Source organism: Cyanistes caeruleus, chromosome 1 (assembly GCF_971803275.1).
Source record: "Cyanistes caeruleus chromosome 1, bCyaCae1.hap1.1, whole genome shotgun sequence".
NCBI classification, from domain to species: Eukaryota; Metazoa; Chordata; class Aves; order Passeriformes; family Paridae; genus Cyanistes; species Cyanistes caeruleus.
The window spans coordinates 38,848,790-38,953,609 of record NC_141701.1 but is presented as its reverse complement, the minus strand read 5'-3'; the positions used below and the strand labels follow the sequence as shown (position 1 = coordinate 38,953,609).

Here is a 104,820-nt window from a genome sequence, read left to right as displayed (position 1 = left end):
GCATTTGTGAATGGATCGCATCAGGGCCTATGAACTTGTGTACATCTTGTTTGTTTCAGTGTTCCCTACCCTGATCCTTCTTTACCAATAGTAAACCTTCCTTGCTTCAGACCCCACACCGTTCTCTCAACTCTTGCATATTTATTATTTATGTTTGAGTTTAATTAGGAGCTCCTTGTTTATCCTTGGAGGCAACCTGTCACCTTTACCTGATTTCCTGCTCATAGGGATGGACCAATCTTGAGCTTGAAGAAGGCAATCCTTGAAAATCAACCAGGTGGTGTTGGTACTTCTTCTCTTCAGGATCACATCCCAGGCAAGTCTTCAAAAAAATAAATTTTAAAAAAAGACTTCCCTGGGAAGTCTTAAAAAAATAAATTTCCTAATTACATGAGTGACACCTCTACAAGATGCATTAGCAGATTCTGTATTAAAGGAAATAAAGATACATAGACATGATTTGTTTAGAAGGAGCCAATATTGCTTGCATTTGAAGAATTGCACTTCACAGTTGCACAGTTGGATTGTATTGGAATTCTTTAGGAGCACTAACAGCGTGTAGATAAGGCACTGATTGATACGTTCCCTTAGGGTTTCCAAAGGTATTTGAAAAATCCTTCACTGCAAACTTTTGAAAGGTACTAAGCAGCCACATTTAGGAGAGAAAACCTGGGGCTGGATAAGTCAAAAGATAGGCACAGGCGGTAGAACTGTCAGTTCTCTCAGCAGGAGAAAGTGCCCACCGGTGTTTCAGGGATCCTCTGCTGCCCCTGCACATCCACAAATGAAGTACAAGAGGGAGAGACAGAAGATAAACAAATTTGCTGATGGTGGAGTTATTTAACTGCAAGGGCAAACTACAAACTGGCAGAAAGAAATTCATGGCATATTGGTGTAAAGTGAGGCAAACAGGCAAAATTATCATCATCACATAGAACCAAGGATTCTGAACTGTTAGGCTCGAGGTGTTTCTCAATTAGTATTAATCAGAGCTCATTAGCAATCAAAAACAAAACAAGCCTTTGAAGTTAATAAAAAGGAAACCATCATTATGACAGGAGAGTATGGTGTGCCTACATCTTGAGTGCTGTGCAGAGTTTTCTCTCACACTATCAAAAGAGAACCCCATAAAATTGACAGAAACATCTGCAGAGCTGATTATACTTCAAGAGTAGATCTTGGCCATTCAGTATCCTTCTGTCAAGTACAACAGAGAATTTGAAGGGTGCTTGATTTTTCACAGAGGCTCAAGTAGCACTTGTTGATGCTAAAGTATCATTAACCAAAAAATCAGTTTTCTAGCAGTATAAGCAGCAAGCTTCCTAGACTAGCAAAATAAATACAACACATCATTAAGGAACTAGTAAAAAAAATTAATTCCATTTTTTATTCTTTTGAAAGCTGCAGAAATATTTTTATTTAAGGCTTCATGTTAAGGTGAGGCACATCAATGGCTTTATCTAAAATTTTATCTTGCATGCCCTCAGCTAATCATTTCAAGAGGTAACTGACTTATTATGATAACATCTATGAACATACTTTTTTATTAAATAAGTTATACAACACTCACAAAAAAAAAAAAGTTCTGGTTCCATAGCATAATTATTTTGACAGAGAAACACAGGAAACTTTTTCCAGAATTTACTTCAGTGTTTTTTATTCCAGCCAGAATTTTCTATTTCCACTTAAGGGGGACAGAAAACCAAGAAATAGTTAAGCTTAGATATGCTTTATAAACCATTAATTTCAATTACCAACCCAAATACCATAAAGACCTACAGAATCATCTCAAATTCACATAGTTGCTCATTTCCAGGATTTCACGGGGCTAAGAACAGATGTGTGTCAGAAATCAGGAAACTGGCTCAATTCCTTTGGGATTCTTTTTTTCCAGAATGGAAGCAAGGGGGAGGAAGGGTAAAGAAGAAAAACAATTTGACTGAAACATCACTCTTTCTCCTGTCTTAAAAAGAAGTAGAAGCTTTGAGCAGAATGGCAATATCAGCTATAGCAGGCAGCTCCAGATAAGGGTTCAGATGTATAATTATCAGTTCTGATAAGTCAGGGATCAGAGCTTTTTGTCTTCAGCATTGCCTACAGCACTTCCTTTCCCAGACACACTACAACCAGATTAGGAAAGATAGCAGATAAGACACAAGCAGTACAGAGGATAGTTCAATATATATGCTTTGAGCACCAGCAGAGGAACACTATTACTGCTGTAAGCAAACCTCCTTTTCAGTGCTTCCAGTATCTTGTCCAACACTGAGCCATGCATTATGAAGCACAAATAATCCTCTTTTTTCCCCCTTTTTTGAAAACTACTCTGCACAAAATGTTCTTATACATCAGAATTTACACTGTTCCAACTAGCAAGTTGCTACTAACACACCTGACAGCAGGGAAGTCTTATAAAAAGGACAGGTTGTTAATGCACTTTCTTAATCTTAGTAGCCTTAGACTGACAAAAAGGTTCTTTATTTCAAGGACTATGTGAGTAGTTCACATTTTCCATATCAGAAGCAGCATACTTACTGAAATTAAGTACATCAAGGAACAATAAATAGACCACTGACACTCTGTATCTATATTTCTGAATTCATTGATTTATGATACATACTCATTCCTTGATAAATGAAGAAGAAAAGCTCAAATGCACTACCCCGGCTGGTGTCAAGAACTACTCATATTTGACATTTTAAAAATATCACGAGGTATTATATATAAAGAGCCTTCCAAAAGAAGACCCTTATTTGTACTTCACTTACAACCAACAATTTTTCTGCACATCACAGTAAGGCAGCACATAACTCATAAACCAGAAAAAAGTTATGTCTGCCAACATCTTCATCTTTGCCTCTATCCCCTTCCAGAGTAAAACCCCACAGTATCATTGTCTCTTTATTTTGAATTTTCTTATATCAAAACAGTTTGGATTCTTTCTTTTTCAAGTATAAAAAACCAGCAACAAAGCCTTTAGATCACACAGGGGCTAAATTAATTACATTCAGAGGAAGGGTGGAGGGAAAGAAAAGTCGACAAAAGTAATATAAAGAGTCCTGAGTTTTCCTATTGGCTCTGCTTGAGGGCCCTGAGGCTGGGAAGCAGCTGGTCTGCACTCAGACGCTCCTCTGCATTGGCCTTCCAGCAGCAGCTGATGATGCTCTGCAGTGTCTGTCCCACCGGGGACTGCTGGAACACCTCGGCAGCCAGCGAGGGACGCAGGTTGTAGGCAACCACAGCATAGAGCACGTACTGCCGCTCCCCCAGGTACGGCTGCTCCCGCATGACAATCTGCCAGAGGGTGATGGCAAACGAGTAGATGTCTGCTTTGGCAGTGACCCTCTCCCCCTTGAGGAGCTCAGGGGCACGGTGCGTGTACGTGCCCCCTTGCTGGCAAACACGGGTGCTCTGGGACAAGCCCTTCTCCAGTTTCTGGGAGCACCCAAAGTCTCCGATCTTGCACGCTCCCTGCTCGGTGATGAAAATGTTTGCGGGCTTCAGGTCCAAGTGCACAATGTCCTGTGAGTGCAGAAAGGCTAAGCCTGTCATGATGTCACAAGAATAGCACACGGTCTCTTCCATGCCCAGGGCCTTCCTTCCGCATCCTCCTTCATCGTCCTCCCCCTCTCTCCACGCATCCCCAGTGCCATAAATTACATGGTGCAGAGTGATGTTACCCACATACTCCATGATGATGGTGCCCAGGCTGTTCTCGCTGGCTGGGGCACACGTGCTGGCAGCCACCACACGTACCACATTATCGTGCTGGAGCTGGGCCACGTTCAGCTCAGCCCAGAAACTCTGCCGCGATGCCAGCCGGTTTTTGCTGCTCTTCTTCACCTGCTTCACAGCCACCGTTGCACCATGGTAGGTGGCTTTGTAGACAGAGCCAAAGCCCCCAGATCCTAAGGGCTGCAGGAGGCAGAGCTGGTCCCAGTCAATGGAGTACCAGGACAGGCGTGGAGGCAAGCGACGAGTCCTGGCTGAGGAAGCTCCCCCCAAAAAGCTTTTGCTCTCTTTGCCAGGGACAACTAAAGGGCTGCTGCAGGGGCGCAAATTCGCAGAGGGGGAATACTCAAAAGAAAGAAAACAATTAAGAGGAACAGGTGATGGCATAATATGAAGGAGAAAACAACAGGCAGCTACTAAGACAGAAGACTAGAAAGCTTCCCTGACAGAAAGGACTCTCACTGGCTTCCAAAGCCTTTTATCCTCCCTTCACTGTTTTCCCTCCCTCCCCCAAAATGAACTGCATCTGTCACAACTGTCAGAACCAAATCAGATTCACCTGGAAACATTCTTCTCCAGCCCTGAAGCAAATCTCTAAGAAGTCAAGGCAAACGGATTTAAAGCTAAAAAATTAACTCATAAGTATTTTGCATAATTTCTAATCTCAAAAGAAAAATAAATATGTTCTGTCCTTTGAATGCCTCTAGCAAAATGCCCCAGGAGTAAATAAAGCAGTGACTGGTGGATGCATTACACCATGGCTCCAGGCAGGAATGATCAGCATCAGGTGCATTAAACAGCTCAAAATCTTTGTCAGTGGAAGCAGCTGAAGTGGTGACTGCTAACGTTTGATGTAACTATGGCAGATGTAGGTATAAAAGTGTGTTTATAAGAACCTACCACTTAAACATGACTGGGGACTGGTTTGGGTGCTCAGCTTTGCCTATGTAGGACTGCAACCTTAATAGCAGCATAAAGACAAGTTATTGTTCTGTATCATCCTTTGGATACAGTAACTAGAATTACACATAAACATTTGGTCATCTTCCTGTCACACCCCATGCAGTACTACAGGTGTGTGTTTCTGGATCCTTCTTAGAAAAATCATTGCTGAATTTACAGGGCTGTTCTGGCAGAAATCAAAGAAATGTAATTTTCTGTTAGTGGTCCATGTGGTTTTTAAAGGTTTTTTTTGGATTTTGACCCTCTCACATATTTGCAGCCACAGTGTTTGGTACCTGCTGTACTGCTGGACAGCAGAGCACCCTCATGGGACCTATTCAGTTAAGGATTTTTGGATATTCCACTATCTTTCTGTACACATTGACAAATACCTTGGAGAACTTGGAAGCCATTTCCTACCTCCTCACTCTTCCTCTGGATGTCAGATTTTTTCAGTACAGATTCTGCCATGGGGCTTCAAACTGACAGTGCCACCTTCTCCAGGGTTTATTTCTGGGCAGCACCCACTCTGCAAGCACTTCCTGCAGGGGTTTCCTGGTGTTTTCTTTTCATTTTTGTTGTGTTTTTTTCCCTCTGGATGAGTAAAATGCAGCACAGGCTGCTGAGGGGGGGTTTCAAGGTTTTCACCCAGCCCATGTGCAAGCAGAACTGGAGTGTTCTCCACCTTGAAATGGGTTCAGTTGTTCACCTTAACACACAAACCTCTTGTCACAAAGTCATCTGACCCTCCCTGAACTCCCGATCAGCTCGACCAGAGGGTTTCAAGACATCACTTCTCAATGAATCAGTGATGGAGATCTTTCCACTACTGAGATTTAGGGCAATCAGGATAAATTTGCCGCAGCAATTCACAGGGAAGCAAACTTGGACCACAGATGAACGGGAACGGAGAATTTGGGTTATCCTCTGGCACTGTGAAACAGACAGACTGGGGAAGACCTAGATAAATAGGTGCTAATAGCACTTGTTAACAAGGGAGAGCCTAAGGGATGCTAAGAGACCTCTAAGACCTGCTAAGATACTAAGGGATGCTAAGAGACCTCTAAGACCTGCTAAGATACTAAGGGATGCTAAGAGACCTCGAAAGGGCTGCGGGTGGGACAGTTCCTGCAGATGGGACCGCCTGACAACACAAGGCTCCTCTTCCCTGGCCCCTCCCAGAAGCGCTTCTGGCAGGGCAGAGACTCCTGGACCCATCAGGACCCATGCCCCCTGAGCTTTCCCTTGCACAGTGTGGGGTAGCCAAGTAACACCCTGCTGCTAGCCCTGCTTCGGGACATCTCTCTGGCTTATCATCAGCCACACAGGGATGTTTCGGGGGTGGGAGAGGACCAGAGGATCTTTAGTGTAGTTTTAAATATGCGGTGAAATCAGCCATGGAAACAACAGGTATTAACTTTCCTCTCTTGAGCAGCACTACTATGTTAAGCTTGTATGTAGAAGTCTTTCCAATCTTTGCAGAGAATGTCTTCCAGGCAGCTGAACTGTGATGGAGATGAAAAGCTGCAGAAAGTGAATGAAGCTACTCTCTCAGAGAGAGAAAATACTTTTATGCCCATTTTCTTCTAGTAGGGCTCCAATTCTTCAGCAGGCTTCTGTGCCATAGAGCATATAAAAGCTCTAGAAAGACATTTCTGCTCTGAATTCTCCAAGCCTGTTTTCACCAAATTATGGTGGCAGTGAAGTTCAAAGGGAAGGTTGGGTGTGGGGAGGCACAGGTAGAAGGATGTGTGGATGAAAAGACAGAGCACAGACCTGTTAAGCTGACAACTGTAGCAGCCTATCTGATGTTTGTGAATGCTATAAAACAGAAAGAAAATTCTGTGTTCATAAAATAGACATGATTAGGGCTGTTTCCAAATTTATTTGATTGAAATCACATTCAAAAGGATATATCAGACCTTCCAAATTTTTATTTCCAAACTCCATGTCCTCATCTGTCAGTTGTCCTTTTGTTACCATTTCAGGTAATTTTCTTGTTACCCTTTTCTGTCAGAAATCTTTTTGTTTTGCCCTGCCACGGTAGACATTGTTGTATTGTTCTTGGGGAATACACTGAACTTCTGAACAGGAAGAGGGGCATTCTTTGGGATGTAAAATGCCTCAATGTAATTTTCTGCCTCAATCTTACGGCTGAGGATCAAAGCAAGGGAACATCCAGAGTCTTTCAATGTGAACACGATTAAATCCAATTTAAATGCAGGCTTTTATTCTTAATGAACATTATTTTCCTGTAAGCTATTGGTAATTTGGCCCAGGGGCTTCCCAGGGGCCACAATTGCTGTAGGATGTCTGTACTAAGCCCTGTTTAGCCCTGGCATTACCAAAGGTGAGGCTGGGGAGCCACTGCAGAGGGGAGCAGGGCTGCTGGGGACATGCTGCCCCTTCCCTCCCGGCCACCCTTCCCCAGGGCAACCCTCAGCAGCCTCCAACCACACAGTTCCCATTGCACTGCCTTTTCCATCAGGGAAAAGGAGCCAGAATTCATCAGTAGAGAATGCAATAGGAACTTTTACAAGTGACAGGAGGGAAGCACACAGTCTGTGTCCCATGCAATATGTCACAATAAACCACAATAAACTACAATAAACCACAGCAGAAATGGGTTTGTTCCAAGCTTGTGTGTTGTATTTCTTGCAAGCAAAATGTACCTGTGCATCCCGTGCTGAACCAGCTGCCCAACCTAGTCTGTGCTTCTGGATAAGAATACATAATCTCACTTGGTTCCCCCATTCATATTTAATTTGCATAGCAGGAATACAGAAACTCTTTGTTGGCCATTGCTCTTAGTTACTACTGCTGTTTCTTTGGTCACTGGACAGAAGTCAGCCCCGATACCAAAGGCCTTAAAGGGCTGGCATGGATACAGCACATGGCACAACACAGGGCATGTACCAAACACCAGTTTTGTTTTCATCAAGGTGCATCGCTCTCGTGGCTAATAGTGATTGTCTAAAACAGGAGAAGGACAGGGCTGGGGATCGGACCTGACTTCAGAGAGTTTATGAGTGTATAGTTATATATTTGTCCTCAATAATTACTTAATTTCTTTGTACATTTGGTGGTTGTAGCATGAAACAATCCCTTGAAGGCTTGGCTATCCAGAGGCTTCTAAGAACTGCCTTACAATACAGAGGTAGCACTGTGTTTCCATTAGGTGACTTTGTAACCTTGCTAAAGCAGCCAAATGTAGCTCTTCAGTACTTAAATTACAGTCCTACTCAAAGCAAGACAGTTCCATAGCCTGTGGCTTAGTGACTTCTGAGAGGTTTTCTTCTCTGTTTTCTTTTTTTCTCCTTTAAGTTAGTCCCTCTGATCTCAGCTTAGGATTTGATGTTGAATATACATTCTCCTCATGCACAGAGTTCCATAGTCCAAGCGTTGCTCCCAGTCCCACCTCACAGACCTCAAATGATATTCAGAGTTGCCTGAAAGGAATTCTGATATCATCAATTGCACAGGTGTTAAGTGATAGCATTGTCTGGAGCCAGTCCCTACAGAGGCTTGCTCTGGAGACAGGCCACTGATTAACCACTTTTTCTTTTTTTTTTTTCCTTTGCTACAAGAACAAGCCAGAAAAGAATCCAGTTCACGTTTCAGAGTTTGGCTGTTTTGGTGAGAAAAATGACACCTAGGAACCACAAATACAAGCAAGTTTTCATTAAAGCAGTGAAAGGTAAACCCAAATGCAAGGAAAAAATACATCTGTGAGAACTGTGATGCTGTTTTACTGCTGAGACATCATAATAATAAACATTTTAAAAGGTTAAACCCTAGTTTATAAATAATAAGATCAAGTTTCAAACACACATTGCCAAAACAGCTGTTTGATGCTCTTCTCCCTTCACGCTAAGGTTACTCCATGTGTTCAAGAGCACGAAGCAAAGGCTCTCCTTACCTGAACACACTGAGGTTTTAGCTGCAGGCACTGGAAAGGCAGGTGAGGTTTCACAGCTAATTTACAGGGGTCTCAGTGACCACGGTGCACCAGGCATAACAATCTGAGACCTGCTGCTGTAGATTAATACCGCAATTTCAAAACAGCTCCTTGTGACAACACAAAAGAATCCAAACTTAGGATAAAGACAATGAAATGCAAACTACAGGCTCTCACCCACAGCAGTATTTCCCAGCCATGCAAAGACAGATACCTATCCTGGCTGGTTGAGTACTGTCACATGGCAGGCACCTTATGCAGTATTTTCAGCCAAATTGTCCAAGACTGGTTTTGCAGTCTTGCCCCTGGAGCAAAGCTGACTTTGCTGGGTCACAGGGAGATGCCAAATACAGTGGTGGAATTTAAGACTTGTAGCTTTAGGACAGCTTCAATGCTCAATGAGAAAGAAATAATCACAAGGACTTGGGGGAGGGGGGGTAATGTTAGTGCTAAGTCTAGTGCTGGGAGGCTGCTGCTTTGCCAGGTACATGGATTTAATGCTGATGCCCAGACTGATGTTTAAAGGGGTGAGTCTCTCCCAGCAGCTTGCACAATCCCAGTAACACAGATCATGCCCAGCTTTGTGATGTATGTTAAATACATTGCCATAGCAAATGTGGTGGCTTCCTTCAAGCACTGCCTCTTTGGACAGATGTAGAGCGGAAGGGGCAAGACAATCAGCTAAATTTGGTGGCTCTGAAGTGGTGGCCTGGGTACTCTGGTGGGGCACAGCTAATTCAGAGGTTGCCTTAAGTTAAAGGGTTTTAAGCCCAACATTAAAATGGGTCATACGATTCAAGTACGTTATTTCAAGGCTTTCAGTGTGTAAGCAGAAGCTTCTTGTAAAAATACTGCTGAATTCAGCCTAAGCTGAACAGAACATATAAACTATGGGGCAACCCTGTAATACTTCCTTGGTATAAGGAGTCTAACACTGACAAAATAAAAGGAGACTATTTTCAGGTGAGACTTCAGAAAGTTTGGGACTTTAGTCTGTGTTTATTTGTCATGAATGTCTGATACTTGATAGCCTTATGTTACAGCTCAGATGTTGCTCACTTATAGCATGCCCCCAAACCACACAAAGCCTGAATTTTATTTTTATTTTCAATATAAGTACTTGTGAAGGAACTTTAAGTATTTACCCATGACCATATGTCTAACAATTTAACACAAAAACTAATAAGCCAGAGTTGAGCCTACTTTGAGAGGAACAGCATGCACAACTTCTCTGCTGAAATTGTATCTAGGACTACACAAGGACAACTGACAAACACCTTCCTCACTGGAGGCTGTGCACTCTTTAGATAAACTGCTGTTTCTCATAGATTAATCAAGTAATTGGAAGAAGCTCTTCCAGCTTGCCTGGGAAACCACACACTTTGTTAACTTGGGGATACCTTAACAAAGAATATGATTCACTTCGAACTTGTAAAACACAAACACTTTAGACTTAAACATTTTGGAGGAAACCAAAATGAAAAAAAACCAAAACAAATTTATCAACTTTTGCAGCTTGGATTACTTTCCAATGCATACATGCATGCATACATACATGTGCACACTAATATTCAACAGAGTTTAAGCAATGTACTGATTTTTAGAAACTGTGACTCCTTGGGTTTTCTGCACTACTTAACACATTAAGCAGAAACCCGGCATATGAAAGCCATTCTTCTTTGTACGTGGCAGTTCAGTACAACAGTGAGAATCAGCCCCATGAGTAAACTATCAAGGGATCAATTCAAATGATTTCCAGCTCAGCCACAGCAGCCATTACCATAGGCCTGTTTTCAGAGTGCTCAGCTGACAGCTGATGTCTCTTCAGTCCTCTCTGAGGCAAACTAGCTTTGTAGTGGGTGATTTTGTGATACAAATATCCCCAAATGAAACAAGGCTGAGTGTTGACAACGACAATGAAGAATTGTTCATTACATTTTTTACAAATACTTATTTCTCTGAAAAATCACTTGAGGACATGCAGACCATTACAATAAATAAATAAATAAAATGACAGAAAAATAAAAATACCAGGCAAGTTGGTACACCTTTATTAGGAGTAGAGAAAGTTCATACTGAATTACCTGGGATACAGCACATGAGCAGGAACCTGAAACTTCACACTACTGCTAGGGTCTGTTGTTTTCAACACCATTATCTCCAGTGTTGTTCAAAACAGAAATACAGTGTTGCTGTTAATTTGCTAAAGGCCCCAGCTCACACTGATAAGCACCAGTTAATCTTCCAATATACTTCTCAAACTATTAAGTACAGACTAAATTTTGTAGCAGTTTATCTTGCTGTCCCACTTGCTGCCTGTTTGTGATCGCCAATCCTTGCCATGTGAACAGCAGCTGCCACTTTGGAAAACTTAATTTCTATCCGATGATACAGAATGTTTTGATTTGCAAAGAAGGGAAACCAACAGCATGTACCTGCTCAGCTCTTCCTCATCCAGCAGTAGCTCTGCATCAGTTCTGAATTTCTCTGTCAAAAAACACCTTTTATCCTAGGGCATACTTGTATGTGGAAAGGAAAAGAAGGTGTAAAGAACAAGGGAAAGAGAAGGGGAAAACCAGAATAGCCTTCCTCTTCCACTCCTGGAGGACAGTGAGAGCAGGCATAGAGGATACTACAGAACCGTTTTCCTGTACTTTGCAAATTTTGGAAAGAGGCAGTTACAGGAGAGAGAGAAGGGAAGATGTCTGTGGCTCTGAATTTAACAAGGAAATTCTGGAGGGATTGCATCAAGAGATCTCTGTGTAACACAACAGATGTCATCTGTGCAATCCCATTCCAGATACTGCAGGGGCTAGAGGCTATCTGCTTGGAAGGAGGATGTATTAAATCAGTAACAGTGGGTGAGACCAGCTAGGACAGCAACACAGTGAATGGGGTGGTTTTCTCTTGAGGGGTTCCATGTGGGGTATGTGCTTGTGGGTGGTTATAAATTGTTTTGCAGGGTATTTCATATCATAGAGCATGTGTTCAGCTTTTGACTCTCGATATAACAAGGCCAACCCTCTCAAACAAGTTAGACACCTGTGGCAAAGTGGTAAGTCAGCTCAGAGGAATGGGGTAAGAATCACAAGAAAGGAAAGATGTGGCGAAGGCAAAAGCCAACAACTCTCTAACAGTCATTTCCCTCCAACTGGGTTATAGCAAGGAACCTAAAAAGTCAAGATTTGGAAAAGAGAGGAACTCAAAAGCAGGGAAACACAGACAGGGCTGAAGATGTTAACAAAATATGTTCCAAAAGGCAATGAAATGTGAAATGCCACTCTTTTACTTTCCTGGCAAACAGTCTATGCTAGCAAACACCTGCGTGGAATGGGCAGAGGTAACTTTCTGCAGTAGTGTGCAGGCTGCTTTGTCTGGCTGCCATGCACCTCTTCCCCCAGCACTAGCCTGGCTTCCTCAGAAGTCAGTGCCACAGCCAGATGGACTTCTACGGGATCAAAGCAACCAAGTTTCCCCTGAAACATCCTAAATACTGTGTCTAGTACATGCCACACCCTTCAAGTTTGTCCTGAAAACTACAACAAACGATGTATGAGACTTGCATGAACCTGCAATGATGGGGAATCACTCACTATGTGTCCCACAGGAATGGTCCCACTATGGATACCCCATACTTACCTTCCAGCGTCTCACAGTGTTTCAAAAATGCAATTTGATGACAAACTCAATTGCTTCCTTCAGTTCAGATCTGTCTTGTCACAGACACAGTAGCATCATCCCATTTGTTCCTTGGTGAAATCATGAAATGCAGGTATTTCTGCTTTAAGATTTTCTGAAAAACTGACATTTTAGCAGTCATAAATTATAAAGACAATTATGCCTTTAAACTACACCCAGCAAAACTGGATGTACTCTGTAATTACTTCTTGTAATCCCAAACACGCAGATCAAGATTATCTATTGAAATGCCAGGCATAAGTTATTCATTAACTAAAACCATTCTGTAATTTTATTGATATATTTTGTGGAGTTCACATATTTTTGTACAGCAAACATAACACTGTAGGCCACAAGAAGCTGCAGCACTATTGTTTAATAGCAGCAAGGTATATTTTATAATCAGGGTATGTGGACAATAAATAGTCTGTTTCTTTGGATGTGAATGTTTAAAATGAAGTTCTGCTGCAGCTTCATAACGTGATTGCTATTTTACAGAGCTTATACACAAAAATATATATGCAATCTTTTTGTCTATATTTTATACAAATACAACAGTAGTTTGTGAATACATTTTAAAGTACATATACATGAAAAGCAACTCAATTTCCCATATCACAGGATAGCAAATTTTAAATGCAAGAAACATATACAAATTCAGTCTGGAATGCAGGGTTTTCTGTGTTCTTTTTTTTTTCTCTATTTTTTTTTTTTTTGACTCAAAACTTTTATCATTAAAAACATTTTAGCATACAAGTCCAAAAAATTTTTCTACTAGCTAAAAATCAGCAATCCGAGTCAGGTTTGGGTGTGACATCATTCACCAATATACTCTTCCTAGTTTTTGTCTAAGGCTTTTAGTAACATATAGTATGTTCTTCACTCCACACCATATAAAAAGCCCACATTTAACATTAACTAGCAGTCACCTATTTTTGTGAACAAGAGCTGGGCTTGTCAGCGTTTAAATTTGCATGTCCAAAATTTTACTTTTGCAAGTGCATATGAATACGTTGTGGTGTTGCACAAAGTTCATTAATGACAAATTCAGTCACAGTATAAAAATATATCATACAACTATAGGTCTAGTATAGTCCTTTTTTTTCTATGGGTAAAAATACATCTGAATGAGACAGGGAGGTTTGTAGCACCATGAGAGGAGTTGTATCCCAAGTTACATTAGCAGCATGATCCAATATAACAATATTGCAGGAGTGTTTCTGAGGAGATAAACATTCACTCTGGTTCAACTGTACCACTGAAGCTTATACTGAAAAGTGTTTACATATGATTAGCAATAGTTCTGTGTCACTTCCAGGGCTAGATAACTGTTATCAAAAGACACTGCCTTCCAACAAAAGTAAGACACCCTTATTGCATAAAAGCTTTGGGACTACCCAAACACATTTTGAACTACTGTGGCATTACTTGTAAGTTGAGCATGATGCTAAGTAAGCTGTGGTTTAAACTGTACACTGGGGGGAAGCAGGACGGGCAGCTAAGCCTATAATGGTTTACTACATACCAGATAAGTACATATATTTCAGAGGTTTATCTATAGACTGAGAAGAATACAGGAGATGCTGCTAAACCAGTGTATGAGACAGACATAACAAAGGATGCAGGATCCCCTCAACATTTATGGATGCAGGATCAGGCCCAAAGTTAACTTCAGACAGCAGCATAGCGATGATAGGATGTGATAAAAAAAAAAATCTGTATCAAATACTGCATGTTAAATATTTTTGACAAAGTTTACCATCGAGAACTCCAGAAGACACAGTTTGCAAACGGTGAGGACGAACTCCTAATTGTTTCTGACTGGTATTCAAAATGGCAGTAGAAGACAGTGTAGTTTGAAACATGTAAACCTAGTAAAAACCATTGTAAAACCCTTAAGAAAGACACACTGGTTCTGTGCAATATAGCAAATTGATAAGAAAACACTGTAAAAATGTACCTGTTTAAAATTACAATGTCTACCATTTTGTACACAAAGCATTATACCAAAGGCCTACATATATGTAATCTAATGGCACTTGAAACAAATTATAATAAAAGGTTTTATAATAAAAAGCATAACCTGTAAGAAATTTTCTTAAAAGGTTTAGGTTTTCTTTTTTGAAAGTGCTATATCTTGTAATATGTGTAACATAGAGGTTGACCAAGCTTTATTTTAAAAAATATTGGCCTATAATACAAGTTTAGCTCACTAGGCAAATGATCCTGAAAATATGTACTCTTAACATTCATTATTAGCTTAATAAAGCAATCAGCTCTGGCTCATGTTTCAGTCAGTATATGGTTTTTAAAAACCGCTACTGCCAAATTAACAATAAATCACTCTATTCCACAATTTACTACTAAATAAAGCACAAGCAACAAGTACACAAAAATATATATATTTAAAAAAAAAAAAAAACCAACAACAAAACAACCTTACTAGAAGTTTAGAAGTTGCACAAAGAGTGGTGCATGATCAGCCAGCCCTCCCCCCTCCCACCAAGAATCCAAGGGAAATCAAGAAAACGGGGTTTAAAAACTGATGGTTTAGTAGTGGCCAATATTGGCTCTGCCTAAGCGATGCTGAAGAGCACTCTGGTGGTATTGGTATTGCTTAAAGGGTCAGTCTGCTTCCATGTTACCCTACATCCCAGTTCAGCTGCAAACACTCTGGGTGCAGCCACCCACTGAAACCCTGACTGAATGAGGTTCAATATCTTGTCTGAGGTCTCTGTTTCTCAAGTGAAATGTACATCTAACTCCAAGTGAAATGTCAATCCCTTTTCAGGAAGCTAAGGCACGAACAAAGTAGTAAGGGTTCTGGCTACGCACTAAGAAATGGGTGTTGGCAAAGTGTCTGTGGGTTTTGTTTTTTATGAAGTCCTTTGGCAGCTGGGGCCGATAACAAAGTGGCTCCAGACTGGATATTTGTGTGCCAGAGGCTGCCCAGGGAGGGCAGCGCTGCCCGGCCACACTGCTGGGCCAGCTGCAGGATGCCAAGCACTCACAGCTTTCCTCTGCTGCAGGGAGAGTCGCAGATGCTCAGCTCCACGGGGGACATAACCCACCGGAGGAATTAAGTCCGTTTATCTTCACCTCAGATTAAAAGGATTGAGAATAAACCCAAGTTTTTCTTAGGTGCGTTACGGTCGTTCATATAAACTAGAGTTACATTCGGTTGCATTCAGCTTGTGCTCTGTTCATCTGTGTTTTTCTTTCCTTTAGAAAGGTGAATGGAAAAAAAGCAATATTGAACAAATCATTCAACTAAAGATGTAAGTAAGCGAGCAATCTGTTTCACAGAAACCAGAGGAAGCAGTCGTGAAGCAGAGCTAAATGCCCACTTTGAGATAACATGCTCCTAAACCCAAAATCTAGGAGTAGCTTGCAGAATTTCAAAAGGTATTTTCCTTATTAATACATCCTTATTTTAATGCCTTTGGAACACAAACACTTTTATAAAAATGTTATTTTTTCAGTAATAAAATTTAAATACACATATGTATAAAATAGTAAAACTACACCTGCATATTGCTCCTAGCATTAAAAAAAACCAGTAGGAGCTACTGATAAAACATCAGGAGCATGAGCTCCTTAAATGGGAGCAACTTTTGTTTCTGTGAAGTATATTTAGTTTAACCACTTAAAACCTTATATGAATCCTCATTATTGTTTAAGAGATACTAATGTACTCCATATCCATTTTTTAATTCCTTGTACAAAAATGACAAGGAAAATAACGTTATTTGTTGAATTACAGCAAATCTAGTTTGCTTTTATGCATCACAGGGTTGGGTTTTTTTTAGGGTTTTTTTTTTTTCCTCTTTTGGTTATTAGGGGTTGGGGAATAGAATATATTGCATTAGGTAAAAGTGGTGTAAGCAATATGCTTTTACTTCACTCCTAAGAGTCCTGTCTTTAAATCTTGGCAATGGGCAAAAAGTCCCTAACCAAGTACCCAGGTGTAGAAAGTGTGATTAACATCTAACTTGTTGCTTAGGAGGACATAACACACCATGTAACACAATTGAAAAGATCACTCCAATAAAACAAAACAAAACAAAACAAAAAACAAACTGGTAGTTGCAAATTTACATTCACTTTCTGACTGCACACTAGTTTTGAACTGAAAATAGGTACACACTTTCTGGCTGGACTTGATCCACCCTTTGGCGGTGGCAGCGGGGAGAAGACTGATGCCTACAAACGTGAAAACACTACTGGAAGGTTCCTATGCAGTACTCTTTCTATGCTACTAAAGAGAAAAAAACAGCAAGTTAAGAATTAAAACAAAAACTGCGACAAAATATTCTGCATTACTACATTACAACACTTTTATATTTCAAGATCAGCCATTAATTTTGCCTGTTTCCCTATACCAGAGTCACGAAAGCAGAACAACACAGTTTCAAATTCAACTTGAAACATGTCATTTAGGCAAGCAGAGATTCTCTGTTGAAATTCTGTTCAGCCCTAATTTTAGAGAATTATACAATTTAATTTTTTTCTTCTGTTATCCATAACAGGCCACCAAAATTTAAGCCAGAAAATGGCAAAATTCTTAACAACTTTTATAATGACTTCAATACAAGTCAAAATGCTATATATATGTACATGTGTATATATGGACTTCTATATATACACACACAAATTTTCAGAAAAATCTGAATTCTATATTTATTTTAAAAATTTAGATTTGTCATTGTAGAACAGGTCAAATGTGTCACCATTTGGGAAGAAGACTCGTTTGGAAACAGACTGGAGAATTTTTTTCCCAAATCTCAGGAATCCTTGTGATACATATTTTAAATGGATTATTTGCAAATAGTAAAATATATTAAAAGGTAAAAGTGGCAGTTCTGCCACTGACATCAATAAAACAGAATAGCTGGTATGGTTGAAAAAGTTTTAAAAACGGGATGAGTGTTGTGAGTTTGCTTGGGATGACTTTCTACTGAACATTTTAAATGTGTAAATTGGCAGTGAAAATGAAAACAATACAATGAGACTGTTTAAAAAAAAAACCAACAAACCAAAGTAAACACAGCTGAGAATAAACACTTTCAAAACACTTAAAAAAAGTTAATTTAAATTTCTTACTGGCTTCATGAGATTGGTACTGTACAAAAGCAGAGAATTTATAATGTCTTATAGTAGGCACTAAGTTAAAAATGGTCACCTAAGGCATTTCTACAAATAGACAGTTAACAAGCCAGCTTTGTACATCCTATTGGAAAGCTTGATGAAATCGTGGTAGGGTGGTGGTTGTGCTTAGACTGCTTGTGAAAGCTGCTGACAATGAGTGCAGAGACCCAAGACCTATACTATTGCTAGGATCTTGTGGATCCTGGGTTTGTGGTGGAAGTTGAGTCATAGAAGAATGTGCCTCCTCTTGCGTATAACTCATCCCGAGGTTCCCCACTGAAACAGAAGGATTGTAAGGAGGGCCATTTACAGGTATGAAGTTGAACAGCTGAGAAAAGTCCAATGATGGGGCGTTTAGAGGTTCGCTAATAGGAACGGAGCCCTTGGAAAGGGAAACTTCCCCAGACCCATCATCTAGTGGACCTACTTGTGGATCCAGCCCTAGTTTTGATGAAGATGCTTGAGAATCCTGGGATGAGGAAGGCATACCACTTTGCAACTCCATTAAGTAACTTTCAATTTCCCCTTTCAATGGCTGTTCTTTTTCAGGCATAGAAATTGCGTATGAGGTAGTACCGAGCGGGTATTTCAACGATAGCTGGTGAGAAGGGTGGACAGACTCCATATCTATTGGACAAGGCATTCCCAATGGTAACGATGTGGCAACCATTTGGTGTGCAGATGCAGAACTCTGCATGGACTGAATCTGAGTGTTGTAGAGATTTAATTGCAAAGTGTTTGTAAATGGCTTTGATGTCAGTTCACTGGAAGGTAAAGACATCACTGGAAGCAGCTCATCCTTAATAGGCACAGAAACATTGCAGGTAAAGGGATCTAGAAGGTCCATTGGCTCTGTTTTGACCTTCAAAAGTTCTTGGTTGTGACTTTTCTTCATGTGGCGCGTGAGGTGATCCTTCCGCCCAAATCTCTGTGCACAGTACTGACAGAGGAAGTCCTTTCTTCCAGTGTGCACTACCATGTGTCTGCGGACATCCTTTCGGGTGTAGAACCGACGATCACAGTGTTCACACTGGTGCTTTTTCTCCTTCACTCCACCCGATGACTTGCCTGCATGAGTTTTTAGGTGCTCCAGCAGCACTCCTGTGCTTTCAAAAGTCTGCAAACATACCTTACAGGTGAGGTCACCACTTGTTGCAGCATGCAAAGCCAGGTGACGTTTGAACCCAAGCTTGGTATTGTAGTTCTTTCCACATTCTTCACACTTAAAGGCCTCTTTGTTGGGATTGTGTGTATGTAGGTGATTCTTTAGGTGATCTTTTCGGTGAAACATTTTCTCACAATAATTACACTTGTGGGTTTTCTCAGGAGAATGAGTAGCCATATGCCTTTAAACACAGATATATTCTGTAAGTAATTATTTTGATCAAAAAACACACGTGCTCATTTTTTAATGGCAGCTAAATACTACACTAAGGGCTGCTTTGTAACAGAACCTTTTAACTGAAAGCTTGACACTACAAAGACAGTTTGACAAATTTAAATATAGCAAAACACGAGCCATTTCTCTTAAATTGACACTTTAGTTTTGGTGGGTTTTAGCTACTGTAACAGGGGTATATGGGCAAGTATGAAAGTACTCATGTAAAAGTCCATAGCCAAAGAACTTTCAGTCCATACTCTTTTTCTTGTGACAATTCCTTATACAAATGAAAATTCTACGCTCATTAAAAACAAAACAAAACAAAACAAAAACAAACAAACAGAAAACAAAAGCAGAAAACAAATTAAGAAACAAAATCAAAGACATTAGCTTGCAAACTTAGGTAATTTAGAATTCTAGAAACAATCCAATGGCTACTTTAATTAACACATCCTCTCTGCAATCAGCTGAAGGCGTACAGAAATATATACTTTTACACGGCTTAACACGGCCAACATAAAATAGATAATATAATCTGAAAGATAAATAGAGTTTAATACCTTAGTAATTTGTACTTAGAAACAAAGGCCTTGGTGCAGTCTTGTTGTGTGCACTTGTAGGGCCTCTCTCCTGTGTGAGAGTATGAGTGAACCTTTAATTTCTCAACACTGTTAAAGGCCTTGTCACACAGTTGGCAAGGAAAGTTTTTTCTTGGTTTGGTTTCACCACGCTTACGTTTCCCTGAAGGGACTTTCTGGGTATCTCTTACTTCTGACAAATCACCAGGAATGACAGTGGCCATCGCAGCCTAAACCAGGCCTTCTTGTTGGACACTTGGGAATTGCCCAACTCCACTAAATGATTTAGCTTTAGATGGCTTCTCAAGTTTCATGTGGTCGTAAAAGAAAGCAAAAGGGGACTGGAAAAAAAAAATAAGAAACAACTAGTTTGTAACTAAACTTAGATTTTGAAGTTTACTTGCTATGTGATGCTTCTGAATAAAACTTAAAAATAAAGTTAGGTTCAGCTGGTCTAATGTAATACCTACAGGTTTCTTTATACTATTTGCTGCAACTCTTAAAATGCATTGCTCAGGATGAACAGATCCACATATGCCCTGAAATCACACCTCAAAACCTTCCCCTCAAGCACTGATGGAGAACAGCAAAGTTTCTGTCAGATTAAGGGAGGCACGAGGCAAAGAGCCTACCTACCCAAGCACCTTTTGGCAGTTTCCGATTTCAAAGCAATTACGGCTGCGCCTGTGGTGTTTGCACAGACATCCTCACACACACACACACACACCCACACACACCTATCGAAGTCTATAAGCCTCAAAACATTTGAAAACCTGCACGAAACGCAGCAGTACCCTTGCTGGCACTAGGGAGGGCAAAGCTCACGTTCCCTTTCAGATGTACCTCCTTCCCCATGATTACTGCACATCTACACATCTACTCTAGCAAAATGCACGCACTGACAATGATGCCTAACACCAGGTGAAATTCTCCTGTAAACTCACCCTCTGCTAACAGACTTGATCTGTGAGCGACAGAAGTCCCACAGATTAGGGTTGGATTAGACAGATCAGGATTTTATCAGCCCAGTTCTGGAGACCCCCAGCCTCCTCATGCCGGTAAGACATGAAGGCTGTAAGCATTCAGACTCAGGCTAGCTCAGGATGGAGGCTCCAAGTCCTGCCCTGCAGCATAGCAAAATGTGAACTAAACCGGAGGCTTTCATTGTCAGGAGGTGCGTGATGTGACTTGTGTCTGACTTGTGGGTGAGAAGCTTTCAATTTGTCATCTGGTATCATATAGTGGCAACTGAGCACCTGCCATCACAGGGCACTCAACAGCTCATCTTTGTCAGGGGTTGCTGACAGCTTCGCTTCATCCTCGGAGCACAACTGCTACTATAGATACCAAAACCCTGCGCTACCCACAGTGGGAAGGGTGGAGCGTGAGGTCTGCAGCAGCGGGGACAAGGAGGACAGCGGGACAGCACTCAGTGCAAGCATTTGGGAGGGCTGGAAAGCCCCAAAATTTAGCTTTTCTCCCTTGAAAGTGCCACCACCCACCCCCAGCCCCGGAGTGGTGGCTGGCAGCTGCCATCCCCTCGGTCTGTGCCGTGCAGCTGCGCAAGAGGCGGCCGGGCCGGGCGGCACCGGGGCCGGGCAGCGGCCGGGCCAGGGCTCGGCGGCCGGGCAGCGCCACAGCCCCGGCAGCAGGGCCGGGGAAGCCACAGCTGCTGGGACAGGTGGAGCTGGGCAGCTGGAGCCGGGCAGGCACCACCAGGCTGCAGCTGCTCCAGCCCAAAGCCACCTCCCAGGAAAACAAAGCGGGCTCTTCCCTGCTGGCAGTGAGGGAGTAGCTGGGAGGGAGCTCCAGCTTTAGCTGTCCTCTCACCCCTGCTGAGGCTCAGCAGAGAGGGAGGGAGCCAACTGCTCCAGAGAAGAGTGGAGAGCAGTGCCCAGGTGTGCTGGGGGGAAAACTACACACTCCTTGCAAGTGCCCCAGCACGGTCCTGGAAGAAAGCGAGAAGGAAGGAAAGCCTCTGTTTTCCTCAATGCCTGGCAGGACAGGAGAAGCAGGGAGAGGAAGAAGGGGAAGTGCCTCTTTAATATTTGCATTTTAAGAAATCCTCAGACTGAGACCTTAATTTAAAATGTGTATACAGAGTATGTCTTTGTCTAAGCCTTTTCCTCCCTCCTCCCCATTTTCCCTTGTCTTTAGAGGAGGGGAGAAGTACTGGCACACCAAGATGGAAATCTCCTTCCTTTCAACCCTGAAGTCCTTGAATGACAGGTTAAACTATGCTACCTCCTTTAAACAAGCAGTTTTGCAAGACCACCTTGTTCCCTTAAATTTTATAAGAAAACACTAACTTCTTTTAGAGATACCTAGTGAGAGAAAAGGCATGTCTTTAAGGTCTGTCTTGATTTCAGATTTGTCTCAAACTCATTCTCACTCGTGGGATGAAGCCTGGAGACATCAGTTCCATGAGTGGGAAAATGCACAGGTCTTCAAAGTATCAGCTTAATTTTATTTTCTGTCTCATAATCAACAATCTAGTTTGTTAATTCTATTTCATAAGAAACAGTTGTTTGGAGACCTAGGAGCAATAATTTTTTTCAATGAAAAGTAAATAAAGACCAGTTCCAAAGGCTTCAATGAAGCCACCAATGTTATCAAAAGGAGAGGCTGATTCACATCAAAGTTGTGATATATCTGTGGGTTGCAAGGTATTTTTTTTAATATAGGCTTTAATCACAATCCAGTAATAAAATTAATTTTGATCTTCTGTTAATGAACACACTGGTCTTCAATGCATATTGGCCTGAATGTAGAATGAAATTTTGTTTTAGTCTAATCTTTCCTGACAAATGAAGTTCAGGGGGGAGAAAAAAAAACCAACCTGACCTACACTTGCACAGGGTACTTTTATACCAAGCAGCCACCTGCATGAGACCCACAAGAGCTGAGAGCACAACAGTCACAGCCCTCACAGCATGGCCAGGGCACACTTACAGCCCCAAGAGGGCACAAGGCATGCAGCCCCTCTGGCTCCCCTGCCAAAGCCATACCTAGCCCGAGACAGGGCAGGCAGGATTAGCAGAAAAGGTAAGGGAACAGCCTCCACGGTCTGCTGCATGAGAGTGGCACTACTTCGGCCATGCTGGGTCCAGAGCTCAGCAGCAAGTGGACTCTGTGCCCAGACAGTGACAAGAGAAGCAGGGACAGCAGGAAAGATATTGGGAAGGAGGATGAGCCACCACAGGGAGGGAAAGTGGACAGAACCAGGATGGGGGTGTAGGGCTAGGCTCAGGGAGTGCTGCACAGGCATTGGGAATATCTAAGGACATGAACATAGGGGTTAGCTGGTAACACTGGTGTGGGTGGGAAGGAACTGAACATGCATCAAGCTGGGGTGATGCAGCATATGAGGCCATGCAGAAGGGTGCTCTGCAGAATCTGATGTGACGTCAGAAGCAGCCTTTGCTGTGAAACAGCGTATTAAGCTTAACAAATTAACATCTGGCAATTTCTCACTCTGCAATGCAAAGATCGTATCTCAGGCTGGAGACCATCCTAAATTCAGGCCAATATAACATTACTGTTATCTTCCCCAAAACTTCAGGTAACATAGCTGCTGTACCAGTCAGAACATTCACAGGGACAAAGAATTTGGGTTTTGTTTCCTCTACAATCAAAACTAATTAAGCTGACTTTGAACTGTGTTTAAGTGTCCTTAAAAATGCATCATTAGAACAAATATAGTGTGGATCCAATCTTTAACAATGACAGCCTTTTATTTAAAAACATGTATGCACTATTATCTCAGTATCACTTCTCAATAGGTAAGGCAATTAAGAACGTCAGTATTGATCTCTGAATAGCAAATAACCACTTTTTTTCCTTTTTTTGGGTGTGGATATATAGACTGAGCAATGGAGATAAAACTTTAAAAAACCACTGATCCTCAAATATTAAATTTTCCAAAGACCAGCTGAAAGAATTTTATGAGTAATATTGCCTTTTTGTGTCTTAACATATTATCACTTAAAATCCACATTCTTACTGGTGCTTTCACAACTGCAGGATGAATGATTATATGCAGTATCAAATATAACAAACACATTACACAAAAGCTTATATATAATACTATTTTTAAAGAAGCATATACTTAAAGCAGGATTAAAGCAGCCTCTATTCAATGCACACCTGATGTTTGCCCACTAAAGTCCTCAGATTTTGGTCTTAACCAGTTCCGCTGACTCTTCTTGGAGGAAACCAGAATCCAGTACTTCCCATTTTTACTGGTCTGAAAAACAAAAGGAACAATGGACTAGACTCCAGCGAAACCAGTGCAGTCATAAAGGCTCTGATGCGGCAAGACCAGGGATTGGAAAGAATTGGAAAGGAAAAGTTAAAAGGGACAGATCCAACCCATGCACAGAACATTATATACTGTTAATTATAAACTGTGGGAATCATTCTTGCATTATCAGTAGTGATTATGCACTTCAATTTGCAGTATACTTACATAATTTCAACTAATGCTATGCTGGACAGTGACACATAAAGAGATAAAATTAGACAAAAGCAAGGGAGTTTTCATAAAGTTAAAAAAAAAATTAAAATCCACAGACCACAAATAATTTAGATGTAACAGCAAAATATGTGAAATGCTGGGCCCAGACTTGAGTTTCTTACTCAGAAAGGACTGAATAAGAGAAGATTCTGGATTAGGCCCAACTTTACTAGAACCTAATGCCTTCATTCTGCTTAATTATACAGGAAATAGCAGCTTAAAAGGTGACCTGCAAAGGAAAATAAAATTAATTTAAAAAAAATAATAAAACCTCTTAATGATGAACGTGCTACAGGTAAATCCCAGAAGAGGGCAAGTCTAGGTATGCCTGAGCAAACTGAGAGGGCCTTTTTGGAATTTCCCTTATATCTCCCTTTTCCCTGTCATCATCCTTTTGTAAATTTGCAGCAGGTCTTCCTTTTCTTGCTAGAAGGCCTCCTGGATGACACAGGTATACACAGAAAACATGTTCAGTGCCTCATTGTAATGGGGAGGTTAATCCTGTCCAATTCTTCCAGATGTGTAAGGGCAAAGCCCTATCCAGAGCTCATACCCCATAGCAGGCTGAAGCTGTTTGGCAGGAGCCCTGAAGTAATGTAACATTTCCCCCCACACAAAACATTTTCCTTTCTGGCTTCCCATTCATTCCAGAAATCATTCTTCCTTTTGATACCAAGTTCAGCTCTGCACAACCCCAGCATTCTCAGTCGGTGAGCACAAATGTGAGTGAACAGGTGTCCCTAAACACCTTTTAATGTCAGAAGTGCTTCAGAGCAACCGATTGAAGCTCTCTGAGGGCTGAGGAACATTTATGTGGGGCTTGGTACATAGAGGCAGGAGGCTCTATGTACAGCTCTATGTACAGCTCCACTACTCAAAGAAAAAGTTCTGTTTCCAACTAATAAGCACAACCCTCACCTCCACTTTTTGGGGTCCCCAAATCACCTTGTTTACAGGAGAAAATGCTGGTGACTCCCTACCTCCTCTCCCAGCAAGACCCTTATAAATCAGTATCCCTGCAATGCCCATCTTAACATCTTCCACTATCACAAAGGAAGAGTTTCGTTCCCCAGATGTTTCTATTAATGTACTACTATTGCTAAGTAGACAGTATTTAAGACAGACACATAGATGTAATGGACTAAGTCCTCATGGACTTAGTTCCCTCACTATTCACATTTACAGACTATTTCCTGTTTGCTCACCACACATCTAAAGCCACTCTAGCAAAAAGTAGATGCTCTCGGAGACAGGGAAGGACTATGGAATCAGGGGAAAATGAAGCAACTGGAACAAGTAAATAAACAAGATAAACACGAGAAGTAGCTAAAATGCTGAGAAGAATGAAGGAGGACAGTCAGGTACTCTCTTCATTCATTACCTTATGAATACAGAAAAATCACAATGCAGTAGATCCAGGTGAGGGCAATGCTACACCTACAATTGGTAGATCTCAGTTTCTAGAGGGCCGTTATTATGTAAAGAGCTCAAGAATGTACACACAAAAGGGGCTATGTTTGTATGAATAATGAAAACATTTACTCCATTTGACAGGATTAAGTGAAAAGATAAAATAATTCCTGTGCTTTTTAACAATAGGCATGTTATTGGATAAGAGTCTTTTCCTTATGCACAGAAGACAAAAGTTGTCCGTAATAATGCTGATTTCTAGACCACTTTTCTCAGAAGCTTTTGGTGTTAGAAAATATCTGAGGCATAATACTGGACACAGATGGACCGTTCTCCTTGTAACTGCTTATAGTCATAGTGTTATTAAGCTTTTCATCCAGATGAGGTAGGAAGAATTTTTAATGAATAACAAAGTTCAAAGTATTCTCCACATGATGCAGAGAAGCATCACACTGCAAAATGCATTGTCACATGCATGTATCCAAAGCCCACTTGGGTACTAGTAACAAAACATGACTTGTCTAATTTGTCAGAATTCTTAGAATTCTTACAATTTATCAGATCTTCCAGAATTTGTGAAGCACTAATTCTGCTAAATCTCCAAACACCTTGATAATTCCAGGTTAAATAATATTTGAATTTCAACCAAAAAAAAAAGTGCTCTGAAACCTTATGTGGAAGATAAATAATATAAAATATAAATATAAAATAATGTATTCTTTTTTAATATTAAAGAGTATCACTGGTTTTTTTTCCAAATTCACAGCTCCTATTTAAAAATCTGATAAAATACACTTGAAAATCTTTTAAAACATTTGATAGCTAAAAGGATAATGAAGACAATACAGAAATATAACCAATAATCCTCCTCCTAACTTGTATTTCATACATAAGAGGGTTCAAGCACAGTAAAAGAAAATGGCAGTTTCATGGTTATTTTCTTCCAAAATAAAAGAGCAATAAAGAGAACACAGTATCTTGTTCTAATGACAATCTATTGACATTCTATGACTATCTAATGACAATCATCCTGTCTTTTATATAAAACAGCAAATCTAGCTTCAATTCCTGAAATCAATCAGTTTTAAACCAAAGGAAGGGTCCTAGAAATATTAGAATCGTAATAGCGGTAGAACTCAGTAAGGAGTTAATAGCATTAGAATCATCATGGGTTTCAAATATTTCTTTAAGGAAACAAAATGGAAAGCGGTTACTTACCCTACGGAAACTGTGATTCTTTAAGAAGTGCTGTCCGCACAGATCCCAGGTGAGCACGTACTCACACGGACAGGACCAAGTCCTCTGAAGTCAGCTATGTCCATCCAGGCTGTGCCTGTGAACCCTCCCAGCTCTGCACAAGGCAAAGGACTCCCCAGCAGCGCCAGGCTCACCAGTGCCCCACCTAGCACGGCCAGCAGCAGTGGCAGCTCCCGGCTCTGCTCTTCACTCACACTGCGCCACAAATCCACTCGCACGCACCGCTGCCACCAACGCGCTGCTTTGGCAAGTGGCAACCTCCCTCTCCTCCCCTGCTGCTCTCAAACCTGTGCTCCCACCTCTGGGGTTTGGGTGCTGATGTGACTTGAGCTGGCAAGGTTTGCTGTGGTTGATGAAAAGGAGGAGGGGCACGGGAGAGAAATACATGGGCAAGAATTGATGGCCTAGCTGGAATTGTGGTGTGAGGTCTGGAAAGCTGAAACACCGACTGGCATCCTTGCTGATAAAGAAAGAGGATGAACAAGCACAACCCGAGGAAGCAAGGAGTTGCTGCTGCTCAGGGGAACAAACTAATCTCAGGACACCCCAGTGCAACCTCCCTCAGGTTTGCCAACAGAAAAGGCCCATTCAGAGTAAAGGACAATAGGTGACTTTTGGTGCCTCCACTGCCCATGTACCCTGAAGAGCCACCATTACTTGTAATTATTTTTCCTTTTTTCTGTACCAGGTGACTAATAGTCTAAAAAGCACTGAAAAACAGTCACCTGACTAAAAAGTACTGACAAATGAAATCTGCTCAGTAGGAACAATCGGGGATAGCTGGGGGAGCTGAGCTAGTGAAATCATTAGCAAGAGACAGCTGATGTAGCCACTCAGTGTGGCTCGGAGGAGCCAAAATGACTGTCAGACAGCATCTCCGTGACAGGCAGTCACTGGACCAGGTTGCCCAGGGAAGCTGTGGATGCCCCATCCCTGGAAGTGTTCAAGGGGACAGGTTGCATACAGCTTTGAGCAACCTGGTCTAGTGGAAGGTATCCCTGCCCACGGCATGAGGGCTAGTACTAGATGATCTTTAAAATCCCTTCCAACCCAAACCATTCTATGACTTCAACTACAAACATCACCCCCTTCAGCTGGGGCTCTTAAAATGGCACAAATGTTGCCAGAGCTCCTGAAGATGAAGGAATCTAACCCCACATTAAGGCAACCAAAGAAGGAGCACCATGTAGCCTTCTCTGGCTTTCCCTGTGCTGTGGGTTTACACACAAGCCTCTCTCTAGGCAGTTCGGTTTTGTGGGGGAGCAGATTTAATCCTCCTGCTGATACAGTTGCTGGTTGGAAGGGGCTGAGGGCAGAAGTGGCAAAGTGCCTGTACTGCTCCAGGACAGCATGCTGGGACCTGCAGCCCTGCAAGGCTCAGACACCCCTCCTGGATCAACAAGGACCAACGTGCCTACTGCGCACTTGTAAGGGCCTCAGAGAGAGAGTAGGAGGTCTGACTGGCTCTGTAGAAAAACACTACATTTTTTTGCAGCAACCAGAAGCTTCAACTCAGAGTAGCTGCAGGCAGCAGAAGATCCAGCTTCCCACCTGTGGCTTTCAGAGAATTAACTTTCCATAAGGCAGGATCTCAGATGGAGGAGCTGATCCCACCAATGAAAACAGTCAAGCAGGTAAGAAAAATCCATGCAAAGATGTTGAATTGATGACTTTAGGGGTGCCTTTCTCCAGATTGAATTAAAATCAAGTCCTCTGACTCATTCAGGGGTCTACATCCCTGCCTGTGCTTGGCAGGCCATTTGATCTGCATTTATTTGAACAGCATGTCACTTTTTAAGAGACAGCTGAGGGAGCCTGCTCACCTTTGCCCATATTTAGAAAGAGAATCCTGGCTTTTGTAGGAAGATGCTGATCCTCCTCCATTGTTCTTGGCTGAATAGGGGTGGAGGAGGAAAGGGGCAACAAAAGTCTCTCCGTGGTTTTACATCTGGAAACTCAAGCTGAGGCATTGATGCTGGAGGACAGAAAGGAGGATGGGTATTGCTAGGGTGAGACAAACAGAAAGTGAGTTTCTGCTTGAAAGTCTGACTAGGCCAGAAGAGATTAAACCTGCACTTTCACAAAGTGAAATTTAATTTTCTGTCTGTTTTTTGGTGTAATTTGGAAGAGATCTGAGCAACATGTAGACACCTGGCACAATTGTCTAAAAATAAGGCACTGCCAAATGGCAGGAGGGGCAGATCTTGGCCCTCAGAGCCCTATCTCTGGCACTTTGGCCTTCTGTACGGCAGGCAGCAAGAGGGGAGAGCTGGTAGGTACCCCACCTGAGAGCAGCTGGAATCAGCCAGGGTTTTACAGCTCCTTTCCTCTCAGAAGCCGACAGACAGATGTGAAAAGACAAAGGAGTCCAACACCAAGGCTCCAGTGGGACAAGATGGCATTGAGAGGTGGGTGATGCCACTTGGCCTTCTGCATTTTCAGACAACAGTTACTGCAAATAACCATTCAAAGATGTAGGCACTGGCCCTATGGTACAGTGGTGTTTCATGTAAAGGAAGCATGCACACATATGTAAACTCATCACAAAAGAACAGATAGTTTTGTGGTGTGGGTTTTTAAAAAACATACACAAGGCTGTATTTATCTTATCTTGAAGTTCAGCACCTGCTTATAGCACACAGCCCAATTCAGGGAAATCCTGCTCCAAGGATTCAAGCTCTAGCCTACAGTGTAGAGGGGTGGCTGAGGAAGCAAGGTAGGACAGCAGCAAGAGCATGCACAGGCTGCAGGAAGACACAACCAAATCCCCAAATCCAGGCATGCAGCAGAACTGCCTGCGAAAGCTGCTGCAGGAAGATGGAATGATGTGGGAAAAACAGTGGTAATATCTCTCCAGCAATCTTTGATATAAACATAAGAATGACTTAGAGATAATAACACATAAGAGCTCAACCCTCAGGGAAGCAGCCTAACATCTAGAATACAATGAAATAACATAACCACTGAAACTAAAACCAGGCAACCATTGTAGTCTGCTGCAAGTAACAGCACATTACTAATATCTACTGGGTACAGAATGATGGTTATACTACAAAAAATATAGTATAAAAGATAGAAAAAGACAAGATTCATCAATACTAGATTTTATTTAAGGCTTTGCTGGTTTGTTTTGGGTTTTTTTGCACCACAAACCTACAGAAACTGCAGGTGGGTGAACAGAAAAAAATCCCGATCCCTTCACACCAGTCTGAAATTTGGGTAGCAATGGAAATAAATGCACTAAAATTATTAAACATTTCTTTTCTTGTGAGCAGTAAATACACAGATTTCAGTAGTAAACATCTGTTAAATATTTTATTAATTAAAAAAGCAAGCACTTGGAGGAAAAAACCCACTAGATTCCTGCGGGACAGTAGACATCATACAAAAATAGGTATTTATATAAATATGACTATTGAGTTTAATACTTTTTTTATGCTCCTAATTCTATGGAATTCTGAGAGCTGTACTATTTAGAAATTTAGACAACCAGCTTTTTAATTTTAGAAAGTATCCCATTCTTATAATATACTACACTAGAAGGAAGATTACATAACTTTTTTTTCAGAATATAGAAGAAAAATTCTATCATGCTTGCCCTTTTTTTCCTCCTTAAGTTTCTGGAAAAGTAGAACATGAAGTTACTAATGTTTATTTTAGCATGACCTAATAGTCTGTAATTTAAAGAAAAAAAAAATCACAATACCATCCAGAATCTCTTTGTGGGCTTTCTGTATTTCAGATTACTTAGGTCCACTTTCGATTTTGAGAGCTCAGTTTTGGTTACAAAATGTTCCAAAGGATTCCTGGTTATACTAAATAAATTTAAAAAATAAATAAAACCAGGATTCCTGGTTTATACTAAATAAAAGGAAAAAAGAGCTGCCTAGAGCTAACCCATCTCATGATTGTGGTTTTATGGACTTTTTAAGAATCTCTATGGCACGGCATAGATGTTTTTCTAAAAAGTTTAGAGAGACTGTGATACAAATAACACTGTTAGTGTAATTACTGTCAGAATTTTTAAAACCTGTGGAAGTGTTTTCATGTGTTTTGGAATCACACCACCACCACCACCCCTCCTCCACAAGAATAATTTGCACCCGTTTTTGAAGTGATGATGCTTTTGTGAAAATAAACTTTGATTACTATTTAATTTGCATACAGGCCCATGCTATTTTTATAATAAAATGCAAAAGCAAATCCCACAGATGCACGTGCAAACACAAACACACAACCTAAAGATGCATGAGATTAAACACTAATATGATCAGGAACTAATTTGATATTTCTAAGGAAAAGTATTTTCCTTTGTCACAAGACACCTTAAAATGAGCGTGGGCGTGCAGGCAAGTGTAGTGCTACATCTAGGCCAGCATTCTATCTTCAGTAATAGCCAAGTAGTACAGAACAGGTCACAGATATTTCTCTGTGTGGTACTTCTCTGATTCTCTTCAGACCACTCACTCCTTTGACGTCAGGGAATTTCTGAACCATACCTAGCTTCTGTTTAGCAACTTTGAGCACTTCACCCTTCCAAGCAATAGTCCACGATTCTCCTGGAAACCATATTTTTTATAATATCTACAACATATGTTTAACAAGTCATCCCACAGGTCTCTCCACTGGTGATTTCATGAAGAACCTCTTCTTTTTATAGGCTCTGAATCTGCCTTCCCTCCTAACTGTGTGTGCATTTGTTTTTAAAGGCAGTGCTTAGTCTTCATCTTCCTTCTTCTGCAAATGTCCACAACATTGCCCTGAATTAATTCCTTTCCCAGACCAAAGTCCCAATTTACAAAAATGTTCTTTAATGGAAGCCACTCCATGTAGCTCATCATCCTTACTGACCTTCTCTAAGCTTTTTCCAGTTCTAATAAACCTTTGAAGGCTCCAGAAATACACACAGGACTTGGAAGCAACTCGAACATACACTCTTGTAATGACATTCTCAAAATTTATTCTGTACATTTTTACTCTAATATTTGGATTGTGTTTTGGTGACCAATGAGTTCATGATCTCGCAGGGTCGCCAATCACAACTCCCAAATCTTACTCCTCAATGGTAATACTCAGCTCAAAGTCAATCTAATATATAACAGTGATTGTTCTGCCTAGTTATCCTTCTTAGTTATCATCATAATTTAGCTACACTGAATCTTACCACCCATTTTGTTGCATAGTCCTCAGCGCTTTAATGTCCTTCCATCGTTCTTCACAGCAAAGTTGCTTACCCAACTACTCATCCCCTTATATCTGCTCACAAATATCTGTGGAACTTAACTGGGACCCTCCCTTAACTGAGAACTGAGTTTCTACTTCTACCCTTTGATTGACCTCTTAAACTGTCATTTACTAGTGCAAAGACCTCCCCTCTTAGAGCATCTTAGTTTCCTTAAAAAGTCCTTTTGATAAAGGTCACTTTGATTTCTGAATGAGAACATCTTTACTTCTTGCTGATGCCTCCCAAGAACTCCAATTCCCCAAGACTTCCTCACAAATGCTTCTTTGACTCTTCTCAAGTTATCACTCCTATGCAGATGGCCACCAATTCTATGCTTTATTACAGCATCTACCAACCAAATACAGACTTCAGATTTGCCTGGAACAGGCCTGCATGGCCCAGACTACCCCTGAAACCATGATTTTCCATACTTGCATTTCAGAAGATTTTTCTGAACCTGAATACTTGAGCATATACCATTTAGACAATGTAATTAGGTTGCGGAGCACAAATAGATTGCATAGGTGTTACATGTTTTGCTTTTTGAGACAGTCACCTAACAAATCATAACTGAAGATGTTTTTAACCGTTTCAGCTATCATTCAAGTAAAAGGGTTTCTGGTGCTCTAGTCCTGCTAGTTAACACAAGCTCAAATAAGAGGGGCAAGCTGGTGGCTGAAAAAAATCTCAATACCTCATCGTAACTGCAAGGACTGTGCTAGGACAAGGAACTAATTTCCCCCATGATGCTGCACTAGATGGCTGGGAAGTTTTGGAAAAAAAAGACAACTCATGCAGGACAGATATAAAGTGACTGAGAGACAGGATGGTCTCTCCACTACAGAACACCACATCCTGGGTATAGGTGGCAACCATGCAGTAGAGCAAAGCCTATAGCAGAAGCCCACTCCTGCCCTGATTCACACTGCCTGAACAACACTGCCTGGGGACAAAAGCTGTGACAGACAGGGTTTAGCACTGCTTTTTTGTAACTTTGGATTTTTTTAACAATATTATTTACTAGAGCTATTCCAACTAAAATGCTGATGATCCTAGTTTCCCTGTTTCCCCTGCCTCTTATCCCAGCCCTCAAAGAAAGGCAACAAGTAAGAAAGACTGACCAATTTCCAAGCAGTCACTTTCACAACAACCTACAGTCAAGGAACTGCTGTTCTATCTGAAAAGAAAATACTTCATAGATTATTGTTGCTTTACAATAAATAGAACATGTTACATTTAGTCATGATTGCATTTGTTACTACCGCTACAACTGTGAAGCTGGATGATGGTATCAATGACCTTAAGAACTAAAACACAAATGCCTTAGGGAAGGTTAACTGAAAATTCAGAATACTTAAGCCAATACCAAAGCAAATCCCTCTTCAAAGCTGTAACCAGTGAGCCTTTCTGAAGCTGCACAGCACAGACCACAGAAACCAAATGTATTTCTGACACTGTTCATGTACAGCTTTGTGCAATGCTGTTAACTCACACCTAAACAACTTACTCTGACTAGACGGACTTCTCAGAGCCTCCACAAGCCCTGATACTGTGAGAGCATCCTTGTGAATGAGATAAGTACATAGCTCTGCATTTGTTCCCATGTCCCATTTTTAAGTATTCTGCTGCAGAGCACTTTGATACTGTGCAATGCAATTTGGGATGCACACCTCAGTGCGTAAGAATTCTGAGACTTGATGCCAGATTAGTGAACGACAAAAAGCAGTCATGCATAATTTAGAACAACACAACTGAACACTGCAGTGGGAAATAAGGCAGGCAGTTAGCATCCAGAATAGCCACCTGGATTACAATATTCAGATTCAGGTGACCAGCAGAAACAACTGGATCAGCTTCAGGCAGCAAAGCCAGAATCTGTCAGAAGTCCACACAGATTTTGTCCTGGAGCTGCACCAATAGAAAACCATTTTTGGAGCTCCTGTCACGCTGGTGAAATGTCGTAACATGGTCACCAAACAATTTTACCATTAAATCACAAGGTAATCATCTTGTTATTGGCAGGACAACCAAGTCAGGAAGGCTGACAGTAGCACAAGGTTTCTCCATGTCCTGTCAAGAGACAGACAGGGTTCACTGCTGTCACAAAAGCAGCTCGTGAAATGCATACGTGTTGCCCTACTCTGTCCCAGCTCCACCTCCAAACACACTGGCCTAAGACTTTCTCAGTCTTGCTGGACACAGTTTACCACAGTAAGCACTCACCAACCCTGGGTGATCTACAATGAAAGACCCAGATGTCTTGAAACTTAAATTTTATTCTCACAGTCTAAAACACCAAGCCACTTACAAGCTCTCCTCTTTTTTTTTTAAAGCAACTCAGGAGATTCTGCTTCCCTGATTTCAAGCCTACATTAAGTGATGTGAGAAAAACACATGCAAGACTTTGCCTTGAACAGCTGCAAACTGCTAGTAGGGCAGGCTTCCAGAAAGGTGGAAGGAAGATGGTGACAAAAAAAGATGGAATAAAAATAGTCTTATGACTGTATGGTATGCATCAATGTTTCATGCACGTTATGGGAAAAAATCCTGCAGGGCAGATGGAAACATGAAAGAGGGATGCTTTTGTGAATCCCAGAGAAGGTCTTCTTCTAAAGTGCTCTCCAACAAGACGCTTGAGCTCCTTTCACGCTGTGGGAAAGCAGCTCTAGGCTAGCAAAAAGTTTGCAATCAAAAAGGTATGTTTAGTTTCATTTTATTTTTAAGAAGTTGTAAAGAGATGAATTTTGCAATAGTTGTGTGTTCAATTAATTTTTGAGACAAGTGTTTAGACAAATGGATTTATTTACTGATTTATCTGACGGTGAATTTTCTTCAGTGAAAAATAATGACCTTAAAAACAAAGCAAGTCTTGCACAGTGCTCCTCTATATGGTATACACAAGAATTAGAGTAGTCAGGAAAAACTTCAGCTCAACTGATGTAGTGATCTCAATCTGAAATATCTCCTATGTTTTGCAGGGTGTTGGAGATAAAATGCGTGACCAGTGTTTTGTTAGAACTGTTTAGGTTTAGCACCTTTGTACTGCCTGTTTCTTGTCCCCTTCCAGAAACGCATTATCCATCACAATCTTCTGGGGGTTCTCCAGGAAACCCTCCTTTCACCACTCTGCCTTTGCTGAGCTGACAATTTCAAGGTTCAGATCCACCTTTTGTTTATCTTCTGAAATCTGATGGTTATCTTTTAGCTACTAATTCCCTTCTTCATACGGGCTTCAGCTTTTTTATGTGCTAAGAGAAATCAGAAAAAATAAAGATGTTACTAGTCACCCCACTCATTACAAAGTCTATTTTAATACTGCTAACTTGTTTCCTCCCTTATGACCACATTTAGATTCTTTTCCTCCCAGTTTCTCTTTTCACCGTGCGCCCTTCAAAACTGCAAGATGCTTTCCAAATTGCTTCCACATACTACATATGCTGTTGTAGGTTTTTCTGAGACATATGTAATGCGGTAAAATGGTTGCTATTGTTTCAAAACTTGAAATGGTCAGACACTGTTGGATAGGGAATTTGAGTATAAAGGATTCTGCATTTGGTTGTTTGTTTGGTTTTTTGTTTGTTTGGTTTTTAAAGAAAAAACTAATACACATTACATATTTAACTGCATACATGGGAAACTAGCTGTCCTTATGCCGAAGGACAGCATGCCCTAACAAATTCCTGGGACATTTAAGGACCTCATGTATAAAGACAACAGGTAAACTGTGATAATGCACTGCAAGGTTACCTATCAATAAGCTTCATCCAAGAGTGTTAGAAGAGCATTTCCTTAGAGGGGAACGAACAAAACCCCAAAACCAACAACCTGACACTTCCTGTACTTGCACTTTTCGTGTCAAACCTCCCTGTTACACACTATTTTTACTCTTTTTATGGCTCCTGAAAATTACTGTAAAATACACTTACTAAGGTAAGAAATTTCTGTTGCAGCTTTTAGATCTACACAAGCTCAATTCTACTACACAGAAGATTTAGAACAGAAACACAGCTCAAAATTCTTTGTGTGCCTCACCCTGAGTGAAGATTGAGTACAGTAATGAAACTCTGCAACAGCACAGCTTTGTATTTGAGACTGTTCTAGGATGAATAAACACTGAGCATGACTAAGGTCTGGAGCAGGGGGGCAGCATAACCAAAGCTGTGATTAGCGAGGAGGAAATGAGAGATCAAATCAGCAGAGAAAGGAGGCAGAAAAGTGTGAATCATGTCTGGGACTTGGCACAGGAAAGTAATATATCATTAAAGCTGTAAAGTAAGACTGATGAGAAGACGATATGTCACTGAAGGGGAACAAGAGTGAAGAAAAAAGAATGTAAAGCCATCAAAAAGTGTGATCAAGAGCTCTTGCAATTGTGGAGTCAGGTACTGGACAAACTACAAAACGTGAGTCAGCAGCACAGTTGTGAGAGTCACTGACTGGGAGGAAGGCAAACCCATGCTTGCTAAGCTGAAGGATGTCACACAGGCAGGGGTGCAGGCAGCAGCAGGAGGAAACAGTCCCATACATCTCCATCTATTCTCTATGTCTGTGCACACCCTCAACACATGGCTCCCTCCAGGCTTCAAACCATCTCCCCTTGCACCCAACACGAGGAGCAGAAGCTCCAGAGAGCATGGAGATGAGCCATGCCGTGGCTTCAGCTCAGCTGGGACAGGCAGCTCCTTGCTGTGCCTAACTGTGCTGGGCTGCTTCCTGCCTTGCCCACAGCCTCAGGGCCCCCAAGGCAGGGAGCAGGCAGTGAGCTCCATGGTGACAACAGCAAGAGCAGGGTTAACACGCTCCTTCTGGAGATCTCTGGATTTTCCAAATAAGGCAAGGTAGGTATGGGACAGAGTTGCAAAGATTTGGACAGTGAGGACAACTGATCTGGGCAGCTAAGATAACTTGATGCTATTCATCATGAAACAGGTTTTTTACACAGAGCACAGAGAACAAGGGGAAAGAGAAGACATGGCAGGTATCAGGGAGCTGATACAGTAAAGTTTCTGAGAAGTCCTTCGGTACAGCTGGACTGGTAAGGCTAGCTGAGCAAAGATCAGGAAGAGGGGTAGGGGACACCAACAAGGCTGATCCTCTAGGTGAGAGAGTAAGAGAAATGAAAGGATGGAGGGACAGTAGCTGGAGTGCAGAAGTTTAGAGGTGGTCAGTGAGTGTGGATGAGGAGTTCACAGAAAGGAAATAAAACAGGAGTCTGACATAAGTTTGAGAATGGCTAAGTTAAATGGCAAGGGAAAGGCTGCTACCTGAATGACGGAGCGATGCTCCAGAAAAAGTAGTTTAAACCCTCCTGTGAAGTTATTGTGCAATTGGGCATGCAATACTTACCGGATCAGTTTCCTCCTCCAGCCTCCACAGGATCCTGTAGCAGTTTCTTGGATATTGCTCCCAGCTGAGGAGACACAGGGCTTTGCAGCAGACCCAGGCCAGGAGGACACTACAGTATAGGTGAGGCTACTGACTTTTTTTTTTTTGCTGTTTTTTTGGGTCTTTTTTTTAAACCCATTTACCTCAGGCCTCTGTTGTGGCACTGTGCACCATCTGAGAGAAGAAAAATAATTCACTCCTGGATTTGGTGGCAATGTCACTTGCAAAACCACAGCCCTGAGCACGTATGAGGGTACTGATCAAGAATCCTGTTGAGTTTCTTTGTCTTCTGCTATATCCTTTGTGGTCCCTTGTGTTGATTCATTCCCGAGACCAGGTCCAGGTGTGTTTTCTCTCTTTTATTTATGTGGGCAGTGACCTGTACCTGTCCATCCCATAACGATTCATATCTGAGTAGGCTCTGTCAGAGAGCCTTGGCAGATTCTTTAGAACTAATCAATTATTATAACCAACTTTCCTACAACCTCTACCACAAAAAACAGCACTCTTGCCTACCTGCCAACATGTATGTAGCATCTGCCTCTACTCAGAATGATCCTGGAGTAAAGCAGGACATGGGTAGTGAGCCAGGTGGGAAGAAATAAAAATTCCAGTGCACTGTAAGCAATCAGCCCAAAGAAACCTTGAGTGGAGCCCAGTTCACCACAACAAGCATTTACTACAGTATGTAGTCCTTTGTGATGCAACATTGAGAATGCAGTTCAGCATGGACACATGATGCTGTAAGAGGAACTGCACTGTATTCAATGTAACATCCTACTGTGGACTAAGCCATCGTGAATTGAATTTGTTAATTATTTCTCAGTAACCATCAGCCTAGAAATTCTTTCTCACTTCATCCATTTTAAAGTTCAGAAAGGGATAATCTTACCTATTGTCTACTTAAGTGAATCCTACATTTCCATACTTACAAAAGGAAAATAGAAGAACAGAAAATGCAGTGAATTTTGCATGTAGTTTCTGTTTGTTAGAGAAAAATCTTTTTTCAGCATATAGGAAGAATTATCATAATGTAGGAAAAAAAAATAAATCCCCACAATGGGTTAATCCTCATCCTCTACCTTTAAGATATTACTCTAATAGATAACACAAATGGATTTGTAATTACTGTATTCAAAAATCTTCCGTAAGCCTCTAGGACACCAAAGGAATGGGTCAGATGGATATATACATTTCTAAACTGCTAAGTCCTGGTCCCATCTCTCTCACATCCCCCTCTGCAGCGTTGAGAAAAGCAGCTCATACCTAAGGCATACCAGCTTACTCATTTCTATCAACTTTCAGTCCTTGCTTAAGAAAGAAAGAAAACTACTTACCAAATCCAGCCCACCTCTCTGTCAAGTCTTCCCTCCTCTTGCAACAAGACCCATGAATCCCTAGTTTCTAAAGTGCAGTCCTAACCACTGTGCTCTTTCAGAGCCTTCACCACTCATGAGCAGCTGCAGAGCCACATTCCTCCTTCCAAGGCTTCCCTGCTTTGGTGGCAAAATCCAAGGAATCACTTCAGCTCCTTGCTGCCAAAGCCTGTAGGTCACTCTGCATTGCAAACTGAGTCCTGCAGATTTCTATCAAATGCACAGGCTGTGCTATATTTACAAAGGCTTGGATATTAAGAAGACAGCACTACAAAAAGGAGGAGTATTTATTTATAGATATCATTACCAATTTACAAGAAAATGAAATAAATAGGTCACATAGGAGCAGCTGAAGCACTGTGCAGCTAACTGGACATTTCAGCTATCTTAAATTCAGTATTACATCAAATGTTGTAAGAGAGCGACAGATCACAAATGCCAAGTTAGTCATTTTCAGTAACAGTTCTCATGGAATTTTTTCCTTCTAAATAATCAAAACAATTGGTCACTGGTCCTTTTAAGGAGAAGTGCCATACCAAACAGAATTTCATAAAATACAGCTGTTTTAACTTCACAGTTGCCTCCAGCACATCTGCAGCACCTGAATTTTGGGGCTGCATTTTTATGTTTGTGTCTTTGGGTTTTTTTTTTTTGTTGTTGTTGTTTGTTTGTTTTTAACAAGACAACAAGATAAAACTGTTGAAATTATTGGCAATGGAGTAACTTGTTCAGATTCAGAATAACAGGTTTCATCTGTTCTTATGACAGAGACACTCAGTAAAGCCACAGCATAGCAAATTTTAAAAGAATAAACAGCACAACTTGTTTTTTAACAGCAAAGTATTAGCCTGTGAGATGAAATGCCAGAAGGCAGCATACAGTTAGACAAGATTTGCATAGATAACTAGATCATCCAAAATTATAATATGATTTCAAGAGGGCTTCAGGAAAAAATAATAGCAACCCTCTATTTCCAGGACAAAATACAAATCAGCAGAGTGTTAAATAAGAGAGGATCTTCTCTGTATCTTACAGTAATACCACCCCTTGAGGCATCTGATAGCACCTAATATCAAGACAAAATACAGGACTAGACAGAACAGTAGTCAGAATTCCTGTGTTGTACCAGATCTAGAGAGGATAACACCTTTGTGGACTCCAAACAGCAGCCTCCCATCTCCCCAGAGCATCTCTTGAAACATGCAGCTGAGCTCGCCTCGAGTATAGCAAAGTATATGTTTTAAGACCTCGGGCACTGGGATACCTGCCAAGTCACAACAAATATGTATACATAATCTAATCTACTTAAATTCTAAGTGGAAACTCAGTGCCCTTCAGGTATATCCCTCAAGGCTACGAATAGTATGCTTGTCAGACAGGATGAGGTTTCCCTGTGTAAGTAATAACTGAGCGCTTCTGGCATCTAACCACACCTCCCAGCTTCGTCCAAACCCAAAGATCAGGGAGGGAGGAGTCACCAGCATGAAGGTGAGAAGGTTCAGAAATAGGAGCAAAATGAGATTAAGGAAGAGGAAACCGAGACAAATTATAGTGGATTAGGAAAAACAAGGCTCTCTTAATAAAACAATTATAATAAGAAAACCCTCTTTTCCCTTCGCCTGTCCCTTTATATGGTAGATGACAAGCTGGTAAAATAAATCCCCCAAACAGGGATTCCTGTGAAGAGGAGAAGGGAGCCTAAAAAGTGAAATGAAGCCAAGCAGAGGCAAGGCAGCAGTGTTAATGAATTGCAAGGCAATGTTGCAGACAAAATTTTTCACATCACTGGTATGGTCACCTTTTCTTAGGAAAAAGTGGCTAGAAAGAAAGCCAGTTAAATAATTTGGAGGCTGTAAGGGCTTCTACTGCTAGAAATAAAAATAACAGAACAAGAATCAAAACAGTGTACAATACACACAAATGTAAACACACAGGAACATATGTTGGCAGCAAAAAGCAGTAACTGTTGTCTTCTGAAATGATGGAATATGACTATTTTTCTTTAAAAGCAGGTTACTATTGAGTATGAAATTTCATACCACACTTGTTTCTGTGACCTATGAACCCTCTGTTAAGAAAAGCTAAACAACTGGATAAATTCTAATAAGAGATCTTTGCATTTGGAATCTCAAATAAAGATTTCACTGGCAGCCTTACTTCTTACCACTAACCAATCTCTTAGTATCTACTAATCCTTTAGAACGCTTGGTTTAATAGCACAGGATAATGGTCAGCTTTATCTGAAGCAGATCTAGTGTGTTCTACGCTACTTATTTTAGCAGGGTTTTTTTCCTTCACTTCTGACAGATAATGTTACAATTACAAATTTCAAACTGCAAATGCCCTACTTACTGAAATCTGAGTACCAGAGGGCGAAAAGGGAGATGTGGAGACTCATGCTCATTCCATCAGTGATTGTAACTGCCCACATGAGCAGTCTTTAAGAAAAAAAGCAATGCCTGTGAACACGAAGCATGGATTCATGACCAGCTAATGCTGGGTAATACAGTCTGACAGCAGGGCACCCACCCAAGCCTTCTATCAGTAAGAACACTTGAAAAAGTAACACATAGAAACTTGGCTGTAGAAATTACATTTCTTTCCCACCTCCCATCATCTCACAGAAATGTGCCAGAGTAAAGGAAGATGTGCACCCCCTTCTGCAGAAAGAGCTGGAAGCTCATCTCACTAAATTTACTAAGCTCATCTTACTAAACCACACTTGCTACATATCATCAACCACACACAATACACTTATTTATGACCTGTACTTCCATCCTCTCCCCAAACTCACCCAGTCCTGCCACCTTGCACAAGCTGATACCATGATTAGTTCTGGGGGGAAACATCTGCTACAGAAAAGGGTACAAAACAGTCAAAAAGAGCTAGGGTCATGCAAATGAATGGCTAAGATAAAAAAATTCACTGCCAAAACAGGTACAATGGATGGCCTGATGATTTCAACATGTTTCTTTCTGAAATCACTTGCTTTCTTACCAAAGCAGGGGGGTGCTTTTGGAAGAGCCTTTCCCAAATGAAAATAAAAGAATGTATCAGACGTTTACATTTTAATTTCTCATTTCTACCCTACTTATCACCACAATTTTGAGGTTTGTACCCAAAAGGCTGTATTTGCCAAGAGGAGGGCTGATATTTCCCTTGAATTACATACAAACCAGCACTGTGAGGCATCAACTTTTCAAAACAAAACAAAACTCAACACAAAACAAACCCCCGAAAAATCACTCAGAATAGATACAGCCACGGTAAAGATAATTGCTGTTAGTTAACCTCAAGGCCTGATCTGTCATCAGATTTGATAGCTGCCTTGGCAAGCAACTTCAGCAGCTACCTTCTCATCTCTGGATCCAATCCCAAAAGCAAAGCAGCTATCTCCAGCTAAACAAGCACTTTGTTTACTGGGTGAACCATAGGCAGAGGCAACCATGCCCAGCCAACATGCCAAGCTGGCCTGACACAAGCCACCTCCTTGCTGGAAGCCAGACCATGCAGCAAAAGCAGCTGAGTTTTTCAGCTTTTCATCCATGAGCAGCTCAGAGGCAGGGGTAACACCTCTGGCACAGCGTCTTGGCTAATGCTTTGGGATTGGAGATGGACACATCTGTCCAGCTGTCACACTGAAGACAGCACACGTCAGCACTCTGTTAGTCTGCCCAGAACTTAGTTATTTTCAGCATGCCTCCACACTGAAACAGTTCAGTGCTTCTTCCTCCTTCCCTTTCCCTTTCCTTTCTTTTTTCCTTTCCTTTCCACACTCTGTGCCAGGCCAGAGACCTAAAACATTCAAGTTAACCGTAGAGAGCTAAAACAGTCAAATTAACCCTACAGAAAGAATTCCAACCATTTCCATGCAGTCTAAGTCTTTGGTGTGGTTTTGTGCCAGCACAAGAGGAGGCAGAGAAGAGCCACCTCATGAACAGGGATGAGCAGTTGGGGATTCCCAAATCTCTAGCCCCAAGAGCATGCACAGACTCCTGTGATCGCTTGGTCCTAACTGCACTCGGTTGCCATTCAGAGTCAGGAATGGCAGCGACTTCAGCACCCTGCTGAACATGGGGATTTGGCACCAGCTCTGTCTTGCAGACCCAACATCTGTGAGGAACCAACCCGACAGAACAGACTGAGCACAGAAGACTAATGGAGTATCACGGCACCGTGAGATGCTCTCACCTTACTAGGGGTGACAAAAGGTGCTAAAAGACCAAGTCCATACTGTTACTGGCAGGGCATAGATCTCCTTGAATAAACTTGGTGTGATCTAAGTCTGACAATCTACAATCACAACAGAGAGAGCAGTGGGCAACTGTTTGAACTCACTACTCCTACCAGAGCGAAAATAATGTAGAAGTTTACAGCCCTCTGCACCACGGATTGCTATCAACTACAGAGACCAACACAGGGCCTTCTGAAATGTGAATTTTTAAAAAAAGCATCTACCACCCTTATATCATCTTATCTTTCATACTGAAATACTATCTCCTGATTTAACAGGAAGCAAGGCTGTGATGAAACAGAACAGTCTCACAACAACATTAAATCCAAGTGCATAATTTTGCCTCATTTCAATATTGAGAAAGGTGAAGTAAAGTTATCTGGACATACAACTAACGATGATAGCATGGCCTCTTGATTGGAGCACATTTTCAATGAAAGAATGAAAACATGTAGGTGAGGAAAAAATCAAACAAAATGTCACATGATTTTTAAAAGCTGAACTGTGTCAAACACCCTGTTTTTCTTCAATATTACAAATAGTTTTTATACAAAAGAAGTACAATACTTCTAGTCTCACTCAATAAGGAATCTCCTACACTACCACCTGAGCAGTAATTTGTTGAGCTGAGAAAGAGGAGTTAGTTTAAGAATAGTATAACAGGAAAAGCAGTTGATCAAGAGGAGATGACAACCGATTTCTTTCAGAAAAAGGTGGAAGGATGTTAGTTATGGACTTCTGCCAAGACTGGTCTTTAGTCTTTTTTGATTTAACACTTTCATTTAGAATGTTTTTATGCCTTTAAGAGAGCATTACAAAAATACGCAGAAAATACGAAACTAGGAGGTAGCAGAAGTACAGTGCAGACTGAAACAGCACACAAGAAAAATGGTAACGAATCTTAAGGACAGAAACAGAATGAAAAGGATCAACAAAGAACAGAATAAAGCTCCTAGAGACAGTGGTTTCTGCTGAGAAGTGATGAACTGTTAGCTGGAAGCAGTAGAGAAGGAAAAAATTTGTGTATAACCCTCCTATAAGCAGCTAGTAAAAGTCACTAAAGAGAGCTGGTTCAGAAGAAATAAAATATAATGACTCAAAAAAAGCAGCTGTATTTTCAGTGCAGGGAGGGACACAAAGATGCTACTATAGCTGACTACCAAGATCTTGCTGGGAACACCATGTATAAATCTGATAATAAATAGTCACAAAAAATTTATCTGGGATAGTGCAAAAAAACATCTTACCACAGGAAAAAAAAAAAAAAAGACTGAAGTTCTTAATAAGTAAACAAAAGAGACAGTCAGTAAGGCTGGAACAAAGAAGTGTAAGTGTAAGCTTATCAAAATAAGTTTAGGCTGGAAATTAAAAGGCTTTCTAGACAACAAAACACTGGCTTTAAGTTTACATGGAAAAAACTTCACTAGTTTGCAAGTGGCTCTATATAGGTTCACAGAGACAGACATGCTTTCTGTGACAGCGAGGCATCTGGCTCAGCCAGGGTGATTTGTTCCAGTTCTGGATGATTTGTTCCGGTTCGGGGTCCCTGAATACTCATTGCAACACAACGATGGTCCTTGCAGGCCAGAGCAAAAGTCCATCAGCCCAGCAGCCTTGCTCCAGGAAAAGCCAACAGTAGATCATGAGGAAGACAAGTGCGCAGTATTTTGGGGAAGTATCACCACTTGTGATTTAGGGACTTGGGAATTAAATAGACATCTTATCTAGACAGATTTAATACCCCCCTTTTCCACTATTTTGGCAGCCCTCTCTCATGCCCATGTAATCTTTTGTACTGACAACATCCCATGGCAAGGAGTGCCACAGCTTCATTTCACATTTTATTAACAACAGCTTTCTATTAGCATGTTCTGAGCCCATTTCTCACTATTTCCCTTTCCTCTTAGCTAATGTTTTGCTCGTTCTTTATCGCATCGATATCACTCATGGTTCCTTTATCATTCTGTCTGTGATATGTAATCTAAATTTTTAGTACTCTCCCTTTTGTAGGCCCTTACAGAGCTGAAAAGTCTAAGCCAACTTAGGCCTGCCTTGCATGGAAACTGTTTCACTACTTTTTTCATTCATCACCTTGTCTTGTATCTTTGCCATGTTCCATAGCTCTTGTACTGTACTGAGGAGACATACACCAAGCCTGTTTGATTTCTTTCCTTACAATTAATTCCCAATATCCTGTGAAGTACTACAATAAGCTTGACATCTACACCAGGCAAGAAAGCATGAACTTCAATGAACAACTGGGGTGTAGTTAGGAAGACACATGAACAAATAAACATATTGGGGAAGAAGCAACATAATTTAGAAAAGGACGTCCAGCTCCAAGAAGCAAGTGGAGTTTCTGGAGAAATCACTACACATGCAGAAAAGGGAGATGCAAATGAATAGCATGCAAGTGAAGTGGCTGGAGAGAGACATCAAGCTGAACAGACTAGCAGCTCTTCCAATGAAAGGGCTGGAGATATGAAATTAAATGAAAAGCCACAGGTTTGAGAAGGCAATGCACCCGCTTTTCAAACATTTCTGCAGCTTAACTCCTTGCAACAGCGTGTTTAGACACTTTTTAGACACAAAAGCTCAAGAAGTCACATGAAAAAGTTATAGAAAAAGTCGAATAAAGTTTAGTAAATACAAACTGATCATGTTTAGCTCAGGAAGCTTTTGACAGGGGGATTATTGAAGTTCAGGAGAATACTCTGGGAGAATCATAGCATCTCCTCTAACTTTTCATGACAATTTTGGTTTTGCCAGTGCCAGAAACTGAACACTAGGTTTTTAAATGCACACAAGTATAATTATTCTTACTAAATAAAATGCAAGCATAGAATTTTATCAGCATTTATCAGGTTAAATAGAGGTGCTGTCATCTCAGGCCTTGATCAGGCTGCAAAGCCCTGCTGTTCTCTAGCCACTCTTGATTTCAAAGCAGGACAATTCCTCTTAATTTACACAAGAACCAATGCTGCTGTCAGTAAGTACAAATGTGAACTCAAATCCAGTATATTTGACTATTTGCAGAATGAGTGGGGATCACATTTCATCATGCTGCCAAACACTTGCCATTATATGATAAACTCCTCTATTTAAGCCAACCTACAACTTTGCCAAACTGCCATTGTTTGGGCTGAAATTTTACATATTAGTGTCTGCTTCCCTGCTTTGTTTCTTCAGCTTTTATTCATTCAAAAGAGTGCACTTAAAAAACATAAAGGTTAATAGAAAAAAAAAGTTGTGTTTGTGTCAAAAAAATCTGGCACACTTTTCCTACTTTTCCTTTGAACACCTTCCTTTGAGATGGAGACTTGAAATTAGACAGGGATAGTGGTGTAGCTGTCATTCCTGTGAACTCTACCCAAATCCAGCCAGTTTTTTTAATTACTTATTCCACAATCCCATTAGCAACTCAGAAATCAATGTTTTGAGTCAGATAATTGAATGCTGTCCTAGACGTCTCAGATTCTACTAGAGATCTCTGTGTCATTTAAACTCAATGCTACAGAGAAGGTCATTAATTTTCCCAGTCCTTGGCATGTGTCTACAAGGAGTGATTTGCAGAAATACTTAGTGCCTGAAGCTGAAGTGAAAGGCAGTGAAAGCTGCATTCTAAACAGATTATGAAGACAATGGTTTTGAAAAACTCTGCCTAGTAATCTCAGAACAGGTTCTTCCAAAAATTCCACAGAAATTTGATTCTTAAACAAACAACTAAAGGAAAAAAACCCTCCAGTGTAATTTACTTTATTCTCACTGCATTTTATCCTGTGCATGCACTGCAGGCTCTCCTCCTTTGGAATCAAGGTGCTTTACAGTATAAGTATCATGATGCAGGATAGGCAAGAGGTGTCTCTCCATCACAAGAGTCAGAAACAACATACAGGCAGCTCGGCATTTCACCAGGGCAGGAACTCTGGCTGTAGGGCAGGTTTTCTCAAAGTATCCAGAGCCTGAAGCAAAACATCAAACGTGCTAGAGAGCATACCAGAACTCTGTATAAATATGTTCCATTGTCAAGATCCATGCATAAGTTTCCAGCCAGAAAACTGCCTTGTGAATTCCCATCTGTGGGATACATACTGCTCTGAGAACCAGCATCCCACTGGGTATTTGCCTTCAATGATCCACGGCCTGAAAAACAGGATAGCATAGGAGTGCCCATGGTGATGACTGAGAGGAACATAATTTGGCTTTGTGAGCCGCTGTTGTGCCATGTTGTTAAATTAACACACAAAATTAAACAGTGTGCACACATGAGACTGCAAATACTCTAACTGCTTTTTTCCCTTTCCTTTCCACATGTCTCGGTTCTCCTCTTTCAAGTAACACTGTTAGCTCCTCAGGGAAAGGACAGATGCCTGCTGTGCTTTCCTTTTCAGCCTCTAGTACACTGAATCCTAAAAATGGATGCTATTTTTGTTTTTTTAAGACATTAACAAAGTAACACAATTCCTAAAGTCTCCTTTAGTTCTATTTATTCTTCTCCGGTCATCGGTGCTTGGAAACAAACATTCTTCCTGTCCACTGCTCTCCTGTGAAAGACCACAGTATCTATAGTTACTGGAGAAGAGTGTTTCTTTACTTGAAAGAAGAATGTTTAGTTATCTAGGCTCCAAATCTTCCTATGCTTTACTTTTCAGCTTGCCCCAGAAGGCTTGCTCTTCAACACCAAAACCTTCTATCTTTCTAAAGGTAGCTACTAAAATTCTCTCTCCTCACCAGGAAGCTCGTCAACTCTTGAGAATCAAATACCACAATCATATCTGAAACTGAAGAGTCACTTCTGACTCTTACAGCTTCTAGACAACTTGCCAGCCTCCCCTCCCAGTGCCAGGGAAGAGGTGAGACTGCAACTCTAGCCCTAAGAAATGCTGTCAGAGAGCACAGGTTGAGGCTTTCTAAAAAAAAAAAAAAAAGAAAAAAAAAAAGAAAAAAAGAACTACCAACTTCCCCAAAACCATTATTTGTAGGCCTTCCTGCCAAAGAAAAGCATATTGGGCAGGTGGCACACACTACCCACAAGTTGACACTGGCAAACTCTCACCGGAAGGATACAAATAGCACCAGAAACAGCATCTCAACTTCCTTCAAAATGTCCGTGATTTTCTAACAGCCCCAAGAAGTGAACACCAGGATAATTCCCAATCCTAAGAATGGAATGGCATGACAGAGCAAAGGGAGGAGGACTATATCAAGAAACAATCTTTCCTATTCCTTTCTTAAAGCATGACTACTTACAAGAGGCAATCTCATACTAATACAAGATATTTTTGTCTGATCTTGTTCAGCTGTTTCTCCTCGGACATTTGAATACCAAATTTATTTAAAAAAATACTGTATTTTTGGTTAGAGATAGATTAATAATTTTCCTCCTTAGAATCCATGAGAAGATACTTTCCGTTTAGTTCAGTGGAGCAGCACAAACTTAGGGCTAAGAAATTTTGGGTGTAATTCTTAAAGGCACAAACAAACAAGACAGAGTCCAAGTTCATGCAAAAATCCTCTCAGGGCAGCTGTTTATTTTATATAATTCTACCAGCTGTGTAAAGGTGCTCTAACAAAACAAAGCGCACTGCAGAAGAAAGGATAACAGCTCAACAAAACTGCAGTATGTCAGAGTTCTTCCCTGGGGAGGGGCGGTGGGGAAATTGGGGCTGGGGTAGGAAGTCCAAGCCTGAGAAGCTGATATCGCACACAACACAAGGCAGCAAGACCCAGGAGCTGAAACCCTGCTGGCAGATGGTTATTTCAGATGGTTCATCTCAAGGAATGTGTTAAGAACAGCACGCAAGAACCCACTGAAGCATTCAAGTAGTCAGAGGATCGCTATATTCTGCAGGTCCTCAGTCACAATCGACTAGTGCTGTATCTGTAAACTACTTGTCAATACAAAAACATTCCTCTTTCCTAGTGATCCTATGTCACAGACCAAGCAGAGCAGAAATATCTTCCTTCTGCAACTGACGAGCACCTTGGGAGTGAAAAATGAAAGCAGAACAGAAAAGAAATCTGGTACAGAAAAGTCATACATTAAAAAAGCAGTAATGAAACATTCAGAATGAATGAATCAAAACAAAACCCAAACTGAACTTTTCCTACAAATCAGAGATTTCAAAATGCTAAACAATAGGAGACTTGATTATGAAGAAATCCAAATGCACAAAAATAAAAAGGTCAGATGAAGATGTCTGGAAGTATTATTAAAATGATGGTCTACCTGGAGAAGGTAGTTTTCAGATGGACTGACTACTCTGGGCAATAGTATTTTATGCTCTCTCCATCTTTTCTTAGAGATATAACTGAAAACAATTGTTGAGGAAAGCTGCAGAAATAACAGGATAATAAACAGGAAAGAGTAACAAGATGAGAAAGCAGTCATTGCTAGACAGAAAAATTGAGAAAGCAGAAATCCGGAAAACCTGAAGCAAAATAACAAACAAACAGTTTAACCTTGTTGAGGAAGGACACTGGGACACAGTGATGACAACTAGGAACACACATTCTTCTGGTCCTCTTTTACTATAAGTAACTTATCATGAGCTCAACTTCTTGTCTGATTTGGCTTTTTAAATAGAAAAGCTCCTCTTTGGTAAATACATTCTTAACTTTAAAACATAATTATGGTCAGAAAGTTGACACTAAAAATAGCACTAAGGAGCTTCATATTTACATCTTCTTGATTTCTGTATCAATTTACTTGATTGCAACAGTCAAGTGCATGTCCTACAGTCCTCAAGACTCAAAGGGGTTCTCCCGAGGGTTAATCTTGAAGATAAATTTGACAGGGTGACACTGTTCAGTTTAAATTCATAAATTATAGTTGAAATCCAATGTATAACTGTAAACACATTATGTATAAAGAGCGAAGCATTCAAAAATGTTTAGCAACTCTCTTAAGCAAAGAAAGTATCTCAGCAAAAAAAACCCCAAAATTAGACTAGGGAAACATAAGAAAAAATAAAAAGAATACATATTCCACTAATCCATACTGGCATGCCAGGAAAACTTAAAGACAATTTGGAACAAACTTCACAAATACTTACAATTAGGAAATACATGAGGAATAACATCATGAGTAAGTCTTCAAATTAGCAAGTGACCAAGAAGTACACACTTTGCCAATTTCAGTTCAAATCAAAATACTTCATGATACAAGCATATTTTTAGCACTTTCACAAATAAATGAGTTCTTTGGAATAAGATTCTTCACTTGCTAATATTCTCATTTTTTTTTCCTTGCAGTGTCAGAAACAGCCATTTCAAGACGACTTTTCCAAACCTCTAAACTGAAAGGGACACTTCACATGTAATCTCATATGAAGTTAGAGTCTGAAAAAAGGACAAACATCTTTTAAATATGAATCTTGGAAAAGTTGCGTCTGTTTTTTTTTTTTTTTTTTCCTTCACTTTAACAATTGTCTGAAATAACTACTGCACTAACCTGATGACACACTTATTTATTATATTTTCTTATGCCTGTTATTCACTTTCTGGCAGTAATACAACTTCATTTAGCAATAGTTTGGACCCCTCAGTAAGAGAATGTGTACATAGTAGCTCTCTAATCTTGCTGCCCAGCTGCTAAGACAGTCACATGAGTCACTTGCTGCCTTTAGAGCAACACACACCACTTGCTGAATTTAGAGACATTCTCTGTTTCTGCACTGGTCATACATGTAAATTGAGTAATACCCTATCCTAACTACATACAAAACGTTCTAGGTGTTTGTTTTTAGGTTTTTTATATTTACATCAGTGAGTCAAAGAAAATATTTTTTACTAACCCAGCTCTACAAAGTAATTTGTGTACCAATTTTCAGTGTGATCGCTCTCACGCCTGTTGGGCTAACTGCAGCAATCAGTTCAAATGTAAGTAACTTCATCTAATTGTTCAGTGAAAATCCAGCCCTGGAAGAATGAAGAACTCTGTCTGCCAGGACGATTCAGTATACAGCTTTGGAACAAAACACTTCACAACAATTCCCTCCTTATCAGTATTTTAAACCGTGACTGTTTGGAACACCACCATATTAAACAGTCTATTTAAAAACAATTTGCATAAAGACTGGCATAGTTGCTTCCATGCAGCACCTTGGTCTACTAATACATACAACTCCTTGTGGGAAATACTTTATTTACTAACATAATCCCAAAGTGTTATGTAGGAAGTACTATCTCATGCTGTTTGGTGCAGTGCCTTACAGGAAAGCACAGTGAGGAGACAGTTCTTTGGACTATTGCTACATCGGCAGTGTAGGCCTGATGATGTTTCATTTTCCTCTGTATCACATAATACCTTCTTTCCATATTCTCCCCGTGTCTCATTACAGCATAGTTCTTTGCAGATGGTTATATAGGGATGTGATCAAAGCCACAATGTATTGTGATCTGGCCATCCATGTTTACTGACTACCAGAGTAACAAAACCCCCACAGAATCATTTCAAAGTACAAGGTTAATGCCACCAAACCTGAGGAGTCTTACATTGTTTGAAACACACCTCTACATTCGACAGTCATTCTACACACACTGCACATTCTACAGTCCAAAAACACACTGGCACAGATTCCAAAAGATGTTTCAGCGGGCCTGAAGAAGAAAGCAGCGTATCAAACCTTAGCTAACTCTGTTAGTTTCAAGTATGGCCAAGCTTGCCTTAAAACAGACTTCTTGCCAGTAGGAAATCACAGTAGGCAATGTCCCAACTTGCCAGTCAGGCAGTAGCACATTTTCGAGTTAAATGTTCTAATCTGTCAGATAACATTAAATAGACCTCCATACCTAGCCAGAATAGAGTATAACATAGTAACAACTAACTAAACTTTCCACTCTTGTTGTACCATTCTGAATTAGCATTTTAAAAATAAATGAAAATGGTTACTCCTATGCTGTTTCAGCAAATTTTGCACACCAATTCAACTAAATACAAACAAATTCCTTGTGTTGGTATTTATTACCTTAATTCTAGTCATTGGTGTACGCAGAGCTAGTCAACATATAGGTAAGTTTCAGGTTACCATACATATATCTACTATTCTTAGAAGCAACATTTAAGATTTCTGAAGTCAAAAGAAAAGACAGAACTCTGTTTTCCTGTTGCATTTTTTGCACTTTACAGAGTTTTCTGCCAAGTCAGTACTGCTGTTTCCCACGTCTGTGTGACTCTTTACTCAGCAACAGTATACAATTACAAACATTGAAAAGACAGCTTCAGAAAACAAAGTGGCAGAGAAACATGGGGCAAGATTAGCAATTGAAACAACTAATCCAGATGAATCTCAGACTTTCCAATCCAGCTGGCATAAATTCATACTCTTTTGTCTTTCCCCTAATCACTATAGTATTCTTTTTCAAGTATTTGGTTATCACAAAATAATATTCTCCATCAAAACTAGGAATTACTCCCCCCTCCCACTGCAAAAAAAATTTTGCATATGCCAGTTTTAATCAACAATTTCCCCCCAATAGCCAGAACTCCTTAGAGGAGGTCAAAACATGCTGACAATTCTTGGGAAAAAAAACCCCTGCAATTTGATAATGAAGGTATTATCCATTCTATATATTGAGGACATTTTTCCCCTTAAGAATTCAACTTCATGAGTATATTTCTGGGCTATCCTGGTATCTCTCAGACGGGCTCTTGTAAGAGGTAGCTGCTTAGAATAAAAACATTGCCTACAGAGTGATGTATGATGGCTTAGTGGATTAGCATGTTAAAAACATAATCTCTTTTGACACAGCTATTTTTAAGTGTTCTTAAAAAAAAATTACAAAATGTTAATTCTGTTTTCCAGTAAACATAACTTTTGATCTGCTGAGTCAGAGATGTTATGCATAAAAATCACAGCAGGAATACAATACTGTTTGTATTTTTTTGGAGGAAAAAGCATGAGCACAATTTTGTGCAAATAATAATAATAAGAAAAAAAAATCACAGAGCAGAATTCAATTAAAGGCAAATCCACCACAGGGAATCCGTAGTTCTAACAAAACAAAATACTTGTTTTCCTAGGTAATTTCCATATTTCTAGAAAGTCAATTCCAGAGCCATGTAACACCCACATACAGGTTTTATAATATGTACTTTCAACACTGGACTAAAATACTTTGTGCTACTGTGTCAGCACAGTATCACTTTTCTAGGTATCGCTTTTAATTCTGAATTCAACTCCCCCAAACCAACACTCGCTAACCTTAGAAAGCACTTTATCATGCACTATCTGAATGTAGCAGAAGAGCTTTGTGTTTGTACAGCTTCCAGAAATCATCATGAAAGGCTCTGAATACCTAGGAATATCTAGGTTATGGATGAATGAAGACATAATGCAATTCTTTTCTTTGATCGAGTTATGATGCTTTTGTTATCAAAAACTACATTCTTCTAAATAATATACATTATGTATTATATTAACAAGTATATTAATATCCCAATATTCTCTTATTGAGGGATCCAAGCTATTGCTAAATGAATCTCTCATGACACATAAGTATAATTTACTTCACTGAAAAATATCACCAGATTAGTACAGTAGTTATTTTTCTTTGCTTTCAAGACAGTTTAATATTTTTTGAACATTTTAACTTCATTTGTGGTTACATTAATCACCCTTTCAAATTGACAGGCTTGTAAAATCATCCTAAAGTGTCCGTTTCTGAAACTGCAGGAAAAATATTAAAATGACAGTGAGTAAAGGAAGTATCTTATTCCAAATAAATAATATATTTTTTTAAAGCCAGAATTAAGCAGTTTCTTGTTCACACTTTAGAAAGCAACCAATCCTTTACTGCCGGTCTGCTCCTTCCACATTCAGGACACTGTGGTTCCATCATTAAGCAGCATCCCCTGCCGAGAAGCACATGACTCTACTGTTCCATGATGTACCCTCAATGACCACCAGCTTCTGAATGAAGCTACAAAAATACCAATTTTAACTTACTAGAAAAAAACTCTGAACAGCTTGCTTCTTGTCAACCTGAAAGACCATGCCTTTCATTGAGTGCCACCTGAAACAATCTCAAATGCATGTCACAATATCAAAAAAGAAAAAAAAGTCATAGGGAAATACCACTTGCTCCCCAAGAAGCACTTCATTTTTAACACAGATCTCTCACTCTGAGATGGGTTTATTATGTTGGCATTACAGACCATGCAGTTACCACTATGGATTTACTAATGACCTACCTAGAATTTGATGGATGGAAATGGTGGTATTTGGAAAGCATGAAACAGAGGCTTCGTATCTCTAAGGTCCACAGTGAAAGGAATTGTTAGCATCCAACTAGATTCTAATAAGCTTTGCAAGAGGAATCTGGGCCATGCATTTTTACTAACTGTTTGTTCAATTTAATTTGTTTTCATTTATAGCAAAGTGCTGCTGAAAAGAAAAGGAGCCTTTCAAATAATCTGGTCAAGATCAGACAGGGACAAACATCTCCTTCTTCCACTTAGAAATTCTATAGTTCAGATCATTCAGTAGCTTCAACAGCCACTGCAACATACTAAAAAAAAGTAAAAAAATCAAGAAACAAACTTCCTAAACAAGTGACAAATGCAAAAAGTAGAGGTTTAAGGATTAATTTCTTTACCCCCACATAACCAGTCTAAAAATACTCAAAGCAAGAAGACATAACACATGCTCTGTGGGTCAGAACTCTGCCATGCACTGGGAGTGAAGTAATTTTAACTACATTCTCTCTCAGATGTATCCCCAAACACAAAATCACATCACAGAATTACAAAGTTGCTAAGTAACAGTTAATTTATAAATTAATTCACAAAGGCAATATTATATTTGTCCAGGAGACCTCATAACCTTCCTACAAAGGCCTAAGTTACAAAAGTGTAACTAAATATCACAGAATTGTAAAATGGTTTGAGTTGCAAGGTACCTTGAAGATCATCCAGTTCCATGGGCAGGGACACCTTTCACTGGAACAGGTTACTCAAAAACCCACCAAGTCTGGCCTGGAACATTTCCAGGGATGGGACACCCAGACCTTCACTGGGCAACCTGTTGTGGTGCCTCACCACCCTCACAGTAAAGAATTTCCTCCTAATGTCAAATCCAAACCTACCTTCTGGAAGTTTTTCTCCTTGTCTTATCACTACACACCCTTATAAAAAGTCCCTCTCAAGAGGCTGTTGTCAGCCAAAATGGTGGCGAATTTTATATGTATTTGAGAAAGAAGAATTAACAAATTAGTTAAGCTCTTCTTCAAACTACAAGTCTTACAATCCCAAAGCAAGAAATTGGATTTAAGTATACTTCACAGGACAGTTACAAAGCACTTGCAACCTGACAGCTAATTTCTGCCTGACTTTTAGCTTTTTTTGTTAAGCAGCCTACATGAAACTTTCATGCTAAAACTACCTATAAATACCAAAGTACCTTCTTTATTATGAAATTCCGATGCTTAACAGAAGGGATTATTTGACCTTCAACCAGAGTTTAACACCTAAAACTATGACATGAATAGGGGACATTTAGAGTATCTATTAAATCTTCAAGGCTTTGCTCACGAGAGACTTTATTGCTTGGTTCCTAATGAAAAATGGAACAAGCAGCACAATACTCAAGTTCTTATTCAGACAGAACCTTTAGGAAATTTAATCTGCTAATGAAGAATTATGGAGCTCATTTCAAGATAACAATGTATTATCAGTTTCAAGGCTGCAACATAAAAATGTGATTGGTATCACAAATTCCTATGATTTATATATTTTGAGAGGACTGGGGGGCAGTGATTTAAGTCACCAGAGCATCTTTTTGACCACACCTGTCTTCTCACTTGAGGACTGAAGAAAAATCCAGTCTCTTTTTATGATCAGTTGTTTTATTAGTCAAACTACAGAAAAACTGAAAATAATAATACATATTCAATCTGCCCAAACTAAAGTATCTTGCTACTCCAATCAAACAGACAAGCAATCAATGCAGTTAAAAATGCTTAAATGCACTCTCTTTTCAGTACAAATATTTAAGTATAATGAAGAGCAAGAAGTTTGTTTTACATGATGCATGGATAAAAACTATACTAGAAACTGAAATGTGTTTTTCAAGATGGACTTAACTTACTTGTTTTCAAATATTCTGAAGTGGCCAAGTTTTCAAGGGTGAAATAATAGACTACAGGGGAGACCTCTAAAACCAATATTTTGTTTTTCCCAAGAAATTTATTTCACAGTTTAACATTTCTGAAAGTATAATCTAGATTTCTGTTTGCCTTCTTCAGCAATTGATTCTAGGAGTGCATTTGAGTATTTCTTATGAGAAACAGTGATAGCATGTATTTGACTAATGCTAGAAGACCTGACATCTTTTCCTTATAGATTAGTTTAATATTCATCCAGTTAGGGACTATTCCCATCACCCAAACACCATCATGATTAAGTTTCCTGAGCTACTCTGCACTCAATTTTTCTACTTGTAGCAGCATCACCAGCTCATGTTAATTTCACAGTATTCCTTGAGACAACTTTTGTAGTACAAAAATTATCAATACCTAAACTTAAAGGGACACAAATTGATTCTGAGAGAACAAAAGAGTTTTAAACAAGTTAAATAAGTGCTTTTCTGAAAGGATTCAGAAAAGAGTGTATCCAAAAGAAAAGGATACACTCAGGCAGCTAATACAAAAAACCCTTTAAAATTATAACTGGGAAAACATTACATTTTACAAGTAATGAGAAATTAAACAAATTTGATATAAATATTTCACATATACTTTTTAAAGCAATTTCAACACATACTAAAACCAGCCTGAATAATTAGGATAATTAACATATTAGGATTCTTAGTTAACTTTTTAAGTAAAAAATAATGTAACTTTGTTGTTTAGGAATAGAACTGATTTCATTGTACTGGTATGCTTATAACTGTACTTAAACACCATTTAAAATAGCACGTAGCAACACCATCCTTTGACAGATGCAATAATATTTTTATTACTTTTTCTGAAACTGATTAAAATATAGCCATAAGCGATATGTTTGTGCTGGAGCATAATTAGGAGTGGTTCAGACCAAGCACAATCCTAGTATTCAAAAGAATAAAAGAAAACTTCAAATCACAGATTAAAAAAAAAGCCTAAAGATTTAAATAATTGGCATTTATGTCTAAGCTCTTCCCTAAGCTAGGTGGCTCAATCTTTCCTAGTGTCCTAGGTGAAACCAATTATGTATGTATTGACCACAGTAGCTTCCAGTGAACCAAATAAGTCTGAACACATTGTGTTTAGCTTTTAAACAGAACACGAAACTCTGACACTATTTCATATTTGTTTTATTTTACTTTAACACTCTTCTTAAAGTACTTGTGAAGAGAAGAGCACCAGTAACTGATAGCAAGTAGCTAGCACCATAAATTTACACCTTTGTAGTGTATCGTCTTATGAAAATACAATAATAGCTGCAGGCAATTTCTACTTTTATATATTTATATTTTATCTATACTTGCATGTGATAAATGCAGTATTACTGAGCCTTGCATGTAGGCAGCTGCAGTAAATGCAAAATAGTATAAATGAAAATTCCACACGTGACAGTAAGAGTTTGAAGAAACTTAACATTTACAAACTTGTAAATGTTTTATTACTAACTATACTGGCTTGATTGAAATTTAATAGCAAGCTGCCAGAATCTCTCTTTCTGCCTTTCCTTCAAAAAGATTTCTTTTTAAAAAATATTCCTATACCACAAGTGATTCAAAAGACATGATGCTGTCCCTAAATGTCTCCTTAACATGCATGCAGGTCTGTATCTATACTACATATAAATGTAACATTCATGATAAATACATACACCACACAGTAAACAGTTTTATTAGAAGTGACAAGCACTTGAGACAGTAAAATCTGATTTGCGTACACAGGGTCTTTCTGCTGCTCAAACACGTTGTATAGTGAGATCTCATTAATTCAGAATCAGATGATCTGCAGGGTTTTTTTAGAAAACTCGTGCACTAGCAAATCTGATACCCCGTAGGACTCAAGTACATAATACATGAAGAGGGAAGCTAAGTTTTCTGACACCCTCCTTCCTTTTTGGTTATTTGGCAATTCACAGTAAAAGTGCATAAGGCAAAATCAGTAATCTACATCTTATTTCATAAGAAATACTTTACACTTGCAGACTGCCAGATCTGATGTGACTCACAACCATAAAGAAAAGCTTTTAGGGTTACAGATACAGTGTCAGGCTACTGGTAAATTACCTGCACAATACCTAAGTAAATCTTCCTGCAATCTGTATGGCTAAATTGTGTCAAATAAAGTATTATTACTGCAATATGGAAGAGATTATTATTAGTTATCCTAACCTAAGTGAAAAAACAACTTTGACAAATAATTCCCTTTAAACACTTTCTAATCTGATTTCTAGGGATATTTTCCATGAGAGAGGAATTTAGCACATTAAGTGCAAAAGAAGATTATAGCAATTCAGTTTACTGTAACAGACACCTTTTGCATTTCTCAAAGTTTCTTTACATAGTTATTTCTTAATTGCATCCGATGGCAATTCTTAGGTTTTATTTTCCTGACTCCCACTTGACTTTCTCAAATCTGATTTGAGCTATTTTACTTCAGTGTTTTGAGTTACATACTTTGTTGTATGCATTATAGCCACACTTGTCTGCATTCGTTTTTTTTTTTTTATCTCACTTTTTGGTTTTATAATAGTTCAGACCTTTGGGGTTTTCTTTCTCTCTTTCCTTTCCTCTAAACAAATACCTGTGGTAAATGGGCCACATTTTATTTTCTTTGTGACCCCCCATAAGTCTATAAAAACCACCAGGGTTGGTCATGAATAGAACAGCCCATCACTCTGGCCATGTATTTTAATGTATTTGACAAGGTATCTCTACACTCTGGACAGACCAGGAAGGGGAGAGAAAAAGGTTACAGAGAAGGCTATAATAGAAACTGATTTATTCCTTCAACATGAGAATAACTATATATCCTTTCCTACTCTTCACTCTCAAGTATGTACTTATACAGTCATCTCAAACCCCTGAAATAAATGGTGGTTAATTTAACACCATGATCCTACAGTAACCGTTTGCTAGACATGCAGGGTCCATTTAAATATTACAAATTTTATTACATCCTATGAGAAGGCCCCATCCTTTAAAACTGCTAGCACACAACTACTCTTAAAAGAATGCTGTATCTTTTCAAAAGTCAAAAAACTCCTACTACTTCTACTAATTTCTGCTGTTTGTCCTAGGATGAGACAACAACAGGTGAAGACTGATAGAGATGTACATAGATAAACACTTTAACAACACAAACTGAATAAAAATAAAATTGAATCTGTAGTAATGGTGACCAGTTCTGTTTAATATTAGGTTTTCTGAAATTGCATACAATTAGGATCTTTTGCATTTGATATCTGGTGCACAACTGTTTATTTAAAATGCATTAGTAACTGAAATCTATGCAATTTCAGATAAATGTTCACTATATTCCTTGACAACTAAAAAAAAAAAAAGAAGCATCTGTGTAAGTGATTACACTGAGAGTTAATCAATGTTTTACAGTCAAGTTACGAGATCACACAATTTAAAAATCAATATAAATTGAATTAAATTCTAGATGTATTTTTTTTTTAATTAGAGGAAAAATACACAATTGTCTATCATCAAAATGCCCAGATAACTGCAAAAAAACCACCTCTATGCTTCAGAAATTTAAACATTTTATATTTGATCAATACAAATGTTACTTTGATCTAATATTTGAATTATTTTTAAATAGTTTTTTAAGGCTACCTAAACATTTGGTAATTAGTTAAAGATGCTTAGCAGTTCAGTGGATAAATACTGCACATTTCTTTCAAAAGCTCTGCAAGCTAAATCCTTACTAGTAGCAGATATTTGGAGAATAACTCCTTGAAAGCAAGTTCTCTGTCACTTCAGTAGTGGTCATTACTAGCTGCTTTTAAGTCTATACTGATTTGAGAATGGTCTAATTACTTGAACAGATTTAATGTTTTCCAGAATATTTCTGCTTGGCAAACATATAAATTTGTTCAAGAACCCTACCAATAAGTATTTGTTCACAAAATCTGGTTTTAACAACACAAGGGGTTACAGAAAGAAAATTTTAAAAAATTATGGTTTAGACTCTGAAGTAAAAACATCTATTTTACAAAATAACCTTGAACAGTTAGAAACAGTAGTTTATTTAGAAAATGAGTAGTACCCTCTTTAACCCATTAATTTTAAAACATATGCAATACCCTTAAAGGAGGAGACTTTAGGGCACCATTTTGACTAACCAGCTGCAGAGATGGACAACCATTAAAAGTGGCTGCACTTTGTATGCACTGCCTTTTGGAATTACACAAACTTTTTAAAGCTTTCTTAATTTAAATCTCTAAAGTCCTACATTGAAAACTAATTTTTCAGGATAATTACTAAATTAAAATTACACACCATGAGACACATTTGAGCTAAGCATTCAAGGAAAGCTGAATGCATGTCACTTTAGATTCCTGTATTTCCTTTACTGTTGTAGAATTCTGCAGTTATTAATTTTTAAACATTATTGAATGGGGTTGGTAAGTCTCTAAGAATAATTTAATACATTTACACCTTTCCAGTTTACCTAGAAAAAGTAGGATAACTTTATCAACAACAGCCCATAGTATTTGTTTCCTCTGGTGTTTTAATTTTAAAAAATCTTGAATAAATCGAACTATATCGTGTATGGAATCAGACCAATACATAATACAGAATATTATCTTAACTCTTAGAACTAAGGAAACTTTGAAAGTTACTTTGTGTTTTTATTAAAAAGAACACTTCATCACTGTAAGATGAATTCTGTTTTCTACAAAAAAGTAAGCTTGTAAAAAAATAATCCTAAACAACATTTTTTTCTGCTATTATTATCTCCATTTGGATTATACCTTAAAATTAATTCCAGTTTAGAAGAGTATCAAATTCTGAGAGAACACCCTTTCCTCTTTCTCCACCCTAAATCCTGAATTTTTTACTATGGTTGGATGCACCGAATTTACTTTGTAATACATAGCTGTAAGTCAAGAAAGATACTCCACAGCTTTGCTTCTTTCACATTGTTATTACCAGTGTCTATACCTACTTTCAGCATTTAAATATTAATGAATAAAAAGCTCCAAATTAGGTAAAAATGTAGTGATGTGTTAAGCACTTCATACTGATGGTCACAGACACAGCATTTGAACAGTTCTCAATACCATTAACTAGTTTATTTAAGTTAGTTCTGCACATCTACTCCCATCTGTCTATCTACCCTGGCACATTAAAACTACCAACATATGGTGAACTGCTATTAATTTATCAAATTTCTATGCATTCCAGGGTAATGTTACTTCAGTCAATAAAAATAATAGATCAATTTTAGAAGGATTCAGAAAGGAACTTTTAAGTCTGAATTCTTAGTAACTATAAAAGAGATCTCTAAACCATAAAAGGCAGTTTTGGAAAAACATTCAATACCATTCCTTTATACAAAATGATTAATCTTTCTTCCTTAATGACCCTGTCTTCTACCCTAAGAGTAGTTAATGCGATTTAATTTTCACATCTGTGAGTCACTGGAAAACTTCGAGATTTCTTCCCAAATCTTTAACCACAAAGGCTATCCTAGGCAACAAGTTTCTTTGGTCACACTTGCAGAAAGGGTACAGATCATTTGCAAGCACATGCTACTCAACACAGAGGGCTATCACAACTCATACTCAACTTCCACAAATACACAGAACCCATGTGCTGCAATAGCCTCCCTCCACATTCAGTACCCCATCTTCCCTCTCAAGAACCACATACCTGTATTAAATTTTCAATCTAGAACTAAATACAAAGACTCCAAAAACAAAGCAAGTGCAAAGGAAACACTGCAACTCCTCATAAAGGTATCAAATTGCCATGTTAAGAGGCGATGCTAATTTTTTTAAATAGGATATTCAAAAATAAAATTAAAATACATAGGAGACAACAGGGACAAGCAAAGCATTTCACATCATCACAGTTAAACATTTACAAGCTAAAAATTAAGGAAAAAAACAGTACCAGCCAGAACCCATGCTAAAAGCATGCATGCATATAAACATGCGCACATATACATGACACTAGACCACGGTTAGGATGGCTTTTCTTTCCGTATATAAAGCCAGAGGCAATTCTTCCAAGTGATGTTATAACTACACAGCTAAGGTGTACTTGTAAAGAGCCTCTACTCTGGCCAATTAAAACCTATAGTTATTTTTCACTATTTTCAAAACCTTTGGGGATGGTTTAGGAGATTTAGGTATAGAATAAACTTTTGAACAAACTCAAGTGTTCCAAATAAAACTGAAAGTATTCAAAGTAAAAATAACACACTTCACAACTTTCACAAAATGTCTGTGAAATTGCCCTACACGCAGGGAATTCATCTCCTCCCACAGAATTCACAGCTAGCCGAACAGCACTAGATCTTAATATTAAACAACCTGAGACTATTTCATTTCTGCAACATACATTCCAAAAAACACTCTCCAAAACACGGCACTTTAATTAACACACCAAGAAAACTCCCCTGAAGACCTGCTACACACAAAAGAATTGCTTTGATCCCAACGATTCTGCACATTTCCCCCTGTTATCCTTCCTTAATTTATCAGGCTAGGGCCGATTTGATACCTTTCCATTAAAAAAAAAAACAACGAACCACCCCTCTGCTAGAGGCAGAGGTGCTGCAGAGGTGATGATAACCCTAGGAAAAGAGAAGCTGTCTCTTTAAAATGCCCTGCTATGTCCCTGATCCCACGTGGAACCAACATCAGCAGCACTTTCGCATTAACTTCAATGTGAGGAGAGATGAGGCATCATTATTTCATATAAATAAAACGAGGAGACTGCAGAATACATTCTTTGTAGGAGACAAACAGGTGAACTGGACGTGCCAGGGAAATCAGCAACCACCCGCAGGAGAGGTGCCCTGCCCCAGAGCCCTCTCTGCTCTCCCTATGGAGCATTAGCTCAACCCCACACCACTCTGAGGAATCCAGTTTAAATAGAGGAGTGAGCCACCAAGAAAACTTGAAATTCAAAGGCAACGAAAATGCACTTTATAAACCGGAAAGGTTTACTCTTTGCCTCACACATCCTAATTAGATCAGGAAAGTGACACTACAAAAGCATTACATTCCGGTCCGAAAAAAAAAAAAAAAAAAAAAAAAAAAGGGGGGGGGAAAGAAAAAGACAGAGGAAAAGAAAGGAGCCCCCATCTCCCCAAATCCCCCAAACACACACACACACCAAAAAAAAGCATTTAAAAAGGAAGTTATAAAGCACCACATACAGCATTTATCTTATCTAGGATCACTCCGCATTACCCCCAAGTTATACACTTTCTGCACCATCATCTCCCCCTACCTCTCTGTCCTGAAAGGGATTTTCACGTTTTCTCATTGTCGGTGGCGAGTTATAAGAGGCTTTTGCCTTTCCAAAGAATTCATCAACAGAAAAAAAATAATAAATATTAACTCCTTGCTCCCTGAAACCTTAAAACGGTCTCGGGAAGACACGGGATTTATTCTGTTACCTTGAGGAAGAAAAGGGGGAGCAGCCCCGATTTTTAGGTATTTTTTGGCATTTTTTTCTGATTTTTATTTTGTTATATGCCTCAGTTCTCCCTCCATTTTGGTTGTTTATGATACTGACAACAAGCTGTCCCTGCTCTCTCTCTCTCTCTCTCCGGATCTCTCCTGCTTTCAGTTAGCAAACCCCCCTCCCCAATGCAACACGACTCAGCACTTACTTGGGTTCACACTTTTCTCTAAACACACACCGATGGGGAAGGGAAAAGCTCCTGAGCTACTCGGAGGAGGAGAGCAGGCAAATTCGTTTCTTTATTACGAAAAAAAAAACTTTTGTCCAAAAAACGACGGGAAAGGGGGGTCGAGTGCCCCAAAGTCACTCCGGATCCCCCCAAAGCCGCAGCCGCCAGGTCCGGGGGACACCCCACGGGTAGCCGGGTCCACGGGGGAAATTTCTGTGCGAAATTTGTCCGGTTTGAGGCGGTGGGCGAATTTATATTAATTTTTTCCCTCATTTTTCGGCACCGCGGTCTCTAATGTCTTCCGCTCCCTCTCTCGCCGCTCTCGCCGCTGTCACTGCATTCACAGCACAGGCTCCGGAGAGGCGAGGAGGGGAGGGGGCGGCCGCGCCGCTCCTGCCCCTGCCCCTGCCCCGCGCCCCGGGCCCGGCCCGCCGCGGGGGTCGGCGGCGGGCACCCCGCGCCCTCCTGCCGTCCCCCGGGCAGCCCCGCCGCCTCGCCCGCTCCTCGCGAACCAACAGAGCGCCGCGGGGAGGGAGGGGAGGAGTGGAGGAAACTCCTGAGAGAGGTTTTTCTGAAAATCATCTCTTTCTCCCTCCGAGGGAGGGGAAGGGGGGTGGTGGGGGGGGGCACCGCTCGCCTCGCCTCCCCTCCCCTGCTTTTCCCCCCGGGGGGGTCCGACGCGGGGCGGCGGGGGGCTGCGGGAGATGGGGGGAGAGGGATGGAAGGGAGGGATGGTTAACACAAACTTTTCCTCACTGCTCGCTGCTCCTCTCTCCTCTCCCCCCTCCTTCTCCTCCTCCCCCTTCATAATTTAAATAACCCTGATATTTCCCTGCTAAACCCCGGCGCCTGCCCCCCAAACCCGCAGCAGACTCACCGCGGGAGCCTCAGCATCCCCTCTGCGCCCCGTTTCCACCCTTTACAGTGTTCTCCGATTTTTCTGTAATTTTTTCCCCATATTTCGGGCTGGACGCGGCGGGCCTGGAAATTGTTTGCTTTCCCGTCTTTCCAGCAGCCATTGTAGTGTATGCGCTGCGGTGCAGCCCAGCCTGCCGCACACGCCGCGCCCACACCGCCCGCCGCCCACACGCACCGCGGGTTGGACGCCTCCCCCAGTCAGTCAGGGCCGCGGCCGCGCCCCGCCGCCGGCGCCTGCGGACCGCGCCGCCCGCCCCGTTGGTGGAAGGAGGCGCCGCTCACGGCCGGGGCGGGCGCGGCGCCGCCGCCATTGGCGGCCCGGCCGTGCCACTCAGAGCCGCCGGGGCGTGGGCGGCGGCGGCGCGGGGCCGGGGGGAGCCGCGGGGCCGTGAGCGGGGTAGGCTGCGCCCGTACTTAAGCGCTCTGCCCGAGTCGCTGACGTCTTTCGAATTGGAGACGGGCTGCCCCCCTCCCGCCCCGGGCTCCCGCGGACACGGCCGGGGACGGAGGTGAGTGCCGCCGGCGGCGACCCGCGCTGTGCCCGCCCGCCGCTTCCCCTTCCCGGCCGGCGGAGGGAAGTCTCGCTCGACCTTCGCCGGCCGCGGGCCGGGGCAGCCCCGCTCGGGCCCGGCGGCGGCGCGGCCCGGGCACCGCTCCCTGGCGGCAGGTGGTGCCGAGGGGACGCGGCGGGGGCGGCCGCGGGGAGCGACCCGCGGTGGGGAAAGGGGTCCCCGGGCACCTCCGGCCGCTCCGCCGCCGGCGGAAGGCAGGGACCGGGCGGGGGCTGCCGGCCTCGCCTCCGCACCTGGACTGCCCCCGGCCCTGCCGGGGAGCGGAGTCGGGCAAGGCGGCAGCTCCGCGGTGCTGAGCTTCAGGGCCCGCCGGCTGCCTCCTCCTGCCTGCGCCGCCGTAACAGCCCAAAAAGCGGCAGGATTTTTAGTACGGCCTCGGCTCCAGGGCTCAAAGTTTTAATGAGCTGGTCTATATTGCAGCATATTTAGCGCATTTGTAGCTATATGTGTGCATTTAAAGCAGGCCAAACGCTTTTCAATGGGCGGGAGCCTGTAGTAAAGTGCCCTGATGGTTTATGAACTGAAAAAGCCCTAGGGTTAAAGAGTGCCAGCAACAGCCCTGGTTCTCTGTGGTACAGTTTACAACTGTTAATGTGTTAAAGCGTAATTAAGAACTATAGAATAGACAAGCCTTCGGTTGTGGTTGGGCTCCGACCTGTAATCTGAAAGCAGGAAGGGAAGCCCGTGCATGTGCAAAACCTGGGAGGAGGAGGAAGCTCGCTTCCTGCCCAACTGCTCATTCGGTCACACAGCAGCATTTCGGCGTGACCCGCCTGCCCTTCCAGCTGATAGTGTTTCAAGTCTGAAGTACTTCGGAGAGGGGGAGAGAGGAACACGCGCAGGAGCTATCAGACCTTTTGGGTAGTGCTAAGAATGTTTAAGCATTTGCCTGCTCTGAGCTGTGCATCTTCATTAGGACCTGAACTGCTTGTTCGTTAAGCAGGTGCTTAATGGATTGTGTGCATTGTTCCTTAGACTAGGCAAGGTTGTAGACTCTGGTAGGGTAATCAAACTGAAAGTGTCAAGTGCAGTTTGTATAAAGAACAGTGTGATTATGATGGCATGTCCTATGACTCAAAAGTATTCTTTCAGAGAGTAAGTCTGAAGTCAGACTAACACTGTACACCTTGAGGCATGTCTGCTTAGGGGATAATAACAATTAAATGCAGAGTTATAACACAGACACATACAAACATACACAAATCTTGTATCTGTTGTGGTGAGTTAGGTGAGGCATTGTGGTATGCTGCTTTTGCTTCGTACTTCTCCCCTCCTCTGTTCTTGAAGTCTGTGATGATGCTAGTATACCTGCTTGTGTTTCCATTTGAGTTGGAAGTGCCTGATCAAAAAAGCACTTCCACCCACCAAAAAAGAACATTTGCTTAGCTTGTGAAATTAACTTAAGCACTGGATAGTTCTCAAAGGAAAGTGAAAGCATTTCTGCCCCCCTATGCCGTTCATTAAAAGGCCCATTTGCAGAAGATGATCATATGGAAAGCAAAGAGTACTCCAAGCACCAGGAAAGTATACATACACAGCTTGTTAAACCTAAGGCTTGTTTGCTGGGGATAGATTACTCTTACCCAAAGAAGAAACCCCATGCATGGTCTTCTGTGAGCTACAAAGAGCAGTGTTTGATTTTTTTTTTTTTTTATTTTAAATCTGGTATCAAGCAAAACAGGCTTTTTACTGCAGACTTGCACTTATCCTTCCCTAATGTGCACAGAAACAGGTCTTAATTAAGAATTAGCATCAATGTTTTTTGAAAAAGTAAAAAACGAGATTAAGCTGTGTCCTTCATTAGCAGTACTTTAATTTTCTCCCTCTGTCCTATGTTTCTGATTGCATTGATGCAAGCAGTCATCTGGTCAACATTAATTTATTTTTTGTTAGGTTTAGTATTTGTTTGGAGCACGTACCTGTATCGCCATGTGTGTGCCGGAGGCAATGGATAGGAAGCTGTAAAGGGAGCGAGGGTCTGTTGTTCATCTTGATGTCATCATCTTGGATCAGTGCAGATTCTTGGCACTGAGCTCTGTGTCTCTCAAGCTTACAGTTCCTAGAGTCGGCGTTAGGCTACTAAATGGTAAAAAATGTGATTCAAGCTGTCATACACAGTGTAAGTGGGTCTGGTCCCACCTTGCGGTGAAACCAGTTCTTTTTCTGTTAAATGTTTGATACAGTAACACAGGAGATAGTTGGGCACTTGTCATACCTGAGAAAGCTCAGTGAAGATGCAGATGTGATCCAGCTAAGGAGTAGGAACAAATCTGGAAAAGTTCACTTGTACATTCCTCCCACACGCTATTAATTGAAGTGTCTACAGTGTGTTGGCTGTGAACAGCTTCTATGGAGCTGTTTCTCCTACACATGGTCACTTCCTCCATGATACACAGGAGAGAGAGAGCTGCTGCAGTGGCTCCCTTCTCTGCAGGAATTCATCAGGGAGTGAGCAGTCTTGGTGATGGGCTAAGCTTGCCAATGTTGTCTTGCTGTTACTGCTTTTGAAATAACGCTTTGCAAAAGAAGTTGGCGTTTTCTTTGGTTTGTTTGTTAAAAAAGATAACCAAACTGGGTTACTAGAAGGCCTTTATAGCATCCTGAAATTCAGACTTAATCCTGAGTTACTGTTAAAAGTAGATACTTAACCTGTTTATTTTCCCTTTCTAACCAAGGTACGAGTATCTGTCTAGAATGTCCAGGCATGCGAAAAAGCTTAGAGATCATGATATAAATCCATGTATAGCGGTAAGATGATCAAATTGAGATTTCTGTCTGTACATTTCAATGTTAAGTAATGCACTTTCTGGAGGGCTGTTTTGTGGATAGAACACTCTGCATTAAAAGTTTCTTAAGAGTCTGAAGATGGGAAGGGCTGAAAATCATCCACCATAATAAGCATGAAATAGCAAGTAATTCCCCATAAGGAGGAGTAATTCAACTGATAGCAGTCTCTTAAATTTTCTGTCCCTAAAACCAGAGCCTGAAATCCTGGTTAGACAAGCTTGGTTATTTTTTAAAAGTCTTTTATGAGTTATACCAAGCATCATTGTAAACAACTATTCTGTGGACTCTGAAGAGTACTATTCTCTGTTATCTCCAAATGAAATCACTGCTTGGAAGTACTGATGATCCTTTGTAATAGGTGTTCCTTTGCTCTCTTTGATAGTGTTCTTTCTGAGGAGCTCAATCCTATCTTTATAGATATTCTGGGACCTGTTAAAATGTTTAAACATTGAGCACAGTAACTTCCCTCAGCTCTGAAGTATATTTTCCCCTATTAAAGGAAACAGATGCCACTACAAAATGTATGAATGACAACAACTATAACAAGGATCTGTGTACTGATTATTTTTTGAAGTACAAAAACTGCAGAAAATTCTGGGTAAGCACAGTAAACTTCTTAACTTTTACTCCTTGCTTTGCTTTATGTGTATTACTTCTGACATGCTGCTTTCTGAACCCTTCACTCTTGGCTAATGATGTTTTTACAGTAACTTACCAGCCCAGGTAGTCTCAGTATGCATTGCTGGAAGACTTAAGCACATGAACATCAAAGTACTTCACTTGGTTGTTCTGAGTTTACTCTCTTACATTGTGAGTCAGTGTTCTTGCAGTACTTGATGTTTTCTTCTGAACTTGAGTCACATATTTCTAGTAATAGGTTCTCTTTTAAACAGATGCAATGAAAAAGTACTGAGGAAAGGTAAGGTTATCTGGTCTCCCACTGGTTTGGGTTGTGTTTACCTTAACCTATATAATATAATATAAAGCTTATTTGGTGGTAGAGAAGTATCAAAAGGAACTATGTGCTGTTAAACTGTTTTGTGCTGTTTCCTTTCCTTATATCATTGTAGTAAAGAGGTTTTAGCTTAGCCTTTAAATACTTACGCAAATTCCAAAAAAAAACTATTTACAGATGATGGTGCATTAGTCTGGCACACTAGTAATGGGAATACTGATTGCACTGTATTTTGAAGCAGCAAGGTAAACTATCAGGTGTCTTGAACTAACTAGTAGTATGTTTAGCTATCAGCTAATCAGGCTTAGAGTACCTAGGTCTTGATATATAAAGCATTTTTCAGTTAAAGAACCTTGTTTGATTAGAGCTCGGGAGCAGAGGTTCTGTGAAATCTGTTCTCATGGTCTCTTTGTTCTATTTTCAGCATGAAATTATGATGCAAAGGAAGAGAAGTGGTGTGAAACCTGAGATGCCCCCAGCAGAAGAAAGAAAGAAAATCTTGGACTCAATGGGGAAGCTCTACTAACTAGAAACCTGAATTCATTGACTGTTGTCGCTGTACATAAGAAGACTTAGCAGCAGCTAGTTACCATTTTATGAACTGGATTTTACAGTTGCCATACCTTGGATTAAAATAAGATCTTAAATTTTGAAATGTGTGAGCTTTCTAGGATAGAACTTCCTGGGTTACTCATACTTCCTGTCATAGGAGCCTGGCCTCTTTTTATTGTAAGATATGGGTAATAGTGCAACTTCTGTAGGAACTTTTGGAAGTAGAAACTACCTTGCTGTGAAATTATAAATCTAAAATTAATGGGACATGCAGAAAGTCTGTTTGAAAAGATGGGATTGGTGAGCATTGCAGTGTGGTTCTAAGTTCTAAAACTGGAGGCCGTTGAGAAGCTAGTGCATGCAACATATTTCTTGCACTTAGCTGTTCTGCTCAATAGTATGGATTTATCATGTGTGATTTTATCCCTATTTTCACTTGTGTTGTATTCTGTGTCCCCAGTTAAAATAAGACTGTTCCTGAACTAAAATCGTAAATCCAGCAAGCTTATCATTAGGTCTGCTGCTGTACTTGTCAGTGACAGCAGAAGCTTGCAGTTAATCAAATCTGCAAGTTTTGCTTGTTAGAAGGTTAGGGAGACTGGTGAAGATAAAACTGAACTGCTCAGGTCTGAGCTGAATAGTAATTTCTGTGGATAGTAAATAGATACTTTGGTGGCGGGCAGGCAGGGGGGACTTGCAGACATGTAAACAGATCCTCTGAGTGACATAGCAGGTTTAACTATAGTACATCTATCTAAGACTCTGGACAGCTGAAACCTGGGGTTTGGAAATGCTTACTCATACCAGATTACAAAGCTCAGTTTAAACAGGTACTCTAATCTTAAATAAGGTTGATTCTTTAGCTAAATTGAACAACTAATAAATATAAACAGGTTGCTGTCTAGTGGAAACTGTTTTTTGCCTTCTGGTGTCCTGGCTTAAAAGCTTGTATCCTGTGATAAAACAGAAAAACTACTGTCATGAGCTCAGGTTCCATGTGAAATCCTTTAATTCTTACTGGGATCAACTTGGCAGAACTCTGGCTGACCTCATGAAGGATGGTGTAAAAGTGTTGTCTCTCTATTTAGACTGTTTTGGAAAGACTTCATGGCTTTCTGTTTCTCCTGTCTGGCTTGTCTTGTTTCTTTCCACTGTCTAGTAACTCCACAAAATCTGCTTTTGCTTCTCCTTTCTGTTCTCCATCTACATCTGAGTTTTGAAATGAATTTATTCTACCCTCTCTGTTGGAATGAGAGTGTAACTCAACGCCATTGAGTATGTAATTCTCCAAGCAAAGCTGTGCAGCCTTTAGGCATGTCACAAGTTCTCGTCAGTTCCTGGCAAGGAAAATGTACTTTCTTCCACCAAGATCATAAGATTCTTTATTTTAAATTACTTTCTCTTTGTTCAAAGCAGAAACTTTGACATTTTCTTCTTTTTGTAGTTGTTTTGTTTGTTTGTTGTTGTCTTTAGCTGTTTTTTTGGTTTTGGTTGTTTGTTTTTGTTTCCCTGTGTGTAGAGCTGAAGATATTTTCATTCTAGATTCAAGGGCATGTTCTTTTCTGCCACATCCTTGTCACCTTGTAATACCTTCCCACATACCAGTCTTTCCTCCTTTTTTTCTTTTTCCTATTTGACACCAGTTCTTTTTTGACTAATTTTAACATTCTGGTCTCTTCTCATTGCAGTTTTTTTTCCATTACCTTTGTTCTGTCTCTGATCTAATGATGTAGTCTTGCAGTGACTTTCTAGTACATCTCGTTTTGAAGCTTGCGTGTTCTCTGCTCTCTCACAGTGAGAGAACTTGCTTCCATTAAACTTAGCCATAATACTTCCTCATTAACCACACCTCACTTTGATGTTCTTGTTCATCTACAAATTTTGGGGAGCTGTTGTCCTCTTCCTTAGGACTGTGTCTCTTCGGACTCTTCTGGCTTTGCTGCCTTGCTTGTCTAAGGGCACCTTCTCTCCTACTTGGCACAGGTTTGTCTTTTGCCACCTCTGCTGTATCTTTGGATGTGTTCTTTGCTCCTATGGCTTTAGCTACTATTCTAGTGCTTGCTGTTTTTCTGCTGCTGTGCTCTTAAATTCTGGGCTTATGTTAAAATCTACAGTGTATTTTAAATATATGCCAGAAAAACATCATCTCGTTCTTGATGTGGTTATGCCAATTCTTCTTTGCATAAGCTCAAGTTCCTTAAAATTATCTCATTTATCCTGGGACTTCCTTTCACCTTCCCTTTGCACGTAGAAATGCTCTTTCTCTCAGGTTAACTGTTGAACTTAGAAGTTGGGGTTTTTTCTTGACAATATTTATGTAAGAAGCTTCTGCTAGCGTTGTTTTCTTTTGAAGGATGACTGGCCTGTCTTTTGCCATTGATAGGTACCCTGTGTTGCTTTAAGTGTTTGTAAAGAACTAGTACTGGTCTTCAAAAAATCAGAAAAGGAGATGCATTACTGCCTTCAGGTATCAATGCAAGAATATGGGATCACAGGATGCACTAAGGTGTGTGTAATGCAGGAACAGTAGTCTAACATCAGACTTCCAATCATCAGTGGATGCACGTGGTAGCTCCCTGTGGATGTTAGAACAAAAATTAGTTTAGTGTAGAATGGAGAGCAATTTAGGCAGTGACCTTTAGTAGATTTAATTCAGGTAATCAGTCATCTGTTGTAGGGAATGCCATTTATTTCCATTGCATATGCCCTACTGTTAAATAACACAGGTTTATGAAAAATCATGGGAGAGCATGGAGTTTTCTTCCTTGTGACGTAATGTCTCTCAAGAGTGATCTTTTACTTGAGTATGTGATTTTATTATTTTTATCCCTCACTTGAGGTTGAGGTTCTTGCTTTCACTACTGAAGCTCGAGTGGTAGAGTGTAATAGCTAAATCATAGGCTCTTACGAGTTGAGATTTTTCCATTAGTTTTTGTAGTGTGATTAACTATCTTTGGTTGTGAGCCAAAGATAATAGTCTTTTCCTCATACCTGAGAGCTTACATTCCACACTTCACTGGACATCCTGCCACTCTTACTGGACAAAAAAAAATCGGGGCTGAATTCTTAATTTCCCTAAAGCACACTCTTGTATATAAACTCAGAAAGCATAACACAGTGGACAATAATTAGTTAAGAAGCAGGGAAGGGACCTGAGGGTTGTGTTTTGTTTTTTAATTTGTAATTTTTTTTTAATATGTGTAATTACTCATTTTGCTTATGATACAAGGACTAAGTCTGTATAGTGGCATTAAGGTTTGATAATTTTTTGTTTGACAGCTGGATGGTGCTGTTGTACAACAGACTGAAAACAGGAGCACTCCACCCACTACTGACTCTTCGAAGCTTTTTTGGTCTCTTCCCACAGAGGTAGCAGAATTCATCCAATAGAAAGGAAAGATTGGTCCTGAAACAGAAAAGGAGGACGGGAGTCTAAATCATTGCTGGGAAATAGGAGACTTCTGTGCAGCCTCAGAAGCCTTAGAATATGGTCCTTGATAGATTTTTTTCACTGTTATTTGATCACAACTAGGCACTGAGCAGCAGCTGTAGGTTTTCTCACAGGTCTAGGTGAATATCCTGATTCCCACCTGTATGTTTTTGCCATCTCATTTTTTCTGTTATCTACAGTGCAAGGCCTTGTCTGGCTCAGTTTCCTACTGCCACAATTGTGATGAGTCTGTGCTCTTGAAGATGTTCAAAGGAGTTTCACAAAGAATTGCAGAGTATGCTGATTTGGAAGGGACCCACAAGCATCATTGAGTCCAAGTTTTCTAGTTCTAGAGCCCTGAAATTTTCTTAGGATTTAGCTGAAGCTTTTAAAGGCAGGTAGTTGCATCTGCTGCTGCTTCAAGTCTCCTTTATGGTCTTGTAATAAAACTTCAGCACTCAAGTGATCAAGAACATGTGCATAGGTGAGCTTTTGGTGGAACTTTTGCAGAACAGATAAGATGAATTTAGAGTACAAAATGTTATGCTGCTCTAATGCATTTGGAGACAGCCCTTAACTCATGTTAAGAGTATCTACATCTTTAAAGATGGTCTTCCAAAATAGCCATAAAATAAGAAATTATTGTGTAGAAAAACAGTACACTGTTGCAGGCTTTTGTTTTCTTGGAAGAATCTGAGGCAACTGGAAGAAATAGTTCTGTAAGTATCAAAGTAGTAGGAAAGTGAAACAAGCAGACTGCTTCAGAATGTTTTATTTTTTGTTGCAGCCTATTTGATCTGAAGAAAAGGGGAAGTACTGCATTTATATAACTAAATGCAGTGAATAATTTAAACTTAATTGTTTTATGACATACCATATGTAGTAAATCAAACCATCAGATTGTGAATAAGTAATTTTTCTCTATCCTTTAGGTTTCTACCTTGACTCCTATCTCAAAATCCTTTTTTGGAAGAATGGTTCTGAAAATCCTCAATTATTACTTCCTCTTAAAAGTCCTACTACCCTTGAGCTACATCTTTACCTATTCTACATCAATAAACTGCTATGCACTGCAAACACTTCCTGATACCAAGAGACTGGCAGAACACAACAGAATTCTGCATAGAGCGAAATTGAGCTAATGTCTGTCAAAGTGGAAAACAATTGTAGCAAGGTGATGTGTAATGACAATATAGTATCTTGAGCATAATCTTCAGTCAATACCTCACTTTTAAAAGCAATTCACAGCTCTAAGACAAATTTACACTAACAGAAATAGGGACCATCAGCTCAAGCTTGACTTTGAAGAATCTAAACATTTTTGGTTGATGGTAAAAGATTACAGTTGCTTTGGCAAAAAAGATTTTGCAGAGTTTTTATGGAAATAGCCTGCTGGTAATATTTTGGTACTGTGTAACACTTGGATCTCAATTTTATTTTTTTTCCTGAAACATGGATCCCTGAGCAGTATTGCATGCAGAGTTGCAGTTGTTGAAGTGGTCAGTGAATGTGGTTGCATATTACAAGTAGAGGGTGACATTTTCTCCTATTTTTATTCAATAATGGAATTGAATGAAGTTGCTGCATTGGAATGTCGGTCATACAGTGATTGCTTCAATCCATAAGTTTCAAAAGGATGAAATGAAGCTAAGAGGACAAATCCTTAGGTAGAGGGTACACTATGAGTTTGCCAGATCCTGCAATATCAGTTTTTGAGTACTTTCTGGCTCTATTTTTCCTAAAGGTGAATGGTTTTGAATGGATGTTACTGATAATCTAAGAAATGCTGTGTTTTGGTATCCATCTATGTGACAGGCAAACTAAAGTGGTTATTAAGTTAAAAGTGATTGTTCAAGATGTTGGAAAAACCCCTTTGACTCTCAGATGGAAAATGAACAGGCTTTTGAGGGTTCTACACCTGTTGGCTGTTGTGTTGTTTAGCCATCAAAAGCCTGTGTATGACAGCAACTTTGATCCCAGAAGTTTCTGGTGCTTCATGTTCTACTTTGCACTTTGGTGCTGACAGACTGCTTGTTCTTACCTCTGCTCTGCTGGGGTTTATGGAAAAAATATTTCATCAGCCTTGGGGATTGACTGTGAAGTCTGCTTGGGTATAGGTGAACAGAAGGAAATTTATTTTTCTGCGAGGTGTTGCTTGAATGGGTATCTTTACAGTCATTCCCTTCAACAGCTGCCATTCCATCTCCCTTCTTCCTCCCTCCAGCAGGTGCCTCTATGTGATTCCCAGTATCAGTGCTAATACTGACCTCTACCCTGGGGCATGTATCCATCTGCCAAATAACAAAGGGAAAAGGGAATGACCATTGCTCTCCAGCCCAGCTGGACCTCTGAGCACTTCTGTGGAGCTGTAGCCACCCTGGGCTGGAAGGGACAATGTAGGGTGTCTGAGTAAGCAGCAAAATACAGGAAGCAAATGCTGAAGTCACAGCTGCTCTCACAAGTCAGAAGAGGCTTTCTGTGCTTGAAAAAGGGCTTAGCTGTTCAAAGCTGTGAGCACACAAGGGCTGTGATTTTTAAACTCAGAGCTGTCAGTTGAGTCTGTTACCCTGGCATTATCCAGTCCACCACCAAACCCTGTCCCTGAGCACCGTATCTACACATCTTTCCAATAGCTCCAGGAATGGTGACTCCACCACACCCCTGGGCAGCCTCTTCCAATGGCTGACCACACTTTTGGTGAAGAAAATTTTCCTGGTCTCCAATCTAAAGCTCCCCTGGCAAACAAGGCCTTTTCCTCTTGTCCAGACCTACTCTCAGCTCATTACAATCTGCTTTCAGGCTGTTGCAGAGAGCAGTGAGATGCCCCACTGAGCCTCCTTTCCCCCAGGCTAAACAACCCCAGTTCCCCTAGCTGCTTCTCATAAAACTTGTGCTCTAGACCCTTCTTGAAGAATGTCTAGCCTTCCTGGACTTGTTTCCAAAGCAGTCCTATCAGCCAGGCTCCTAAACAGCCCAAAGTCTGTACACCAAGTGTCCAGTGTGGCAGTTCTGCCAAATTCTGGACACATCTTCCTTCTACCCCTCCACCTGCTCCATTCTCTGAGAATCAAAAACTCATTTAATGATTTCATGCCCCAGATGGTTTCCAACAGTCCTTTTCTGTTCACAAACAGCTAGGGTGCCTTCCCTAGCTGGCTCTCTCATCAGCTATGTTAGGAAGCTAGGAATTTCCTGGACTTTTTTTCTCTTTTTTTCTCTTTGTAGCTGCTGTGCTCTATGAGGTGGCAAGCAGCTAGAATCAGATAGAACCTAGAAGGAACCATGTCTCCTAGCACCTTCAGCTAGGCAGTGTAAATAGTCTTTACAGTGTGCCCATCCATTTTGTCAGAATTGATCACACTGCAATTAGGTGCTGCCAGCATACATGTATGAGGAGCAGAGACTCACTGAAAAGGCTCACTGGTAGGTCTTTACTTACATCTGCACCAAAAGCAGTTTTGAGGTTTCTGCCCTTTAAACTTTTAATTTTCAAAACCTTGAGAATCAATTGTAATGATAAATAACACTTCAGTTCTTTTGGCATTTCTGTGAGACTAGAAGAGTTCACAAAATGCTTTGGTTTTCTATGGTGTAGGAAAATTGCCAGCCAAGAGTTGGTAGAAAGCATCAGTATTTCTTTCTCCTCCAGTTTGGCCGCTGCAGATCAGCCTGCCAGAAAAGCTGCTATAAAGCTGGATGTTAGCAAGCAGGCAGCTGCTCCTTGAGTCAAGGAAATCTCATTCTCTGACCCAAACAGGTACAGATTAATCCATTTTTGTACAGGTCTGGAAATGCAGGCTGGTCATTTTTGATTGTGCTGGTGAAGTCATTTGTTGCTGGTTATTGCTACTGTAAAGCCCCAAGAAGCTGACACTGTTTCTAAAATCAGCAATTTGCTAACATAAAATGTTAATTGATTAACTTGTTTTTGTTCACATCATTTCTTGGGTCTAGAATTGCTGTTTACTTGTAGAAAACGATTCTTTGGGCAAGTTTTTTCTTGTGATTTATTTCCAGTTCAGCTTTCACATTGCTAGATTCTGCACTAACCTAAGAGAAAAAACATTTGCAGTTAAGTAAGGGATTAATACTGCTGATAAGATGTGTCTGACACAGGAGGTTCACAGATGTTCTTGCACAAGCCTTTAGAAGGGCATTCAACATGTGGCATTGTAGGAACAGACTCAGCAAATATTAGGTAAGGAAATTGACTTAATAAATCTCTTTTCATCAAACTAGATGGAGCCAAATCAGGTACTTAGCCAGAAATTTTTGTTTATTAGTGCAGTATAATTTGGTGCTTACAAAGCTCTCTGGTTTAGGCAGTGTTTGTGAGGGGAAGGCACAGTGGCATTGGGAGGTTTCCTGCTGGAAGAGGACGGTTCTACTGGGAGCACAGCGGTGCTTGCTGCAGAGATGCTACTCTCAATCAGACATCCTCATCCACAACCCATCCCAAAAAAATCACTTGAGATGAAACCCAAATAAAGCTGAGCTGTTTGGTTGCCTGTTTGCTCCTTTTAATTTCATCAGTGATAAGCACCAGAGAGAGGCTGAAGTAGGGAATTGTCAAAATACCAGAAGGCATCCTAGGACTCTGCTTCCAGTCTCACAGTAGTTTCTGGGGTTTCTAACAAGGGCAACTATTCACTGTATTACATTCACATGCATAAACCCTTTTGTGGATAGTGAATGTGTTGGCATATGAAGAGTTCTTTCAAAAGTCCATATTCAATACAGATTTCAACATCTCTGGTCAGCAAATTCTCTATCCCCAAGTACCACAGAAGTTTGCCATGTTTTATAATTGTGATTTCTCCCAAGAGAGATGATTGCAGGAAGAAGAAATTTTTCTTTTGTCAGAAGTTGCCTCCCTGTATCTTTTTATCTACTGGAAGATGTGGTATTTGGGATATGCTTTTCTTCACAGTGGATCTTGGATTGGGGATCATGTGCTTTGGATTTTGCCTAACAGGTACCCTGTCAGGTAGCTCACAGATAGTGCTGACTCCCACAGTATTTATCCAAATGACCTTAAAATGACTTATTCAAAGAAACAAAATGAAGGTCTAGCTTTTCCCCTCAACCCCCTATTCCAGTAGCTGAAATAGTGACATCTAATATTGGTTTGGCAGATTATTTCATGTAACATGAGAGACCCTACCTAACAAAACAGTAGTCAGCATATGCTGGATAATGTAGTAAGTGTAGCAGTAATAAAGTGATACTGTGGGTGGTGAAACACAGGGCTTTTGGATGCCTTACTCTGAGAAAAGCCATGATAAGAATCTGCCTTCATAATAAGGTATGGAATTGTCATTCTGACAGTCTAGTAAGCTCTGTTTGACACAGAGAGAATGATACCTTCCCAGAAACAGCAGGACTTAATAAAGAGTTCCTGTACTACAAATAAGGGTAATAGAAACAAAGTTTTCCTCCTATACATTTCTTAAGGAAATGTGGTGTTTATGCAGATCATATTACTGATACCTTTCTTCCTCAGGTACTAAAAATCCCTAATTCTTAGAGGAAAAAAAAAAGATGTTTGGCAGTAGCTCAGTGCTTCTTATGCATCTGCCTTGACTCCTGCCCTGCTGTGGAGGACAGCTAAGATGTAATTTACCACAGGCACAAAAAGAACTTCTAAATTCTTCACAAAGACCGTATTCTACCAGCTGGGCTGAAACAAACAAAAAACACGCAAGTGATGGTAGCTAATGGCATTTCCAAATAGGCTATCTCTAACCCTATTCTCTAGACAGGTACTTTGTACCTATACTAATAATTTAATTGTTCAAACTTCTAGGCCTCATTCCACTAAAAAGACACCAAAAGAACCTCACAACAAAAACCCCTTTTTTTAAAAAAAGCCCTCAAACCTGAGAGAAAACCAGCCTAAATCTGAGTAAGCGTTCACAGATCAGTCTTTGCTGCATGTCTGTAATCATGTGCTTCCCTCTTCTGAAGTCATCACATTTTAGCTCTCAAAACTACAAATCTACAAATGTAATTTTTCCTGTCTTTGAAACCTGTTTAAAATATTTGAATGGTACTAAGCTAAAGATCATTTGTGAGGATAATTCAAGCAAGCAGAGAGAGAATGGAAAAATTAGTATTAGAGGGTATTTCCAGGCTTATTTTAGTATGAAATAAAATAAAAATATGTTTTAAAAATTTCCTCTAGGAGAGAGATTTTATTGCCAATGTAAAATCTGGATTTCTGACAAAATGGAGACCTAGGCCATAGACACATTACTCTTTTGAATAACTTTTAGAAATTCATATGCACCTGTAGTATCGAGGTTCCCCACTCAGCAAATGGCCAAGTCTGGAGCCTCAGTTACTGGTGATTATATGTTCTATTGGAACACATGGATGGGGCACAGTGCAGCCTGTGCCTTATTTGTTGTAGACCTGTGGCATCCCCACAGGGCCCTTGTAGTCATAGAACTGTGACCAGACATCATGAGTTTTGGACAAGTTTTTTTAGAATGGAAATCTGTCATTTTAAGCAACGTTTCTCCCCTCTAGGGGAAGTTTACCTAGAGGTCTGTTGGCCCTCTAGGTATGTCTCAGTCTATACTCGTGGTATGGAAATGCCAAACCACTTGATACATCTTAAATTCTGAGCTTTAGCTGTTTTTATCACATGCCTCATGCTGTTACATCTCCATCCAAGCTCCTCAAGAAGTTGCACCACATGCGAAATTCAAGTCCTTCCTCCCATCTGGAGAAGTTGGTGCAAAAAAAGGAGATATGGAAATATTTTGCCTCTACTCATGTTCCCTTAGAGAAACAGCTTTTTTGGGAAGCTGGAGCCTAATTCTAGTCCAGTTTTCTTGTCCTGAGGTAAACCCAAAGTTTGCCTTCAAGAAGATAAATGTGTCCACTTTATTCATCTCTACCCTTGATGGCAGAAATTGTTTTCAATCCAGGCCGCATGGTCAGGGTGGAAATGCAGTAGATGCTCCTGCTCTGTGGAAACGCAGATGAAAGTGATTGAGACTTATTTTGACTATAACCAAGTGTTCTAAAGCATTACACAGTCTGTGAATTTGGTTTTCTGCACTGTGTATTAATGAATAACCAACTGTGTACCTTTATGTTGCCAAGTTTGGTGTTTTAATTGTTCGTTTCAGAACATGGAAAGCAACTAATTGTTACTAGGTTGTGTTTGTTTGTTTGTTTGTTGTGGGGTTTTTTGGGTTTTTCATTTTTATTTTTTTTAAAGTGGTGCCTATGATTAGTAGACAAAACATTGTAAGGTGAGATAAATTGAAGAGCTGAGCTAACAGCTCACCACTGTCAAATGAGGAGACCCTGCTCCCTTTACCCTGTCCCATTGCCTAGGAACAGCTCATCTTCAGCTTCCACCAGTTTTTACACTTGCTGGGTCCTTCACTGGACTGCTCACATTTGCTACCAAAGCAACTTCAAGGGAACAGCTCCCCTGTGGGTGGTGATGGTCTTACATAATTTCACACTTAAACAAAGTGATTGTGCAAGCACTGGGACATGTGAGCCTCAGGCACAAAGCAGCATCTGCTTGCAGATAACCACTTATGATTGCTGCCCTTCTGTTCACTCACAGACATGGGAGGGCTAGTGACCTCCCATGTAAGCCTGGGTTACCACAAAGTGATGAGTCAAGATTGCAACAGCTCACATCCTCTGTGCCTCACCAGAGAGACCTCTAACAAAAAAGATTCCAGTTGCAGGTCAGTGGCTTCAATTCCAATTTTCCCATATAGTTTAACAACAAAAGCCTGCAAAAAAAGGTCTGACTAACTAATCATGAGTATTGCTTCCTGTTTTTTTTCTGAAGCTAAACCCAGAACAACGGTTTGTGCAATGATGATGAACTGTTAAATAAATTAAGTCTCCTTCCCTATGGACTTCATAATAAAAATTGTAAATAATGTTTTGCAAACATAGCTGCAGGTCTACGGACTGTCATTCCCAGATGGCATGAATTAGTGGAGGAAGGTTTGTTGTGCTTCCCTTGTCCAGTGCCCACCCCTCCTTGGGTTTTGCATGTGCTAGCTTTGGTCAGGGATGATTCAGCTGCTGGTGAATCACCTGCTGAAGTGCTGAAAGTGCTGGTTTGGCTGCAGTTCCTCAAGCAACAGTGAATTATCAGGGCAGACTGGAAAGAGAATAGTCTTCTGCAGCTGGGAGAATTTTTGTGCTTACACATCTTGATTTGCTGCTATTAGAGGTTGCACAGATACTACTGTGATTTCAAAAATGCCTGTTGAGATCTTGCTTGCTAAAAAACTTCCTTGTGCAACTGCTTATTCATAACAGAGCTTTTCACAGGAATTGCTCAAAAGTTGTCTTTAAGAGAAAACCAGATGGTGAATGGCTCATGGACAATGTAACTGGAGAAATGCTTGTAAGGGATGTTTTGCTGTTTTCCTGTTGGTGACTTACAAAGTAAGGGAATATTCCAATCAGAGTGATTGTTCCAGAAAAATATATGATGTCGAGAAAATCTTTCTGAAATCTTGTTATTTCAAATTACCATTTTCTGGATTGGTGGTGGTGGAGAAAGACAGAGGGAAAACTGAAAACCACATGGAAAACTTTGCCAGGCTCTACATCCCTACGTGTCCAACCAGCAGCTAGGGAGAGAAATATCTAAAACTTATTGTCACTATGTGGCAAGTCTAAATGTCTTTTACAAACAAAGACTGTTCAAAAGATAAAAAACAATGTTAGTTTACTACAATAATTTTTAGCTTATGTGATCAGTGCACCTTTTTCACTATTTTATTCAGGGCTGGTATCTTCTTCACCTTAGGAGTCAAAAAACCACAGAATCTTTTAGCTTGGAAAAGACCTCTGGGGTCATTGAGTCCAATTGATGACCAGACACCACCACATCAATTAGAACACGGCACTGTCACTTCTGATCTTTCCTTAATGGAATGGTGACTCCACCATCTCCCTGGGCATTACAATTCCATTACATTTCCATTACAATGCTTAACAAATATGAAAAAGTTCCTCCTGATGTTCAGCCTGAACTTCCCCTGGCACGACTTAAAGCTGTGTGCTTTAGTCCTGTCATTTGTTACCTGGAAGAAGAGGCCAACTGCCCATCTTGTTCCTTTCAGGGCGTTGCAGAGAGTGATAAGGCCCCACCTGAGCCTCCTTTTCTTCAGGCTAAACAACCTCAGCTCCCTCAGCCACTCCTCATCAGACTTGTGCTCCAAACCCTTCACCAGCTTTGTTGCTCTTCTCTGGAAATGCTCCAGAACCAAAATGTCCCTCCTGATCTGAGGGGCTGAACACAGGACTCAAGGCATGGCCTCACCAGTGCTGGGTACAGGGGCACAATCCCTGCCCTGCTCCTGCTGGCCACACTAATGCTGATACAGGCCAGGATACCACTGGCATCTTGGCCACCTGGGCACTGCTGGCTCATGTTCAGACGCTGTTGCCCAGCACCTGCGGGTTGGCTTCCTCCAGCCGCTCTGCCCCAGCCTGTACAGGTAGTAGCAGTGTAGAGTCATGGTGTATATACCATCTGCCTGCTCTCAGCAACAGTAGTACCAACTGCCCCTGCTGATGAGCAGGCATTGTGAGGAGATCATCCCCAAGCCTCTCTTGTGGCCCTAAGGAAGAATCAGCACGTGGAGAACAGTGTCATGGCTCCTGTTCAGCTGGTTATCCGGATCACCCTTTCCCAACAGGTATTTCTTACCATCGTCTTTGTCAGCATCTTCTGAGCCAAAACCCTCCTGCAAACCAATGGTTGCACAATGGTGGTTAAATGTCATGTAGGGTGGAGAAAACAGAGCCAAAAATAATTATTTAAAGTTACATATCTGTGTAACTTCTCATTGTGGCAAAGCCAGAGGGTTCATCACCTGGCAGGACCAAGGTAAGCAAACTAAGTCTATTTTTATCAATTCGTATTTTTGGAATACAAATTATTGATGTTATTAACTTTTCTGGTGGGGGAAAATCCAAGGATGTGGCAGAATCCCAATGCATAAGCCAGATTTGCTTATATAATCTCTCAATAAGTCTTCAAACTAGTCCTATGATAAGCATATTGTTTGAAAAACAGATAGGGGATTTACTCAAAGGCATTCCTTCACGTATTTTCCCATGAGTATTCCACATTAGTAATATTAAAACATATTCCATTGTCGGGAATGGCAGACATTGGACTTGGTGCTATTTGAGGTACACACAGAGCTAGTGGTCCAAGGCATCACCTCATGCAGAATGCAAATGTATAGCTGCAGAAAAGTAAATGCAAGGGTGCACACACCTCTCCAAGTGCTGCCTACTCTAATCCCATTCCAGCCTCTATGGAAAGCCACTGCTAAAATGGCAGTGTGTGCTTAGTTGCTTGACAGCATACACAAATCTTAAATACAATTATTAGCAGCATTGTATGACTGTGATTTTCCTTTGTTTTGTCTTCCTACTTCAATTTCTTTTCAAACCATCAACCACTTTAGTGTAGAAAGTTTCCATACCACTGAAGCTATTTACCATTATGTTAAGCTAAAGTTAGGCACAACATCTGTGTAAGTTTATAGGTATTTATCTTTTTCTTCTAAGACAATTACTCTTGTTAAGAGACAATTACTTTAAAAGACTATAGCCCAGTTACAGTCAATCCATTTTGCTAATCTCTAAAAATATCCAAGGTAACAGTGGTCAATTTATAGCAGTCCTTTCTCTATGCAAGCAAAACACAAAGGTTCTTAAAATTTTCCATCCAAGTCTCATTACAGTCCAGCTAGGGAGTGGCAATAGGATGGAAGCCAAGGAATTTCCAGAAATCTTGAAGTGCTACTAAGTCACTACTGACACAGTGCCCTGACTACATGCTTGATGAAAGATGCAGGGCCTTTCTGCCCCTAATTAGAAGATATTATCAATGCATACCAAAAAAAAAGTAAAAAATTCTTGCCTGCTTATAGTGGGGAAAGAAAAATGGTACTTACTTTCCCATTTAGGAACAAACACAATATTTTAGCACTCTTTGGCCCCAGTCTCTGGAAAAGACTATTTTAGTTACCACATTTTCTAAGTCCCTTTCTCAATTCAAGTAATTCTTTATTTGGATTATATTTGGTATACTGTTTAAAAGATTAATGCCTGTATTGATGTGAAAATATCCTTAAAAATATTAGTAGATGTATAAAATCTGGAGACCAGTCCTGTGGCAGAATGTCTCCCAAAACAGGTTTAATGTTTATATACACAGGTGTGAAGCCCTAATGAATCCTGAACTTCATTAGCTACAACAGAAGTTCTAATGGTTTACATGCAGGAATGTAAGAATGGACACTGTAGATTTCCTTGAGGTGATTTCCTGGATTTCAAAGTGGCAAGATCACGTGCTTCAACACAGTTTTTAGAGAATTTGTATTTGGTTTTAAAGGCATAATTTATTGCTCTGACTTCTTCAAAACCCTCAAAAAAAGAATTGGTGTGAACTTATCCCTTAGCTTGTTCTCTTGATCTCCTTGGACTTCTACTGCTACATTCTGGATTTTAAGACAACACTATCAAAAAGAAAAAGAACAAGAAACCAAAATAATCAATCTATAACTCAGGTGGAGAACATGGATAGATATTCCTGGTATGTCTTTGTGGCTTTTTCTGCTGTAATATAACAAAACACAAAAACATATACATACAAGAGAATAATACAGGACAGGCCTTCATGATGGAAATAATGCAGCAGCTCTTCCTGTGGATGTGAAAAATTCATTGTTTCTGTGCCATGTTCTGAAAAATAATGTTAAAAAGGCTAGGCTTGTGGCTGGCTGAATAAAAATAAATGCTGCAAACATGCCACTGTCTCCTTAGCCTAGGTTCCTAACAGTCAGGGTGCTACCCCCTAAAATGCTTGCTATAAGAGATTATTTAATCTGATGGACAAGTCACTACCTGGCTTCAGATGTAAATCTCAAACCTGCTACAGTATACTAAACTGCAAAAACTAGTTGAAAAGACTTTTAAAAGAGGATAGGCTTGGAAATCTTCCTGTCTGCCTCTTTATACCTCTGTGTATGCAGAATCAAAACAAAATCTAAACATTATACTTCATATATGTATAATTGAAATGTGAATATATATATATATATACACACACATATATGTATGTATGTATATGTATATATGTCTGTATATAAATGTTCTGGGGTGACTTTATGACACTGGTATCCCCAATCACCTGGTTTATGTTGCATATTAAGTTCTGCACCTATATTCCACTCTTCCAAAGTGCTTATCCTTTTTGCAAAATACCTGGTTTATGAGACACAATGCAAACCTACCGCTATTTTAGGTCAGGAAATTCTCTAGAACAGTAGAAACTGATCCAGCCTTCAAGAATCCTGTGGACCAAAACAAAGTTTTCTGGCACATCCCACAAAGAGACCATATACCAACTAATTACTCATCAACAATACCAGCAATATCACCCTTCCCTCTTGTACTCTCCACATATTTAGTGGTTTACTCCCATTTGAACAGGTGAATTGAAGTTCCTCACTTTTTTTATCCCTCCTCCAATTTATTTTTCTAAGAGGGTTTTCCACTTTGGGTATTGTAGTTCTTTTCCAACAAATGTAGCTGCCTCTTTCCAAATCTAGGAAAAAGCAGATATCAGGATATTATTTCTTAAATGTGAAGTGATTCTTTAAGCGCTCTCTCCTCTTTGAATGGGAGCTGAAAACCTGACCCATTTAAATGGGCACAATTACAGTCACACACAAATTAAAAGCAAAGATACTTTTTCAATTATCTGAATGCTAAGGACCAATCCACAATCCCTAAAATGTTGTTATAAATGTCATTGCAGATAAAATTATCTGAATCTAAAAGCATGAAAGAGGGCAGTTAGACATTTCATTGTCAATGTGGAAAAAATAAAGGTTGAATAAACTAGTATCATAGCTGTCTTCCAAGTCCTTGGCTCAGAAGCAAGGTTGGAAACAGATTTCTGCCTCTTGCTGCTGGTGGAGATAATTGCTACAGCAGGCTCTAACTGCTTCAAGTATTTTTATTTTATTTTTGGTGGAATTAACTTGGTATTCCTTCTTTTAGGAAAACACAGAAATTTCAGCTAGGCACCTTGTCAATTGCTCCCATTGTCTGTTAAAGACTGACTAAATACCAGAGGGTAGAAATTACATACTTCCTGAAGGAAACACTTCAAACCAGCCCCTCACCTGGCTATTCTAGTGATATTTGCTCCTTCTGGATATACCGCCCTTGACAGATGTGATTACTTGGAATTGACAGCTCTCTCTTAATTTGTTAGAAGCTCTCCAAAACACAGGTAGGACATTCTGCAATAACTGTAGCATGATCCAAATCAGTTTTGTAACTTTATTAGCTGTGCATGGTGCATTGTGTGAGTGTGCATTGTGTGTGCTTCAGGTTTAATCATTATCATGCCAGAAATAAGCAGACAATAAATAATGCAAAGTGTGTTTTCTAGAATTAAGATAGAGAAGACCTTCCATGTTAACCTTCCAACAAAAATTCCCATTTCAGGGGAACAGTCATTAAAGACCATGTGCTCAACAGATTCCTCAGCTGTCATGTGTCACCTTCCATTAATCCCTGAGCACTCTGCCTTTACAGCAATGCAGTTAAAAGAGGTGATGCAGATACCTGCCCAGGGCGATGGTATCATCACCCAGGCTCCATAGCTGAGACCATGGCACCTTCTAGGTGTGAAGTTTATGGTGCCAAGAGGCAAAACTTGTTCAGCAAGAACCTGTTGAATTGCTGTTGGCTGTGTGTGCTGACAGTGTTGCTCTTGCTGCTCCTGTTCTGGCTCTGTTGATTCTTCTCTCTGTGCCACAGGTGGGTTTGCTGCCTCTGGACCCCAAGACACGGAGAGGCAGAAGTGTAACAATATGTCTTAGGGTCCCTCCCTCCTGGGCAGGGACTGTGGAAGACTGCTCCACTACAAGTCCTGCAGAATGTTTTAATGTCTTAGATGTAGTTATGCACAACTTTGGATAAGGGGTGAAGTCTCTCAACACAGCTGTACCAAGAACCCAGGTTTGTTTTAATTGAGCAGCAGCTACCCAGCAGATTGAACACCGCAAGGCACCTTGGCATAGAACTTCTGCCTTTGTCACGCCTTTGTCTTGAACATCTCTGTCGCAATATCCCTAGTGTGATATTGCCAAGGGCAAAGAAAGAAGGTGTGATCTTTTCCACCTCTCTTCCCTAGACAGAGCTATATTTTCCTCAGCCAGAGGCCATGGGCTATCTGTGAAGTTCTCACAGAGCTTCAGGATGTGAGCTTGGTCACCAAGAGGCCTCTCTCATTGAAAGAGAAAATATCATCAAGCTGTAGACACCTAAGACTAGAGAGAAAGTGTGTCATACAGCGAGTGGACAAAAGTCCCTGCTTGTAGTGCTCTCTTACCTACTGAAGCATTGATAACACATTTTTAAATGTCACCTGGGAGACAGTAATCCTGCATTTTTCTAGAATATCTGATAACTGTGGATCCAAACCCATTTCTCTTGATTGTCACAGCAAAGAAAAAGTCAGTGAGAGAAGCTATTTTTTTAAAATGCTTATTTCACAAAGCCTATGGCTTTGAACAGCTGCTTAGTAAAGTATGACATCCACACCATTGTCTTTGGAAGATCAACTTCCCCTAGGAAAGTTACCAGAAAAGAGGTACCTGCTTGGCTCCTTCCTAAAATGAAACCAGACCACCATGAACATCAGATTCCAAGCAGGTTCACATAGCTCCTGGGTGTGAATTCCAAATTCATAAAATAAAAATGGAGCTTGTATCTCAGCTACTGGTTTTTTGTTTGTTTTTCTTCTCAGTCCTGTTCAGACGATTTAATCATGTTTATTTTTCTTGGCACTATGTTCTCCATGTTTTGAAGCATTAGGAGACACCAAGATTTCTGCTACCACAGGAATATGATCTCACACAGAAAAGGAATACAGCAGGCAATAAAATACCATGGGTTGCCTTTGAATCACTATAACCACGATTATTAGGCCAATGCAGCCATCCCAGTCAAATTTGGGACAGCGATTTTTTGGGAGAGACTATTTAAAATTTCAAGCAGTAGCCATGAAACCAACAATTCTTTTGTGGGAGCTGCCTGATATACCATCCAGCACTCAGACATTATGCTGTCACAACTGAAATGCTCTTCAAGTTTTATCTTCTTGTTTGGGTGCCACAGGGATCCTTCCATGAGTTTTCTTCCCGAGAACAGAAGGAATGACTCTTTTTTGGCATCAGGAAAGTAATAAGTCAAGATCATTGTTATGCTGGAAGTAAGCCACCTTTTATCTCAAGACATTTATATCTCAGCTGAAGATCCAAACACTCACTCCATGCAACCTCCAGAACACAGGGGAAGGATGTGTGCTGTTTGACCTCCAGGATACAACTCCACATCTGTCATGCCATCATAGGAGATGGGGGAGATAAAAACCAGCACAGAACAGGCTGTTATCCTCCAGGCACATGATGTAATTTGCCAGTGACCACAATATTCAATGTGGTAACAGCACATTTATATAAAAGCCATTATTTGTGTACTCCTACTAGGAGAGATTTTCTGGTGAAGCTCTATATGACATATTATGCATGCTCAGTCTAGTACAGAAATTGGTCTCTAAGAGATATGAATAGACTCAATAACTAGTTTTTGCATATACTCAATGAGTCCAGTGAAGGGCTGCAGAGATAATTATGACACTGGAGCAGCTGCCATACAAGGAGATGTTAAGATTTCTGGGACTGCTTAGTCTCAAGAAAAGGCTCAGCCCCAATGCGTATAAGTACCTAAAAGGAAGGTGTAAAAGACAGACTCTTAGTGGTATCCTCTGAAAGGATATGAAAAAAAGTACATTCAATTTACACACAATTTTCATTTATTTGTTTTTAAACAGAGTGTGAACAAACACTAGAACAGGTTACCCAGGGAGATTGTAAAGTTTCCAACCTTTGAGATATACAAAACTTAAGTGAGCACAGGTCCTTTCCACTGATTCTGTGAAGTAGTAAAATCCCTTGGAGATGTAGTTATCTGGTACAGATTATAAGATAAAATCCTCCTAGGTCTGTGACAAACATGATCCTGCTGAGAATCCCCACATCCCCCTGCCAGACTCACTGCTTCTAATTTTCTTCAGCAGAATGTGTTCACAAAGATACTAAAACTGAAAAGCTACTTGCTCTCACTAGAGCTGGAGTTTGATATTCCTAGTGTTCATATGCATAGCTCAGCTTTCCTCTTTGCTCTAGAACTCTGCATATCTAGTATTTCATAGCCAGGAGGGAAAAGTATGTTCTGTTACTATAAAAAGGTGAGGAGGCTGAAGACACAGATACACCACATAGTTATTAGTGGTAGAATTTGTGAACAGTGCCATGTGTGTATGGACTGCACATTGAGAATCTTTTTTTCATTTGGTTAACTTCTGTTTCCTGAGGTGTACTGTAAAATGAGTAAAACTTTTGAGGAAGAAAAGCTGAAGATCTGAAAGGAGATTGAAACAAATATCTTCTTCATCAGTCTGAATTCTAGCTCTCATGAATCCATCATAAAGGTAAGGTGATTTTTAACATACTTATTTTACTCAGTGTTTCTTGCTCATCAGTAGTAAAATAGTGCTATGCGAACCTTTCTCTGCTAATTGCTACTTACTAACTGTATAGACAAGGGAAATGAAGGTAGTTTCTGAGCCATCATTTAAAGGAAAAGACTCCCCATTAAAGAAGTCCTCCTTTTCTCCATACTGTTTCAGTTGCTATACCAATTGCTAGCAGAGAACTGTGACATGAAGTGGACTTGGCATGTACAGAAGTGACATGCACATAAGCTTCCTTTTTCTTGCTTTGGATTACAAAAAGTCAAGGTAGCTTTCTAAGCATCCATTGTCAAAAAGGGCAATGCGTCTTCAGCATATGCTCAAAATAAATTGAGTCCTAAGAGTAAAGGGAAAGTAAAACAAGTCTCTGTAGACACAAGGCAACCTGTCACCCAACTCAGAGAAGCTAAACACTATACTGTTACTCAAAGGACAGCTGTAATGATACCATTCAGCTCTGTCACCATCACTGCCTTCTGAAATAATCCCAAGAGAAACCCCTATTATACAAGACAATACCCTTTCTTATAGTAGTTCGTTGTCTTGTTGCCAAGACATTGAATAGCCCACCTAGACTGGAAGTCTCATGCTTTACAAACACAAGTTTATTCTTCTTAGGAGATGAAAATTAAAAATAGTTCTTAAAATACTGTACTTAAAAGATACAAAGACTTCTATTACAAAGTTGCAGTCATGGTATTAGCTTTTAAAATAAATTAGGCACAAAGTAGATTAGCAACACAAATGCTTAATTTACATATCTTTCCCTGTCCCTGCCCCAACATCCATTGTCATCTGTATGTTGAGAGATCACACCTCCAAAGTTAATAAGTGTAATTTTATTTTTTTTTTTTACCAACACAGTGCATATTTTTATCTCACAAAACTTTCATTTGTAAGAGTTAGAATCTGTTGTTTGAGGAAATTCTTGAATTTCTCCCTTACCAGGGAATGGTAATGGCACCAGCAGTACAGCCCATCCTCATGGTTCACTGAATGGCAACAAGAAGTCAGATCCACTCCAAGCTTTTCTAGCTACTTGCTAAATATTCGTGGTTTCTTGGTCTTCCCCCCAAAGTTGCCAATTACTGGTTTGTGATGCAGGATCACATTTAAGGCATTATAAACCAAAGCAACTAAATTCAATTAATGTATTTTCATAATGGGGTGAAAACAATTTGCTGCACTAAAAAAAAATAGTTCAGATGAAAGCTGTTGATTGGCAGTTAAAAAGCAACTCTTCAAAATCTTGTTGCTGTTGAGAAATGAGGCACCCAAAGTTCACAGCTGCTAGTGAAGCAAGCTTTTCCCACCACCACCTTTAACAACATCCACTTTAGAGCTGCTGGTGTCTGAATTTTGTGCTTTTTCACTCCTTCTTTGGTCGACCTTTGAAGGTATTCATGATATCAAAGGCTCCAAAGTAGTCTAACATGAGAACAGCTGCTTTCACTGGTAGGAAGCTGTAAGGTAGGGACATGGAAGAAGAAGATAAAAAGGAACAAACAGACATCAGAAGAGTTGTACAGTTTTATCACAGAATTAGTTTAACCTGGCTAATACTGGCAAAGGCTGTATATAGACCCACTGGTCCTCTCCAAATATCCTTTACATTCATTTGGCAGCCTGAGTTATTAGATAGATCAGTATTCCAACCGGGCTTGCAACAGAGTCAAAAGTGCCCAGATGCTGGAGCAAGACACCAGATGGGTTTACAGTTGGACTCAATGATCTTAGAGGTCTTTTCCAACTAATAATTCTCTGACATGCAGTCATGGAGAAGAAGGCCCAGTCTCTATAACCCCCAGTAAAATTGCACCCCAACAGAGTCAGCAAGGCACAGTTAGACATTTCTGCCATTGTTTTGTGGCCCAAGGATAGACTGAACCCATAAAAACAAACAAAAAAACCCTTTCAAAAATGTGCATAGCTTAATGAAAATTCACACCAATAAGTAAAAACCTCTTTTATACTTTAAGCATCCCTGGACAGAAGGAGAGGGGAAAAGAAACATAACTTACCATTTCAAAACATATAAAGTATAAATGATGCGTGGTATGAACAATACTTCTTGGTTCTGCCGAACAGCACTGATTATCCTCTCAGCCACGTACTCTGGATCCAGAACAGGTGCCAGACGTGGCCATCTGGAAAAGAAAATATTTACAGCTATAATAGCAAATTGCTTTGGATTCACATTTTATTCAAAAAAGGTCTCAATTTTACAGTTATTCAACTAAAAAAGAAATAAATACCACAAGTCCTATGAACAACAGAATCTTCATTAGAGTGAGTGTCTCTAATAAGACAAAACCAGAGACCTTCATATTAAGACACACCAGACTTTTATTTGGCTTCTAAACTTTGCCATTATACGTGCATATATATTAGCTTTGCTAAGCAAAGCTCTGCTGTCAATTTCAGGAGGAGAATGAGGGTTTAGAAACCAGAGAGGACAAATGGAGCTTTGGACAAATGGACAAATATGGCTTCTGCAGAGGAAAGGACACCAATTATGCTTCACATTTTAGCTTAAATGAACAGTAAAGTACCTAGGCCTTTTATGTTGCATAGTCACTGGACAGCTATCTAATCTCTAATAACACCCATCTGAACTCTAAGAATAATACAAGTAGAAAAAAGCCCAGCTCATTATTTTCATAAAGGAAATAGGGGCTTATAACATGCTAAAATTGTAACTTTCATAAAAACCTCACAGGAGTTTACTCACTTGGATTTAACACCATCAAACATTCCTGTGTTTATGGCAAAAGGGCACACAATTGTGGTTTTAACACCAGTTTTTCTCAAAGCTCTCATCTCCATATCAATTGATTCTGCAAAACCAATTGCTGCAAATTTACTTGCACAGTAATCTGCAAAATAAAACATTAATTGCAGTTAAATATTTAAATTTACAAATTAAACTTTACTGTCCAATACTAAACTTCACATCAGAATAGGAACGGTTTTCAGGATTAGATTAAAATTTGCATTTGATGTGATTCATTCATTTTCTTTCCCCTCCTAAATCAACTAGACATTCTAGTTGTTCTAGACTGACAGACAGAGGGTTTCTCATGACATCCCTGCTATCACTTTTCCATTCTCTAATGAACAATGGTAAATTAAATTATTTTTTCATACCATTTTTTCTTTAAATCCATGCACTCACTTATTACGCCTCAAACTCACATTTTCAAGACTTTCTAATGTGGTTTTAACTTGAAACTCGGTTTGTACTTATTATCATTCCCTTGGAGCTAGATTTCTTTTACTGCTGTGTCACCTTATTTCATATTCTTCCTCTTTGTATACATGTTCCAGAAATGCCCTCTGAGCTTCCTCTAAATCTGAAGTGGCCTCTTCCCTATCAGAAACCCACAAATAAATTTTAACATCATTGAGGTTCTTAGAATCCAAAGTTCTATATAGCATCTAGAGCCTTCTGCCTTGACAGAAAAAACCTGTTTCACAGCACTGCTAGGCTTCTGGAAAATGCTTTGCAAAGAAATCAGTTTGGCTTTGTTTTCCCCCATGCATATTGACTGCAGAGTTTAAAATGCAACTAATTACCTCAATTAATATCAGCTTTAATACACTACCTGAAACCTGATTGCCTCCACACAGTCCTGCACAGCTTGCTATGCTAACCAAGTGTCCATGGTTAGAGGCAACCATTGCTGGGAGGAAGGCTTTGTAAGTCTGCAAAGCAAATCAGAGTTGAAATGTAACATTTCACTAAGTAAGCTACATGCCAAAACATTTTGAAGGTGTTTGCTGGTTTTAAAGAAATTCTCCCAACAGTTTAAATAAGCTTTCCCCCTTCCATTATGGAAGGGATGTGTGTGTGTATGTATGTGGAGCTTGTTTGAATTCTAACCTCCAATAATTTAAATGGGGAGTTCCCACCCCACCAGTACTACCCAAGACAGATGTTAACTTGATGAAAGCTAAATATAGAGCTTAAGCTAGTCATGAAGTTTCTTTCAAATTAGAATTAAGTGTTCACTGAAAATTTTGTGAAATGGCAAAGATTTTAATTTCATGTTTTCCTCCTATTAAATTCTTCTATTAAATTAATTAAATCTTTGTGATTAAATTTATTTCTAAATAAACTGAAACATGATTGAATATTTTCTTTACAATTCTTTATGCTAGAAACACCATATAGGTGACCTGTCTTCACTGAAAGGAAGAAAAAGAAAAAAAACTTTTGTCATTCTGGACAAAAGCTCCACTTAGTATTAAGAGGATTATCAGAACATGTGGTGTTTCTTACTGAAATTATCACAGCCACAGAACAACTGGAACACCAATGGAACAGAAGAACTGAAGTAGAATTGAACACTTCTCTGTTACTAGGGGCAGCAATTATTAGGGTGGGACTGCTTCTTGTCAATTAATAATGAGACTGTAACATACGACTAGCCTCAGAATTTATCAGATGGTAGACTTTAGTCCTCAAGAGAATTTCTAAATGTGAACTTCTTCCACCTGCCTACACTAGAGATTCACAAAGGATCCATTCTTCCATACGTTTTAAAAATTTTACAGACTCCTGAGCAAAGTAAGTGACTTCTTGACAATTTCTGACTGAACTTCCAAGAGCTCTGTATCCTTCCATGTTTTCCTTAATTCCAAAAGGCAAAATTAACATTAAAAACATGTTAAAGGTATGTCTTAGTATGTATATGCAGAATACAGGTATTACCCAGAAGTGTGCCATTATGTTCACTTCCATGGTTTTTTCTAGAAGTGAATCTGGAGAATCAAGAAATTTCTTCCCAATTACAATACCAGCATTGTTGATTAGGATGCTGACATCGCCAACTTCTTTTTTAACCTAAAACAAAAAGCGTGAAGATAGTGTGCAATAAACACAAAACATTCTTTTCAAGTATTATATATGAAAACAAAAGAAATATTACACATTTAAATAAGTTTAACTTATGCTTGTTATGCATCCAAACACCTCAGGTGTTTGCACAGTCTCACCTGATGCCTTTTTAAAGGTGAGCTCTTAAATGGATTTTCTTCAGATTTGTGGAGCCAAACAGCTCCACACAAGCTACTGGTTTCAGCGCCTCTGTTTCCGAGCTCAAATGTTCCAGATAAGTCTTTAATGTAGAAAGCTTAACTAATACAACAAGTATTTTGTTACAGTTAACACATCTTAAAACTAAAGAACAATTCTGGACTAGAATCTGGTACACTCTACCCCAGAAATTAAGTTGGCTAAAAAATAATACCTATACATTTAATTCAGTAAGATGAAATATAGTTTTCATTTTATCTCTGCACTAATGGAGAACATTCATGAACAGACTCATTTGAGAGAACAACTGTAAGCCAGCAGATAGCAAGATATTGTGTCAGCTCTCCAAAGGAGAATGAAAATATTTAATACAGTATTTGAAGTACGGATCATTGATCTGAGCTATCTGGGAAAAGTAAAATGGGTATAACAGTGAAGAATTAAAGAGTAATTTATCATCTGTCCTTTATTCTATCTTTATTCTAACTTCCCTGTCTTCCTTAAACTTGCTCCAATCTTGTCTATTTTTTTTAACTAAGCTTTAGAAGTTGGATACTTCTGGAACAGGGACATTAGAAATAAATTTTAAGCTATAGGTTTTAATAGCCAAAAGGCTGTCCCTCATCCTGTTGGTACAGGAAAGAAACAATGACCTGATACATGCACAGCCTTTAGGTTTTCTTCCTACCAGAGTAACTTTTTCATGATGTCTCTGTGTGGCTTGTGAAGCACATACTAAAGATTCACATACACTTCATTTTGGCTTTAAGACTGTTCTGTTGTGAGCAAAGTTTTCAAACATATCCTGAGCTGCCAGCATGAGTTTAGTTCACCATAGTCTTGAAAACTCCAAGTCTAAAGCATAAAGCTGAATCACCAGAAGGGGAAAAAAGACCTGGAACCATGCTGTCATATCTTGCAAAGGCTGATGCTGAACACTAAGAACCAAAGTCTACTACACTGCATGAAGGAAACAGAGGCACTGAGTACCACCTAATACTAAAGTCTTTTTGTAACTGGTAAGATTGTATGATTCTACATCAGCAGCAGGACATGCCATTTCTGCAATAATGGTAGTAGGGTGTTTTCTTCTATGCAGATCAGCGTGAGGAGTATTAGTGAATCTGTCAGTTGCTGAACTGCTGACAGAAGGTCATAAGTGAGGGACCATTAACTGGACCCTACTACAACTTCTTTGTCCTGCCTAGCTCTGTTTGCATCATCCTGAACCACTGTCACACAGATCTACACCCTGTTCTCTCTTGTTTTTAAATTTGGCCAGCATGGCTCAGGCACTGCTTTTCTCCATGGGCCCATGAGGACTCAATTCAAGTCCTCAAAACTAAAGATTAATTTTAATCTGCTTCATTCCAGTATTCTTCACACTACAATACTCCTCCTCCAGTCCTCCCAGTTCAGCAGGAAGCACAGCTACAGGCCTGTGGAGAGATGTGCAGCTTCTCTGGAAGGACAGCAGATGTCCAGCTCAGCTGGTGTAACAGAGCTGCAAGGGGGACCAAGGCTGATCAGCGTTACTGGAATACAAAACCAATAGCACCAGCCTCTAACAAGCTGCAATTCATGCACAAGCTTCACATATCAGAAAGCTTGTCGTAGTAGTTTTTGCACTGATAGAAAAAGACAGAAGGCTAGAGCTTCTTAAAGATCACCAAAACATTGTTTCAGCCAACAGATGTTCCTGAAGACAGCTGAACTTTTAAAAAAAAAATTCATCCCCAAGCAAGACTCACTGTGGAAACCTCTTAGTTCAACAGTTAAATTTAGCAAATTTTAAGCAAATGAGAGCAGGTTTTTACACCTGAAACTGTTTAACAATTTTAGCTTTCGGCAATACTGCTAGTCTGTCCGAATTAACTAACAGCATGCTATGTTTACAAAGCTCTGCAGCAACGAAGGAAAGGAATATTTAAGACATCAAGATATATTTATTAATTCAGATAAAGTAAGTCTGCAAAAATCTCTTCACAGCAATGGAATTATTTGAAAATTGCCTAAGCAGTTAATCCGTTTTACAATGTATGGTCTTTTGGTAAAAGGCTGCCAGAACTTGAAATACTGCTTTAGCTTCAATAAATTGATTTTCCGCACTTCACGATTAAGTGCCTGCTCAGTAATTGAATGAATGAATGAATGAGAAGCTACCCAGTTAAAATGAGCTACTGAAAAAGAGAGCTGGCTCTTTCTGTTTTTTAAGGAATAGAGATATACAAGTCAATTCTAAAAAACAGAATTCCTGAAATAGATATGAAGCACAATACATTCAGGATCAATTAACTTAAATCTCTTACTTTGAATTCACTGGAAAACTTAATAATGCATCTTACACCCATGCTTGCACTTATCTTGGAATAATGTCAAAGCCACAAATAAGATACTTTACCTGGTCAGCTACTCTGTAGATATCCTGTCTTTTGCTACAGTCACAGATGTAAGAGTGTACTCTTCCTGCTCCATTTTCTCTGGCCAGTCGAACTGCACAGTTGAGCCCCTCTTGATTAATATCCCAGAGCACCACTGTGGCTCCCAGGCTGGCAAACTTTATTGCCAAGACTCTTCCAATGCCACTTCCTGCTCCTGTAATTAATACAATTTCACCACTAACATTCTTCTTCCGTCCAGGAACAACCAAGAACACCAGTGACTCCAGTAAATAATAAACAGTAAGTACAATGAATCTTAATGTTTCCAGGAAGAAGTTCATCTTCAGACTATTTCTTCAGATACCTGATAAAAAACACAAAACATTTACCAGATAGGGTAAACCATAGAGAAAATGCAAATATCAACATTGCAAAAACATTTTCAGATCCATTCTAAATATTTTCTCTAGCCTGCTTTTGAGTGTTTTTTCAAAAAAATATATAGGTTTACACCTGCATATCTAACCCATTTGTCCTTTTTCTGACTCATTTCAGGCTGCTTCCACTTTCCTCCAGGATGCAATACACAATTCATTTACCATTCAGCAGCAGTGGAAACACCTGCCCTCATCTGCTTTAAAGACTCCCCATCCCTCATGTCATAGGTTTTGTTCTCTGGTCTGACAGAATGTGGACAAAAATCTAAAATAAATACACCCTACTACTAATAAAAAATCTGCCCATTGAGCATCTTAAACAGAAATGCATGACAATTGCAACACAAAACTTATGGTTTGATGAAAGCACTTTAGTGCCCACAAACTAGTCCTATAGGTCAGGAAAAATTCTGCTTTTATGACTTTGTAGGCACTACTTGTCGCCATGAAATCATACGCAAACTACTCACAGTCCCAATTGTGCTGAAAAAACATGAGCATAAGGAGCTTCAGAAGATAATGTGCTTATAAATCTCCAAAGCACACCAGATAAATAACTGTCTGTTACTACTGACTTTTCAGCTACCTGTACTACCGTTATTGAGGAGAGCCTGCTTTTGCAGTTGAACACATTTAAGAATGCACTGCAAAGCTGTAGAGTTTCTTCTCTTCACCTCCCTGCATTAAGCAAATGTCATAGGCTTGAATCATACCAGCTCAGGTATGTGCTTAACTTCACAATCTGTACACATTCCAGTAATGCTGACACCAAGCAGGCTTTTAAATCCTTGGAGGAATGTTATTTTATTTCCCAGTGTACAAAAGCTGTGCAAGAAATTCATCCTTGGTCAAAACAGGTTTTAATCTTTGACTAACAACATTATGAAGCAATAACATCTTTCTCAGCTAAGAGCACGCTGGCACTTACACTTCAACCTTTAGCACTACATGCCCAGACTGATTACATCTCTCAGTTAACTTTGCTATCTATGTGTATAGGTAATCATGTTTGACAAGTGCCAGGAGATAGGTCACTTAGATCCCTGCTACTCTGAGCAAAGTTCATGAAATTTAGCATGTGAATGTACACGTGTCACCACGAGTTTCAGGTTTTCTGCATGGGAAACTAGGCCAGTCTTGAAAAGAAACAGGTCTCTGCTAGAGCAGAGCTAGATATTTCAGAAAGTCTTCTGGCAGAAACATTGGGACAGCTTAAAACTGTTCTGATAACAGAAAAATATTTGCCAAAGACATAGTGGGTAGGCAAACAAGTTCTTTCTGGAAAAGTCATGTGGTGAATACTTTCTATTGAGTACTTTCTAGTCTTCATTCTCATTAAAATGTGACAAAATGTGTGCAGAGGCAGTAACACCAGTAAGAAATGAAACAAATATCAAAACAGCACTGGAACATTTTTCTAGTGCCAATATTGGCGTTTCCTGTAATAAGGTTCTCTTATCTATAGAGCTATTATGGTTCTAAGCAAAAATGGAGTTATAAAGGAAAAAATGTTATTAAATTTCCTGTACACAAAAAAAAGTGCAAGATTTTGTAACCACAAGTTTTTTGTTGAGTCTAAAAACAGAAGCAACAATTCTTTAAAATAAATGTAGTTGCTGCATTTAACTTTATTGCACTAATTTAATGCACTTAACATAAAACCCTCCATTTGCATGAAAGGGGACTGGTATCTCTGGCATAGATAAAGATGCTAAAGTTAATCCCTACGGAAAACCAAGCAAGGCAATTGCCTTCAGAGGCAATACACAATTTGACCTAAACTCAGTTTAAAATTTATGACAGTAATTCTTTAAGTATAGGTCAAAAGCACATTAGATCTTTCAGAAAAGTGTGACTTTCCATTTAATGAAGCAGAGTTTATGGATACAGACCACAGGAGACTTCCTGTTAGAAGACCTCTGCATCCTTCAATGAGATGCTTAATCTCCACAGACACATCTCTCCCCTAACCCAGACTTGACTGGGTCTCCATTCTCACTCAATTCATTAGTATTGATAATTACACCAGCTACTGTAATCAAGCATATCCATACAGACAAATTTGCCAATCACTTGGCCGATTTTGGCTTCTTAACTAAAGTGAGCAAGGATATATATTTACAGGTGAATTAATCAAAGGGCCTTTGGTACACACAAGATCTCAGATCACTTCTCATGCCTTGTATTGTTTTTTAGTATGCCTGTGTCCACACAGACGTAAGTGTGGAGGGCTTTTATTGGGTAGAGAAGTATCAGACATTCTACGATGTTTTATCAGAAAGATTTCAGGAGCAGATAACTTGGCCAGCAAAGGTTTGTCGGTACATGTGCCAACACTCACCACCGACAGGCTCTTGCAGACCTGACAGGGTCTTAAAGACCACCATCCCTGCTCACGAATCACAGGGATTGAGGCTGGCAGCTGACTGGCACATCACCTTTGCCAGTCGAAGGACTTAAGGTTGATCTCGCAATCACCTAGCAGCGTTTGGCAAGGATGAATTTTTCCTACTGTACCGGGAGAGTTACGATCCCACAAAAATACAGTAGTCCCGTAGCCAAGGCTGCCCAAGTGCAGCAGTAGATTCCTCAGCCCCCGGAGGACGCTGGATAACCTTACTGTCACCCGGCACAGAGCGCCTACCAACCCAATCAGCATCCTAAGTAACCCCACAAGCAGCGTTCAGCTGCGGTCACCGGCTCACCACTTCCCCCCGCAGCTCCCGGCTGCCCACGGCCCTCGATCCTCCTCCCGAGCTCCCGCACAGCCTGGCCCGTCCCGGCTCCCGCCGGCCCACAGCGCCCCGGCACCGGGGGTACCTTGGCCTGCCGGCCTGCAGGACGGGCACGGCACCTCCGCCTCCCGGCGCGGCGCAGCGGCTCTGGGGCGGGCGGGCACGGAGGGAGCCGGGAGCACAGCAGGGCGGAGCGGAGCAGCCCTGCCTTTATCAGCAGCCCGCCCCGGCGCGGGGCTGAGCGGATGCCCGGGGGCGGGACGCCAGGGCACGGCAGGACCCGGCACGGCTCGGCAGGACCCGGCACGGCTCGGCAGGACCCGGCACGGCACGGGAGGGCATGGCCGGTGTCCGCTCGGCAGCGGCAGAACGCCGGGCTGGGGGCTGCAGCTGCCGCGGCGCTGTCCGCGCTCCGCCCGGGGCTGCCGGCCGCCGGGATGGGATTCAGGCGGGCGGGGGGAGCGGGACGCCACGGAGCTGCGGGGTCCTCCCCGGGAAGGAGAAGGGAAGGAGAGCCGCGGCCCTGGGCGGCCGTGAGGACGCTTTGCTCCGTGGGCTCTTCGCTGAGGCCGGAGTAAAGTCAAAAGCTCAAAGGACGGAGCAGTTTGTTGGGCGGAGGCCATCGGGACAACTCCTCAACTCCCCCGCACTTTCCCTGGGTTTTTGCTGTTGTTTGTTTGGGTTGAGGTTTTTTGTTTTGGTTTCGGGTTTTGTTTGTTTGTTTTGTGCTTTTTGTTTGTTTAAAGATATTTATAAACATGAGGTGGTTGTGACTCCGTGGTGACACCTGCACCTAAAGGCGTGGTTGATGTGAAAAGGTCACCTGGCCTGTGTGAAGCCATGCTGCATGGGAGGGGTTTCTCTTCATTTACTGCTATATATACATAATTCCCTTAGGGCAGCATTGTTTTGGAAGGCTTTTTTAACCATGTGCTCATCCTTAGGCAGCAGAACTCTGAAATTGTAAGTTGCTGAGCATTCACAACTTCAAGTAAAGTTTGTATGATGAGAGTGCTTAGTACCACCAGAAAAAATATGACTGAAGACATTCGCTTGGCAAATCATTATAACCATTATTAATATGCCTGCTTTCCAGTATTACTGTATTAAAGCAGTGCATTCAGGAGGCTAATGACAGTCAAACAGTGAAACTGGCTGCTGCTTTCTTTTTGTGGATTGTATTGTTTAAAGTGGGTCACTTAAAAAACTGTAAAAAACCCACCCCATTTATTTAATTTAAAAAAGATTTTAAATATGTGCTTTGCACTAATACTTGGAAATTAATAGCATTTAACAGTGAGAGTGACCTAATGGTTGGAGTTGGAGGCTAGAAGGTGGGAGACACATCCCCTTTCCCTACCTTGTATGAAGATTTTGGGCATGTAAGAAACTCGCTGACTAAAACTTGCTGAAACAACATTCACCAGATAGCTTCATTTGACTAGTCTACATTATGAAAGACTAAAAGTAGTTTGTAGGGATACCATTTTTAAGACTGTCAGATTAGCATCTTTCACAGTCTTGTGTCAGAGAAGACAGAAGTGCAATCATTACTCTTGATTCTAGTCTAGAAATTGAACTCTAATTTGTATCAGATGAGGATGCCTCCCTCTTGCCACATGTTACTTTTGAACTAATTTTTGAGTGCTGTCATGTTGTTCTGTTTGGAACGGCGAGAAGAACGACACAGACTGTCTTGTGTGTTGAACAGGAGAGCAAAGTTTATTATTCTTGATTTTGTTTTATAGACATGTTTGAGAAAGTCTGAAAGGTAAAACTCTCATTGGTCATTAAAGTAACACATCTACCATCACTGGTTAAGTGTAACATCACCCCTTGACTGTTTCCTGAACACCACCTGCAAAGATTGTTGACCTTTACCAAGGACTCTTTGGATTCTTTCTCATGCTTTCTTAGGCCAGAATAAGAAGCCTGTGACTTGGTTTCACACAGGCTCTGTTCCCTTCTTTTTGCATTTAGCATCTACACTGTCAGAATTCCAGGAGTGTAGAACTGAGATTGGTGTTGTTGGACTGTTTTGTGTAATGTCCCACTGAATGTCTTCAAAGGAACCCAACATCATTCAAGTAATAAGAACATGTATTATGAACTTTTTAAGTGCTAACACTTCTCCTTGTCTGTAGTACTTATGCTGTGTGTGTCTGGAAGTCTGTAGCCTTTTTTACTGAGGGCTGTATTGTATTTTGGCCTACCTTAACTTCAAGAAAACACTTAGCATCTGTTGTTGGGTAGGTGTTGGCACCTCAGCTGGAACAGTGTACCCAGTAGCAGACTGGAGTGCTGTTTATGCTTCATGTGAATCTGTGGTAGATGTTTTATTACATTCACCTGACTTCACCATCAGCTAATCTTGATTATAAAAGTGTCACAAGAAGCATGAATAAACCAAATAGAGAGTTAAGGTTGATCCAAGCTGGATAAATGCAATTGCATGCTGACTAGCACAGTCATCTTTACTTTAGAGTAAAAAAACCAAGAATATCCTATCATGCTGTTGGAGCCATATTCTCTTAAAAGTTCTCATTTCTTTTTTCTCTATCAGAACACTCAAAATGCAATAAATATTTTGATATTAAAGCATCATTTATCCCCCATATGTCTTAGCTGTTGAAGTAGAATAGTATAATATGCCTGTAAATAGTCTGATCTTTCTGCTTTCTTTGAATCCTTATGGTAGAATTCTAAAATGACCTCATTGTGTGTTCTTCAACGTCTTCATGATGGGAAGTGGAGGGGCAGGTACTGATCTCTTCACTCTCATCAGGATTCAAGGAAACAGCATGAATCTGAGTGGATCAGGAGAGTTTTAGGTTGGATCTCAGGAAAAGATTTTCCACCCAGACGGTGGCTGAACACTGGAACAGGCTCCCCAGGGGTCACAGCACCAAGCTCAAGAAGCATTTGGGCAGTGCTCTCAGGTACATGGTGTGACCTCTTGAAGTGTCCTGTGCAGGGCCAAGAGTTGGACTTGTTGATCCTGATTAGTCCATTCCAACTCAGTGTGTTCTTTAATTCTATGGTAAGTTTTCATTGGCAGTATCAGCCACTTTAGCAATTGTAGGTATGGCACTGCAATTGCAGCCTACGCAAACTTGTCCTTAGTCACACATTGCAACTTCTAAGAGAACAGCGAGTCTTAATATAAACCCTAATGTCTTCATCAGAGAAGTCAAGTATCTCCTGTGTTGCCTCTGAAGGAAACAGGGCAAACACCACTTAGCCAGAGTTCCTCAAAATTGACTTCTCCTTTTTAATTCCTGCAGAAGAAAAACAGCTGGGGCAAAGATTCCAGTCAAGAAGAAGGATTATCATCCTGAACACAGAAGACTAAGTGACATTCTGAACTTTCATTTACTATGTGCATTTCCTTTGAATGACATCTACCATCTAACAGAGATTTATGGAACTCTAGTTCCCTTTATTAGCAGATTTAAAAATACAGGGAAAAAAAAAAGTGTAAAAGTAACAAACTATTTGTAAAAGTGACAAACTATTACCCACTGGTGCTCATTTATTTCATCTGGGAGAAGTGCCAAGTCCTGTTTATTGAGGATGAGGGGGTGAGATGTGCTGCATTAACATCTGTTCAAAGTATCTGGGAACTACACAGCAAATGTAACCAGCAGCTTTGGTGTTCCTAAATTGGAGAGGGTCAAATTCTCACTGCAAGAGGATTATGTTAGCACTAAGTATCACCATGATATAGCCACTGGATGCTCAGGTCCCATAGTTCACTGCCTGTTAAGATGTATTTACAATATCAGGGCCCGATAGATTGCTTTTAATTCCCCAAGCATTTTCAGCAGTGAACCTCATCAGAACAAGAAAATGTGTTGAGACGGGCCAGCTCTGTGATGAAATTTATCGTATGTTCACACAGTGTAGGGGGTAATGTGGCAAGAGGAGTGAAAGCTTGCAAAACAAGACTAACTTAATTTGGGTTCCCATGCCATAAGACAGTGTGGTATGGGTGCTCTTGCCTCTAACCATGGCAACAGGTAGTATTATACACAGGGGTATGAGTGAAATTATGTTCTTTACCCATACAGGAATGCCTGTTAAATCAGTCTGGTAATCAGGAAGCATTGGCTGAGCTCCCTTGTGCTTCCAGAGTTAACCCACTTCATTCAGAACAGCGAGATGAATGAATGAAAAAGGGTGCATTCTAGTGTGATGCAGAAATGTTACAGTATATGCTCAAACATTCAATGTCCAAAACCTGTTACAAATCAGCTTTGTTAGCAGTGTATGTTTTCTGATCCCTCACTAGGATTTTATTTGCCAATGTATAAGCTGCAACTTTGAATCACAATGAACACAGATAAACAGTTGGCTGCCGCAATCAGCTGCAAAGAGACTGCTGCTATGATTTTTCTCCTTCATGAAAACAAAAATATTTGTGAATAGTTACTGGAGGAGTCTGGGCTAAAATATCATTACGATGTAAAGGCTGTCAGGATGGGATTTTTTTTTTAAAAAAAGGTAATTAATAATTCTTGTTGATTAGTAAAGACAGTGAGGCAGTTTCCTGCCATTTGGCACTTGGAAAAAATGCTTCCTAATAAAGAATAAAGCAAGGTTTCTGACATGGAAAAATTAGAGACACAGCAGGGAAGCAAAACCAGCAAAAAAGGTTGGGGGTCTGGGAAATGAGGCAGCAAGGCTGATATTCAGTTAACAGAAAGAAAAGTTAGCAAGGTTTTAATTTATTAATTGACTATATAG

General features: G+C 40.3%; 4 protein-coding genes across 7 annotated transcripts; 1 reads left to right on the top strand and 3 right to left on the bottom strand.

Annotated features, from left to right (window-relative positions):
- Nucleotides 1–1,629: 1,629 nt before the first annotated feature.
- MOS (MOS proto-oncogene, serine/threonine kinase) lies at nt 1,630–5,147 on the bottom strand. The gene has a single exon (XM_023921024.2). It carries the CDS (start codon nt 4,117–4,119, stop codon nt 3,070–3,072), a length of 1,050 nt encoding a protein of 349 aa, XP_023776792.1. The 5' UTR covers nt 4,120–5,147; the 3' UTR covers nt 1,630–3,069.
- An 11,246-nt stretch (nt 5,148–16,393) lies between these two features.
- Nucleotides 16,394–64,795, bottom strand: PLAG1 (PLAG1 zinc finger). 2 transcript variants are annotated; one of them, XM_086887771.1, is made up of 4 exons: nt 64,517–64,795; nt 23,564–23,663; nt 19,400–19,758; nt 16,394–18,804 (listed from the first exon to the last, which is right to left on the bottom strand). In XM_086887771.1, exons 3-4 carry the CDS (start codon nt 19,639–19,641, stop codon nt 17,541–17,543), a joined length of 1,506 nt encoding a protein of 501 aa, XP_086743897.1. In that variant the 5' UTR covers nt 19,642–19,758; nt 23,564–23,663; nt 64,517–64,795; the 3' UTR covers nt 16,394–17,540. The 2 variants fall into 2 exon arrangements, with proteins under 2 accessions (XP_086743897.1, XP_086743899.1); XM_086887773.1 differs by lacking the exon at nt 19,400–19,758 and having other exon boundaries at nt 64,517–64,786.
- Nucleotides 64,059–70,334, top strand: CHCHD7 (coiled-coil-helix-coiled-coil-helix domain containing 7). Of its 2 annotated transcripts, none has more exons than XM_086887786.1 (4): nt 64,059–64,204; nt 67,805–67,877; nt 68,416–68,514; nt 69,296–70,334. In XM_086887786.1, the coding sequence occupies exons 2-4, from the start codon at nt 67,824–67,826 to the stop codon at nt 69,395–69,397; spliced, it is 255 nt and encodes an 84-aa protein (XP_086743912.1). In that variant the 5' UTR covers nt 64,059–64,204; nt 67,805–67,823; the 3' UTR covers nt 69,398–70,334. The 2 variants fall into 2 exon arrangements, with proteins under 2 accessions (XP_086743912.1, XP_086743913.1); XM_086887787.1 differs by lacking the exon at nt 64,059–64,204 and adding an exon at nt 64,906–65,066.
- Nucleotides 70,335–90,067: 19,733 nt separating this feature from the next.
- On the bottom strand, nt 90,068–100,492 carry LOC111924713 (epidermal retinol dehydrogenase 2-like). 2 transcript variants are annotated; one of them, XM_086887327.1, is made up of 7 exons: nt 100,160–100,492; nt 96,923–97,266; nt 94,198–94,329; nt 93,089–93,188; nt 92,215–92,359; nt 91,505–91,630; nt 90,068–90,946 (listed from the first exon to the last, which is right to left on the bottom strand). In XM_086887327.1, exons 2-7 carry the CDS (start codon nt 97,241–97,243, stop codon nt 90,853–90,855), a joined length of 918 nt encoding a protein of 305 aa, XP_086743453.1. In that variant the 5' UTR covers nt 97,244–97,266; nt 100,160–100,492; the 3' UTR covers nt 90,068–90,852. The 2 variants fall into 2 exon arrangements, with proteins under 2 accessions (XP_086743453.1, XP_023776787.1); XM_023921019.2 differs by having other exon boundaries at nt 100,045–100,170.
- Nucleotides 100,493–104,820: the final 4,328 nt, after the last annotated feature.

Bases quoted from the DNA above. Each gene is read 5' to 3' on its own strand.
- PLAG1 (XM_086887771.1), bottom strand. From the start codon at position 19,641: ATGGCCACTGTCATTCCTGGTGATTTGTCAGAAGTAAGAGATACCCAG. The intron at 18,805-19,399 runs GTATTAAACTCT...CTGTGTTTAAAG, and splicing joins TCTAAGTACAAATTACTAAG to GCATATGGCTACTCATTCTC.
- MOS (XM_023921024.2), bottom strand. From the start codon at position 4,119: ATGCCATCACCTGTTCCTCTTAATTGTTTTCTTTCTTTTGAGTATTCC.
- CHCHD7 (XM_086887786.1), top strand. From the start codon at position 67,824: ATGTCCAGGCATGCGAAAAAGCTTAGAGATCATGATATAAATCCATGT. The intron at 67,878-68,415 runs GTAAGATGATCA...CCCCTATTAAAG, and splicing joins ATATAAATCCATGTATAGCG to GAAACAGATGCCACTACAAA. The intron at 68,515-69,295 runs GTAAGCACAGTA...TTCTATTTTCAG, and splicing joins AAAACTGCAGAAAATTCTGG to CATGAAATTATGATGCAAAG.
- LOC111924713 (XM_086887327.1), bottom strand. From the start codon at position 97,243: ATGAACTTCTTCCTGGAAACATTAAGATTCATTGTACTTACTGTTTAT. The intron at 94,330-96,922 runs GTAAAGTATCTT...TTTTTGTTTTAG, and splicing joins TCTACAGAGTAGCTGACCAG to GTTAAAAAAGAAGTTGGCGA. The intron at 92,360-93,088 runs GTAGTGTATTAA...TTTATTTTGCAG, and splicing joins TGGAGGCAATCAGGTTTCAG to ATTACTGTGCAAGTAAATTT.